Consider the following 137,091-nt stretch of genomic DNA (forward strand, 5'->3'; position numbering starts at 1 on the left):
TATAAAATGAAGATAGCGTTGTGCGATATCGACCACACCTTTCTTAATCCGCATTTCTTGAGTACAGCGGTAAGGATAAATGAGAAAAGGCAGACAGTGACTGTTGTTATTGCAAAGTTTTCATTCTCATAGATTAGTTGTGCAATTAAAGTTTGAAAGTCCAGTCTACCCTACTATTTAAATCTAAATTGTCAATGTGCCATTTCTTGGGTCCATTTCTATCAGTATTTTGTTTTATTTTCATGATTTAAGCGATTATTGAGATTTCCCAGATGAATGTCTGCCATCTTTTCATCGTTCTAACTTACCAACTTGACACGACTTGTGTTTTGAATTTAATAGACGCTTTAAAATTTGTTAAATCACACAAAACTTTTCCAGGAAGGTAGAAGAGTAACTTATCTTGCCTTTCATAACATTTATTTGTTATGTATTTGTTTTTTGACCACTTTTTTGTTTTCTCATATAAATTGCAAAATCCCCTATTTTCTTAGTGCAGTAGAGGGAACCCGTCTTCTTTGCAGCAGCCTTGGCAATGTTTTCTATGTATTTGTTTCAAGTCATGTTGCCTGTGAATGTTAATCCGAGGAGCCTGAACAATTGACTCTCAACTAGACAATCGACAATTGGTGGCCGGAAAAGTTCTTTTGTGATTATTAAAGGAAAGCAGCTTTTTCTTAGTAGCATTAAACATTATCACCCACTACAGAGTAAAGGTCAAGTTCTAGAAATTGCCTTTGATATGTGTACATTCATTTTTTCTACATATCTGGTGTTATCGGCAAATATGTCCTTCCCGGACACAATTTCATCAAGGAGGTCGTTTATGAACATCAGAAATAATAAAGGATTGAGAATCAACCTCTGGTGCACTTCCACATTAATGTCATGTTTAAATGTACGGCCGTCGAGGACAATCAAGATTTTTCTTTTATCTAAGAAGGATCTGATTATATTAAATATCCAGATCTAGAAATACTGTACAATTAATTTTCTTGAGAAAACCTTCATACCGGACCTTATCAAATGCTTTGGATTTGTCAAGGTCAATTGCTCTAGTTCCTCTTCCTTTGTCCAGTGGTATATTTGCATTTGGATATCCGCAGTAGAATGGACTTGCCTAAATCCACACTCTCGGATAGAAAGAAGTTAAGCATTTACAAGGTGGTGGACTAGCGCTTAATTGAAGAAAGGGAGGACACTAATAGTTACAACTGAGTTCTTTCATGAGAATTCTTAGATACTCATACCACAGGTAATTTTCCAGCTTTCAGAAAAGCAAGATTCGGCAAAGTATTTTGTAATGTTATTTCTAGAGCCAAGTGACACTAGATGGCCTTGCTGGACAGGTTCGGTGAGTCGAGTATGGTTATATTATGGCTAACTCTTTGTCAAAAATCTCAGATAACACAAGGAAGGATGAGATATTTTCTTTTTGGAGACATTGAAAAAAGTGAAAATTTTGGTGATAAATTAATATTGTTAGCCATCTGTCTTATATATAAAAAAAAAAAACTAATTAAAGTTTTTATTTATTTATTTATTTAATTTTTATTTATTTATTTTTTTATTTTTTTATGATAATGAATTTCGGGAAAAGAAAAATCACAAGATGTTTGCTTTCCTGAGTCAGAACGATGGGGTTATTGTGAACATATCAAAAGAAGACTCCCCAGAAAGTGATACAATAACAGAAAAAATAATTTAAATACTGCTGCCAGGGAATTCTGTAACCAATTTCTTTGGGGGAAAGAAAAAAAAAAGAAAGAGATTTAAGAAAAAGAGAGTATGAATAGGAAAAAGAGAAGAGAAAAAGGTGATTTTAGAGAGCCGGAGGAAGAAATAGCTGACTTTATAAAAACCAGATATGCAGCAAAAATCATAGTTCCTTTCCCTCTGACCTTGTAAGCTATTAAAGTAGCTCTGAAGTGAGGGAAAAAAAAACCTCTGAAAGAATTGATTCACTTACAAATCCTGCATCCAGAAAACAATTTGTTTTGCTTAAGTCCAGAGAAGCCCCAAATTATCTAATCTCCATGTTTTCATGTACGAACTATATCAGGGCTCTACGGACAAATTTATCTTTAGTTGACCTTTGACAACTAAATATTTTCGTTTACTCGCCAAACCCACATGATTTTTAGAATGTGACATCTTCGTTGTGACGAGTATGTACATCATAAATATTTTTCCGTATTTTTTATTTTTTTAAATAAGTGCAATTCTAAATGTAAAACAAATTTTATGTTGATACTTGAAGGTATAAACATTCTGATTTCTTCAGATATTTTTTAAACGGCATTCGTAAAAAAAACGAGTATATTGTTCTATTAAACTTTTATTGTTTAAATAATTTAATTTTGTTCGTTTTATTAAAAAAAAAAAATTTAAAAAAAAAGTTGAAAAGATATTTTTCACTCAGTAGTGAGCTTTGGAAGATTATCAGTGAAAGATCCTGGGCCCAACTCTTTTCCTGATCTATATTAATGATCTTCCAAATCACATCCTTACATCATTTGTAGACATTTATGCTGACGACACTACCATTTATGGTAGCACATCTAAGACAGTAAACGACCAAGTTCTCTCCAATTCTCTCTCCTCTGATCTTGAACACGTAGTACAATGGGGTAAGGAGTGGCTGGTTACTTTTAATGCATCTAAAACCAAGCTTCTCTCTTTACATCATCAACATTCTGATCCACATCTGGCATCAATTGAAATGAATGGCTCTCGTCTTCAGGAGGCCTCAAGTTTTGACAAGCTTCTTAGCTTGACCATTACTCCTGATCTTAAATGGAACACGTACATCAAATCTGTTGCCAAGGCCGCTGGAAAAATGGTGGGATCTTTCTATCGATCCGGTAGATATCTCACTGCTGATGCTATTCTCTATCTATATAAGAGCCAGGTACGTCCAAGGATGGAATACTGTCGCCACATCTGGGCAGGAGCTGCAAGAAAGGACTTGGCCTGCCTTGATAGAGTTCAAAATAGACTTCGTAGCCTCGTAGGAGATGTCCTTTTCTCTTCCTTGCAACCTCTATCTCACAGAAGAGATGTTGCGAGTTTGTCTCTGATGTATCGTTATTTTCATGGAAAGTGTTCGACTGAGCTTCAATCTATGGTCCCTCCTCGCCAAACTTTCACAAGAAACACTCGTCTAGCTGTAAACACTATCAATAATTCCCCCCCTCTTTATCTGTGCCTAAACCTAAACGTAGATTCCATGAACAAAGCTTCTTTCTTAGAACTGCACGCCTATGGAATTGTCTTCCGTTTTCCTGCTTTCCGGCTGACTACAATATGGTTGTCTTCAAGTCTAACGTAAATAAGTTCTTGATGAGCCGTTCCATATAAGTTATCAAATTTACCAAATTTTCATTACTAATGATTACTATATTGTCCAATTTCTACTGTACACTCTTTAACCCTTATCCTTGAGTGGCCTCTTGGCCTTGATAATGTGGTGATGCCTATGTAAAAAAAAAAAAAAAAAAAAAAAAAAAAAGAAGTGCAAGCGCCAAAAGATAAGCATTTCATTATTTCTAGTCGCCATTTTGAAAAATCCCTCGCAATGTAGAGCCCTGCCATAGAATAACAAGCAAGTTAGGTGTATGGGGAGGATGGGTCAGATTTTGAGACTGTTTAAGTCGTGGATATACTCGGCCACATCTTGAAAGGAATGCAACCGCCAAAAGATAAGCATTTCATTATTTCTAGTCGCCATTTTGAAAAATCCCTCGCAATGTAGAGCCCTGCCATAGAATAACAAGCAAGTTAGGTGTATGGGGAGGATGGGTCAGATTTTGAGACTGTTTAAGTCGTGGATATATTCGGCCACATCTTGAAAGGAATGCAACCGCCAAAAGATAAGCATTTCATTATTTCTAGTCGCCATTTTGAAAAATCCCTCGCAATGTAGAGCCCTGCCATAGAATAACAAGCAAGTTAGGTGTATGGGGAGGATGGGTCAGATTTTGAGACTGTTTAAGTCGTGGATATACTCGGCCACATCTTGAAAGGAATGCAACCGCCAAAAGATAAGCATTTCATTATTTCTAGTCGCCATTTTGAAAAATCACTCACAAATGCGACTGATTCACTCGCAATGTAGAGCCCTGTATGCAAATAATTATTTTATTTTTTATTTATTTTGATTAGGAAATGATCTCTGATGTCTTGTTATTCATTGGTTGCTTGTTGATTAGAAAATGACTCTGTCGTTTTCTAATCTTGTCCTGATCCCCAACACTCGGGCTGTAGCAAAGAGAAGCTGCATCGCAACCAATACCGTAACGTTTATGAAGGAAGAACTAAACTATGTCTAACAACAAACGATCAGCCAAGAGAGCCGTTTGGTAGGGTCACAGACCAGCCAGCATGTTAAAGGTATTGCCACACTAACTTAGGGTCACTGCACATTTTGTGCACTCAGAGTTATGGAGTGGTAAATTCCAGTGACCAGTAAGTATCAGATTACATTTTGAGGGGTCCGACACTAGACGAAGCTAAAGATGTTGTCACTGGTGTAACAGAGCACGTATGGATGCATGTGTGAAAATCAGCAGCAGTCAAAGGATAGCTGGCTTGCAAAAATTTTAGCAGCAGCCGTTAAAGCGCTAAGCAAGTTAGCAAGTGTGTGCGAGCTTGCGTCACAAGAAAAGGAGGGAAAAATACACCACATGGTCAAGGAAAGAAGCAAGTTGTTTCCGGGCAAGATAGACGTGTAAATACGAGGGCAAGAAAGCACTAGCTAACGGTCAACGGAAGGTGATGAGGAGAAAGACTTTTAAAAAGCATGTGTGTCCAAAAAAAACTTTTGCAAAATAATGAAATGCGTTTTTGGCAGAACCATGAATAAATGCATTTCATTTTAAAAAAATTTTGAGTCAGATTTTTATTTCTTTTTTATTTGTTTGTTCCTTTGCGATGGTATCAGACAACGTGTGGGTCCGAGAGGTTTGCAATATAACGGCACAGTTAAAGAATAATGGCCACATTACACTGGGACTTAGGGTTAGTGCATATCTTGCATTTGTGTATGGTCGGTATCCAAAGGATTACAATTTATTGTTTGGAGAGAAAATGGGACTAGCTCAGCAGAGCATTTCTTTACTAGTATAGCAAGTTTCAGATCAGACCTACTTAGAGATATCGAGGTTTTTAATATCATCATGGACATGGGAAGTGACCATTCAGTGTGATTTCTGACCACAAAGGGAAATTTGGGAAGCAGTGGTTTGTGATCGCTAAGGTGAAATTAAAAGCAAATCTCCAGTCAAGCAGTTCAGCTTTCTTTAGTTATCATGCAGGTGACATCGTTGTGTGTCAATAATGTGGAGCTGGTTTGAGCCCAGCTTGCTTGTATCAAGTTGAGTGCAAAGGGGTAAAAAAAAAGGTTACCGGTGACATAGATCAAAACCCATTGACTTCCATTGACACCACGCACATCTGCATGCAACAAGGGGTCACGAGGCAGGTCAGTACATTTGGAGTGGAAGCCAGTTGACAAAGAATTTTGCGACCCAGGTTTGGTTATACAGCAAATACCGTAACTAGGGGTCATCTTGCGCATATTATTTGGATTCTTTAAACTACTATTCTCATCTTGATTGGCATTTTTCACGTTTCGGACGATGTAATCTCCAACCTTCTTCAGGTGTATCTTGTCAAACACGGGAATGTTTCTTTTGAACTCGGGAATTTGGACAGAAAAACATCATATTCCACATCGTAACCTGACAAAAACTTATCTGAGGGCCACCTTATTACAGGATTCTACTGTGTGTGTATATATATATATACTAGCAGGTCGGCCGATGTTGCCCAGTCGTAAAATATGCATAAATATTATATTTGAATTCATACAGAAACTGAGATCTGTACATGTGAGTATTGTTTTTTTCTAAACAGTTCACTTCTCGTGAGTAAAAAAATAAAAAATAATCAAGCTGAGATCGAAACCAAAGCCTAAAAACAATGAGTCAAGGACGATAACCATTAGACCAGCTTGACATGATCTTTAAAAGTGTTTTTAAACTTACTTATTCTTAACATAAAGAATCTGTCATATTTCATGACCATGCATGCACAGTCATAAAACAGTTGATAAACAGATAAAAATCCGATGATCCCCAAGTACCAATTTGAATTAATAAGTGACCTTATTTAAATGCAAGCATGAATGATTTTCTTAGACAGCAAATGGTAAATTCATCACTAACCAATGGTTTTCTGAAATGGTAAATGTTAAATTCACAGATAACCAAAGGTTTTCTGAGACTGCTAATGGTAAAAATCATAAATAACCGAAAGTTTTTCTAAGATGGTAAATGTTTTCTGAGATGACAAATGGTAAATTCATAACAAAAGTTTTTTGAGAAAACTATTTAGATCAATTCATAAATAACCAAAGGTTTTCTAAGATGGCAAATTCATAAATAACCAACACTTTCCTGACATGGCAAATGGTAAATCCATAAATAACCAATGGTTTTCAGGGATGGTCAATGGTAAATTCATAAATAACTAATGGTTTTCTGAGATGGTAAGGTGTTAAATTCACAAATAACCAAAGGTTTTCAAAAACGATTAATGGTAAAATCATAAATAACCAATGGTTTTCTGAGATGGTAAACTCATCAATAACAAAAAGTTTTGTGGAATGGCACATGGTTAATTCATAAATAACCAACACTTTCCTGAGATGGCAACTGGTAAATATATAAATAATTAATGGTTTTCTGAGATGGTAAGTGTTAGTATTACAAATAACCAAAGGTTTTCTAAAACATCTAATGGTAAAATCATAAATAACCAACGGTTTTCTGAGATTGTAAATTTATCATTAACAAAAAGTTTTCTGGGATGGGAAATGAGAAATCCATAAATAATTAACGGTTTTTGGGGAGGATCAATGTTAACTTCATAAATAACCAACACTTTCCTGACATGGCAAATGGTAAATCCATAAATAACCAATGGTTTTCAGGAATGGTCAATGGTAAATTCATAAATAACCAATGGTATTCTTAGATGGTAAGTGTTAAATTCAAAAATAAACAAAGGTTTTCTTTAATACCTAATGGTAAAATCGTTAATATCCAACGGTTTTCTAAGATAGTAAATTCATAACTAACAAAAAGTTTTCTGGGATGGCAAATGTTAAATTCATAAATAACCAATGCTTTTTTTAGATGGGTATTTGTAAATTCATAAATAACCAACGGTTTTTTTAGATGGATATTTGTAAATTCATAAATAACCAACGGTTTTTTTAGATGGATATTTGTAAATTCATAAATAACCAACGGTTTTTTTAGATGGGTATTTGTAAATTCATAAATAACCAATGCTTTTTTTAGATGGATATTTGTAAATTCATAAATAACCAACGGTTTTCCAAGACGGTAAATGGTAAAGTCAGAAAAAAGCAAAAGTGTTTTGTATAATAAAGAACAAATATAGACATTCGTGGCCTGGTTGGAGATGTCCTTTTCTCTTCGCTACAACCTCTATCTCACAGAAGAGATGTTGTGAGTTTGTCTCTGCTTTATCATTATTTTCATGGAAAGTGTTCAACTGAGCTTCAATCTATGGCCCCCCCCCTCGCCAAACTTTCACAAGAAACACTAGACTAGCTGAAAACATTATCAATAATTTTCCCCACTCTTTATCTGTGCCTAAACCTAAACATAGATTCCATGATTAAAGCTTCTTTCTTAGAACTGCACGCCTGTGGAATTGTCTTCCGTTTTCCTGCTTTTCAGCTGTCTATAATATGGTTGTCTTCAAGTCCAACGTGAACAAGTTTCTGATGAGCCGTTCCACTTAAGTTAACAAATTTACTGAACTTCCATTACTATCGATTACTATATTGTCCTTTTGACTACTCTACACTCTTTAACCCTTATCCTTGAGTGGCCTATCGGCCTTGATAAGTGGTGACGCCTATGTAAAAAAAACAAAAAAAACATTAAGAATTTAGCAACATTTTTTTTTTAATTTAGAAATATTGAGTTACAGTTATTTGTATTTTTCTAATAAAATGTTTTTAAGATGAAAATGATTTCAGTTTTAAATTGCATTTTCAAACATAATAATTATTAAGAATAAAATTTATTTATTTTTTCATTTTAAAGTTTAGTAAGTTTATTTTTTTTTTATATATATATTAAAGTTTGATAAGTTTACTAGAAGGGAAAGTAAGATTTGAAAATATCTTGTAAATAATTAAAGTTGTTCACAAATATTGAAAAAGTGTTCAATATTTGTTGAACTTGAAAATTAAAGATTAAAAAAAAAACGTTAATGTGCAAATTTTTTTTTTTTTTTTTTTTTTTGGTTATGAGTTTCTTTTTCGTGAGACGTGGAAATTCATGCCAAGATTTGATGTTTATGAAACTCGGACAACGATAAGAAACCTTAACGGATTCAAGTTTTTTTGTGAGTCATGACGAGAGAGAGGGGGAAAAAAAAGTCGTTCAAAAGTGTCTTTTATAAAAGTCCCGATATTTCACGATTAAATATTCGGTAAATGATCAAATTTGCTTTTCAATTTTATTGGATACGTCGACTTTGTTGGTCCGGGTGAAGTGGGCTGGATTGTCAGGATTGAGGGTAGGTTACCAAATGGGAACTGAAAAATGAAGAGAAAACTACAGTTCATCTCTAACATCATATAGACATGGGGTCTGTAATACACACACACACACACACACACACACACACATATATATACACACACACACATATATACACATACATATATATACACATACATACAAGTATAAAACAAGTGAAGAATGCATGGTTCCTCGTGAGTGCACAATGAACGAGGCATAAAAAATGACTAAGTTCAGCATTTGCCCCCCCCCCCTATTTAGCCCCAATTAAATTAAGCTCAATAAAAATGTGTCTACACTTTCAGAGCATATATATGTCGATAGTAAACATTCGAAAGCCACAGAAGTGTTTATTTATTTCCATTCATTTTGTTTTATTGCTGCTATGTTGCCTCTTACACATGTTTCATTGAATGGTAAAAATTCGCCAAACAAATCTCCAGAGACATATCAGCAATAATACAATATGTATGCGAAATAATATATATGAAATTCATTAAAAGGAGACTTATCGGGATAATGCAAATTGAATCTCTACCTCAATTGGAGCTTAGATAAAAAAGAGAAAAAAAAACAATATGAAAATATATACTAATGCATATAAATAGTCCAATAGTGTGGGTTTTAGGAGAGTTGTATACACAGACACACACAGATACTCACGAACGCTACTATGGTGTCCACCATCCCTGGCTGGGGAACCGTCGGGTTTGGTCATGATCAGTCCAATGGTATAGGAGAGTTGTACACACACAGACACACACACATGAATGCTACTACTGTATAGATATAGATGTTGCACACTATTCTGAAATGGGAGACCATCATCATGCCAGGTTTGGTTATTATCAGTCCAGTAGTTTGGGCTGTAGGAATGTTGTACACACAGACACACACCGTTACGAATGCTACTACTTTATATATATATATATATATATATATATATATATATATATATATATATATATATAAAGTAGATTGAAATTTTAAATTCGACCATTTTGGATTTTACCATTTTTGGATTTTTACCCTTCACCGGACTATCCATTCATGTGAAATCTTTTTATCATTTTTCTTTTGCCTCCTGTTCCCCTTACCTCACCCTTTTTTTTAACCAAGTAAGATCTTTGACTTACTTGTAGTTTCATTAAATACTTTTATATGCAAAATTCGATCCTGCATTTTGCTAATTCCTGCCCTCTGATGAGAAGGAGAGTATTTCTTCGAAACTCCGCGGATTAAAGACTATCCACTTATCTTGTGCTTCCTTTTTTAAAATTAAATATGTTTTTAACTCTTTTTCAAGATGTCTTTTAACATGTTTTATTAATCATTTGTTCATATATATATATATATATATATATATATATATATATAGTAAGTTATGAAAATATATATGGCAATTAAGCTACACAGAATATTCCGTGTTTCATTCTCGTGAGAATTTGTCAGGCTGACACATTCTCACGCGAATGAAATGTGAAATTTTCTTTGTAGCTTAATTGCCATATATATTTTCATAATTTTTTACCTAACTCTACCTATGTACTGAGCACTGTTGAAGTAAATACTGAAAATTTATGCATAAAATTATATCTTCGTATATTAATTTATGTGATTAAATGAAGTAGTCATATATATATATATATATATATATATATATAGAGAGAGAGAGAGAGTGAGTGTGTGTGTTTGCCAAAAAAGGATGTAGGAAATCCCAAGAAGAGTTTAAAAAATTCCCGTATAAGGTTGAAATAAATTTATAATGCAATATGAGCATGGTTCTTCAGAGAATATCATTCTTCTTTATTACGACTAGACTAGAATTTATAAAATATATTCACAGAACAGTAGAATCAATATTTTTTAACAAAGCGAATGTTTTTTAGAAGGCAAATTTTCTACCAATTGTAATATATTATATTATATGAACTACGAACTAATAAAATTTTAAATTTGATTATTTCAATTATCATAACTTATATGCATAATCATCCTAATGATACTACAGTGATCAACTAATATCATAGCTGTTATTGTGATAAATCTTTATGACTGTTTTAATACACAAGTTAATCTAGAAATGAATTACGCTAAATTTTACAATTTTGATAATAATGGACGTGAGATAAATAAGGATATTATTTGTGTTAGTGCTTCCACAGGTTCTATTCATTTAGTGACTGCTGCCAGATGATAATAATAATAATAATAATAATAATACTAGAAAAAAATTCCTATATGATAATTATGATAACTTGCAATGTGGCAGCAGTAACAATTGGGATGGGTTTGAAAAGGTTACGCAGTTAGAGTATATTGGGATTTCGCGTTGAAAAATTAGAATATTTGGGGAGATTGTTAGTATATCGTTGTGGATACGGTAATATATCTATTAATTTTAAAGTAGAGGGTACCGGATTTAAACCTGGTATATAGTCTCATTGGTAGCTATGGAAACTGCAGATTAGGTTGTGGAGATATATTCAATTAAGACAGTAAAGCTGATTAAGGGCTAGTATATTATTTAAAATAAATTAACAGTAAGATAAGATGGGAATAAGTGGAGGATTAAGTAGGGTTAGTTATTAGGCAGTGGAAAGTGTGCCAGGTAGGTTAGGGCATTTCAAAGTTATTATATGTGTATTTAGCTTTATGTTTGCATTAGAATATTAACTCACTTTTAGTGTTAAGCAAAACAATATTTTGTGGGAAAGTTATTATTCTGATTCGGATAAGCACAGGTGATAGATTTTAGAACCTGGGGTATAGGATTTAGAATTACTAATAATTGCCGTTTAACAGAGAAAGGGGTGTTTTTAGATTTAAGCCTTTTCATTAATGTTGCAAGAGATGTTCTGTTTCACTTCTGCATCCGTATTGTTAAATGATAACATGTGATTTGAGATTCTCAGCTTAATAAATGTGGAGGTGGATACTATATAGGTATAAGTATTTTTAGTGCATTTTGGTTATTTTTGTTGGGGTTGTGGATTCTACTGTTATTATGTTTGGGGTACATTATGGGAAGAGAGCTCGAGTTTTTGTGGCGGGGTTAGTTGTTATTATGGGTAAAGTCTAAGGGGAATCCTTATTGTTTGTACTGTTAGTATTATCTCTATGTAGGTTCATTGTAGGAGAGTGTTGATTTATTTTATTATTATTAGACTACAACTGGACAGAAGAGTTTATTAGGAGAAAGGGGATTTAGATGGTATTTCAGTCACAGTGCAAGAATAGATCATATCCTTATGTATGCAGTTGTTGTCAAGAGGGCATTCACACTTATTTTGGCAATTGCATATAGTTTTAGTGGCTAATGGGAAAGAGATTGCTTGAGCTTCTTTGATTTTCTTACTATTAGAAAATATAATTGTCAGGGCTAAGTTAGGCATTGTAGGCTATAAGATTTGGATGGTGCTTTTATTGAATAAAGAGTTATATTTATGTGGGTATTTGAATGAATTTTCAACAATATTGAAGAACTCTCTAGGGATATTGGTTTTTACATTCAAGCTGAAGAAAAGGTTGAACCAGATGTTATTTTTTCTCCTTATTATTTTTCTTGGGATAGACTTATTGTAGTTAGGGGTTTTGTTGGAGTGTGCATGGATGAAAGGATTCAAGTTATTATTTCTTTTGTTATTAGACTGAGGGTTTCTTTTAGTATGTGACATATTGTGTGTAATTACTGAACATAAACGGTGAGAGTCAATATTCTTATTGTTGTAATTCATCTTGTCAGAACATCTTGAGTTTGTCAGGGCATTGTTAGAACATTAAGATTCTAGCTCCACACTATATATACAATCTGCTAACCAGTTTCTATTCTCTGACGAGAAGAACATTACATTCTTTGAAACTCCACGAAAAAAGGATATTTCACTGCCACTTTTTTTTATTGGAAGTATTCTGTCGAAAAATAAATTTGTAAATTTCTGATTTACAGTTTTTATTTATATTTATGGTATACTAGTAAAAGTACCTGTCGTTGACTGGGTTCAAAAACAGCCTACAGAAAATGAACTCTGATTTATGAAAGTATGATAGGTTATGAAAAGGAAGGGTTGTAAAGAGATAGCTTCGAATTTGGGGGTATCAAAACCAAAGCAAAATATGATGAAAGTAAAAATAAAATAGATAAACCCCATAATTTATTATACCATACCTGTTCACACTGAAACACTTATCACAATATTCTGTGGATCTATATTAAAAAAAACCTTGTTAAACTTTGTGAGATATTTCCATTCTATGGAGGTCAGGCGCGAACGAACACCCCATAATTTTATTATACCATATTTCTTCAAACTAAAACATAATTATCAAAATATACTTACGCAGATAGATATGAAAAGTCTTTATTAAAGTTTGTGCCTATTTCCATTCTATGGAGGCCAGGCACAAACGCATAATTTTATTATACCATCCCTATTTAAGTTAAAACATACTTATCAAAGTATTATTATGTACATTTATATCAAAAACACTTGTAAACGTTTTTTTTTTTTAATTTTTTAATGTTTTATTTCCATACTTTGTGGACCAGGCACGTACCACAATTTTAATGAATCATCATTATGCCAGATCAAATATATCCATTCCTGTGTCTCGATACATCTTCTATCATTATATGTGATCAGTTTTCTATAATAATCAACCATATAGGAGCCTATTCATGAACACACACACACACACACACACACACACACACACACACACACACACACACACACACATACACACACACACACAGATGTTCAGCTTTATATTATAGATATATATATTTTCAACAGATGCACCTCGGATTTTTCCTGTTCTGGAATTTACCATCTTTCCAATTGGACTTTTACCATATAATTTTTCTCCCTTTTTCCCGTTTCTTGCTGTACCATTCAAATAAAATCCCTATAAACTGTTAAATGACTTTTATGCAAATATGATAAACTTCGTATTATTTGTTTTGTCTAATGCGTTAACCTGCAAAATTTATTGTATATTTTGTGAACCTCTTCCCTCTGATGAGGAGAAGTGCATTCTTTGAAACTCCACGGAACAAGGTTTTTCTTGTTTTATTTGTACTCCTTGTTGAATAATTAAAATTTTGTATACCTTCCTTACAGGCTTAAAAGGTTTTTTGAAAATTTGAAAAACAATTTTTTTCAACATCAAGATTTTTATTTTATACAAGTGGCTGCGCCGCATCAGCTCATACAACGCCGAGTCAAACACAAAATCGAGTACACTCAACATCAAGTACACTCAACATCAAGTACACTCAACATCAAGTACACTCAATATCAAGTACACTCAACATCAAGTACACTAAACATCAAGTACACTCAACATCAAGTACACTAAACATCAAGTACACTCAACATCAAGTACACTCAACATCAAGTACACTCAACATCGTCTTATCATCAATGCTTACCCTGTGAACTCGGAGTATGGGAAATTCCCATATGCACAAAATAAAATCACTGAAAAAACAAAAATACACTAACTAAGAGTAAGGATAATGAGTAAACGTTAGATAAAATAATGGTTAAAATTATTACGAACTTGCCAGGATTTGAACCTGGAATCTTCTGATCCATAGTCAGACGTGTTATCTATTGCCTCACAAGTCCTGTCCGTATGCCGAAAGATGCTACCACAACTGTATTACAAACAGTGCTAAATTCCATTGACATGGGCAGATAACTTTTTCAACAAGTTTACGAAACGGCCCCAGGCTTTTTGTGTGACTCGGCGTTGTTCGTTACGAACCATATATAGATTAGGACAATCTAGGGACTCATACCTTTCAGAGAAAAAAAAGAATTTTTCAATTCGGTGCATCCGTTCAAAAGTTTTATTGGTATATAGGCACACACACATAAATAAATAAACATTTAGAATTTTATTAATAGAATAAATATATATATATATATATATATATATATATATATATATATATATATAACTACTTCATTTATTCACATAAATTTGTGTGTGCACATAGGTATATTTATATGTATAAAAAAAAAAAAAAGAAAAGGAGAACGGCCACCTAAAACCACTAACCTAGTTCTAAAACAGATCCTTTGTTTGATAAAATGCATGCCCATTGGCTGGTAGGAAGGGGCGCGGTGAATACTAGAAAGCTGATTGGCCGACTAGAAATCCTCAACATGTATAAAAACAAGAAGCAACGACAGAATTCGCGCATAAGCCTGACGAATCCTATAGTTGGATGAAACGCAGAATATTCAGTGTAGCTTAATTGCCATATATATTTCATAAATTACTATATATATATATATATATATATATATATATATAAGAACTAAGAGCAGATAACTCTAATTCCTTGTTATATAGAACAAGGATATCTTATCTCTGTACGAATATAGAACAAAGGAGATAACGCTTAGCAATTTGAAGACATTAAAAACTTCAACACAATTTTGACAAAGAAATATTGAAATCGATTTAAAAAATAGTAAAAAATTTAAATCATATAGATTAAACTATTCTCACACTGGTTGTTATATTGACATTTCGGTCGATGTAACCTCTGACCGTCTTCAGATGCATGCTTATAACTTGAGAATCTTCTTGTCAAACTCAGGAATCTGGACAAAATTTCTAATGATTTCTATTTCTAAACTGAATCCTTTATTTAATTCATGGGGGTAGATTGTTTTCATTCCATCAGTCATGACCGAGTAGAATTATGTTAATGTTCGTTAATTTTAGTTATTATGTGCAGTAAAAATTTTTCTGTTTCTTTCTTTGTGTTGTTTCTGCATCAGATGCATGGTGCATGTGCATATGTGTGAGTCGATCTCATATAGACTCCAAAACGGCTGGGACGATTTATTTTTGAAATTTTAGACACATGAACCTTATGACTCTGGGAGTGTTCTTAGATAGATTTTGTATCGAAATACCTTGGATAAGTATCGAAAATCATTAAACCAAAAAATGTCATTAAAGACGAAGCAGTCAAATTTTGACAAATTTATTCAAACTTTTGTCACCATGACAACACATAGCAGCTTTCTCCATAAAACTCCATTATTTATGTTGCTTCCGATGTGCCATCGCTTGCGAGTCATTCCAAATCTTCCTCGCCTTTTTTCTTGCTCACCCTCAATTGAGATGAAATTACAACATTAAGAACGTTGACTTCCACCGTTTACATTCAGTAATTCCACACAATATATCGCATACTAAAAGAATTTACGTTCAATAATTACACACAATATATCGCATACTAAAAGAATTTACGTTCAATAATTACACACAATATATCGCATACTAAAAGAATTTACGTTCAATAATTACACACAATATATCGCATACTAAAAGAATTTACGTTCAATAATTACACACAATATATCGCATACTAAAAGAATTTACGTTCAATAATTACACACAATATATCGTATACTAAAAGAATTTACGTTCAATAATTACACACAATATATCGTATACTAAAAGAATTTACGTTCAATAATTACACACAATATATCGTATACTAAAAGAATTTACGTTCAATAATTACACACAATATATCGTATACTAAAAGAATTTACGTTCAATAATTCCACACAATATATCGCATACTAAAAGAATTTACGTTCAATAATTACACACAATATATCGCATACTAAAAGAATTTACGTTCAATAATTACACACAATATATCGCATACTAAAAGAATTTACGTTCAATAATTACACACAATATATCGCATACTAAAAGAATTTACGTTCAATAATTACACACAATATATCGTATACTAAAAGAATTTACGTTCAATAATTACACACAATATATCGTATACTAAAAGAATTTACGTTCAATAATTACACACAATATATCGTATACTAAAAGAATTTGCGTTCAATAATTACACACAATATATCGTATACTAAAAGAATTTGCGTTCAATAATTCCACACAATATATCGCATACTAAAAGAATTTACGTTCAATAATTACACACAATATATCGCATACTAAAAGAATTTACGTTCAATAATTACACACAATATATCGCATACTAAAAGAATTTAAGTTCAATAATTACACACAATATATCGCATACTAAAAGAATTTACGTTCAATAATTACACACAATATATCGTATACTAAAAGAATTTACGTTCAATAATTACACAATATATCGCATACTAAAAGAATTTACGTTCAATAATTACACACAATATATCGCATACTAAAAGAATTTAGTTCAATAATTACACACAATATATCGCATACTAAAAGAATTTACGTTCAATAATTACACACAATATATCGCATACTAAAAGAATTTACGTTCAATAATTACACACAATATATCGCATACTAAAAGAATTTACGTTCAATAATTACACACAATATATCGCATACTAAAAGAATTTACGTTCAATAATTCCACACAATATATCGCATACTAAAAGAATTTACGTTCAATAATTACACACAATATATCGCATACTAAAAGAATTTACGTTCAATAATTACACACAATATATCGTATACTAAAAGAATTTACGTTCAATAATTACACACAATATATCGCATACTAAAAGAATTTACGTTCAATAATTCCACACAATATATCGCATACTAAAAGAATTTACGTTCAATAATTACACACAATATATCGCATACTAAAAGAATTTACGTTCAATAATTACACACAATATATCGCATACTAAAAGAATTTACGTTCAATAATTACACACAATATATCGCATACTAAAAGAATTTACGTTCAATAATTACACACAATATATCGCATACTAAAAGAATTTACGTTCAATAATTACACACAATATATCGCATACTAAAAGAATTTACGTTCAATAATTACACACAATATATCGCATACTAAAAGAATTTACGTTCAATAATTACACACAATATATCGCATACTAAAAGAAATCCTTAGTCTAATAACAATAGAAATAATAACTTGAACCCGTTCACATGCACACTCCAACCAAACCCCTAACCACAATATATTCATCGAATCAGAACTTTGTACAACATGCCTATACCACTATAAGCAGTTACAAAGCAGAGCTGACTCTAGATTGAGTACTTTCAGCCTTGATAGCTGTAGTTAAGATTACTAGTTAGTACAATAGTGGGTTAGTTGCTGTTGGGTTAGGGTATGATTCTGTTCATTCCTAAGAGATATCCCTTCCTAAGATTTACCTTTTCAGTTAGAGAAAAGAGTTAGTTTTTTGTCATTCAGAGTGGTGCATTTGAAGAAGGTCGGAGGTTATATCGGTCGAAACATTGTAAGCATACAAGACTGATTCGTTGTTTTTGTATCAATTGTGTTAGCTTATTTAATGATGCGAAGGATTATTTATCATAGATTCTTATGTGTAGGTTAATTGCAGTGACATAGGATTATATTTTTTTTTTTTCGCTTTTTTCTTTTTAACATATAGAAGCAGGAGGATACGGCATAATCACATTGACACACTGGTTCTCGCTGGATCACAAAAGTTAAGCAATGTTAAACCTGGTCAGTACTAAGTGGGTGATCATTTGGGACTTCCAGGTGCTGTATGTGCTCTCCGCTTATCTCTGCATTGTTTCCAGTCGTCCTGGTTTTCTTCTTCCCACTGGACTCAAACAGTGCCGATTTAAGAGGTGCGGTTGGGATTGCACAACCCTTACCTCACAATTACATCCACTACTACCCCTACAGGGGGTATCCTTTGTCTTTTGAGACTGAACGGAGGCATCGATAGAAGTAGGAATATTTGGGAGGTAAAAGATTTTATTGTATCTTTATTTTTTTATTTTATCTTTATTTTTTTATTGTATCTATTTATCTATGTATGCTTATTGTTGGCAAGTTTTGACCTTAAAGTAGTATTTTTTGAGCTCCTTACATCAAATGGCTTCATGCCTTGTCTAAAGTGATTCCCATTAAAAACAAAAGTCTTAATATAAAAAAAAAACTCAGAAGCTACAATGAGATCAGTCGTCGAAATAATTCAAATTATGAATCTTTATCTGAAAAATTTCGAAGCAATTTTCATCTTTTTGTCTAATACGTACGGGTGCTAATTTATTCCGACCTCCATTCTTCTGTGAACGCTTCTCGCCAATTTCTTTCCGTCTTTGTTCAGCCTCCACATCACGTTCAAAAATATCGCGACTGTAATCCAGGTAAGGATGCTCCATAAGTTGCGCACACGTTAAGCGTAGAGATGGATCTAATGCAAGGCAACCCTGAAATAAAAGGAAATATCTTCAAGTCCAACGTTAACAAATTCCTAATGAACCGTCCCCTTAAGTAAACACTTCATCAAATCTCCACACTAACGTACTGTACTTGCAATAACCCTTATCCCTGAGTGGCTTCCGGGCCTTGATAAATGGTGACCATCGTGAAAAAAAAAAAAAAAAATTTGACGTTTTTAAATTTTATAAATGGAGATAAGCATACACTGCTTACCCCAATACACGATATATTTTTTGTTATTTTTTTTGCAATTTAGTTGAGACGTGTAAAGCGATAATTTGCATACTTTAAAATACTTTTTAAATTTTTTTTATAAAAACAACACACAAGCATTTTTCATACAAGTGACACAATGTTGGTTGGTTGGTTGTTTTTGTTTTACGGCATATCAACCCTTTTCAGGTTATTTAATGCCGAATCCAGTGATTTTGAAGAACAATTTTCGGATAGAGTATATTTGTTTTTTTTAAAGTCAGTTCACAATGTTGGACATTGTGACTCCCGGGCAGCGCTAGATTGCCAAAGATAAACCGCGACATGTTCAATGTTTTTAGGAATATGAAATATTTCGATAGCAGAAGAATGGTATTGAAATAGAATAAATATTTGTAACAATAGTAGATTTTAAAAGTTGCAATAAAATATTACCTGATCAAATATTTTAAGGCAGTTAAGGCCTGTCTAGCATTATGTAAAGTTACAGTTTACTTTATTCATAAAAATAAAACTGAAAAAAAAAAAATTGGGGTCGTCATTTTTTTCTTTTTATCATTATTATTTCATCATTATTATTTCATCATTATTATTTCATCATTATTATTTCATCATTATTATTTTATCATTATTACAAACAATGGAAGATTTTGCTTTAAAGAAAATCAAATAAAAAAAGACAATTAAAAGAATTGTTTTGTCATCGGCAAATAGGCACCAATTTTTCCGATTCCGATACTCCCAAATGTGTTGATTTTTCTGATTCCCGATTCCGATTAATCATCTCGACACTAATATACACCCATTATACATGCATTTCAAGAGAGACGTTGTTTATTTGTTCATTTGTTGACAGCTGAATATACACTCGTTTCCCTCAAATATGAATATTACACATTATTTGGTTAAAAACACAAGTATATAAAATATATTGTAGATGCCTGTGGAACTCTGTTCTGTCTGCCTGCTTCCCACCTGACTACAACTTGGATGTGTTCAAGTCCAACGTTAACAAATTCCTAATGAACCACCCCCTTAAGTAAACACTTCATCAAATCTCCACACTAACGTAATGTACTTGCAATAACCCTTATCCCTGAGTGGCTTCCGGGTCTTGATAAGTGGTGACCACTGTGTAAAAAAAAAAAAGATAATACATACATCAAACAACGCGTTTATATGAACACAGTTACATAGACAGCCACAATGCAACACACATACATATATATATATACGTATATATATATATATATGTATATACACACACACACATCAAAATATGTCTCTTTCAGTTATATTTCACCTTTTATTTATACCAATCCTTTAATTTAGGAAGCTCAATGTAATTACAGAGCATATAACAAATTTATACTCCTATAAATTTGAATTTTTGTGTATTGAAATTCATAATAAAAACCCTTTTTTCTATTTTATTAAAAAAGAAAATACAACTTTGTTATATATGGGTCGTGGAATTGCATTCATCTGCAAAAGATCTAGCTAATTTGCATATTCTTTTAAACATTCATTTTAATTAATTCCCTATTAGTTTTTTTTCAGTTTTCTTTTGGGATGATCATCTTTAGTTAACTATTACGTGTAATTATATTCATGCAGATATTCTACATGATTTATACTTGCGTAATATTTACGTAAAAAGGTTATAGTAAACACAAACCTCTTTTTATATATATTTATGTATGCATATATATATTTGTTTAAAAAAATTTGCCTACCAAACTCCTCTGTTAGTTTTTGTTCTACAGACATGAAACTTAATATATAGGGTATTCAAACCCATGCAAAACTTTGTATTTGGGTTTTGGCAGGGGAAAATCAGTGCAAAAGTATGAAAATTAAAGAAATGGAATTTACCAGCTAAAGGTCGAACGATGGCATTACGAATATGCATGCATAACGTAATAGCTATTAGTTCATGTTTTAATTTTTAGTCTTGCAGCAAACATGTCTTCATAGCTCAGCATGAACATCAAAGGAAAAAGTAAATCCTAAGCTAAACGTTTTGGTTTCAATTATCAGTGGTGGCGCACGATTATTTTTTTTTAATTTTAAATCATGACTATATTTTGAATATGGTCCAATATAATATAATAATAAATATGAAATCTGCATTAATCAAAATATCATATTTAAGCGTATTTTATGACTGGGTAATACCGGGCAATACCGGGCAGTATGCTAGTAAATGGCAAAAGCCTATATTCCAAATTTCAAGATGTTGTCCATCTTACGATTTATTCCTTTAAGTATGTTGAGATGCACAATTCCTGACAGCACTTGTTTTGTAGCGCAAAATCATTCATTCTGATGAGTTAAGGGTGAAATAAATTCATTGACTGATATAATAATTAAATGAATATTTTGCGCTACGAAACAGGTGCTTTCAAGAATTGTGCATGTCAACATACCTAAAGGAATAAACTGTGAGATGGACAACATCTTGAAATTTGGAATATAGACTTTGTCGTTTATATATATATACTAGCATGGGTGCCCGGTGTTGCCCGGGTGTTTGGAGGTGTGTGTTAAGCAAAAAAAAAAAAAAAATGGCAGTAGGAAAGCAGGCTCAAACCCGTACCGTAAAGGAGGAAAAGAACGGGAAAAAAACCTGAGGTCTTTGCTGTTACGACCACCGGCAAACCGGAAGTGGCGTAGGTTTTAATTAAGGCTAGACAATCGAAAGGAGAGGATGGCTCTCGAAAATGTTGGCGAAAAAAACGACTCCCTCTGTAGAAAAGTGCCCAGTTGAAGATGAAGATATTAATGTTTTTCGCCAATTTTTCGATATTTGTCATCTGAAAGGTGGAACTTTAAAATGATACTGATCTTGTAAAAATCCGTCGCCTCTGTTGAAAGTTTTAGGCAGACATACAAACATACATACATACACACATACATTTATATATTGGTAACTAAAAATTTTCGAACAAAACTGATGAAAAAGCTTGCCCTATCTCTGAATACCCTTTATGTCAAATTTACAATGTTTAGACCAGAAATTGTCTGAGTAATTTGGTAGAGATCGAAGTGGTCAATTTTTTTAAACTTTAACCCCTATTATGACCCCTTAACATTTATTGTTTTGGGCTCAAATCAAGTTATTAAGTTAGATCCATGTCCAAGGAATCTATATCTAAAATTTCAAGTGTTTAGACCCAAAATTGGTGAAGGAGATTGGTAGAGTTCTCAAATCGTTGAATTTTGACCCCTTAACAACCAAATTTCTGTCCGAAAACTGATTACAAAGATTTTCCCAAATCTCAATACCCTGTATATCAAATTTCGAGTCTGTAGACTGAAAATTGACAGTTATTGTGTAGGGAGACACAGACACACACAGACAGACACTTTCACTTTTATATATATATATATATATATATATATATATATATGTTACACGAATGACCCAGTCTAAGCTGGGTTGACATGCTAGTATATATATGTGTATAGGTGTATATACATATATGTATGTTCATGAATTAAAATGTGTATAGGTGTATATACATATATGTATGTTCATGAATTAAAATGTGTATAGGTGTATATACATATATGTATGTTCATGAATTAAAATGTGGCACGCGTCTGCGGATGAAATGTCAGAAATTAACAAGCTAAACGGGAATTGTTTCAATATTTCTCACAAATATAAACAAACCTTGTTATTGTTATGAAAAATGTAACAGAAAGGAATCTGGTTATGTGGATGTTTTGAAAAGATTGACAGGAAAAAGTGACAGAAGGAAAAAGATTGCAGTTGGAGATTTGATTGTCAACCGAGTGGACGCCACGATAATTCTTTCTGTCGCTCCCCCACTCTCTCTCTCTATCTACCATAAGCAAGAACAACAGGAGAAATAAAAAACGGACTGTTGCTTACACCAATGGTTGTTGTGTTTGGAATTCTTAAAAAGGGTTTATAATATATTGCTATGCTATAAGTCTATGTGTCTGTGTAGTTGGGGTCCTGGTGTTAGTGTTTTTATTTCTGGGCTATTTCTCAAGCTAACAATCACGCTGAGGTTTTTTATCAATCTACTCATCATGATCATTCACTGATGCTTTATAAGAAACATCGCTCATGGAATGTGAGGATTAAAAGATAAAATAAGAGAAGCAAGAAAAAAAAAGCAACTAAAAACTGTCTTCTATAAAAACATGCTGATGATATAAAGGAGGAAGAGATGCCTGGGAAGATAACCTAACAAAGAATGAATATATATTACACTACCCACCACCAAAAGAGAAGATAATGCTTGGGAGGGTGGTACTATGACAACAGAACAGATATTACGCCAGTATCCTGTACCTCTATAAGGCAACCATTCGCCCATGTATGGAGTATTGCTGTCATATTTGGGCTGGTGCATCGGCTACTAGTCTCTCGCTCCTTGACAGGGTTCAAAAGAGAGTCGCAAATCTGATAGGCCCTAAACTGGCATCTAAGCTTCAGCCTCTGTCCCATCGACGAAACGTTGCATCCCTCTGCCTGTTCTACAAGTATTTTAATGGTGAATGCTCTGATGAACTGCAAGCACTTGTGCCCCCACGACGTGAACACTCTCGACAGACCCGACAAGCTGCAAAATCCCACCCCCACACTGTAGAGATCCCTAGATGTAAAAGATCTTTCTACTCCGGTAGTTTCTTCCCCAGAACCGCTAGACTTTGGAATTCCATTCCAGGTCACTGCTTCCCCAACTGTACTGACATGCAGAAGTTCAAGTGCAACGTGAACCAACATCTTGCTGCCCAAATCCCTGCATAGTACCCCAGTAGTTGTTTCCCCTGATAGTAGCTCCCTACACCAAAGTGGCAATGTGCCTTGTTTGGGGTGAAAATGTAATAAAAAAAAAAAAAAGAAAAGAAAAAAAAAAAATCTGTCTCCTTGAGTTGAACACTGAACGTATTACATTAGTCTGAAATAATCAATGCCTCTATTCAGTCTCAAGAGACAATGGATAACCCCTCCAAGGGTAGTTGTGTGTGTAATTCTGACGCAAGGATTGACAAGTGTTCAAATGTGAAGCAAGAGTTACGCAATCCTAATCCACTCCTCTCTTGATTTCAGTAGCAAGAACTCCAGAACAACGGAGATAAACGGAGAGCACATACAGCACCTGGACTTCCCAAGTGGTCATCCATTTTACTACTGACCAGGCTTATGTTGCTTAACTTCAATGATCTAATGGAAGCCGGTGTGTCGATGTGAATTCTGCTGAAATAGTATAATAAACTCAATTGAGCATTGCTAGATGTGAAGTGGAAAACTTATATCAAATCTGTTGCTAAGGTCGCTGGGAAAATTGACTGGATCATTCCACAGCTCTAGAAAGTATCTTATTTCTGACACAATTAAAAAAAAAGAGCCAGATACTTCCTAAAATGTAGTTCTGTTGTCACATCTGTAGAGGTGCCGCTCAGAGAACTCTTTTCTGTTTTGGCAAAGTACAAAATCAATTTTGAAATCTAGTAGAAGATATTTTTTTAGAGGGGGACGGGGGTCACTGCTTATCAAGGCCTGGAGGCCACTCTAGGATAAGGGTTAAGTGTTAGGTAGATGGTGAGACAACAAGATCAGTAATGCTGGAACTTGCATAAGGCTCGATCATTCAAGAGGGCGGCTCAGCTGGAACTTATTCACATTACATACAGAAAAGACATTGTTTGTCTTTCTCTATCATTTTTTTGATGGCAGGTGCTCGACTGCAAAACATCACACCGAAAACTTGTCTAGCTACAACCTGTACGAAATAATATCCCTTTCTTTCTTTGAATTCTATTTTTTTTTTTTACAAGGGAGTCACCATATATCAAGGCCCGAAGGCCACTCGAGGATAAGTGTTAATAAATGTAAGGTGGTAGTTTAGTAATTGTTAATGGTGTAGATTGGGTAGAATTTGGATTATTTAAGGGGACGGCTCAACAAGAATTTGTTTACATTGGACTTGAAAGCTACCATATTGTAATCGGCCGTGAAACAGAACTTTCATGAGCAGAGTTTCTTTCAAAGAACTATCGATTTGTGGAACACAATATCATGAGACTGCTTTCCAACTGACTACAACATAGTCATTTTCAAGTTAGCAAATAATTGTTGACCTTTCAACAATCAACTTCTGTCCAGTTTCAATCATTGTCTCCAATCAAGGTGTTTGTCTCGTCATCCCCATGAAATGCTTATTAACCTTTATCCTCAAGTGGCCTCTGGGCCTTCATAAGTGCTGGCTTATTAGTATCCCCAAAATTAGTAAAATCGTATAGTTTCGGTTTCAGATGGACAGCTACCAAATCTCCATTAGCAATGAATTTAACACACATATTAATATTTATAAGTTTTTGTTTGCTGCTTACATGAAGTGCTCGATACCTTCTTAGATAGAGCTTTACAATAGTTAAATAAATTGTTTTTTAATGGGATGTTACGACGGTTTCACATATAGAAGCAAATCTACAATCTGAAATTGCAAGACTCTCTCCTATAATAATATTTCGATAAGTATTGCATATATACAGGAAAACAGGACAACAGAATTACAAATGAATAAGAACCAACATTAATTTCTTATAAATTGTTAATATAAGGCTTTCACTTACACTTGAACTTCTGCATATCAGTACAGTTGGGGAAGCAAGGAACCGGGAGGGAATTCCAAAGTCTAGCAGTTTGAAGGAAGAAACTATTTGAGTCGAAGGCTGTTCGGCATTTAGGATTTCTACAGTGAAAAGGTGGGATTTTGTTGCTTGTTGGGTTAGTTGGGTATATTTACATCGAGAGGATACAAGTGCTTGGAGTTTGTTGGAGCACATTCCATTAAAATTGTCTAATTGATAGGTGATAAGAGAGAGTGTAGACTATCTAGAAACTCCATGTTAGCTCTGCAAACCCTGAAGGTCTACATATATATATATATATATATATATATATATATATATATATATATATATATATATATACATATATATTAAAAAAAATCAACTACTTACCCCCCCCCCCGCTTATAATGAAAATACTGATATATGTAAGATAAATTAGTTCATGCTCAGCCGAGACATTGTCAGTTCTTAACGTATCGCATATTTCGTTCCGTGGACTTTATATCTTACTTGGGTTTGATAGAGTATTTATTTACTTGCTTTGCCACGAGGGCAGAGTGAGGCACAATATATATATGGAGAGAGGGAGAGAGAGAGAGAGAGAGATCTTAATTTTAATCTTCATAAGAGGACATAAAATTGATGAAACCCTGTTCGCAGAATTAATTTTGCCTTAGATGGTTATTCTTTCATATAAGGGCGCAGTCATATTTGTTTGTTTGTGAATTTTCATTGACCATGAAAAAAATGTTTGACAACTTCCATTCGTACTTGCTCGTCCATAACTGATCTTCATAACAGGAGAGAACTCGAATACCTACTAGACAATATACCCGCGTGCCTAAGGTTTCTCTCTACAGGAGTTTGTCAGAAAAACCTGAAATTAAGATACTTTTTTCTACAAGTAAACACGACCCAAATAAGACCTCCTCATACTAGTTTTCGTATAAGCAATGGTGCACTTTTTCAAGTGATGTAAAAAAAAAAAAAAGGATACTTTTTTCTACATATAAAACCCGACTAAATATTCAAAATCACATGGTATTTCCGGTTCAAATAAGATCTCTTCGGTACGGCTAACCCACACTGACTTACGAGGAATGGTGCACTTTCTCCAAGTGATGTTACCTCAAGTAATAGCATGAAGCTGGATACTCCACCAGAATAGATGAATTCTTATTCTGGAATCCAATATTTTTTTTTTTTTTACACGGTGGTCACCACTTATCAAGGCCCGAAAACCACTCAGGGATAATATACCAATAATACCAAGATATCACACAAAAAAAGTATACTATAACATATTTAAATAGTCAATTTGGGAGAGGAAAATTATACTCCTAACTTCTTTACTAACTCAGTATTTGAGATGTAAAATATAACTCTAATGGAATAATCAAATATCTTTGTATCTCATATAAAGATCAAGTGTTAGATCCTCAGAAAAATAATATTGAAAAAATGGCCAAAACGGTCAAGTCTAAGTTGGTGAGCTGGCCGGTTTTCTGCATGGAGTGGGGGGGGGGGGTCAATAAATTACACGATATTTTAACCTAAATTCTATATAATTCTATAGTTTTCTAATGTTATTTATATTTGAAAAAAATGCTTACTCATGTTACCGGATGTGACGTCAGTTCTCTATCATGGCGACTTTTAATACTTACATTACTCGCCTGCTTAAGGGTGTCATGATATTATAACCGGGATTGAAATACTAATTTTCGAGTCAAAAACATTGGTACCAACGTGATATCGTATTTCAAAGCGTAAAATATCAAAGCATCATGAAAATCGATGAGAAAAAAATAATTCATTTTCGACTGAAATAAAATTAAACTATGAGGAAATTTTTTCAACAAGTGTTACTTTCAAAAATTTTTCAATGACCAACAATCTAACCATACCTTCTGCCTCCAATCTTTTTTTTATTTTCAACCGAACGTCACCCGATGTACTTACTTACCTTTAAGAAGCTAAGCGCTTGCGAGCTAATCATTGGAATTCGTTCTTCTAATGTTTCCTGAAATATAAAAAGAAGGATAACATTTTTCAGACAATTACAAATTATGTACATAGATGACATCATTAGCAAGTTCTGCACAGATCTCCCTTTAATCTTCAGATTTAATCTTCCTCTGAGATCATCTGATCTAACCTGTCTTTAAGACTCATAATACACAATCAAGCTCAAATCATTTCTCTCCATGCAACGTATATCCTCAACCCTCACTTCCTCTGAGGTCTCAAAATAGATAAACTAAATGAATATGCATAAAAATAAGCAACAATAAATAAAAATAAAAATACATAAAAATAAGCAACAATAAATAAAAATAAGCATAAATAAATAAAAATAGATAAAATAAATAAAAACAAAAATAAGTACAAATAAATAAAAATAAACAAAAGTAAACAAAAATAAATAAAAATAGATAAAAGACATAAAATAAATAAAAACAAGCAAAAGTAAATAAAAAATAAAATAAATGAAAATAAATAACAAGATATACAAAAGAGGAATAAAAATTAATACAAATAAATACATAATATAAAAAATAAAAACAAACTAAGTATATACAAATAAAAAATTACATAAGTAAAAAATTAAAAAATAAAAATAGATAAAAATAAAAATAATTAACTATAACGAACGAAAAATAATAAAAAAAGTAATTAAAATAAAAATGAAAAATAAAAATATTAAAATAAATAAATACAAATAAATTAAACAGAAAATAATTAAATACCAAATAGATAATAAATAAAAAATTAAAATGAAACACATAAAGATAAATTATTTAATAAATATAAAAATAATTTTATAAGAATAAATAAAAAATTAAAATGATTAAAAATAAATAAAAAGTAATTAAAGAAATATAAATAAATAAATAATTTCATAAATTGAATAAAAATAAAATTAATTAATTAATTAAATTAAAAAATTAAATTCAAATAAGCAAATCAATTAATAAAAATTAAATAACGAAATAAAACAAATATAAATGAATAAAAAATTATAAATAATTAATATAAAATAAGCAAAAAATGACTACAGATAAATAAATAAAATAAAAACAAATAAAAATAGCGAAATATAAATAAATAAATAAAAATAAATAAAAATAAAATTTAATAATTAATATAAAATAAGCAAAAAATGAATACAAATAAATAAAAATAAAAACAAATAAATCAAAAATACATACAAATAAAAGTTGTAGATGTTTGCAGAAATACTTGTATGATATTAGCAAACTTTTGTATGATATTGCCAAATTATTTGTACGATATTGCAAAACTTTTTTATGATATTGCAAAATTATTCATACGATATTACAACATTATTTGAACAATATTGTAATTTTATTCATACGGTATTGAGAAATTATTCATGAGGTGTTGCAAAATTATTTGTGCGATATTGCCAAATTATTTGTACGATATTGCAAAACTTTTTTATGATATTGCAAAATTATTCATATGATATTGCAACATTATTTGAACAATATTGCAATTTTATTCATACGGTATTGCGAAATTATTCATGAGGTGTTGCAAAATTATTTGTACGGTATTGCAAAATTATTTGTATGGTATTGCCAAACTTTCGTACAATATTACAAGATTATTTGTATTGTATTACAAGATTATTTGTATTGTATTACAAGATTATTTGTATTGTATTACAAAATTATTTGTATTGTATTACAAGATTATTTGTATTGTATTACAAGATTATTTGTATTGTATTACAAAATTATTTGTATTGTATTACAAAATTATTTGTATTGTATTACAAAATTATTTGTATTGTATTACAAGATTATTTGTATTGTATTACAAAATTATTTGTATTGTATTACAAAATTATTTGTATTGTATTAAAAAATTATTTGTATTGTATTACAAAATTATTTGTATTGTATTACAAAATTATTTGTATTGTATTACAAGATTATTTGTATTGTATTACAAGATTATTTGTATTGTATTACAAAATTATTTGTATTGTATTACAAAATTATTTGTATTGTATTACAAAATTATTTGTATTGTATTACAAAATTATTTGTATTGTATTACAAGATTATTTGTATTGTATTACAAAATTATTTGTATTGTATTACAAGATTATTTGTATTGTATTACAAAATTATTTGTATTGTATTACAAGATTATTTGTATTGTATTACAAGATTATTTGTATTGTATTACAAAATTATTTGTATTGTATTACAAAATTATTTGTATTGTATTACAAGATTATTTGTATTGTATTACAAGATTATTTGTATTGTATTACAAGATTATTTGTATTGTATTACAAGATTATTTGTATTGTATTACAAAATTATTTGTATTGTATTACAAAATTATTTGTATTGTATTACAAAATTATTTGTATTGTATTACAAAATTATTTGTATTGTATTACAAGATTATTTGTATTGTATTACAAGATTATTTGTATTGTATTACAAAATTATTTGTATTGTATTACAAGATTATTTGTATTGTATTACAAGATTATTTGTATTGTATTACAAAATTATTTGTATTGTATTACAAGATTATTTGTATTGTATTACAAAATTATTTGTATTGTATTACAAAATTATTTGTATTGTATTACAAAATTATTTGTATTGTATTACAAAATTATTTGTATTGTATTACAAGATTATTTGTATTGTATTACAAGATTATTTGTATTGTATTACAAAATTATTTGTATTGTATTACAAGATTATTTGTATTGTATTACAAGATTATTTGTATTGTATTACAAAATTATTTGTATTGTATTACAAGATTATTTGTATTGTATTACAAGATTATTTGTATTGTATTACAAGATTATTTGTATTGTATTACAAAATTATTTGTATTGTATTACAAGATTATTTGTATTGTATTACAAAATTATTTGTATTGTATTACAAAATTATTTGTATTGTATTACAAAATTATTTGTATTGTATTACAAAATTATTTGTATTGTATTACAAAATTATTTGTATTGTATTACAAGATTATTTGTATTGTATTACAAGATTATTTGTATTGTATTACAAAATTATTTGTATTGTATTACAAGATTATTTGTATTGTATTACAAGATTATTTGTATTGTATTATAAAATTATTTGTATTGTATTACAAGATTATTTGTATTGTATTACAAGATTATTTGTATTGTATTACAAGATTATTTGTATTGTATTACAAAATTATTTGTATTGTATTACAAGATTATTTGTATTGTATTACAAAATTATTTGTATTGTATTACAAGATTATTTGTATTGTATTACAAAATTATTTGTATTGTATTACAAGATTATTTGTATTGTATTACAAGATTATTTGTATTGTATTACAAGATTATTTGTATTGTATTACAAAATTATTTGTATTGTATTACAAGATTATTTGTATTGTATTACAAAATTATTTGTATTGTATTACAAGATTATTTGTATTGTATTACAAGATTATTTGTATTGTATTACAAGATTATTTGTATTGTATTACAAAATTATTTGTATTGTATTACAAAATTATTTGTATTGTATTACAAGATTATTTGTATTGTATTACAAGATTATTTGTATTGTATTACAAGATTATTTGTATTGTATTACAAAATTATTTGTATTGTATTACAAGATTATTTGTATTGTATTACAAGATTATTTGTATTGTATTACAAGATTATTTGTATTGTATTATAAAATTATTTGTATTGTATTACAAGATTATTTGTATTGTATTACAAGATTATTTGTATTGTATTACAAGATTATTTGTATTGTATTACAAAATTATTTGTATTGTATTACAAGATTATTTGTATTGTATTACAAAATTATTTGTATTGTATTACAAGATTATTTGTATTGTATTACAAAATTATTTGTATTGTATTACAAGATTATTTGTATTGTATTACAAGATTATTTGTATTGTATTACAAGATTATTTGTATTGTATTACAAAATTATTTGTATTGTATTACAAGATTATTTGTATTGTATTACAAAATTATTTGTATTGTATTACAAGATTATTTGTATTGTATTACAAGATTATTTGTATTGTATTACAAGATTATTTGTATTGTATTACAAAATTATTTGTATTGTATTACAAAATTATTTGTATTGTATTACAAGATTATTTGTATTGTATTACAAGATTATTTGTATTGTATTACAAAATTATTTGTATTGTATTACAAGATTATTTGTATTGTATTACAAAATTATTTGTATTGTATTACAAAATTATTTGTATTGTATTACAAGATTATTTGTATTGTATTACAAAATTATTTGTATTGTATTACAAAATTATTTGTATTGTATTACAAAATTATTTGTATTGTATTACAAAATTATTTGTATTGTATTACAAGATTATTTGTATTGTATTACAAGATTATTTGTATTGTATTACAAAATTATTTGTATTGTATTACAAGATTATTTGTATTGTATTACAAGATTATTTGTATTGTATTAGAAAATTATTTGTATTGTATTACAAGATTATTTGTATTGTATTACAAGATTATTTGTATTGTATTACAAAATTATTTGTATTGTATTACAAGATTATTTGTATTGTATTACAAAATTATTTGTATTGTATTACAAGATTATTTGTATTGTATTACAAGATTATTTGTATTGTATTACAAGATTATTTGTATTGTATTACAAAATTATTTGTATTGTATTACAAAATTATTTGTATTGTATTACAAAATTATTTGTATTGTATTACAAAATTATTTGTATTGTATTACAAGATTATTTGTATTGTATTACAAGATTATTTGTATTGTATTACAAAATTATTTGTATTGTATTACAAGATTATTTGTATTGTATTACAAGATTATTTGTATTGTATTACAAAATTATTTGTATTGTATTACAAGATTATTTGTATTGTATTACAAGATTATTTGTATTGTATTACAAGATTATTTGTATTGTATTACAAAATTATTTGTATTGTATTACAAGATTATTTGTATTGTATTACAAAATTATTTGTATTGTATTACAAGATTATTTGTATTGTATTACAAAATTATTTGTATTGTATTACAAGATTATTTGTATTGTATTACAAGATTATTTGTATTGTATTACAAAATTATTTGTATTGTATTACAAAATTATTTGTATTGTATTACAAGATTATTTGTATTGTATTACAAGATTATTTGTATTGTATTACAAAATTATTTGTATTGTATTACAAGATTATTTGTATTGTATTACAAGATTATTTGTATTGTATTAGAAAATTATTTGTATTGTATTACAAGATTATTTGTATTGTATTACAAGATTATTTGTATTGTATTACAAAATTATTTGTATTGTATTACAAGATTATTTGTATTGTATTACAAAATTATTTGTATTGTATTACAAGATTATTTGTATTGTATTACAAGATTATTTGTATTGTATTACAAGATTATTTGTATTGTATTACAAAATTATTTGTATTGTATTACAAAATTATTTGTATTGTATTACAAAATTATTTGTATTGTATTACAAAATTATTTGTATTGTATTACAAGATTATTTGTATTGTATTACAAGATTATTTGTATTGTATTACAAAATTATTTGTATTGTATTACAAGATTATTTGTATTGTATTACAAGATTATTTGTATTGTATTACAAAATTATTTGTATTGTATTACAAGATTATTTGTATTGTATTACAAGATTATTTGTATTGTATTACAAGATTATTTGTATTGTATTACAAAATTATTTGTATTGTATTACAAGATTATTTGTATTGTATTACAAAATTATTTGTATTGTATTACAAGATTATTTGTATTGTATTACAAAATTATTTGTATTGTATTACAAGATTATTTGTATTGTATTACAAGATTATTTGTATTGTATTACAAGATTATTTGTATTGTATTACAAAATTATTTGTATTGTATTACAAGATTATTTGTATTGTATTACAAAATTATTTGTATTGTATTACAAGATTATTTGTATTGTATTACAAGATTATTTGTATTGTATTACAAGATTATTTGTATTGTATTACAAAATTATTTGTATTGTATTACAAAATTATTTGTATTGTATTACAAGATTATTTGTATTGTATTACAAGATTATTTGTATTGTATTACAAAATTATTTGTATTGTATTACAAGATTATTTGTATTGTATTACAAAATTATTTGTATTGTATTACAAGATTATTTGTATTGTATTACAAAATTATTTGTATTGTATTACAAAATTATTTGTATTGTATTACAAAATTATTTGTATTGTATTACAAAATTATTTGTATTGTATTACAAGATTATTTGTATTGTATTACAAGATTATTTGTATTGTATTACAAAATTATTTGTATTGTATTACAAGATTATTTGTATTGTATTACAAGATTATTTGTATTGTATTAGAAAATTATTTGTATTGTATTACAAGATTATTTGTATTGTATTACAAGATTATTTGTATTGTATTACAAAATTATTTGTATTGTATTACAAGATTATTTGTATTGTATTACAAAATTATTTGTATTGTATTACAAGATTATTTGTATTGTATTACAAGATTATTTGTATTGTATTACAAGATTATTTGTATTGTATTACAAAATTATTTGTATTGTATTACAAAATTATTTGTATTGTATTACAAGATTATTTGTATGTTATTGCATGTACTCTATAGAAGTACCAAAAAGGTTATCTTCAAGTTTAGCCACCCCGTGTTTACAAAATACCAAATTCATTAAGTACAACAACTGCTATTGTGTTTTAGTAAAAAAAAAATAAGATAAAAAGTCCATCTGCCATTAAAGTGTTGAAAAGGAAGATAAATATGTCCCCTGTATTCGCAATCTTCAAAGTGTTCATATTTAAAGAAAATGCACTTAGCTTCTTAAAAGGTAAGTAAGTACATTCGTGTGACTATGAATAATTTTGCAATATTTTATGAATATTTTTGCAAACGTCTATATATAAATAAAATAAAAAAAAAATTAAATATGAAATAAGGAAAACAATAATAAAACTGCCACAATCCAATCCTGTATGAATATTTGTTAAACTATTTTTTTTTTTAGAACTCTCCTCGTCAATAGAAATATTTTTTTTCCATACCTCTTGTTCCGGTTCAGGAATGCAGGATCCTCGGAAGAAACTGTTGTTACTGAAAATTTCTTTGTGACGAGGAATTAAATCACCTACAAAAAAAAAATATGGCGGCATTTTATTCGGATGATGGAACAATTTAATCATTCTTTTTTATTATTATTTTCACTATAAAGGCTAAAAGCCACTCAAAGATAAGGCCTAATGAGATAGATAGATTGTCAGTTGAATCATGAAGAATATTATGATTGACGGAATCATCAGCATCATCATAGCGTTTCGCTTCATCTCAAGATTCATCGTCAGACAGTAACCAAGGCATGACCATGTTGTATCCCTCAGGGATAGAAATTCTGTGGTAATGTGTTCCACAGTTCTGTTCATAGGAATTTTATATGGTGTTAGACAAACGCCGGAATGGAAAGAAGTATGAGGTATCTTAATAAAGTTTCCAGACTTTTTCCGTATGCCCACTTTTATTGATAGTACACATGAAACTATAGTCCTCTTTGTGCAAATCCTCTGTATCTTCAGTTCCTCACGAATAGTTGTGTGTACAGTTCCCACACTGACATCAAACTGTGCACTTATTGTCTCTGTAGACACACGACGGTCCTTATCCATGAAATTCTTTATTTGGCCAATCAACTCTGGTGTCTGATTGCTTACTCCTCCTACACCTCTCATCACCCCTCACAGACTCCCTGCCTTCCTTGAATCTCTTATGCCACTCAAAAACTGATGCTCAATTCATGCAAGATGGTCCAAAAACAGTCTGAAGCACTCCATACGTTTCTGTGCCATTTTTTCCAAATTTAAAACAGAATTTTATTGCATATCGTTCTTCTAAAGTGTCCTCACATCTAGCACTTTTGAAATTTACCAGCTATGACGGTCAGACTTTAGTAGGGTGTATTCCAATTCCTGCTGTAGCTGTTCATTTCATAAGATGTATAGCAATAACATAGTGAATTTTCAAGAGTCTATGACAATGTTAAATGTCTGTACAAAAAAGTTTGGAAACTTATTGAAGGCAGTTCGTAGTTTGAGTGATAATAATTAGATGAATTCTTGTTGTGAATGTCTTACAGGAAGGAATCAGAGATTGAAGCTCAGCCGAGCATTTTTCATGAAAATAATGACAGAAGTGTAGCAGACGAAACTGAAACAAACACAAGCAGGAGCGAATTCTCGCGGCTCGAAATTTTGAATACACTTCCTTTTTGGTTTGTCCAATCAGAAGTCAGCTCTCAGTCACGTGACTGAGTTTATAAAACGTTAAACCACCAACACATTCCCTCTCTTTCTTCCCAGATCATAGATTAACAGCAACACCATATGGAACGGACCTGTTGACCCCAACTTCTTTCTTGGGACGCAACAGAACTCACCCAGCCTTCGGGCTCGGGGTTCGACTAAGACATGAATGCAAACAAGCCAACATGGTTATCTCCACACACAGACTTCAATGCAGCACACACACAAACTCTCTCTCTCTCTCTCTCTCTCTCTCTCTCTCTCTCTCTCTCTCTCTCTCTCATCCTACAGTACTATCTCTAATCTTTTGTGACGCACGTTTCCACTATTATTTTAGAAACAAACATATATAAACTCTGTCGCTTTCAACAATCCTGTTTAATCTCCATTTCCACATAGAAACACTTTCCACGACTCATTTCCTTATTCTTACTAACGAAGATTCACAATAAAGCTTAGAATAAGATGTCACGCCTTCTTTATTTTACAGTTTGGCGACTCCCGACGTGATGGTAAACATGCAACGTTCGTCGATATCTTACAGCACACCAGAGATAGATTAGCAACATCTCTTCTGAGAGAAGAGGGATGTAGAGTACCAGATTTCCAAGTCTATTTCAGACCTTGTCAAAGAGTGCTCTAATTTTCAAAAACTTAAACATTTGTTATCTATAATATAAATCTCACCTGTCTGTTTAAATGTATGTATGTGTGTATAACTGTATGTATGTATGCATGTATGTATGTCTGCCTAAAACTTTTGATAGAAAGGACGGATTTTCACAAGATTGGTATCATTTTGAAGCTCGACCCTTCGGATGACAAATATCGAAAAATTGGCTAAAAACATGAATTCATTTACCCTTAATTGGGCACTTTTCTACAGGGAGGGGTTGCTTTTTTTGCAGATATTTTCAAAAGTCATCCCCTATTTTCGATTGACTAGCGTTAGTTTAAACCTACATCACTTCCGGTTTGGCGATGAGTGCAACAGCAAAGACGTCACTTTTTTTTTTCACATTCTTTTTCTTCTTCATGACTCAGGTTCAAGTTTTTTTTTGTTTTTTTTTGCTCAACACACACCTCCAAACATGCGGACAATGCCGGGCACTCAGGCTAGTCTATTTATAAAAGTAAGAATGTGCATGTGTGTGTGGACACTTCTCAACCTAGAGACTCAACGAATTTTATATCTACAGACTTGAAATTTGGTATGTAGGGTATTCAGACATGTGAAAAACTTTTTAATCAGTTTTAATCCTGAAAAAAAGGGCTGCTAAGGTGTCGGAATTGAAAAATTGGTACTTAGGGGTCATCGGATTTTTATCTGTTTGTTAACTGCTTCACGACTGTGCGTGCACGAATTGTTAACATTATGTTAAGAATACATAGGTTTGAAAACACTTTTTAAAGATCATGTCAAGTTGGACTAATGGTTATCGTACTTGACAGTGTCTTTAGGTTTTGGTTTCGATCTCAGCTGAAGTATTTTTTTTTTACTCACAAGAAGTAAACTGTTTCGAAAAAACATAATACTCGCATGCACATGTCTCAGTTTTGTTTTTACATCTCTTTTTTTAAAAGGAATTTATTGTTACGTTTAATACTGGACAACGTCGGGTACAGCTTCTAGTTTGTTTATAAACTTGTAGCTTTGTAAGGGATGAGAATTCTTTGCTTCAGGACTGAGCTGAATAGCAACTTTGCACCCGGCACAATGAGCATAACGATCACAACCAGAGCAATCTAAGAGATGAACTACTGAGTTTGACGAGATGACAGCTTACTATAAAAACTTTCAATATGAGGTATTTGTTTTGTTTGATGCAGTGAAAAAGAGAATTTGAATTGTATTTTTGAAATCCTTTGAGATGAGGTTTCATTATTTGTGCATTCATTTTTTTTTTTTGTAGACTGTTATCCTCATCTTCATAGTTGTTGTTTCCTCATGTTTCAGCCAACTTATCCTCTGGCCTTCTTCAGGTTATTAACAGCAACAGCATAGGAATGTTGGGTCTTGTAAATTATTCCCAGTAATTAATGCTTTCCATAGTTGCTATCTCACCACATTTTTGGCCAACTAATCTTCTGGCCTGCTTGGGAAGGATACATATGGAAAACTAGAAGCTGACTATAATGAAATGCTGAGTTGGCTAAAATATAAGCATAATTTTTTTAAAAAACAAAAATATTTTGTCCGTTTTATACTCAGCCATTTTGTTTCACCTATCAAACTTATCCTTTTGTCGGACCCTAAACAATTAAAATAAAACTTTCTCTGAGAAAAACAAAGAAGAAATAGCGACTACACATTTGACTCCAATTTAAACCAGTGGTGTCAATATTAGATTTTTGTGGACATAAATTCACAAGAACTATTGACAAAACAACTTGTCAGAACTCATTTAGACTCCAACGTTTAACACCGGGATATATCCATGACATAATAGCACCACAGTTGGTACCTTTAACCTGAATCAGACCATGGCTATGCGCGAGCCTTTTCTAGTCTCACACAAAAACACGCGTTCACATTTCAAGCTATATTACTTGTCATATACATACGCGCACACAAACATACGCGCCCACGTCCACACACGTACATATATTCACGTTCGCATACATACACTCACATTCACGTGTATACACACACACGCTAATGTACGCACATACATGCAATCTTTGGGTGTGTATGTGTGTGACACCATTGACCTTTTGAATGCTAATGTCCATATCTACATCTACTGCCGAGGTTGTGTTCATCACTCAGTTGAACAATTCATTTCCCCATCTCCTCCAAGCTACAAACTGTTTTCAACTTTCTCCAACCTATAACTGTCATTAATCATCGCAAACCCAAGACTGTCTCTAACTGTTCCTTATTGTTGTAAAACTCATTGCCGCTCCTCAAAGTGTCTACAAACTAAATCTAAATATATGTCAGGTCTTTTTGTTTCACTAATACTCATTGACCAACAATCCTGTATCAGCTTTCTTTTGTGTTCCTTTGTGAACAACTTTCTATCCATTGTTCTGCCAATAAATCCATTTTCCCTTTCTTACTTTTTTTTCTCTTTCTCCTCTACTTCTCAACACAATGGTACAGCACAACTTGCTCCCAATGACTAAAAATCAGACTATGTTCAGTAGTATGTAGGGCTATGACAACAGCATATTCTCTTCATTGTTTTGATTCTCAGGTATATATCCATTGATATCTTTTATTTTTTATGTAGAGTGATATGGTTCTCAGTTGATTAATTGTGTCTAAATGTATTGTATATATACTCGAGAGTAAAAACAATGAAAAGAATATGCTGTTGTCATAGCCTTAGTGATGAGTTACACAGAGTATGACACTGAATACTACCCTCGGGCAATAAGTATCACAATGGCCCTATGTCAAGATACAATCACAATGGTCTCCTCATAGTATCACATTTATTTGAATATATATTTGTTAAGCTTTTATATATTGGCTATAGATTAGTAAAAGCCCGTTCTTTAACCAAAACATTTTGTCGATACACAAACGTAAAAATAAAACATCAAATAATCTTAAGTTTCAGTACAATATGAAAAAGAAATTTTTCATCACGCTCTTTTCACTGAAATCTCAAAAATAAAAAAATTCAAAATTACCCAAAGTTTTCATTGAAATATCCAAAATAAAAATCGAAAATTCAAATTCACCTAAAGTTTTCATAGAAATCTCCAAAATAAAAATTCAAAATGACACAAAGTTTTCATTGAAATATCAAAAATAAAAATTAAAAATTAAAATTTACCCAAAGTAAAATGTGAAAAAAATTATTTGTCACTTTTCCTTAACGTTTCAAAAATAAAAATTCAAAATTAAAATTACAATTTTTATTGAAATCTTGACAATAAAAATAAAAATTCAAAATTCAAAATCACCAAAAGTTTTCATTGAAATCTTCAAAATAAAAATTCAAAATTACCCAAAGATTTCATTGAAATATTCAAAATAAAAATTCCAAATTACCCAAAGATTTCATTGAAATATCAAAAATAAAAATTCAAAATTACCCAAAGATTTCATTTAAATATCAAAAATAAAAATTCAAAATTACCCAAAGATTTCATTGAAATATCAAAAATAAAAATTCCAAATTATCCAAAGATTTCATTGAAATATCAAAAATAAAAATTCCAAATTACCCAAAGATTTCATTGAAAGATCCAAAATAAAAATTCCAAATTACCCAAAGATTTCATTGAAATATCAAAAATAAAAATTCAAAATCACCCAAAGTTTTCATTGAAATCTCCAAAATAAAAATTCAAAATTACCCAAAGATTTCATTGAAATATCAAAAATAAAAATTCAAAATTACCCAAAGATTTCATTGAAATATCAAAAATAAAAATTCAAAATTACCCAAAGATTTCATTGAAATATCAAAAATAAAAATTCAAAATTATCCAACGATTTCATTGAAATATCAAAAATAAAAATTCAAAATTACCCAAAGATTTCATTGAAAATATCAAAAATAAAAATTCAAAATTATCCAAAGATTTCATTGAAATATCAAAAATAAAAATTCAAAATTACCCAAAGATTTCATTGAAATATCAAAAATAAAAATTCAAAATTACCCAAAGATTTCATTGAAATATCAAAAATAAAAATTCAAAATCACCCAAAGTTTTCATTGAAATATCCAAAATAAAAATTCAAAATTATCCAAAGATTTCATTGAAATATCAAAAATAAAAATTCAAAATTACCCAAAGATTTCATTGAAATATCAAAAATAAAAATTCAAAATTATCCAAAGATTTCATTGAAATATCAAAAATAAAAATTCAAAATCACCCAAAGTTTTCATTGAAATATCCAAAATAAAAATTCAAAATTATCCAAAGATTTCATTGAAATATCAAAAATAAAAATTCAAAATTATCCAAAGATTTCATTGAAATATCAAAAATAAAAATTCAAAATCACCCAAAGTTTTCATTGAAATATCAAAAATAAAAATTCAAAATTATCCAAAGATTTCATTGAAATATCAAAAATAAAAATTCAAAATTACCCAAAGATTTCATTTAAATATCAAAAATAAAAATTCAAAATTACCCAAAGATTTCATTGAAATATCAAAAATAAAAATTCAAAATTACCCAAAGATTTCATTGAAATATCAAAAATAAAAATTCAAAATTACCCAAAGATTTCATTGAAATATCAAAAATAAAAATTCAAAATTACCCAAAGATTTCATTGAAATATCAAAAATAAAAATTCAAAATTACCCAAAGATTTCATTGAAATATCAAAAATAAAAATTCCAAATTACCCAAAGATTTCATTGAAATATCAAAAATAAAAATTCAAAATTACCCAAAGATTTCATTGAAATATCAAAAATAAAAATTCAAAATTACCCAAAGATTTCATTGAAATATCAAAAATAAAAATTCAAAATTACCCAAAGATTTCATTGAAATATCAAAAATAAAAATTCAAAATTACCCAAAGATTTCATTGAAATATCAAAAATAAAAATTCAAAATTACCCAAAGATTTCATTGAAATATCAAAAATAAAAATTCAAAATTATCCAAAGATTTCATTGAAATATCAAAAATAAAAATTCAAAATTACCCAAAGATTTCATTGAAAATATCAAAAATAAAAATTCAAAATTATCCAAAGATTTCATTGAAATATCAAAAATAAAAATTCAAAATTACCCAAAGATTTCATTAAAATATAAAAAATAAAAATTCAAAATTACCCAAAGATTTCATTGAAATATCAAAAATAAAAATTCAAAATCACCCAAAGTTTTCATTGAAATATCCAAAATAAAAATTCAAAATTATCCAAAGATTTCATTGAAATATCAAAAATAAAAATTCAAAATTACCCAAAGATTTCATTGAAATATCAAAAATAAAAATTCAAAATTATCCAAAGATTTCATTGAAATATCAAAAATAAAAATTCAAAATCACCCAAAGTTTTCATTGAAATATCCAAAATAAAAATTCAAAATTATCCAAAGATTTCATTGAAATATCAAAAATAAAAATTCAAAATTATCCAAAGATTTCATTGAAATATCAAAAATAAAAATTCAAAATCACCCAAAGTTTTCATTGAAATATCAAAAATAAAAATTCAAAATTATCCAAAGATTTCATTGAAATATCAAAAATAAAAATTCAAAATTACCCAAAGATTTCATTGAAATATCAAAAATAAAAATTCAAAATTACCCAAAGATTTCATTGAAATATCAAAAATAAAAATTCAAAATTACCCAAAGATTTCATTGAAATATCAAAAATAAAAATTCAAAATTACCCAAAGATTTCATTGAAATATCAAAAATAAAAATTCAAAATTACCCAAAGATTTCATTGAAATATCAAAAATAAAAATTCAAAATTACCCAAAGATTTGATTGAAATATCAAAAATAAAAATTCAAAATTACCCAAAGATTTCATTGAAATATCAAAAATAAAAATTCAAAATTACCCAAAGATTTGATTGAAATCTCCAAAATAAAAATTCAAAATTACCCAAAGATTTCATTGAAATATCAAAAATAAAAATTCAAAATTACCCAAAGATTTCATTGAAATATCAAAAATAAAAATTCAAAATTACCCAAAGATTTCATTGAAATATCAAAAATAAAAATTCAAAATTACCCAAAGATTTCATTGAAATATCAAAAACAAAAATTCAAAATTACCCAAAGATTTCATTGAAATATCAAAAATAAAAATTCAAAATTACCCAAAGATTTCATTGAAATATCAAAAATAAAAATTCAAAATTATCCAAAGATTTCATTGAAATATCAAAAATAAAAATTCAAAATTACCCAAAGATTTCATTGAAATATCAAAAATAAAAATTCAAAATTACCCAAAGATTTCATTGAAATATCAAAAATAAAAATTCAAAATTACCCAAAGATTTCATTGAAATATAAAAAATAAAAATTCAAAATTACCCAAAGATTTGATTGAAATCTCCAAAATAAAAATTCAAAATTACCCAAAGATTTCATTGAAATATCAAAAATAAAAATTCAAAATTACCCAAAGATTTCATTGAAATATCAAAAATAAAATTCCAAATTACCCAAAGATTTCATTGAAATATCAAAAATAAAAATTCAAAATTACCCAAAGATTTCATTGAAATATCAAAAATAAAAATTCAAAATTACCCAAAGATTTCATTGAAATATCAAAAATAAAAATTCAAAATTACCCAAAGATTTGATTGAAATATCAAAAATAAAAATTCAAAATTACCCAAAGATTTCATTGAAATATCAAAAATAAAAATTCAAAATTACCCAAAGATTTCATTGAAATATCAAAAATAAAAATTCAAAATTATCCAAAGATTTCATTGAAATATCAAAAATAAAAATTCAAAATTACCCAAAGATTTCATTGAAATATCAAAAATAAAAATTCAAAATTACCCAAAGATTTCATTGAAATATCAAAAATAAAAATTCAAAATTACCCAAAGATTTGATTGAAATATCAAAAATAAAAATTCAAAATTACCCAAAGATTTCATTGAAATATCAAAAATAAAAATTCAAAATTACCCAAAGATTTCATTGAAATATAAAAAATAAAATTCCAAATTACCCAAAGATTTCATTGAAATATCAAAAATAAAAATTCAAAATTACCCAAAGATTTCATTGAAATATCAAAAATAAAAATTCAAAATTACCCAAAGATTTCATTGAAATATCAAAAATAAAAATTCAAAATTACCCAAAGATTTCATTGAAATATCAAAAATAAAAATTCAAAATTACCCAAAGATTTGATTGAAATATCAAAAATAAAAATTCAAAATTACCCAAAGATTTCATTGAAATATCAAAAATAAAAATTCAAAATTACCCAAAGATTTCATTGAAATATCAAAAATAAAAATTCAAAATTACCCAAAGATTTCATTGAAATCTCCAAAATAAAAATTCAAAATTACCCAAAGATTTCATTGAAATATCAAAAATAAAATTCCAAATCACCCAAAGATTTCATTGAAATATCAAAAATAAAAATTCAAAATTACCCAAAGATTTCATTGAAATATCAAAAATAAAAATTCAAAATTACCCAAAGATTTCATTGAAATATCAAAAATAAAAATTCAAAATTACCCAAAGATTTCATTGAAATATCAAAAATAAAAATTCCAAATTACCCAAAGATTTGATTGAAATATCAAAAATAAAAATTCAAAATTACCCAAAGATTTCATTGAAATATCAAAAATAAAAATTCAAAATTACCCAAAGATTTCATTGAAATATCAAAAATAAAAATTCAAAATTACCCAAAGATTTCATTGAAATATCAAAAATAAAAATTCAAAATTACCCAAAGATTTCATTGAAATATAAAAAATAAAAATTCAAAATTACCCAAAGATTTCATTGAAATATCAAAAATAAAAATTCAAAATTACCCAAAGATTTCATTGAAATATCAAAAATAAAAATTCAAAATTACCCAAAGATTTGATTGAAATATCAAAAATAAAAATTCAAAATTACCCAAAGATTTCATTGAAATATCAAAAATAAAAATTCAAAATTACCCAAAGATTTCATTGAAATATCAAAAATAAAAATTCAAAATTACCCAAAGATTTCATTGAAATCTCCAAAATAAAAATTCAAAATTACCCAAAGATTTGATTGAAATATCAAAAATAAAATTCCAAATCACCCAAAGATTTCATTGAAATATCAAAAATAAAAATTCAAAATTACCCAAAGATTTCATTGAAATATCAAAAATAAAAATTCAAAATTACCCAAAGATTTCATTGAAATATAAAAAATAAAAATTCAAAATTACCCAAAGATTTCATTGAAATATCAAAAATAAAAATTCCAAATTACCCAAAGATTTGATTGAAATATCAAAAATAAAAATTCAAAATTACCCAAAGATTTCATTGAAATATCAAAAATAAAAATTCAAAATTACCCAAAGATTTCATTGAAATATCAAAAATAAAAATTCAAAATTACCCAAAGATTTCATTGAAATATCAAAAATAAAAATTCAAAATTACCCAAAGATTTCATTGAAATATAAAAAATAAAAATTCAAAATTACCCAAAGATTTCATTGAAATATCAAAAATAAAAATTCAAAATTACCCAAAGATTTCATTGAAATATCAAAAATAAAAATTCAAAATTATCCAAAGATTTCATTGAAATATCAAAAATAAAAATTCAAAATTACCCAAAGATTTCATTGAAATATCAAAAATAAAAATTCAAAATTACCCAAAGATTTCATTGAAATATCAAAAATAAAAATTCAAAATTACCCAAAGATTTCATTGAAATATCAAAAATAAAAATTCAAAATTACCCAAAGATTTGATTGAAATCTCCAAAATAAAAATTCAAAATTACCCAAAGATTTCATTGAAATATCAAAAATAAAAATTCAAAATTACCCAAAGATTTCATTGAAATATCAAAAATAAAATTCCAAATTACCCAAAGATTTCATTGAAATATCAAAAATAAAAATTCAAAATTACCCAAAGATTTCATTGAAATATCAAAAATAAAAATTCAAAATTACCCAAAGATTTCATTGAAATATCAAAAATAAAAATTCAAAATTACCCAAAGATTTGATTGAAATATCAAAAATAAAAATTCAAAATTACCCAAAGATTTCATTGAAATATCAAAAATAAAAATTCAAAATTACCCAAAGATTTCATTGAAATATCAAAAATAAAAATTCAAAATTATCCAAAGATTTCATTGAAATATCAAAAATAAAAATTCAAAATTACCCAAAGATTTCATTGAAATATCAAAAATAAAAATTCAAAATTACCCAAAGATTTCATTGAAATATCAAAAATAAAAATTCAAAATTACCCAAAGATTTCATTGAAATATCAAAAATAAAAATTCAAAATTACCCAAAGATTTCATTGAAATATCAAAAATAAAAATTCAAAATTACCCAAAGATTTCATTGAAATATCAAAAATAAAAATTCAAAATTACCCAAAGATTTGATTGAAATATCAAAAATAAAAATTCAAAATTACCCAAAGATTTCATTGAAATATCAAAAATAAAAATTCAAAATTACCCAAAGATTTGATTGAAATCTCCAAAATAAAAATTCAAAATTACCCAAAGATTTCATTGAAATATCAAAAATAAAAATTCAAAATTACCCAAAGATTTCATTGAAATATCAAAAATAAAAATTCAAAATTACCCAAAGATTTCATTGAAATATCAAAAATAAAAATTCAAAATTACCCAAAGATTTCATTGAAATATCAAAAACAAAAATTCAAAATTACCCAAAGATTTCATTGAAATATCAAAAATAAAAATTCAAAATTACCCAAAGATTTCATTGAAATATCAAAAATAAAAATTCAAAATTATCCAAAGATTTCATTGAAATATCAAAAATAAAAATTCAAAATTACCCAAAGATTTCATTGAAATATCAAAAATAAAAATTCAAAATTACCCAAAGATTTCATTGAAATATCAAAAATAAAAATTCAAAATTACCCAAAGATTTCATTGAAATATAAAAAATAAAAATTCAAAATTACCCAAAGATTTGATTGAAATCTCCAAAATAAAAATTCAAAATTACCCAAAGATTTCATTGAAATATCAAAAATAAAAATTCAAAATTACCCAAAGATTTCATTGAAATATCAAAAATAAAATTCCAAATTACCCAAAGATTTCATTGAAATATCAAAAATAAAAATTCAAAATTACCCAAAGATTTCATTGAAATATCAAAAATAAAAATTCAAAATTACCCAAAGATTTCATTGAAATATCAAAAATAAAAATTCAAAATTACCCAAAGATTTGATTGAAATATCAAAAATAAAAATTCAAAATTACCCAAAGATTTCATTGAAATATCAAAAATAAAAATTCAAAATTACCCAAAGATTTCATTGAAATATCAAAAATAAAAATTCAAAATTATCCAAAGATTTCATTGAAATATCAAAAATAAAAATTCAAAATTACCCAAAGATTTCATTGAAATATCAAAAATAAAAATTCAAAATTACCCAAAGATTTCATTGAAATATCAAAAATAAAAATTCAAAATTACCCAAAGATTTGATTGAAATCTCCAAAATAAAAATTCAAAATTACCCAAAGATTTCATTGAAATATCAAAAATAAAAATTCAAAATTACCCAAAGATTTCATTGAAATATAAAAAATAAAATTCCAAATTACCCAAAGATTTCATTGAAATATCAAAAATAAAAATTCAAAATTACCCAAAGATTTCATTGAAATATCAAAAATAAAAATTCAAAATTACCCAAAGATTTCATTGAAATATCAAAAATAAAAATTCAAAATTACCCAAAGATTTCATTGAAATATCAAAAATAAAAATTCAAAATTACCCAAAGATTTGATTGAAATATCAAAAATAAAAATTCAAAATTACCCAAAGATTTCATTGAAATATCAAAAATAAAAATTCAAAATTACCCAAAGATTTCATTGAAATATCAAAAATAAAAATTCAAAATTACCCAAAGATTTCATTGAAATCTCCAAAATAAAAATTCAAAATTACCCAAAGATTTCATTGAAATATCAAAAATAAAATTCCAAATCACCCAAAGATTTCATTGAAATATCAAAAATAAAAATTCAAAATTACCCAAAGATTTCATTGAAATATCAAAAATAAAAATTCAAAATTACCCAAAGATTTCATTGAAATATCAAAAATAAAAATTCAAAATTACCCAAAGATTTCATTGAAATATCAAAAATAAAAATTCAAAATTACCCAAAGATTTCATTGAAATATCAAAAATAAAAATTCAAAATTACCCAAAGATTTCATTGAAATATCAAAAATAAAAATTCAAAATTACCCAAAGATTTCATTGAAATATCAAAAATAAAAATTCAAAATTACCCAAAGATTTCATTGAAATATCAAAAATAAAAATTCAAAATTACCCAAAGATTTCATTGAAATATAAAAAATAAAAATTCAAAATTACCCAAAGATTTCATTGAAATATCAAAAATAAAAATTCAAAATTACCCAAAGATTTCATTGAAATATCAAAAATAAAAATTCAAAATTATCCAAAGATTTCATTGAAATATCAAAAATAAAAATTCAAAATTACCCAAAGATTTCATTGAAATATCAAAAATAAAAATTCAAAATTACCCAAAGATTTCATTGAAATATCAAAAATAAAAATTCAAAATTACCCAAAGATTTCATTGAAATATCAAAAATAAAAATTCAAAATTACCCAAAGATTTGATTGAAATCTCCAAAATAAAAATTCAAAATTACCCAAAGATTTCATTGAAATATCAAAAATAAAAATTCAAAATTACCCAAAGATTTCATTGAAATATCAAAAATAAAATTCCAAATTACCCAAAGATTTCATTGAAATATCAAAAATAAAAATTCAAAATTACCCAAAGATTTCATTGAAATATCAAAAATAAAAATTCAAAATTACCCAAAGATTTCATTGAAATATCAAAAATAAAAATTCAAAATTACCCAAAGATTTGATTGAAATATCAAAAATAAAAATTCAAAATTACCCAAAGATTTCATTGAAATATCAAAAATAAAAATTCAAAATTACCCAAAGATTTCATTGAAATATCAAAAATAAAAATTCAAAATTATCCAAAGATTTCATTGAAATATCAAAAATAAAAATTCAAAATTACCCAAAGATTTGATTGAAATATCAAAAATAAAAATTCAAAATTACCCAAAGATTTCATTGAAATATCAAAAATAAAAATTCAAAATTACCCAAAGATTTCATTGAAATCTCCAAAATAAAAATTCAAAATTACCCAAAGATTTCATTGAAATATCAAAAATAAAAATTCAAAATTACCCAAAGATTTCATTGAAATATCAAAAATAAAAATTCAAAATTACCCAAAGATTTCATTGAAATATCAAAAATAAAATTCCAAATTACCCAAAGATTTCATTGAAATATCAAAAATAAAAATTCAAAATTACCCAAAGATTTGATTGAAATATCAAAAATAAAAATTCAAAATTACCCAAAGATTTCATTGAAATATCAAAAATAAAAATTCAAAATTACCCAAAGATTTCATTGAAATATCAAAAATAAAAATTCAAAATTACCCAAAGATTTGATTGAAATATCAAAAATAAAAATTCAAAATTACCCAAAGATTTCATTAAAATATCAAAAATAAAAATTCAAAATTACCCAAAGATTTCATTGAAATATCAAAAATAAAAATTCAAAATTACCCAAAGATTTAATTGAAATCTCCAAAATAAAAATTCAAAATTACCCAAAGATTTCATTGAAATATCAAAAATAAAATTCCAAATCACCCAAAGATTTCATTGAAATATCAAAAATAAAAATTCAAAATTACCCAAAGATTTCATTGAAATATCAAAAATAAAAATTCAAAATTACCCAAAGATTTCATTGAAATATCAAAAATAAAAATTCAAAATTACCCAAAGATTTCATTGAAATATCAAAAATAAAAATTCAAAATTACCCAAAGATTTCATTGAAATATCAAAAATAAAAATTCAAAATTACCCAAAGATTTCATTAAAATATCAAAAATAAAAATTCAAAATTACCCAAAGATTTCATTGAAATATCAAAAATAAAAATTCAAAATTACCCAAAGATTTCATTGAAAATATCAAAAATAAAAATTCAAAATTATCCAAAGATTTCATTGAAATATCAAAAATAAAAATTCAAAATCACCCAAAGTTTTCATTGAAATATCCAAAATAAAAAGTCAAAATTATCCAAAGATTTCATTGAAATATCAAAAATAAAAATTCAAAATTACCCAAAGATTTCATTGAAATATCAAAAATAAAAATTCAAAATTACCCAAAGATTTCATTGAAATCTCCAAAATAAAAATTCAAAATTACCCAAAGATTTCATTGAAATATCAAAAATAAAATTCCAAATCACCCAAAGATTTCATTGAAATATCAAAAATAAAAATTCAAAATTACCCAAAGATTTCATTGAAATATCAAAAATAAAAATTCAAAATTACCCAAAGATTTCATTGAAATATCAAAAATAAAAATTCAAAATTACCCAAAGATTTCATTGAAATATCAAAAATAAAAATTCAAAATTACCCAAAGATTTCATTGAAATATCAAAAATAAAAATTCAAAATTACCCAAAGATTTCATTGAAATATCAAAAATAAAAATTCAAAATTATCCAAAGATTTCATTGAAATATCAAAAATAAAAATTCAAAATTACCCAAAGATTTCATTGAAAATATCAAAAATAAAAATTCAAAATTATCCAAAGATTTCATTGAAATATCAAAAATAAAAATTCAAAATCACCCAAAGTTTTCATTGAAATATCCAAAATAAAAATTCAAAATTATCCAAAGATTTCATTGAAATATCAAAAATAAAAATTCAAAATTATCCAAAGATTTCATTGAAATATCAAAAATAAAAATTCAAAATCACCCAAAGTTTTCATTGAAATATCAAAAATAAAAATTCAAAATTATCCAAAGATTTCATTGAAATATCAAAAATAAAAATTCAAAATTACCCAAAGATTTCATTTAAATATCAAAAATAAAAATTCAAAATTACCCAAAGATTTGATTGAAATCTCCAAAATAAAAATTCAAAATTACCCAAAGATTTCATTGAAATATCAAAAATAAAAATTCAAAATTACCCAAAGATTTCATTGAAATATCAAAAATAAAAATTCCAAATTACCCAAAGATTTGATTGAAATATCAAAAATAAAAATTCAAAATTACCCAAAGATTTCATTGAAATATCAAAAATAAAAATTCAAAATTACCCAAAGATTTCATTGAAATATCAAAAATAAAAATTCAAAATTACCCAAAGATTTCATTGAAATATCAAAAATAAAAATTCAAAATTACCCAAAGATTTCATTGAAATATAAAAAATAAAAATTCAAAATTACCCAAAGATTTCATTGAAATATCAAAAATAAAAATTCAAAATTACCCAAAGATTTCATTGAAATATCAAAAATAAAAATTCAAAATTATCCAAAGATTTCATTGAAATATCAAAAATAAAAATTCAAAATTACCCAAAGATTTCATTGAAATATCAAAAATAAAAATTCAAAATTACCCAAAGATTTCATTGAAATATCAAAAATAAAAATTCAAAATTACCCAAAGATTTCATTGAAATATCAAAAATAAAAATTCAAAATTACCCAAAGATTTGATTGAAATCTCCAAAATAAAAATTCAAAATTACCCAAAGATTTCATTGAAATATCAAAAATAAAAATTCAAAATTACCCAAAGATTTCATTGAAATATCAAAAATAAAATTCCAAATTACCCAAAGATTTCATTGAAATATCAAAAATAAAAATTCAAAATTACCCAAAGATTTCATTGAAATATCAAAAATAAAAATTCAAAATTACCCAAAGATTTCATTGAAATATCAAAAATAAAAATTCAAAATTACCCAAAGATTTGATTGAAATATCAAAAATAAAAATTCAAAATTACCCAAAGATTTCATTGAAATATCAAAAATAAAAATTCAAAATTACCCAAAGATTTCATTGAAATATCAAAAATAAAAATTCAAAATTATCCAAAGATTTCATTGAAATATCAAAAATAAAAATTCAAAATTACCCAAAGATTTGATTGAAATATCAAAAATAAAAATTCAAAATTACCCAAAGATTTCATTGAAATATCAAAAATAAAAATTCAAAATTACCCAAAGATTTCATTGAAATCTCCAAAATAAAAATTCAAAATTACCCAAAGATTTCATTGAAATATCAAAAATAAAAATTCAAAATTACCCAAAGATTTCATTGAAATATCAAAAATAAAAATTCAAAATTACCCAAAGATTTCATTGAAATATCAAAAATAAAATTCCAAATTACCCAAAGATTTCATTGAAATATCAAAAATAAAAATTCAAAATTACCCAAAGATTTGATTGAAATATCAAAAATAAAAATTCAAAATTACCCAAAGATTTCATTGAAATATCAAAAATAAAAATTCAAAATTACCCAAAGATTTCATTGAAATATCAAAAATAAAAATTCAAAATTACCCAAAGATTTCATTGAAATATCAAAAATAAAAATTCAAAATTACCCAAAGATTTCATTGAAATATCAAAAATAAAAATTCAAAATTACCCAAAGATTTCATTGAAATATCAAAAATAAAAATTCAAAATTATCCAAAGATTTCATTGAAATATCAAAAATAAAAATTCAAAATTACCCAAAGATTTCATTGAAAATATCAAAAATAAAAATTCAAAATTATCCAAAGATTTCATTGAAATATCAAAAATAAAAATTCAAAATCACCCAAAGTTTTCATTGAAATATCCAAAATAAAAATTCAAAATTATCCAAAGATTTCATTGAAATATCAAAAATAAAAATTCAAAATTATCCAAAGATTTCATTGAAATATCAAAAATAAAAATTCAAAATCACCCAAAGTTTTCATTGAAATATCAAAAATAAAAATTCAAAATTATCCAAAGATTTCATTGAAATATCAAAAATAAAAATTCAAAATTACCCAAAGATTTCATTTAAATATCAAAAATAAAAATTCAAAATTACCCAAAGATTTGATTGAAATCTCCAAAATAAAAATTCAAAATTACCCAAAGATTTCATTGAAATATCAAAAATAAAAATTCAAAATTACCCAAAGATTTCATTGAAATATCAAAAATAAAAATTCCAAATTACCCAAAGATTTGATTGAAATATCAAAAATAAAAATTCAAAATTACCCAAAGATTTCATTGAAATATCAAAAATAAAAATTCAAAATTACCCAAAGATTTCATTGAAATATCAAAAATAAAAATTCAAAATTACCCAAAGATTTCATTGAAATATCAAAAATAAAAATTCAAAATTACCCAAAGATTTCATTGAAATATAAAAAATAAAAATTCAAAATTACCCAAAGATTTCATTGAAATATCAAAAATAAAAATTCAAAATTACCCAAAGATTTCATTGAAATATCAAAAATAAAAATTCAAAATTATCCAAAGATTTCATTGAAATATCAAAAATAAAAATTCAAAATCACCCAAAGTTTTCATTGAAATATCCAAAATAAAAATTCAAAATTATCCAAAGATTTCATTGAAATATCAAAAATAAAAATTCAAAATTATCCAAAGATTTCATTGAAATATCAAAAATAAAAATTCAAAATTACCCAAAGATTTCATTGAAATATCAAAAATAAAATTCCAAATTACCCAAAGATTTCATTGAAATATCAAAAATAAAAATTCAAAATTACCCAAAGATTTCATTGAAATATCAAAAATAAAAATTCAAAATTACCCAAAGATTTCATTGAAATATCAAAAATAAAAATTCAAAATTACCCAAAGATTTGATTGAAATATCAAAAATAAAAATTCAAAATTACCCAAAGATTTCATTGAAATATCAAAAATAAAAATTCAAAATTACCCAAAGATTTCATTGAAATATCAAAAATAAAAATTCAAAATTATCCAAAGATTTCATTGAAATATCAAAAATAAAAATTCAAAATTACCCAAAGATTTGATTGAAATATCAAAAATAAAAATTCAAAATTACCCAAAGATTTCATTGAAATATCAAAAATAAAAATTCAAAATTACCCAAAGATTTCATTGAAATCTCCAAAATAAAAATTCAAAATTACCCAAAGATTTCATTGAAATATCAAAAATAAAAATTCAAAATTACCCAAAGATTTCATTGAAATATCAAAAATAAAAATTCAAAATTACCCAAAGATTTCATTGAAATATCAAAAATAAAATTCCAAATTACCCAAAGATTTCATTGAAATATCAAAAATAAAAATTCAAAATTACCCAAAGATTTGATTGAAATATCAAAAATAAAAATTCAAAATCACCCAAAGTTTTCATTGAAATATCCAAAATAAAAATTCAAAATTATCCAAAGATTTCATTGAAATATCAAAAATAAAAATTCAAAATTATCCAAAGATTTCATTGAAATATCAAAAATAAAAATTCAAAATCACCCAAAGTTTTCATTGAAATATCAAAAATAAAAATTCAAAATTATCCAAAGATTTCATTGAAATATCAAAAATAAAAATTCAAAATTACCCAAAGATTTCATTTAAATATCAAAAATAAAAATTCAAAATTACCCAAAGATTTCATTGAAATATCAAAAATAAAAATTCAAAATTACCCAAAGATTTCATTGAAATATCAAAAATAAAAATTCAAAATTACCCAAAGATTTCATTGAAATATCAAAAATAAAAATTCAAAATTACCCAAAGATTTCATTGAAATATCAAAAATAAAAATTCAAAATTACCCAAAGATTTCATTGAAATATCAAAAAAAAAAATTCAAAATTACCCAAAGATTTCATTGAAATATCAAAAATAAAAATTCAAAATTACCCAAAGATTTCATTGAAATATCAAAAATAAAAATTCAAAATTACCCAAAGATTTCATTGAAATATCAAAAATAAAAATTCAAAATTACCCAAAGATTTCATTGAAATATCAAAAATAAAAATTCAAAATTACCCAAAGATTTCATTGAAATATCAAAAATAAAAATTCAAAATTACCCAAAGATTTCATTGAAATATCAAAAATAAAAATTCAAAATTATCCAAAGATTTCATTGAAATATCAAAAATAAAAATTCAAAATTACCCAAAGATTTCATTGAAAATATCAAAAATAAAAATTCAAAATTATCCAAAGATTTCATTGAAATATCAAAAATAAAAATTCAAAATTACCCAAAGATTTCATTAAAATATAAAAAATAAAAATTCAAAATTACCCAAAGATTTCATTGAAATATCAAAAATAAAAATTCAAAATCACCCAAAGTTTTCATTGAAATATCCAAAATAAAAATTCAAAATTATCCAAAGATTTCATTGAAATATCAAAAATAAAAATTCAAAATTACCCAAAGATTTCATTGAAATATCAAAAATAAAAATTCAAAATTATCCAAAGATTTCATTGAAATATCAAAAATAAAAATTCAAAATCACCCAAAGTTTTCATTGAAATATCCAAAATAAAAATTAAAAATTATCCAAAGATTTCATTGAAATATCAAAAATAAAAATTCAAAATTATCCAAAGATTTCATTGAAATATCAAAAATAAAAATTCAAAATCACCCAAAGTTTTCATTGAAATATCAAAAATAAAAATTCAAAATTATCCAAAGATTTCATTGAAATATCAAAAATAAAAATTCAAAATTACCCAAAGATTTCATTTAAATATCAAAAATAAAAATTCAAAATTACCCAAAGATTTCATTGAAATATCAAAAATAAAAATTCAAAATTACCCAAAGATTTCATTGAAATATCAAAAATAAAAATTCAAAATTACCCAAAGATTTCATTGAAATATCAAAAATAAAAATTCAAAATTACCCAAAGATTTCATTGAAATATCAAAAATAAAAATTCAAAATTACCCAAAGATTTCATTGAAATATCAAAAATAAAAATTCAAAATTACCCAAAGATTTCATTGAAATATCAAAAATAAAAATTCAAAATTACCCAAAGATTTGATTGAAATCTCCAAAATAAAAATTCAAAATTACCCAAAGATTTCATTGAAATATCAAAAATAAAAATTCAAAATTACCCAAAGATTTCATTGAAATATCAAAAATAAAAATTCAAAATTACCCAAAGATTTGATTGAAATATCAAAAATAAAAATTCAAAATTACCCAAAGATTTCATTGAAATATCAAAAATAAAAATTCAAAATTACCCAAAGATTTCATTGAAATATCAAAAATAAAAATTCAAAATTACCCAAAGATTTCATTGAAATATCAAAAATAAAAATTCAAAATTATCCAAAGATTTCATTGAAATATCAAAAATAAAAATTCAAAATTACCCAAAGATTTCATTGAAATATCAAAAATAAAAATTCAAAATTACCCAAAGATTTCATTGAAATATCAAAAATAAAAATTCAAAATTACCCAAAGATTTCATTGAAATATCAAAAATAAAAATTCAAAATTACCCAAAGATTTGATTGAAATATCAAAAATAAAAATTCAAAATTACCCAAAGATTTCATTGAAATATCAAAAATAAAAATTCAAAATTACCCAAAGATTTCATTGAAATATCAAAAATAAAATTCCAAATTACCCAAAGATTTCATTGAAATATCAAAAATAAAAATTCAAAATTACCCAAAGATTTGATTGAAATATCAAAAATAAAAATTCAAAATTACCCAAAGATTTCATTGAAATATCAAAAATAAAAATTCAAAATTACCCAAAGATTTCATTGAAATATCAAAAATAAAAATTCAAAATTACCCAAAGATTTGATTGAAATATCAAAAATAAAAATTCAAAATTACCCAAAGATTTCATTAAAATATCAAAAATAAAAATTCAAAATTACCCAAAGATTTCATTGAAATATCAAAAATAAAAATTCAAAATTACCCAAAGATTTCATTGAAATCTCCAAAATAGAAATTCAAAATTACCCAAAGATTTCATTGAAATATCAAAAATAAAAATTCAAAATTACCCAAAGATTTCATTGAAATATCAAAAATAAAAATTCAAAATTACCCAAAGATTTCATTGAAATATCAAAAATAAAAATTCAAAATTACCCAAAGATTTCATTGAAATATCAAAAATAAAAATTCAAAATTATCCAAAGATTTCATTGAAATATCAAAAATAAAAATTCAAAATTACCCAAAGATTTCATTGAAAATATCAAAAATAAAAATTCAAAATTATCCAAAGATTTCATTGAAATATCAAAAATAAAAATTCAAAATCACCCAAAGTTTTCATTGAAATATCCAAAATAAAAATTCAAAATTATCCAAAGATTTCATTGAAATATCAAAAATAAAAATTCAAAATTATCCAAAGATTTCATTGAAATATCAAAAATAAAAATTCAAAATCACCCAAAGTTTTCATTGAAATATCAAAAATAAAAATTCAAAATTATCCAAAGATTTCATTGAAATATCAAAAATAAAAATTCAAAATTACCCAAAGATTTCATTTAAATATCAAAAATAAAAATTCAAAATTACCCAAAGATTTCATTGAAATATCAAAAATAAAAATTCAAAATTACCCAAAGATTTCATTGAAATATCAAAAATAAAAATTCAAAATTACCCAAAGATTTCATTGAAATATCAAAAATAAAAATTCAAAATTACCCAAAGATTTCATTGAAATATCAAAAATAAAAATTCAAAATTACCCAAAGATTTCATTGAAATATCAAAAATAAAAATTCAAAATTACCCAAAGATTTCATTGAAATATCAAAAATAAAAATTCAAAATTACCCAAAGATTTGATTGAAATATCAAAAATAAAAATTCAAAATTACCCAAAGATTTCATTGAAATATCAAAAATAAAAATTCAAAATTACCCAAAGATTTCATTGAAATATCAAAAATAAAAATTCAAAATTACCCAAAGATTTCATTGAAATATCAAAAATAAAAATTCAAAATTACCCAAAGATTTCATTGAAATATCAAAAATAAAAATTCAAAATTATCCAAAGATTTCATTGAAATATCAAAAATAAAAATTCAAAATTACCCAAAGATTTCATTGAAAATATCAAAAATAAAAATTCAAAATTATCCAAAGATTTCATTGAAATATCAAAAATAAAAATTCAAAATTACCCAAAGATTTCATTAAAATATAAAAAATAAAAATTCAAAATTACCCAAAGATTTCATTGAAATATCAAAAATAAAAATTCAAAATCACCCAAAGTTTTCATTGAAATATCCAAAATAAAAATTCAAAATTATCCAAAGATTTCATTGAAATATCAAAAATAAAAATTCAAAATTACCCAAAGATTTCATTGAAATATCAAAAATAAAAATTCAAAATTATCCAAAGATTTCATTGAAATATCAAAAATAAAAATTCAAAATCACCCAAAGTTTTCATTGAAATATCCAAAATAAAAATTAAAAATTATCCAAAGATTTCATTGAAATATCAAAAATAAAAATTCAAAATTATCCAAAGATTTCATTGAAATATCAAAAATAAAAATTCAAAATCACCCAAAGTTTTCATTGAAATATCAAAAATAAAAATTCAAAATTATCCAAAGATTTCATTGAAATATCAAAAATAAAAATTCAAAATTACCCAAAGATTTCATTTAAATATCAAAAATAAAAATTCAAAATTACCCAAAGATTTCATTGAAATATCAAAAATAAAAATTCAAAATTACCCAAAGATTTGATTGAAATATCAAAAATAAAAATTCACAATTACCCAAAGATTTCATTGAAATATCAAAAATAAAAATTCAAAATTACCCAAAGATTTCATTGAAATATCAAAAATAAAAATTCAAAATTACCCAAAGATTTCATTGAAATATCAAAAATAAAAATTCAAAATTACCCAAAGATTTCATTGAAATATCAAAAATAAAAATTCAAAATTACCCAAAGATTTGATTGAAATCTCCAAAATAAAAATTCAAAATTACCCAAAGATTTCATTGAAATATCAAAAATAAAAATTCAAAATTACCCAAAGATTTCATTGAAATATCAAAAATAAAAATTCAAAATTACCCAAAGATTTGATTGAAATATCAAAAATAAAAATTCAAAATTACCCAAAGATTTCATTGAAATATCAAAAATAAAAATTCAAAATTACCCAAAGATTTCATTGAAATATCAAAAATAAAAATTCAAAATTACCCAAAGATTTCATTGAAATATCAAAAATAAAAATTCAAAATTATCCAAAGATTTCATTGAAATATCAAAAATAAAAATTCAAAATTACCCAAAGATTTCATTGAAATATCAAAAATAAAAATTCAAAATTACCCAAAGATTTCATTGAAATATCAAAAATAAAAATTCAAAATCACCCAAAGTTTTCATTGAAATATCCAAAATAAAAATTAAAAATTATCCAAAGATTTCATTGAAATATCAAAAATAAAAATTCAAAATTATCCAAAGATTTCATTGAAATATCAAAAATAAAAATTCAAAATCACCCAAAGTTTTCATTGAAATATCAAAAATAAAAATTCAAAATTATCCAAAGATTTCATTGAAATATCAAAAATAAAAATTCAAAATTACCCAAAGATTTCATTTAAATATCAAAAATAAAAATTCAAAATTACCCAAAGATTTCATTGAAATATCAAAAATAAAAATTCAAAATTACCCAAAGATTTGATTGAAATATCAAAAATAAAAATTCACAATTACCCAAAGATTTCATTGAAATATCAAAAATAAAAATTCAAAATTACCCAAAGATTTCATTGAAATATCAAAAATAAAAATTCAAAATTACCCAAAGATTTCATTGAAATATCAAAAATAAAAATTCAAAATTACCCAAAGATTTCATTGAAATATCAAAAATAAAAATTCAAAATTACCCAAAGATTTGATTGAAATCTCCAAAATAAAAATTCAAAATTACCCAAAGATTTCATTGAAATATCAAAAATAAAAATTCAAAATTACCCAAAGATTTCATTGAAATATCAAAAATAAAAATTCAAAATTACCCAAAGATTTGATTGAAATATCAAAAATAAAAATTCAAAATTACCCAAAGATTTCATTGAAATATCAAAAATAAAAATTCAAAATTACCCAAAGATTTCATTGAAATATCAAAAATAAAAATTCAAAATTACCCAAAGATTTCATTGAAATATCAAAAATAAAAATTCAAAATTATCCAAAGATTTCATTGAAATATCAAAAATAAAAATTCAAAATTACCCAAAGATTTCATTGAAATATCAAAAATAAAAATTCAAAATTACCCAAAGATTTCATTGAAATATCAAAAATAAAAATTCAAAATTACCCAAAGATTTCATTGAAATATCAAAAATAAAAATTCAAAATTACCCAAAGATTTGATTGAAATATCAAAAATAAAAATTCAAAATTACCCAAAGATTTCATTGAAATATCAAAAATAAAAATTCAAAATTACCCAAAGATTTCATTGAAATATCAAAAATAAAATTCCAAATTACCCAAAGATTTCATTGAAATATCAAAAATAAAAATTCAAAATTACCCAAAGATTTGATTGAAATATCAAAAATAAAAATTCAAAATTACCCAAAGATTTCATTGAAATATCAAAAATAAAAATTCAAAATTACCCAAAGATTTCATTGAAGAATCAAAAATAAAAATTCAAAATTACCCAAAGATTTCATTGAAATATCAAAAATAAAAATTCAAAATTACCCAAAGATTTCATTAAAATATCAAAAATAAAAATTCAAAATTACCCAAAGATTTCATTGAAATATCAAAAATAAAAATTCAAAATTACCCAAAGATTTCATTGAAATCTCCAAAATAAAAATTCAAAATTACCCAAAGATTTCATTGAAATATCAAAAATAAAATTCCAAATCACCCAAAGATTTCATTGAAATATCAAAAATAAAAATTCAAAATTACCCAAAGATTTCATTGAAATATCAAAAATAAAAATTCAAAATTACCCAAAGATTTCATTGAAATATCAAAAATAAAAATTCAAAATTACCCAAAGATTTCATTGAAATATCAAAAATAAAAATTCAAAATTACCCAAAGATTTCATTGAAATATCAAAAATAAAAATTCAAAATTATCCAAAGATTTCATTGAAATATCAAAAATAAAAATTCAAAATTACCCAAAGATTTCATTGAAAATATCAAAAATAAAAATTCAAAATTATCCAAAGATTTCATTGAAATATCAAAAATAGAAATTCAAAATCACCCAAAGTTTTCATTGAAATATCCAAAATAAAAATTCAAAATTATCCAAAGATTTCATTGAAATATCAAAAATAAAAATTCAAAATTATCCAAAGATTTCATTGAAATATCAAAAATAAAAATTCAAAATCACCCAAAGTTTTCATTGAAATATCAAAAATAAAAATTCAAAATTATCCAAAGATTTCATTGAAATATCAAAAATAAAAATTCAAAATTACCCAAAGATTTCATTGAAATATCAAAAATAAAAATTCAAAATTACCCAAAGATTTCATTGAAATATCAAAAATAAAAATTCAAAATTACCCAAAGATTTCATTGAAATATCAAAAATAAAAATTCAAAATTACCCAAAGATTTCATTGAAATATCAAAAATAAAAATTCAAAATTACCCAAAGATTTGATTGAAATATCAAAAATAAAAATTCAAAATTACCCAAAGATTTCATTGAAATATCAAAAATAAAAATTCAAAATTACCCAAAGATTTCATTGAAATATCAAAAATAAAAATTCAAAATTACCCAAAGATTTCATTGAAATATCAAAAATAAAAATTCAAAATTATCCAAAGATTTCATTGAAATATCAAAAATAAAAATTCAAAATTACCCAAAGATTTCATTGAAATATCAAAAATAAAAATTCAAAATTACCCAAAGATTTCATTGAAATATCAAAAATAAAAATTCAAAATTACCCAAAGATTTCATTGAAATATCAAAAATAAAAATTCAAAATTACCCAAAGATTTGATTGAAATATCAAAAATAAAAATTCAAAATTACCCAAAGATTTCATTGAAATATCAAAAATAAAAATTCAAAATTACCCAAAGATTTCATTGAAATATCAAAAATAAAATTCCAAATTACCCAAAGATTTCATTGAAATATCAAAAATAAAAATTCAAAATTACCCAAAGATTTGATTGAAATATCAAAAATAAAAATTCAAAATTACCCAAAGATTTCATTGAAATATCAAAAATAAAAATTCAAAATTACCCAAAGATTTCATTGAAGAATCAAAAATAAAAATTCAAAATTACCCAAAGATTTCATTGAAATATCAAAAATAAAAATTCAAAATTACCCAAAGATTTCATTAAAATATCAAAAATAAAAATTCAAAATTACCCAAAGATTTCATTGAAATATCAAAAATAAAAATTCAAAATTACCCAAAGATTTCATTGAAATCTCCAAAATAAAAATTCAAAATTACCCAAAGATTTCATTGAAATATCAAAAATAAAATTCCAAATCACCCAAAGATTTCATTGAAATATCAAAAATAAAAATTCAAAATTACCCAAAGATTTCATTGAAATATCAAAAATAAAAATTCAAAATTACCCAAAGATTTCATTGAAATATCAAAAATAAAAATTCAAAATTACCCAAAGATTTCATTGAAATATCAAAAATAAAAATTCAAAATTACCCAAAGATTTCATTGAAATATCAAAAATAAAAATTCAAAATTATCCAAAGATTTCATTGAAATATCAAAAATAAAAATTCAAAATTACCCAAAGATTTCATTGAAAATATCAAAAATAAAAATTCAAAATTATCCAAAGATTTCATTGAAATATCAAAAATAGAAATTCAAAATCACCCAAAGTTTTCATTGAAATATCCAAAATAAAAATTCAAAATTATCCAAAGATTTCATTGAAATATCAAAAATAAAAATTCAAAATTATCCAAAGATTTCATTGAAATATCAAAAATAAAAATTCAAAATCACCCAAAGTTTTCATTGAAATATCAAAAATAAAAATTCAAAATTATCCAAAGATTTCATTGAAATATCAAAAATAAAAATTCAAAATTACCCAAAGATTTCATTGAAATATCAAAAATAAAAATTCAAAATTACCCAAAGATTTCATTGAAATATCAAAAATAAAAATTCAAAATTACCCAAAGATTTCATTGAAATATCAAAAATAAAAATTCAAAATTACCCAAAGATTTCATTGAAATATCAAAAATAAAAATTCAAAATTACCCAAAGATTTCATTGAAATATCAAAAATAAAAATTCAAAATTACCCAAAGATTTCATTGAAATATCAAAAATAAAAATTCAAAATTACCCAAAGATTTCATTGAAATATCAAAAATAAAAATTCAAAATTACCCAAAGATTTCATTGAAATATCAAAAATAAAAATTCAAAATTACCCAAAGATTTCATTGAAATATCAAAAATAAAAATTCAAAATTACCCAAAGATTTCATTGAAATATCAAAAATAAAAATTCAAAATTACCCAAAGATTTCATTGAAATATCAAAAATAAAAATTCAAAATTACCCAAAGATTTCATTGAAATATCAAAAATAAAAATTCAAAATTATCCAAAGATTTCATTGAAATATCAAAAATAAAAATTCAAAATTACCCAAAGATTTCATTGAAAATATCAAAAATAAAAATTCAAAATTATCCAAAGATTTCATTGAAATATCAAAAATAAAAATTCAAAATTACCCAAAGATTTCATTAAAATATAAAAAATAAAAATTCAAAATTACCCAAAGATTTCATTGAAATATCAAAAATAAAAATTCAAAATCACCCAAAGTTTTCATTGAAATATCCAAAATAAAAATTCAAAATTATCCAAAGATTTCATTGAAATATCAAAAATAAAAATTCAAAATTACCCAAAGATTTCATTGAAATATCAAAAATAAAAATTCAAAATTATCCAAAGATTTCATTGAAATATCAAAAATAAAAATTCAAAATCACCCAAAGTTTTCATTGAAATATCCAAAATAAAAATTAAAAATTATCCAAAGATTTCATTGAAATATCAAAAATAAAAATTCAAAATTATCCAAAGATTTCATTGAAATATCAAAAATAAAAATTCAAAATCACCCAAAGTTTTCATTGAAATATCAAAAATAAAAATTCAAAATTATCCAAAGATTTCATTGAAATATCAAAAATAAAAATTCAAAATTACCCAAAGATTTCATTTAAATATCAAAAATAAAAATTCAAAATTACCCAAAGATTTCATTGAAATATCAAAAATAAAAATTCAAAATTACCCAAAGATTTGATTGAAATATCAAAAATAAAAATTCAAAATTACCCAAAGATTTCATTGAAATATCAAAAATAAAAATTCAAAATTACCCAAAGATTTCATTGAAATATCAAAAATAAAAATTCAAAATTACCCAAAGATTTCATTGAAATATCAAAAATAAAAATTCAAAATTACCCAAAGATTTCATTGAAATATCAAAAATAAAAATTCAAAATTACCCAAAGATTTGATTGAAATCTCCAAAATAAAAATTCAAAATTACCCAAAGATTTCATTGAAATATCAAAAATAAAAATTCAAAATTACCCAAAGATTTCATTGAAATATCAAAAATAAAAATTCAAAATTACCCAAAGATTTGATTGAAATATCAAAAATAAAAATTCAAAATTACCCAAAGATTTCATTGAAATATCAAAAATAAAAATTCAAAATTACCCAAAGATTTCATTGAAATATCAAAAATAAAAATTCAAAATTACCCAAAGATTTCATTGAAATATCAAAAATAAAAATTCAAAATTATCCAAAGATTTCATTGAAATATCAAAAATAAAAATTCAAAATTACCCAAAGATTTCATTGAAATATCAAAAATAAAAATTCAAAATTACCCAAAGATTTCATTGAAATATCAAAAATAAAAATTCAAAATTACCCAAAGATTTCATTGAAATATCAAAAATAAAAATTCAAAATTACCCAAAGATTTGATTGAAATCTCCAAAATAAAAATTCAAAATTACCCAAAGATTTCATTGAAATATCAAAAATAAAAATTCAAAATTACCCAAAGATTTCATTGAAATATCAAAAATAAAATTCAAAATTACCCAAAGATTTCATTGAAATATCAAAAATAAAAATTCAAAATTACCCAAAGATTTCATTGAAATATCAAAAATAAAAATTCAAAATTACCCAAAGATTTCATTGAAATATCAAAAATAAAAATTCAAAATTACCCAAAGATTTGATTGAAATATCAAAAATAAAAATTCAAACTTACCCAAAGATTTCATTGAAATATCAAAAATAAAAATTCAAAATTACCCAAAGATTTCATTGAAATATCAAAAATAAAAATTCAAAATTATCCAAAGATTTCATTGAAATATCAAAAATAAAAATTCAAAATTACCCAAAGATTTCATTGAAATATCAAAAATAAAAATTCAAAATTACCCAAAGATTTCATTGAAATATCAAAAATAAAAATTCAAAATTACCCAAAGATTTGATTGAAATCTCCAAAATAAAAATTCAAAATTACCCAAAGATTTCATTGAAATATCAAAAATAAAAATTCAAAATTACCCAAAGATTTCATTGAAATATCAAAAATAAAATTCAAAATTACCCAAAGATTTCATTGAAATATCAAAAATAAAAATTCAAAATTACCCAAAGATTTCATTGAAATATCAAAAATAAAAATTCAAAATTACCCAAAGATTTCATTGAAATATCAAAAATAAAAATTCCAAATTACCCAAAGATTTCATTGAAATATCAAAAATAAAAATTCAAAATTACCCAAAGATTTGATTGAAATATCAAAAATAAAAATTCAAAATTACCCAAAGATTTCATTGAAATATCAAAAATAAAAATTCAAAATTACCCAAAGATTTGATTGAAATATCAAAAATAAAAATTCAAAATTACCCAAAGATTTCATTGAAATCTCCAAAATAAAAATTCAAAATTACCCAAAGATTTCATTGAAATATCAAAAATAAAATTCCAAATCACCCAAAGATTTCATTGAAATATCAAAAATAAAAATTCAAAATTACCCAAAGATTTCATTGAAATATCAAAAATAAAAATTCAAAATTACCCAAAAATTTCATTGAAATATCAAAAATAAAAATTCAAAATTACCCAAAGATTTCATTGAAATATCAAAAATAAAAATTCCAAATTACCCAAAGATTTGATTGAAATATCAAAAATAAAAATTCAAAATTACCCAAAGATTTCATTGAAATATCAAAAATAAAAATTCAAAATTACCCAAAGATTTCATTGAAATATCAAAAATAAAAATTCAAAATTACCCAAAGATTTGATTGAAATATCAAAAATAAAAATTCAAAATTACCCAAAGATTTCATTGAAATATCAAAAATAAAAATTCAAAATTACCCAAAGATTTCATTGAAATATCAAAAATAAAAATTCAAAATTACCCAAAGATTTCATTGAAATATCAAAAATAAAAATTCAAAATTATCCAAAGATTTCATTGAAATATCAAAAATAAAAATTCAAAATTACCCAAAGATTTCATTGAAATATCAAAAATAAAAATTCAAAATTACCCAAAGATTTCATTGAAATATCAAAAATAAAAATTCAAAATTACCCAAAGATTTCATTGAAATATCAAAAATAAAAATTCAAAATTACCCAAAGATTTGATTGAAATCTCCAAAATAAAAATTCAAAATTACCCAAAGATTTCATTGAAATATCAAAAATAAAAATTCAAAATTACCCAAAGATTTCATTGAAATATCAAAAATAAAATTCCAAATTACCCAAAGATTTCATTGAAATATCAAAAATAAAAATTCAAAATTACCCAAAGATTTCATTGAAATATCAAAAATAAAAATTCAAAATTACCCAAAGATTTCATTGAAATATCAAAAATAAAAATTCAAAATTACCCAAAGATTTGATTGAAATATCAAAAATAAAAATTCAAAATTACCCAAAGATTTCATTGAAATATCAAAAATAAAAATTCAAAATTACCCAAAGATTTCATTGAAATATCAAAAATAAAAATTCAAAATTATCCAAAGATTTCATTGAAATATCAAAAATAAAAATTCAAAATTACCCAAAGATTTGATTGAAATATCAAAAATAAAAATTCAAAATTACCCAAAGATTTCATTGAAATATCAAAAATAAAAATTCAAAATTACCCAAAGATTTGATTGAAATCTCCAAAATAAAAATTCAAAATTACCCAAAGATTTCATTGAAATATCAAAAATAAAAATACAAAATTACCCAAAGATTTGATTGAAATATCAAAAATAAAAATTCAAAATTACCCAAAGATTTCATTGAAATATCAAAAATAAAATTCCAAATTACCCAAAGATTTCATTGAAATATCAAAAATAAAAATTCAAAATTACCCAAAGATTTGATTGAAATATCAAAAATAAAAATTCAAAATTACCCAAAGATTTCATTGAAATATCAAAAATAAAAATTCAAAATTACCCAAAGATTTCATTGAAATATCAAAAATAAAAATTCAAAATTACCCAAAGATTTGATTGAAATATCAAAAATAAAAATTCAAAATTACCCAAAGATTTCATTGAAATATCAAAAATAAAAATTCAAAATTACCCAAAGATTTGATTGAAATATCAAAAATAAAAATTCAAAATTACCCAAAGATTTCATTGAAATCTCCAAAATAAAAATTCAAAATTACCCAAAGATTTCATTGAAATATCAAAAATAAAATTCCAAATCACCCAAAGATTTCATTGAAATATCAAAAATAAAAATTCAAAATTACCCAAAGATTTCATTGAAATATCAAAAATAAAAATTCAAAATTACCCAAAGATTTGATTGAAATATCAAAAATAAAAATTCAAAATTACCCAAAGATTTCATTGAAATATCAAAAATAAAAATTCCAAATTACCCAAAGATTTCATTGAAATATCAAAAATAAAAATTCAAAATTACCCAAAGATTTCATTGAAATATCTAAAATAAAAATTCCAAATTACCCAAAGATTTGATTGAAATATCAAAAATAAAAATTCAAAATTACCCAAAGATTTCATTGAAATATCAAAAATAAAAATTCAAAATTACCCAAAGATTTCATTGAAATATCAAAAATAAAAATTCAAAATTACCCAAAGATTTGATTGAAATATCAAAAATAAAAATTCAAAATTACCCAAAGATTTCATTGAAATATCAAAAATAAAAATTCAAAATTACCCAAAGATTTGATTGAAATATCAAAAATAAAAATTCAAAATTACCCAAAGATTTCATTGAAATATCAAAAATAAAAATTCAAAATTACCCAAAGATTTCATTGAAATATCAAAAATAAAAATTCAAAATTACCCAAAGATTTGATTGAAATATCAAAAATAAAAATTCAAAATTACCCAAAGATTTGATTGAAATATCAAAAATAAAAATTCAAAATTACCCAAAGATTTCATTGAAATATCAAAAATAAAAATTCAAAATTACCCAAAGATTTCATTGAAATATCAAAAATAAAAATTCAAAATTACCCAAAGATTTCATTGAAATATCAAAAATAAAAATTCAAAATTACCCAAAGATTTGATTGAAATATCCAAAATAAAAATTCAAAATTACCCAAAGATTTCATTGAAATATCAAAAATAAAATTCCAAATCACCCAAAGATTTCATTGAAATATCAAAAATAAAAATTCAAAATTACCCAAAGATTTCATTGAAATATCAAAAATAAAAATTCAAAATTACCCAAAGATTTCATTGAAATATCAAAAATAAAAATTCCAAATTACCCAAAGATTTGATTGAAATATCAAAAATAAAAATTCAAAATTACCCAAAGATTTCATTGAAATATCAAAAATAAAAATTCAAAATTACCCAAAGATTTGATTGAAATATCAAAAATAAAAATTCAAAATTACCCAAAGATTTGATTGAAATATCAAAAATAAAAATTCCAAATTACCCAAAGATTTGATTGAAATATCAAAAATAAAATTCCAAATCACCCAAAGATTTCATTGAAATATCAAAAATAAGAATTCAAAATTACCCAAAGATTTCATTGAAATATCAAAAATAAAAATTCCAAATTACCCAAAGATTTGATTGAAATATCAAAAATAAAAATTCAAAATTACCCAAAGATTTCATTGAAATATCAAAAATAAAAATTCAAAATTACCCAAAGATTTCATTGAAATATCAAAAATAAAAATTCAAAATTACCCAAAGATTTGATTGAAATATCAAAAATAAAAATTCAAAATTACCCAAAGATTTCATTGAAATATCAAAAATAAAAATTCAAAATTACCCAAAGATTTCATTGAAATATCAAAAATAAAAATTCAAAATTACCCAAAGATTTCATTGAAATATCAAAAATAAAAATTCAAAATTACCCAAAGATTTCATTGAAATATCAAAAATAAAAATTCAAAATTACCCAAAGATTTCATTGAAATATCAAAAATAAAAATTCAAAATTACCCAAAGATTTGATTGAAATATCAAAAATAAAAATTCAAAATTACCCAAAGATTTCATTGAAATCTCCAAAATAAAAATTCAAAATTACCCAAAGATTTCATTGAAATATCAAAAATAAAATTCCAAATCACCCAAAGATTTCATTGAAATATCAAAAATAAAAATTCAAAATTACCCAAAGATTTCATTGAAATATCAAAAATAAAAATTCAAAATTACCCAAAGATTTCATTGAAATATCAAAAATAAAAATTCAAAATTACCCAAAGATTTGATTGAAATATCAAAAATAAAAATTCAAAATTACCCAAAGATTTCATTGAAATATCAAAAATAAAAATTCAAAATTACCCAAAGATTTGATTGAAATATCAAAAATAAAAATTCAAAATTACCCAAAGATTTGATTGAAATATCAAAAATAAAAATTCCAAATTACCCAAAGATTTGATTGAAATATCAAAAATAAAATTCCAAATCACCCAAAGATTTCATTGAAATATCAAAAATAAAAATTCAAAATTACCCAAAGATTTCATTGAAATATCAAAAATAAAAATTCCAAATTACCCAAAGATTTGATTGAAATATCAAAAATAAAAATTCAAAATTACCCAAAGATTTCATTGAAATATCAAAAATAAAAATTCAAAATTACCCAAAGATTTCATTGAAATATCAAAAATAAAAATTCAAAATTACCCAAAGATTTGATTGAAATATCAAAAATAAAAATTCAAAATTACCCAAAGATTTCATTGAAATATCAAAAATAAAAATTCAAAATTACCCAAAGATTTCATTGAAATATCAAAAATAAAAATTCAAAATTACCCAAAGATTTCATTGAAATCTCCAAAATAAAAATTCAAAATTACCCAAAGATTTCATTGAAATATCAAAAATAAAAATTCAAAATTACCCAAAGATTTCATTGAAATATCAAAAATAAAAATTCAAAATTACCCAAAGATTTCATTGAAATATCAAAAATAAAAATTCAAAATTACCCAAAGTTTTCATTGAAATCTCCAAAATAAAAATTCAAAATTACCCAAAGATTTCATTGAAATATCAAAAATAAAAATTCAAAATTACCCAAAGATTTCATTGAAATATCAAAAATAAAAATTCAAAATTACCCAAAGATTTGATTGAAATCTCCAAAATAAAAATTCAAAATTACCCAAAGATTTCATTGAAATCTCCAAAATAAAAATTCAAAATTACCCAAAGATTTCATTGAAATATCAAAAATAAAAATTCAAAATTACCCAAAGATTTCATTGAAATCTCCAAAATAAAAATTCAAAATTACCCAAAGATTTCATTGAAATATCAAAAATAAAAATTCAAAATTACCCAAAGATTTCATTGAAATATCAAAAATAAAAATTCAAAATTACCCAAAGATTTCATTGAAATATCAAAAATAAAAATTCAAAATTACCCAAAGATTTCATTGAAATATCAAAAATAAAAATTCAAAATTACCCAAAGATTTCATTGAAATATCAAAAATAAAAATTCAAAATTACCCAAAGATTTCATTGAAATATCAAAAATAAAAATTCAAAATTACCCAAAGATTTGATTGAAATATCAAAAATAAAAATTCAAAATTACCCAAAGATTTGATTGAAATCTCCAAAATAAAAATTCAAAATTACCCAAAGATTTCATTGAAATATCAAAAATAAAAATTCAAAATTACCCAAAGATTTCATTGAAATATCAAAAATAAAAATTCAAAATTACCCAAAGATTTGATTGAAATCTCCAAAATAAAAATTCAAAATTACCCAAAGATTTCATTGAAATCTCCAAAATAAAAATTCAAAATTACCCAAAGATTTCATTGAAATATCAAAAATAAAAATTCAAAATTACCCAAAGATTTCATTGAAATATCAAAAATAAAAATTCAAAATTACCCAAAGATTTCATTGAAATATCAAAAATAAAAATTCAAAATTACCCAAAGTTTTCATTGAAATATCAAAAATAAAAATTCAAAATTACCCAAAGATTTCATTGAAATCTCCAAAATAAAAATTCAAAATTACCCAAAGATTTCATTGAAATATCAAAAATAAAAATTCAAAATTACCCAAAGATTTCATTGAAATATCAAAAATAAAATTCCAAATCACCCAAAGATTTCATTGAAATATCAAAAATAAAAATTCAAAATTACCCAAAGATTTCATTGAAATATCAAAAATAAAAATTCAAAATTACCCAAAGATTTGATTGAAATATCAAAAATAAAAATTCAAAATTACCCAAAGATTTCATTGAAATATCAAAAATAAAAATTCAAAATTACCCAAAGTTTTCATTGAAATATCAAAAATAAAAATTCAAAATTACCCAAAGATTTCATTGAAATATCAAAAATAAAAATTCAAAATTACCCAAAGATTTCATTGAAATATCAAAAATAAAAATTCAAAATTACCCAAAGTTTTCTTGATAAGATACAGTTGATCAACATCTGAAAGTCCCGGCCAAAGTGCCTGCCCAGTTAAAAGTTCTGCAAAGACGCACCCAATGGCCCAGACATCAACAGGAGGGCCATACTGCGTATCACCAACCAATAATTCAGGACCTCGATACCAACGTGTAGCAACGTAGTCAGTGTATTCGTCACCTGGACCGGCTTGAAAATAGTCGAGCAAACTTGAATAAATTTTCGCATTAAATTAACTCCAAAACAATTGACCTTTAAACAGACAAACTTAAACAAAGATTTTTCAATTCCTAAAAATAGTGAAACTTTATCTTTAATTAATTTGAAGAGTAATATTTTAATGTTTTTTAACCAATGTTTAATTGATGCTTAATTAATGTTTCTTTTTTACTTTATTAATTGATGCTTATTAATGTTTCTTTTTTACTAAACAGGGCACAATGCAACCTGAACGCAAGTAGCTACTATTTGGGATTAAAGCCACAGGGGTACTATATAGTGAGTTGAGAAAAATGTCTATTCAGATCACATTAAATTTGAATTTCTGTATGTCAGTATAGCCAGAGACACAAGAGACTGGGAGGGAATTCCAAAGTCTAGCAGTTTGAGGGAAGAAACTATTAGGGTAGTAGGCTTTTTGGCATCTAGTGATCTCAACAGTGTCGGGATGCGATTTTGATGCTTGTCGGGTTAATTGGGGATATTTATGTTTTTTTTTTGTTTTTTTTTACACAGTGATCACCACTTATCAAGGCCCAGAAGCCACTCAGGGATAAGGGTTATTGCAAGTACATTACGTTAGTGAAGAGATTTGCTGATATGTTTACTTAAGGGGGCGGTTCATTAGGAATTTGTTAACATTGGACTTGAAGACAACCAAGTTGTAGTCCGGAGGGAAGCAGGCAGACGGAACAGAGTTCCACAGGCATGCAGTTCTAAGAAAGAAGCTTTGTTCATGGAATCTGCGTTTTGATTTAGGCACAGATATAGAGTGGGGGAAAATTTTCACAGTGGATTCAGCTAGACGGGTGTTTTTCGTGAAAAAAAAGGACAGGCTCGCAACATCTCTTCTGTGGGAGAGAGGTTGCAGGGTAGAGAAAAGGGCATCCCCCACTAAGCCACAAAGTCTATTTTGTACTCTGTCAAGGCAGGATAGGCTGTTTTTAGCAGCTCCTGCCCATATATGGCAACAGTATTCCATCCTTGGACGTACTTGGCTTTTATATAGATAGAGAATTGCATCCGTAGTGAGATATCTTCTGGAGCAGTAGAAGGATCCCACCATCTTTCCAGCGACCTTGGCAACAGACTTGATGTACGTGTTCCATTTCAGATCAGGAGTAAAGGTCAAACCCAGAAGCTTGTCAAAACTGTTGAAGAAGTAGAAGTGCTTCAAGTTCGTCGGAGCACATTCACATTTTTTTTTTACAAGATGGTCACCACTTATCAAGGCTTGGAAGCCACTCAGGGATAAGGGTTATTGCAAGTACATTACGTTAGTGTGGAGATTTAATGAAGTGTTTACTTAAGAGGGCGGTTCATTAGTAATTTGTTAATGTTGGACTTGAAGACATCCAAGTTGTAGTCAGGTGGGAAGCAGGCAGACGGAACAGAGTTCCACAGGCGTACAGTTCTAAGAAAGAAGCTTTGTTCATGGAATCAACATTTTGATTTAGGCACAGATAAAGAGTGGGGGAAATTTTTCACAGTGGAGTCAGCTAGACGGGTGTTTTTCATGAAAATTAGTGAGGAGGGACCAGAGATTGGAGTTCAGACGAGCACCTGCCATGGAAATAACGATAAAACAAGGATAGGCTCACAACGTCTCTTCTGTGGGAGAGAGGTTGCAGGGTAGAGAAAAGGGCATCCCCCACTAAGCCACGAAGTCTATTTTGTACTCTGTCAAGGCAGGATAGGCTGTTTTTAGCAGCTCCTGCCCAGATATGGCAGCAGTATTCCATCCTTGGACGTATATAAAGTATGGTATATAAAGTATGGTATATAAAGCATGGTATATAAAGTATGGTATATAAAGCATGGTATATAAAGTATGGTATATAAAGCATGGTATATAAAGTATGGTATATAAAGCATGGTATATAAAGTATGGTATATAAAGCATGGTATATAAAGCATGGTATATAAAGCATGGTATATAAAGTATGGTATATAAAGTATGGTATATAAAGCATGGTATATAAAGTATGGTATATAAAGCATGGTATATAAAGCATGGTATATAAAGTATGGTATATAAAGCATGGTATATAAAGCATGGTATATAAAGTATGGTATATAAAGCATGGTATATAAAGCATGGTATATAAAGCATGGTATATAAAGCATGGTATATAAAGCATGGTATATAAAGTATGGTATATAAAGTATGGTATATAAAGTATGGTATATAAAGAGCAAATGTCCGTTAGTGTGACTGTTTTATGCATGCATGTATGTGTGTTTGTATGTCTCATATGATATGTGAAATTCAAAACAAAATATTCATTTTTTCTACAGTAACAACTGCAGAATCTGATGGGGAGGGGGTCATATGAAATTGTCTCTTTCCAAACGATTTCAACATCTGTGCATGCATGAACCACTTCACCTCTTGGATATGTTAAGTACATATATTTGCAATGTCATGCTATGACTGTCGCTGTAGCTGAATATGTTAGAGAGTTGTCTCAGAATTATTAGTTTTCACATTAGTGTCCATCCTATGGCGGCTGCTTCATCTTTTATTTTAAGCATATTTTTGAAAACATTTATTTCAGTAAACTTTTGCATTCAAACAAGATTAAACATTTTTTTTTAAATATTTTTTGTTTTCTATCTTGTATTATTTACTTGACTCAAAGCAAATAATTGGAGGGAATTTTTTTTTTTTTCATCGGCAGTTGATTCGATTAAAACAAAAATCATTTTTCTTATTTTGAATTTTTACGTAAATAAAAAAAAAAAAATTTTTTTTAATTGTAACTGCTTAAAAGTGTTTTTTTTTTCTTGCTCACATGCCCCTATTCTGAATTCGTAGCAATGGGCCGACATTAGTGGATTTTTTTTTTTCAAACTGATATAAATTATTGCACAGTAAAAATAATTAAATTAAAACAAAAATTATTTAGCAACTTCATTTTCTTTTTTTATATGGCCCAGGCAACACCAGATAACCCTGCTAGTGTATTTGCTGTGGTGTAAATGTTGAAAGGAATAACAAAAAGGTGCATAAACAGTGAAATGAATAATATACTGACAGAAATACAGACAAATATGTTAGTAGTGTGGTAATGCCGCTCAAAACAAAGAACAAGTAATGTTATGACTCTCTCCTTCTGACTCTTGGGTCCAGACTAACTGGAAAGCACAACTTGCTTACCGGAAATGACGTCAGGAATAGTCTATCATCAGAATCTGTAGGGGTGCCACCCCAACACTATTATATATAAAGGGCAAATGTTTGTGTGTTTGCATGTTTTTATGTCCAGCTAAAAGTCCAAAACTGCTAAACAAGCATCCACAAAGTTGGTATTTTCTTTATAAGCATTGCCCCGAATGAATAATACCTAAAATTCAGAAAGAATATTCAATCTTAAACCCTAAACTGATATAGATTTTGTTGGGAGGAAGTCTGCTTCCAGCCTAAACTAAAGGGAAGTTTGTTTTTTTTGCTTTTTTTATTACATTTTCATCCCAAACAAGGCACATTGCCACTTTGGTGTAGGGGGCTACTATCAGGGGCAGCAACTGCTGGGGCACTATGTTGGGATTTGGGCAGCAAGATGTCAGTTCACGTTACACTTGAACTTCTGCATGTCAGTATAGTTAGGGAAGCAGTGACCTGGAATGGAATTCCAGAGTCTAGTGGTTCTGGGGAAGAAACTACTGGAGTAGAAAGATCTTTTACATCTAGGGATCTCTACTGTGTGGGGGTGGGATTTTGCTGCCTGTCGGGTTTGTTGAGGGTGTCTACGTCGTGGGGGCACAAGTGTCTGCAGTTCGTCAGAGCATTCGCAGTTCGTCAGAGCATTCACCATTAAAATACTTGTAGAACAAGCAGAGGGATGCAACGTTTCGTCGATGGGACAGAGGCTGAAGCTTAGGTGCCAGTTCAGGGCCTATCAGATTGGCGACTCTCTTTTGAACCTTGTCTAGGAGCAAGAGACTAGCAGCAGATGCACCAGCCCAAATGTGACAACAATACTCCATACATGTGCGAATGGTGGCCTTATAGAGGTACAGGATACTTTCAGGTGTCAGTAGTTTTCTAGCACGGTAGAGAGAGCCTACCTTTTTCGCAGCAGCCCTGGCAATGTTTTTGATATAATTGTTCCAACTCATGTTTCCTGTGAACGTTAGGCCAAGCAGTTTGAAAGATGTACTCTCAGACAGGGAGTCACTGGCCATTGCTATTGGTGGCAGTAATTCTGTTTTATTTTTTTCAAAGAAATGGATACCTTGATTCCTAAGTATAACTCAAATATGTAAGGAGGTTAATTAATATTTTTAATTGAAGAACATAATAGGAGTTTCTACCTTCATCCGGTTAGTGTAGATATAATATTATGTACATCTTTTTATCTTTACAATTACAGGAAATATTTTTACATCTTTATAAATTTTCATCTTGCAATTTAATCATTGACGAAGAAAAAAAAAAAAGATTGGGATAGAAATGATAAGGTGATACGAACTTAAAACTCGTGCAAATCCAAAATCACAAAGTTTGACATGGCCATGTTTGTTGATTAGAATGTTTTCAGGTTTGACGTCTCGATGAATGCACTATATAAAAGAAAATAAAAAAACGCTTTAAACCAAAAATGGAATGACTGTAAGCTAAAACCTAAAATAATAAACAATAATATTGTGGTCTGAAATGTTTAAAAAGTTGCTACAAACCTGTCTTGTGCAACTTGTACAAATCTGGGTGGACCAAAAATGAATGAAGAAGAAAGAAACAAAAATGGCTGCCTTATCTCTTTATATGCTTTCAATGTTACCACCTGATATGCAAATAAGATGCTCCTGGTTGGAGATAAAAGAGACCCGATTTTTCGGAGAGGGTGTTCATTTTGGAGTTGGATTTTGAAGAAGTAAGTTCGATCAGCAGGAGTGCATTTGAAGTTGAGAGAGTAATAGCAGAGAGTTGGAATTTTGGAAGCAGTGTGTCAGATCTAACAAGACTTGACTAATTTAACGACAAATATAAAAAGTAATTGATAATAACAATAAAATATTTGGATTCTTCGGACTACTCTTTCTATCTTAAGTGTTATTTGACGCAACGATTTCATAATGAAGTAATACATATACAAAAATAAAACGATTTCATAATGAAGTAATACATATATAAAAAAAAAAAAAGAGGACAATCCATTCCACCAGGAATGGGAAGGATGTAATGTTATAATCAAAGGAACATAAATCGCGAAGAGTTATCTGCCCCTTTAAACTACCATAAAAGCAATCACAAAGAAGACATATAGGGACCTTTCAACATTTCAGAATGATTGTTTATATAATTGAAATTAATTTGATTGCTGTTCTCATCTTGAATGTTATTTACACAACGTTTCAGTCAATGTAACCTTCGATCTTCTTCAGATATATCTTGTCAAACCCGGAAATCTTTCCGTCAACTCAGGAATTTACATGGAATTTTGAACGGAACACTCTATTTAATCTACAAGGGTAATTTGCAATTGTATTTTTGGGTCGCCCATACTGAAATTTGAACCTTCAACCTACACGACCTGTGGTGCAGTCGATAAAGTATTTGGTAAAATTCAGTTCTAAAAGTTACACTCTTCTGGAGGTTGAAGATTTTATCCTCAGTGCATGCGACTCAAAAATACAATTGCAAATTACATAACTTCAACCCAGTCATGGCTGACAGAACGAGAGCATGTGGATTAAAACAAAGGTTCTATTCTAAATTCCATGCATGTACCTAAGTTCGATATAAAGATTCCATAGTTGGGCAGAAAGGTTCCAGAGTTCAACAAGATACACTTGACAAAGGGCGAAGGTTATATCGACTGAAATGTTGTGCAAATAAGACTGAAGGTGAGAACAGTAGTCCAAAGAATCCAACTGATAAATATAAACAATCATCATCTCAAAAATTCAAGACTGAATAAAATATATTAAATAATTGGTCAGTTAATCAAAAATATAAAAGATTAATAATTTAATTAAAATATTAAATGATTGATTATTTTATTAAAAGTATGTATTGATTAATAATTCAATAAAAAATAATAATTTTATTTAAAAATTATAAAAATATCAAATAATTGATAATTTAATTAAAATTATAATTGATAATTATAATAAAAATATAAAAACATTGTATAAGTTAATTAAAAAACAGTTTATAATCAGAATAAAAGTATCAAAAGTATCAGATAAGTTAATTAAAAACCAATTGGTAATCAGAAAAAAAATATCAAATAATTTGATTAAAAATATTAAATGATTAATTATTTTATTAAAAGTATGTATTGATTAATAATTCAATAAAAAATAATAATTTAATTTAAAAACTAAAAAGTATCAAATGATTGATAATATAATAAAAAAGATATCATATGATTAACAATTGCTAAAAATTATTAAATAATCAGGTTTTAAAAAATGATAATTATATAAAAATGTATCTAACTATTGATCAGTTAATAATATCAAATAGTTAATAATTTCATAAAATCAATAATTAATAATAAAAATAAAAATATCAAATAATTGATAATTTAATTGTTACAATAATTTTTGATAATTTAATTAAAACAATAATTGATAATTTAATTAAAATTATAATTGATAATTATAATAAAAATATGAAAAATTGTATAATTAAAAAAACAGTTTATAATCAGAATAAGTTAATTAAAAACCAGTTGGTAATAATAAAAATATCAAATAATTTAATTAAAACAATAATTGATAATTATAATGAAAATATCAAATAACTGATAATTTAATTAAAATTATAATTGATAATTATAATAAAAATATAAAACATTGTATAATTAAAAAACAGTTTATAATCAGAATAAGTTAATTAAAAACCAATTGGTAATAATAAAAATATCAAATAATTAAATTAAAACAATAATTGATAATTATAATTAAAATATCAAATAATTTCATTAAAACAATAATTGATAATTATAATTAAACATCAAATAATTTCATTAGAACAATAATTGATAATTATAATAAAAATATCAAATAATTTCATTAAAACAATAATTGATAATTATAATAAAAATATCAAATAATTTTAATAAAACAATAATTGATAATTATAATAAAAATATCAAATAATTTCATTAAAACAATAATTGATAATTATAATTAAATATCAAATAATTTCATTAAAACAACAATTGATAATTATAATAAAAATACCAAATAATTTCATTAAAACAACAATTGATAATTATAATAAAAATACCAAATAATTTCATTAAAACAATAATTGATAATTAGGATAAAAATTTTAAATAATTGATAATCAATTGCAATGTCGAACCAATCAATTTTCTTTATTTGAAAACAAGATTACATTCTCTTCACCTTATGTTGATGGCAAAAATCAACGGCTTTCAAGGTCTGATAAACAATCTTTTTTACTTGGCTTTCTGCAACTCTGAAAAACAAATATAAAATAAGTCAAGCAATCGTACGATAGAGTTAACAGCCGAAAAATTGAAATATATATATATACAAAATATAACTTTTGTCAAATACTTTGATATTTACTTTTCTATCGAACTGAATAGTTTTCCAGTTCTGAAACTTTTTCTAAATTTTTTGTTTATTTCAGAACTGGTTTCAAAGGCCTTTAAAAAATTACAGAACACATGTATAAATGAGCTTTAAGACACTACAACTTTTGAAATAAAGAAAAACTTTCAAGAAGTTTCAGTAAGTTTAAAATATACAGATTAGTCAGAAAATTAAATTCTAATACATTTGGTGAATGTTATTCGTTGTAATTATAATTCAATTGTCAATTTCTCGGTTGTCAACTATACAAGATAGAAGCTAAATCCAAAAATTGATTGTGGCCTGTGATACTATGGAAGTCCCCCTCCCACAGAGTGTAAGGAAATGATTCATAAAAAATGGAAAAGTTGTCGGAAATAAAAGAAACCATGACAATAGTTAGAAATAATTCACTAAGTTGAGTGGAAATGGGAGTGACCGAGAGGGTGAATCATTTTCTGCTCGCTCTTAGACCAAAATCTGAATCCAGGATTTCTGCTTTTTGAGTCAGTAAATTGAGCAATCTTGTTTTTTTTTGTTTACAAAGGAGTCACTACTTTTCAAGGCCCGGAGGCCACTCGAGGATAAGGATTAATGAATGTACAGTAGTCAATGGGACAATATCATAGTAATTGTTAGTAGTGGAGATTTGGTAAATTGGATTACGTAAGGTGAATGGCTCATCAAGAACTTGTTTACATTGGACTTGAAGACGACCATATTATAGTCAGCAGAAAGCAGGCAAACGGAAGAGAGTTCCACAGGTGTGCAGTTCTAAGAAAAAAGCTTGGTTTATGGAATTCACGTTTAGGTTTAGGCACAAATAAAGAGTGGGAGAAATTATTGATAGTGGTTTCAGATAGACAAGTGTTATTCATGAAAGTTTGGCGAGGGGGGAACATAGATTGGAGCTCAGACAAGCATTTGCCATGAAAATAACGACAGAGAAGAGACAGGCTTGCAATGTCTCTTCTGTGGGAAAGTGGTTACACTGAAGAGAAAAGGGCATCCCCCACTAAGCTACGAAGTCTATTTTGAACTTTTTGAAATTCATCCCGTCTTTTCGATTAACTAGCCTTAATTTAAACCTTTGTCACTTCTGGTTTGGCGATGGATGCAACACCAAAGACGTCACGTTTTTTTCACGTTCTTTCCCTCCTTCATGGTACGGATTCGAGCCTGCCTACCTACTACAACATTTTTTTTTTTTTTGCTCAACACACACTTCCAAACACCCAGACAAAGCTGGGTACCCAGGCTAGTAACAACTAAACGATAGTCATTCAGAGGAAAAAAGATTTAAGTGTGACACGACACACAAAATAACATACATGCTATCATATTGATATATATATATATATATATATATATATATATATATATATATATATCAATATGATATAAAGCTGAACGTCTGTGTGTGTGTCTGGTTATGAATAGGCTCCTATATGGTTGACTATTATAGAAAACTGATCACATATAATGATAGAAGATGTATCGAGACACAGGAATGGGTATGTTTGATCTGGCATAATAATGATTCATTAAAATTGTGGGGTCTGCGTACGCGCCTGGTTCACAAAGTATGGAAATAAAAAATTTAAATTAAAAAAAAAAACGTTTACAAGTGTTTTTTATATAGATGTACATAATACTTTGATAAGTATGTTTTAACTTAAATAGGGATGGTATAATAAAATTGTGGGGTCTGCATTCGCGCCTGGCCTCCATAGAATGGAAATAGGCACAAACTTTAATAAAGACTTTTCATATCTATCTGCGTAAGTATACTTTGATAATTATGTTTCAGTTTGAAGAAATATTGTATAATAAAATTATGGGGTGTTCGTTCGCGCCTGACCTCCATAGAATGGAAATATATCACAAAGTTTAACAAGGTTTTTTAATATAAATCCACAGAATATTGTGATAAGTGTTTCAGTACGAACAGGTATGGTATAATAAATTATGGGGTTTATCTATTTTATTTTTACTTTCATCATATTTTGTTTTGGTTTTGATACCCCCAAATTCGAAGCTATCTCTTTACAACCCTTCCTTTTCATAACCTATCATACTTTCATAAATCAGAGTTCATTTTCTGTAGGTTGTTTTTGAACCCAGTCAACGATGGATACTTTTGCTAATATATATATATATATATATATATATATATATATATATATATATATATATATAGTAATAATAATTAATCCATTAAAAAAATTGAAAAAAGAAAGACGAAAATAAAAAAAATAAAGAGGGGGAACGCTTCTTCAGGCCCAATTTTATTAAAAACAATTTTTTTTCTTATTAGCCATGATAGTGTTTTAGCGCAGTCTCTAATTCTCAAAGACTGTATTGTCCAGTTCAGTGCCTGAGCTCGATCATGCGTACATGTGTTCAAATAATATAAATTCACTGTTTATAAGCACAGTGAACCTAAATATGTTCTGACTTAATATTTCGTTTACTTATCGTAAAGACAATAAAAAACAATATAGTTTCAAAATTACTTTTAATCTTACTCATTTTTGTCTTGCCTCTTACCTTTCAAGGGCCAATGGGCCGATAAGTAATGTAGTTTATAAATATAAAGTGTAACTTTCAACAATCGGGAATATTTTAAGTAGAATAGCCATTGAGTAAATGTGGTATTGTGGTAATTGCAATGATTTTAGTTAAAAGTAACAAAGAAAGAGAACACCCTTCTCACACTTTTGATGACCTTAATCCTAATTTGGTAGATTGTATTTTTTTGCACCTAAATGAATAATTCAAAGTGTAATATCTGTTCTGTCCTCGGTCAGATGAAGAGAAAGATGATTTTTCCTTTTGTCCCATCCAAAGTGCTCCCTTTTTTTAGGTAGTCGAATATCCCTCAAATTAAAGACCTTGTGTCTAACTTTACCAGCCTCGTAGGGATGCTAGTAAATAAAACGGGGCTCCAAGTCGTTTTTTTTCTCAAGTAAAAAAAAAATAAAAAGTGTTCGATGTATCTTAACTCATGAGTTTCTTCTGTATACTTACCCATGAGGATTTTTCTCAAGTTCATTAAGGACGGTATAATCAACGTATTCAAAAACCAAATGAAGTCTTTTCTTTCGGCGAAAGACTTCTATTAGATTTACCAAATTCTGGTGCTTCAGTTGCTGAAATGGTAAAATTGGTTAATAATAAAAGAATTTAAAAAGTAATAGATGAAGAAATTTCAAAATTCAAATAAAAAAGTAAAAAAATGATTAAGTTTTAAAAAATGTTCAACTTTAAAACAAATGTCCAAATAAAAAAATATTCAAATAAAAAGAAATGTTCATATGATAAAAATTTTTAAAATGTTAAAACTTTTAAAAATGTTCAGATTTAAAAAAATGTTCAAATTTTTAAACAAATGTTCAAATTTTTAAACAAATTTTCAAATTTAAAAACAAATTTTCAAATTTAAAAAAATTTTCAAATTTAAAAAAAATGTTCAAATTTTTAAACAAATTTTCAAATTTAAAAACAAATTTTCAAATTTAAAAAGTGTTCAAACGTAAAAACAAATGTTGAATTTTTTTATAATTTTAAAATTTAAAAATTGCTCAAATTTAAAAACAAATGTTCGAATTTTTAAAAACAAAGGTTCTGATTCCAGTGAAAATTATTTTTGTTTAAATTTTGTTTTATTTTATGTCATTAGATTTTTTTTATTTGAATAAATACTCAATCAATAATAACTAATATAAACATTAAATGGAGAGTAAGTAATGTGGATATGTTATCCACAATGCTGTAACTCTCGCTTCTCCTTATTTGTTTCTCAGTCCTCATTCTTTTCAATGAGTGATTTTTCTGACAAAGGGAGACGAAAAAGCTGTATTCTAGGTTGGCAGTATTTTGTGTGAACAGTTACCAGAGATGTCGGAAATTTTCAGTTTCTATGTCTGATAGTCAGGGACCCGAATCTTGGATTAACCACTAATGAGACCGTCTCATCAGTAGGTACAAAGTACTGCTGTATTGCCATTTGGTGAATGGATTCTGGATCATGCAGTAGGTGGGGTTTTTCGATGCCATATTATAGGGTAATTATTATGACTTTACCATTTCATGTGTTACAAAAAAAAAAATAAAATTCTTCCTTTCTTTTTCTCTCTTACTTTCCTTCTCTACCCTGCTCTAAGAAAGTCTGTCGACCTGTTCCACAAATCTCAAAACTTCATCATGAAAAGTTTCCAGAAAATGATGGCGGCAGCAAATCAAATCAGCAAAGAATCAATGCAGTCCCGATCTCAAGTGTTAAATAATTCTTTGTAAAAAAATGCAGTCACGATTTAGTCGTTTCAAGACAGAAGTTGTCAGCAAACTGAATTGAATCCAAAATTCGATATTTTTTATAATAATGTTAGAAGGCTTCTGATTGGTTGATTTTCCTAATCGTGAGTTATAAGTAAAATCGTCGGAATCATTAGGGTCATATTCTCATTAGAAGTAAAAATCATTTTAATAGATTCTATAAAAATATCCCTTTTTATTTTTTAAACATAATTCTGAATAAAAAAATACGAATTATGAAAGAGTGGAATTATGAATAAAAATTTATTTCTTATTTAACTGAGCAATTTTTATTCAGTTCAATAATTATTAAAGTTTTGACTGAAACATGTTCTGAATGTGTAGTCAAGATATGTTTGTAAACAAACATATAATAAAACTTGTTATAAAAACTTTATTTATTATTGAGCACTGTTATGTAAACAAACTAAAGATTCTCTAGATTTTTATCCTATGGATACACATCTTACCTTGATTACTGTATCGACAATGTTTTTTTTGCAGACTTTTCCCTTTTTTTTTTATTTTTATTCATGATTATATATTAACAATTTTTCCAGAAACTTAGCAACAAAATAAACAAACAACAACAAAAAAATTCCTTTATACCTACTGATAACCCTAAGTCTGAGTTGTAGCACCCCCACCAAAAAATAAAAACAAACACTACCATGTCTCCTTCTCCACCATCAGCAGTCTACATTCCAACCTTCCAAAGGTTGAAATCCAATTACAGGAGATAAAACCAGATCTATTCTTCCTAAACGAAATTGGCATTGGACCAACTATTTCCCTAGATGAGTTCGTAATTAAACGAGAATCTAATTTAACATCAAAATCTGACCTCCACGATCACCATGGGCATAGAATTTGTGCCTACATTAGAGATGGCTTATATAATAAATTTATAACTTGAAATATTGCAGCCTTAAAAATTGATTATATAATGTTATCAATTTAATTTTTAAAAAGTTCTTAATACTGCAATATTTTAAATTATAAATTTATTATATTTTTTACTAGAATATCTTGTCCTTTTCTTTTCCAGTTTTAACAACTAGTCCTTTACTTTTCCATGTTTAAGCTTAGCCATATTAATTTTCATGCTCGCATTTTTCTATTGTAATCCATGATTTTTTTCAGGCTTCCGATAAATTCATTTGTTCTTTGTTTAATTTCAGTCTTATTTTTTTGCCCCCATAAACACATATGTAATAACAATGTAAGGCACTCGTCTGCTTTCAATAAACCCCCCCCAATTATCTCCCTTTCATACTTTCATTCTCTCCGTTTCTCTTGTTACTTCTCTTTCCATGGGAGCGGTGAATTGGTAGCAACAGTAGTCAGTGAAGCGACGTGGTTGCCATGGAAACCAATCATAATAAGCGTCGCTCACCTCCTTACATATTTTTATGATTTTGAACACCAGAAAATTCATCATAACTTTTGTTTTACTGAACGAAAATTGAAAAAAAAAATTTTCACAATAGCTGAGAAGGTGATCTATAAACTGTAATAATTAAATTTGGTTGAAAAATGAGTGAGCGGTGAAGCTTTAAAGCAGTTCTAAATGATTAAAACTGCCACTTAACCATATATTCAAGCACAGTAGTGTTTGAATGAGAGAGAGAGGGAGAAAGAGAGAGAGAGAGAGAGAAAGAGTAACATGGAAATAAAAATAAGAGATGAATGGTAGTTGCAAAAAACAATGTGATGTCATAAAGGATTAGGAATTGGATGTTTATTTGAAAGCAGCTGCAGCAGCCTTAACTGCAAAAATCAGAAAATCCTATTTTCCTGATGAAAGATGGGTTACGACTCAAAAATTAGAATCGTAATAAATAAATATGTTTATTAAAAAGAGAAAATGCTCTTGTCTGATCTTTTCAACCGTTAAAGTTTAAATTCTGAGCATCAAATGCTTTTTGAATAGTGGATTTCCTATTATTTTTTACCCATGAGTATGACCAGAGCTTTACATTGTTGGAGATTGCTTATGAAAATGTATATATAAAAAAAAAAAGGATACAAAAGGTATAAAAGTTATAACTTTTCTATATTCGTTTTCTATTAGTGACGTGCAGGAATACAAAATATGAAAAAAATTAAAAAACGTTTTTTATAAGTACATATTTTTCGACCGATACTTCAGCCTTCATCAGTGTAGTGATATATATATATATATATATATATATATATATATATATATATATATATATATATATATATATATATATATATTTATTTACCAGTGGTGAAAAAAAACCGGACTAAAGTGCTCAATGTGTAGTCAGAGCAGTATATAGGAAATTTATTACTGTGAGTCCAGAATGAGTTTACAAATTGTTTCAACTAGAGGAAAATCCTCAAAGAGAGGAAAAATCCAACTAGCATCATCAGAATTCATAGATGGACTAAGTTATAAAGTCAAATAAAAATGGAAAGATCGTAGATAAAGGGGAGTTAGAAAAGAAGGGGGAGTGGTGGGGAGAGGACGTTGGAGTTTAAAGTAGTAGGAGTGTATTAAAAAAAGAGAGGGGTTTATAATTAAATATTAATTATGTGTAAATTCTTATATACGTGTTTTTTAACGGTTTAAACTTAAAAGACGCTACTTTTGTTGATAACGGCATAAGTAACAGTTAATTTAAAGGATCACCATGGCAACAGGTTGGAGAGTTAATGTTAGTGAAGGAACGGGTTGAAAATATATATATATGAATAAAAAAGAATGCGAAAAGTATAAAAGCTTATAACTTTTCTTTATTCGTTTTTAATTGGTGATGTGCAGTAATACAAAATAATAATATTATACATATATTTCTTGATACCTGCATGGTGTCCCTGACATCATAAAAATTATAACATCTTTAAAAGATGATGTCATCTACGAAAACAGATGATGACATAGTGGATGACACCATCATTTTGTGACGTCATTAACTGATCCAAGTGATTTTTTTTTTTTTTTTTTTTACATAGGCGTCACCACTTATCAAGGCCGAGAGGCCACTCAAGGATAAGGGTTAAAGAGTGTAGAGTAGTCAAAAGGACAATATAGTAATCGATAGTAATGGAAGTTCGGTAAAATTGTTAAACTTAAGTGATGTCCTTTAATGCATAATGTCGTCATGCAGAAAAGATAACAAACAAGCAGAAATGTAAATGTAATGCAAACACGCATCTTGCAGCTCAACTCCCCACCTAGGTTCGTCCCCTATAAATCTGGCCACTATCACAGTATATCCTTACGTTTTACTGGCAATATGACTTGTTTGAGATGGACAAAAGTTTTAAAAGCATAAAAAGGATCAATTATAATTAAAGCACCCCAAGATTATAAACAAAGAAATGGACACATTGTAAGAAATTCTGTGGAAATAAGCAAGCACCTCATTGGTCGATTTGACGACCGACGAATTTTGTTTGGACCAAACAGAGTGATTGTTGTTACTAACTGCCGAGGTGTATTCTTGGTGCTAATTTTTATCTTTCAGGGCGCCAGTTTTCAGAAAGACAGCAAGTCGAATGGACGTGACCTTTTATCCGAGGCATGGAGCCTCAAACCCTTTTGTCTCGTTGAGACGTATTAATGCCCTAATGTTGGGCGAAATATTATTCATCACACACGGTCGTGTTCTATGATCTAATTGACTTTCTTCATAACTTAAATAATGTTTCTCAGAGACGAAATTAAGGTCTACGTTTTGGCCTGCCCTTCGTCTGCCATTCGGACGGTTATTCTCAGTGAACTCCATGATGACTACCAGACTCACAGCATTCATTCTTGGAAGGCATCACTTAACTCATCTACTTTTTGCAATTATTCTTTGAACAGCATGGAGTCTTGAATCCTGCAAGCACGAAGATAAACTATGAACTGCTACCCTGTTAGGGCATAAGCTGGAGATGGCAGATCTTTTGCAATTTAGATCTTTTTACTTTAATAAATTTTATGTTGAAGTTGAAAGGTGAACCTGTTGTGATTTCTGTTTGCTTTCTTTCGTTCTGCTAAGGTCAAAACGAAGGTGAGAAAATATCTCACAATAGATGTTTGGTTTATTTTATTTTTACTTCCAGGTGAATAATAAACAGCACGCTTGCGACCATCGTTTGTTTATAAAACGTTTCGTTTCGTAATTTTTAAAGTTCTATAAAACAAATTAATTTAAAAAATTATAAACATTTGTATTAATCCATGCCTCCGCTCAGTCTCGAAAGACAATGGATACCCCTTGTAAGGGTAGCTGTGTGTGTAATTGTAAGGCAAGAGTTGCGCAGTCCCAAACCTCACCTTTCCTGAATCAGCACACTTTTGAGTCTAGTGGCAAGGAAAAGTGCTAGATAACTGGAAACAATGGTGAGATAAGCGGAGAGTACGTACACCACCTAGAATTCCAAAATGGTCACCCAGGCTCAACGTTGCTTAATTTCAGAGATCTAAACAGTGTGTCAATGTGATTTTTTTTTTTTTTACACAGTGATCACCACTTATCAAGGCCCGGAAGCCACTCAGGGATAAGGGTTATTGCAAGTACATTACGTTAGTGTGGAGATTTGATGAAGTGTTTACTTAAGGGGGCGGTTAATTAGGAATTTGTTAACGTTGGACTTGAAGACATCCAAGTTGTAGTCCGGTGGGAAGCAGGCAGACGGAACAGAGTTCCACAGGCGTGCAGTTCTAAGAAAGAAGCTTTGTTCATGGAATCCGCGTTTTGATTTAGGCACAGATATAGAGTGAGGGAAATTTTTCACAGTGGATTCAGCTAGACGGGTGTCATTATGTCATAAAACACCCAAAACAAATTTAAACAAAAAAACCGTCTATGATTTTTAAAATTTTGAAATAGCAAAGAACTCAAAAATATTTACAGTGAATTAATCTAATTTTCAACCGATTATTATCATTAGTTATTAGTTGTATTTTTGTTTGATTTTTGATTTTCCAGTTGTCAAACTTACAACGTTGGACTTTCACATCAAGTAAAAAATGTCAGCCATCTTGAATCCTTATTTTTATAGGACTCTGAAGCAATAATACAAAATCTAGAAAAACAAACACCTAAAAATAAGTAAAAACTGGAAAACTATGCCGGTCAATAGAAGATGAAATGTTCTTGCATTTGGTAAAAGTTATTTGTGGTAAATAATTCAGCTTTGCCACCTTGCGTTCGATTGCAAGTTTGAAAAATGGTGTTCAATGACAAAAAGAAAATTGATATGTTTTTTTGGCATATTCCAAAATAGCATGTATTGTTTATTACACAGAAATAAAATAAATAACTTTATTTTTTTAACAAATATCTGGAAAATCAAATCATTAAATTCAAATTAAATAAATTTAATTTTTCATTACAGTTTTAGAATTGTTAATCGCAGTTTTTGAGATAAGACACATTTTAAAACTGACATTAAGAAAAATAAATTAAATTTCTTTCAAGATTGCATTTCAGCAGAAGGAAGTGTTAGATTACTAATTTAGGTAACAATGGCACAGTAAAGTGGCACGATAAAACTGGCACAAATGAAGAAAAAGGTAAAACTGGCAAGGAGTTAATTAAATTTTATAATACAATCCCTAAAAGGAAAGCATTGTAAAGTTTATCAAATTAAAAAGAAAATTATATCTATTTATTTTTACGGAAATCCCTCCAGACAAGACATGAAGTCATTTCATGTAAGGAGCCAAGAGAAACGAAACATTATTATTGCAAAGTGAGGAAATGCCTATTGGCCTTAATCTTGGAAAGACCAAGGTTATGGGTAGGAGGAAAACAGTCAGTAGAAATAGAGTTCCACAAGCCTTGGAGTTCTTGAAAAGAAGTTACTAGAATAAGAAGCTGTATTATAATGATGTATAAAAACAGCAAATTGGTGGAAAACCACTAGACCAACAAGTTAAATGAGCTGGAACAAAGAAAGCAGGCAATAAATGAGATAATTCTAAAAAAAAAAACAAAAAAAACACATGCTATAATAATTTAAAAAAAAAAAACACATGCCATAATAATGTTTATAAGACAGACAAACAACATCATGTCCGTGAGAGAGAAGAAGAAAGGATGTGGCCAATCAAATTACAGATCTGTTTCTACAATTTATTAAGAACCTTCAAATCGGACACAGATTCACCAGCTCAAATATGACGACATGTACTCCATACATGGTCTAAAAATAGATTTTTCGAGATGAAGAATAGTCTCAGAGGAAAAAAAAAAAAATCCTCACCATAATTTTTCCAAAATTCACCTCTAGATTAATTTTACCAAAAGCCAACAACTAGTAATCTATATAAATAAAACAATAGATGTATGCATGTCTGTCTGTGTGAAAATATTTAACCCATAAACTCTTGAACTACTGGTCACATAACGCTGAAATTAACAGGAAATAAAAATAGTTTATAACGAGTAAAATCTTCATTTAAATGGATGAAAAATATGTCAGCAAGTTGAAATGCAAAATGTTCATTTCAACTTGCTGGCATATTTTTATTAGTTTTGCGCATGTGCAAAATCATTCATAGCTTGAAGTGGTTTAATTTGAAATCTTTCTTATCTATCTGTTGATAGTTCAAATGGTAAGGAACACATTTGAATACTAAATGTTTTGGTTTCGATTCTAGCTGATGGCACCCAAGTCATTTTTTAAAATCTTTAGAAATGAGTACTATATATATATATATATATATATATATATATATATATATATATATAACCTGCAGTCGTCCGACATTAAAAAATATCTTAACTAACAATACTAAAATTCGATACCTTAACAATTGCACACAACGACTAAAATTACTGGAAACCATACTTATCAAAAAAAAATACAGCCATTTTTTTTTAACCGGATCTCATTTAACACTGGAACAAATATACTAACAGTATTTAATAACAAGAAACTAAAGTAAATAAACTATAAAATAAGAAAATCGAAATAAAAAATAAAAATAATTCACCCCTAACCTTTATAACCAATAAAAAAACAAAAACAAAAAAACTATAATTACACCAAGCCTCAAAGGAAAAGAAAAAGGAAACGATAACTGCAACAATCGCTCCTGACGATGATCGGATGCACTGATAGAAAGTGCTCCAGAAGAAAATGGCTGAACAACAACTTTTGGGCGCCATTTTATACAACATACCAGCTGAAATAAAAAAGATAGCTCGGCGAATGGAAAAGATATCCAGAAAAATCAGAAAAAAGAATAACTCTATCATATTCAATCAAATGTGCTTGAATAATGACTTGCTGCCAAAATATACAAATATATATATATATATATATGTATATATATAGTAATTTATAAAATATATATGGCGATTAAGCTACACTGAATATTCGGCGTTTCATCCACTCTAGGACTCCTCAGGCTTATGCGCAAATTTTGTGGTTGTTTATCGTTTTTATGAAGATGAGCATATAAAAACGATAAACAACCACAGAATTCGCGCATAAGCCTGAGGAATCCTAGAGTGGATGAAATGTGAAATATTCAGTGTAGCTTAATCGCCATATATGTTTTATAAATTACTAACTAGCTCTACCTACATATTGAGCACTTTTGAAGTAAATACTTAAAGTTTACGCATAAATCTATACTTTCGTATATTAATTTTATTTGAGTAAATGAAGTAGTTATATATATTCCACTGTCTTCTCTTGAAAAAGGACTAATAGGTCTGAAATATATTGAGATTTATAACACCATTGAATACAACAGAAAAAAAAAAAGAATTACTGTTGTTTAGAGTTAAAATTTGTGTGAAAAAGAAAAAACAAACAACAAAAAAAAAGAAATTTATTTCTTTTGTTTTCATTTAATTTTACTCTATATAAAAAAAAAAATCTCGCATTGTTCTTGGCTTTTAATTTTACCTTATAATTTTCTTCAACAATGCTTCAAGCAAACTACAATCTACTTATATATATATATATATATATATATATATATATATATATATATATATATATATATATATATATATAATCTTCAATAGAGAATTGGTTTCGTAATAATAAATACTAAATCTGCATGAATCAAAATATATTTAAGCATATTTTATGACCAGGCAAGGCTGGGCGACTCTTTGCTAGTTAGTAATAACCAGTGATGTGACAACAGCATATTCTTTACATTCTTTTGACTCTCGAGTATATATCTGACACAGTTAGATTCAGCTAATCAACCGAGAGCCACATCAGTCTATATAAAAACATATAAGATATTAACGTATATATACTCAAGAGTCAAAACAATGAAAAGAATATGCTGTTGTCACAGCCCCAGTAAAACACATATGCAACTAAAATTTATGAGGTCATGGTTATCTCTTCAGGTGCATAATTGGGGTCAGCTGAGAAAAAAAAAAGGTTAGAAACCATCACTCTATGTTTATGTTTTGTCGCATTTTTTTTCTATTTATTCATTTGTGCCATTATTACTGTGTACTAGGTTAGCGTACCGGCATACTGACGTACCAAAAAATAATTCCTCTTTGTAAATGTAATGAGTAAGTGTGATTTTTCCATAGCCCTCCCCCCCCCCTTCCCCAGGAAAAAAATTAAAAAAACGAATAAAATAAAATAAGAAAAAAAAATTAAAGCCTAAAATTATTCTCCGAAAGGAAACATGTATTTTTACACCAGAAAAACAAAATATATAATGAAAAATGTTTTCATGCCAACTATGAAAACTCGAAAATTCAGCTAAATTTGAAAGTTAAATGAATTTAGGTAAAAATGGCACTGAAAAAAATGGCACCAGTAAAAAAGTTAAAAGTGAATAATTAGGTAAAAATGGCACTTTGACACCGGAAAATTAGGAACGTTCAAGTTTAAAATAAAGGTATCCCCCTCTACTCACCCAAAAAGTTCAATAAAAATGGTAGGAGTGGGGGTTAGGTTTTTTTTAATAGCGTCTAATCACGATCAACTCAGCGTAAAAATGAAATTGTTTTCTGCTAATTTGACCAATTCTTTTAACGAGCCAGTGTGAAAAGTTCTTGGGGAAGTAGAGATAAGGAATTTAAAACTTAATTCTCTTTCTTTCTTTTTCTTTTTCTTTGATTATCTTCTCCTTCTCCTATATAATATTTTGACTGCAGAAATTCCCCTCTAAATCAAAGTACCGTAGGTTTGAAATAACAGATGCCACATACTAATTCATTAGGTCCAAGCTATTAATTTTGTAACACAATTTTAGACACATTAAGTCGTTATAATAAAATGCTACATTGCATCCTAGGAGCAACACCATCACAATTGCAATATCTATAAAGGAAGAAATCCATATTTTTCTCTATAAATATTTAGTCCTCCCACTGCTACCAGTTGATACTGGGACTTATTCTACATTTTCCTACGAATATTTCATTGCACCGATCATATGATCATAACTGGTTATTAGCTACACACACATAACATAATCTTTCCATTACTCGATTCCAAAAATAATAAATTCTCCCTTTTAAAAAATCTGTCCCCATCTGATTGGCTGAGACCAGCCAATTCTGTTATTCCAGAATACACTTCTCTACACATAAACGAATGCTCAAGAAATTTTTCAATATGGTGGCGCTCTCTACATGGTCCAATCGTACTAAAAAAATAATACCAAGTATAAACATATTAAAAGCTCATGAACAGTAAGTTAAATACTGTTAACTTTACATTTATCTATGAACAAAATGCCTACACACCAATATCCCCCCCTCCTCAAAAAAAAAAGAAAAAAAATGACGAGTATCATTATTTATTTTTTCGTTTTTTGAGCAGCTTCTCAACCCTTACACGATGCTATTTTTTTTACTTTGTTTTTATTTGTTTTTTGTGAGTGTTTTTTTAATACTTATATTATTTTTTTCTTACATTTACTATAACTGTGGACGATTTTAATTATATATTTTCCAACGATTATCTATAGTGTTACTAATCATTTTATCCGCTTCCAACCCTTACGTGATGCTATTTTTATTTATTGTTTTCGTGTGTTGACTGACAAACAAATTATAATAACTTTTTATATAAAACATTATTAGACCCAAAGGCTGAAATAAAACCAAAAAAAATCTCATTTTTATGTTTTTTTACATAATTTTAAATTAGACTAACTTTACAACATTCGAGGCCACCATATTGCTTTTAGCAATTGGCCTTTCCAAACTTTGCCAGATTAATCTTTTCAAGGCCAAATTTGGCCTTTTATACACTCTTGATTAAAACCTGGTTCCATGAAAGAGCATAAAAAAGGTCAAATTTAGTCTTAAAAAGGCCATTCTGTTAAACCTTAAAAAGGTTCAATTTTAAAAACAATATTGGCAGTCTCAATTGTCATACAGTTAGTCAAATAAAAATGATGAAAACATAAGAAAAATGAAATTTTTTCGGGTTTTATTTCAGCGTTTGCATCTAATAATGTGTTTTATATAAAAATAAATAGTTTTTTTATAATTTTTGTGTCTGTCGAATAATTTATGCCGCTAAACTATATTACATTGCCTACAGAAACACTTATTTGCTAAATTTTTGCTTTTGTTATTCATTATCGGCATTGTACAGACTTTGCTTTTTATGTATTTATTTTTTTTTAGGTAAATTTTTATCTTAGCTGCAACTCACCAATTTTCTTTAAAATGACGACTTTTCTAAGTTTTTGATGATGCTTATTAAGACAATAACTTTTAACCTTGGCGGAGACAAGTAGTTTTCGAGATATAAAGACATGCATCATGTCCTGTAATGCATTGGCCACCAGATTCGTATGCATGCGCGATAAACAAATCTACTTCTCTCCAACTGACACTGCCCACCCCCCAATTTTTTGAGGTGGTTTATAGTCTTTACGGGTGGGTATGCTGACAGCGAATATCAAAGTTAATTTGGGGCAAATACTTTGACAACCACAACCCTCATAAAATGGGGTGTCTATCCCGAAAGCTGTTCTTACCATGGCAAGGTTGGGGGTGTCTATTCCGAAAGCCGTTCTTAACATGAGGAGTTTGGGGGGGGTCGATTCCGAAAACTGTTCTTAACACGAGGAGGTTGGTGGTGTCTATTCAGAAGCCGTTCTTAACATAGGAAACCGCAGTTTAATTTTTTACGAAGGGGGTAGGGGTGGGATGGATACTTCTACCGGGCAAAGCCGGTCAACAGGTTCTGCTAGTTCATCATAATTTAGTCAAAGCCACACTACAGAACAACTGGAAACATTTATTCTTAAACATGTTGCAATGATAAATTAAATTAATTCTTTTTAAAAAAAAGTAAAAGTGCATTTTAAGTGTCGTTCCTGAACTCTTTTTCAAACTTTTTAATTTTTAACATCTACAATTTTCATTAAGCAAAAAAATAAATGCATGCATTTTTTCATAGTACTTATAACTATAACGTTAGTAAAGGTGTTTTTGTTAATATACAATGTTTTCACGTGTTTCTATTACTGCACACATAGATTCGAAAAAGTTGTGAAAAAACAAGCATATAACAAATAAATGTTATCAAAGGCAAGATAAGTTACTTTTCTACCTAACTGGGTAATTTTTTTAGTGTTTTTATTTAATGTAACATGTTTATTCAGCTCAAAAAACATACAGTATTTACCGATGTATTGGAAAATTTAAAATGGCGCCGGACTCTCTGTTGAACACGGTAAGTTTGGGAAAATGAGTTAAAAATAAAAAACAACTATACAAAATACTGTTAGAAATCCACTGATTATAAGTCAGCCTATGTCACGGTAACATATATTGAACGAGTTTCTAACAGTATTTTGTATAATTATTTAGTTTGAACTAATTTTCCCAAACTTACTGTATTAAACAGTGAGCACGCCGCCATTTTTCTTTTTCAAATATATCAATAAACACTGTGTGATTTCCAAATGATTCCACGTTTTAAAGAGTAAAACAACTAAAAACTTTTGCAGATAGGTAGAAGAGTAACTTCTCTTGCCTTTGGTAACATTTATTTGGTATGTATTCGATTTTTGACAACTTTTTTGAATATATGTGTGCAGTAATACAAACCCATACTTTTTTTTATTACCATTTTTAATCTGCTTAGTTACATATGTTTCCAATACCGAATCAAATTAATGATGCAATAGTTTCATCAGACTTTGCAGATTAAAAATGGCAATAAATATATTTTGCTCTATAGTAATATTGACCACTTTTGTTCAGGTTTGTTACCATTTACCATTTACTACTATATATATATATATATATATATATATATATATATATATATATATATATATATATATATATATATATAAAAGGTTCAGGAGATTAATTTTCTAAAGTATTCTTTGTCTTGCTTAGAATAATAAAAATTCTTTGATATGAAACTCAACCACTTCACTTCATTTCAATGAGAGCTTTTTGAAATTCATTGAATCACAATTTAATTTATTTGCTCCATCTTGCATATCGAGCAATTCTTGTTTAGATGGGATAACTTATAGAATATTACTGCCAGTAATATTTTGTAAACTTTATAATCTCACATTTCCATAACAACTGATTGTTAAATAAAAACTATTCTGAAGTATATATATATATATATATATATATATATATATATATATATATATATATATATATATATATATATGAAATAAAATGGAGGTGGAAGGACCTGGATATTCAACGTTTCGTCTGATTTATACGGGCTTCTTCAAGAGGGATGGTCATTGTATATATATATATATATATATATATATATATATATATATATATATATATATATATATGAACAAATGATTAATAAAACATGTTAAAAGACATCTTGAAAAAGAATTAAAAACATATTTAATTTTAAAAAAACATATTTAATTTTAAAAAAGGAAGCACAAGATAAGTGGATTACCTTAATTACATTTTGGTTACCTTGGTAAACTTATTGTAATTTTTATTTATATATATATATATATATATATATATATATATATATATATATGTATACTAGCAGGGAAACCCGATGTTGTCCCGGATTGAATGAGAGTCAACGAATGTTCCACATTTCCAATAATTTATTTTCATTGAAATTGATGACATCGTCCATTTTTCAATCAAATCCAGTTTGGTAGAAAAGTAACTTATCTTGCCTTTGGTAACATTTATTTGGTATGTATTTGATTTTTGACAACTTTTTCGAATCTATGTGTATAGTAACACAAACCCGTTTTCACTAAAATTTAAAAACTAATAACACGTTTGTTATGTTTTATGATCGTTAATGAATAAATACTGAAAATTTCATTAAAATTGGTTGATCACCTGAATTTTGGTGAATTCTGTAAGTGAAGAGAGAAACAAAAATGTTCATACGTTTTGGGGATCGGCCATTCATTTTGCGCATACCTACTATTAATGTTCGAAATTATTATTTCTGTTTTTAAAGCACAATTTTTTTTTTTATAGGTTTCCCACTTATCAAGGCCCAGAGGCCACTCGAGGATAACGGGTTAAAGAGTGTATAGTAGTCAATGGGACAATATAGTAATCGTTAGTAATGGAAATTTGGTAAATTTGTTAACTTAAGTGGAACGGCTCATCAAGAACTTGTTTACGTTAGACTTGAAGACAACCGTATTGTAGTCAGTTGGAAAGCAGGCAAACAGAACACAGTTCCACAGGCGTGCAGTTCTAAGAAAGAAACTTTGTTCATGGAATGTACGTTTAGATTTAGTCACAGATAAAGAGTGGGGGTAATTATTGATAGAGTTTTCAGCTAGATGAGTGCTTCTCGTGAAAGTTTAGCGGGGGGCGGGGGGCATGGACTGAAGCTCAATCAAGCACGATAAAGCAGAGACAAACTTACGACATCCCTTCTGTGAGAAAGAGGTTGCAGGGAAGAGAAAAGGGCATCCCCTACGAGGCTACAGAGTTTACTTTGAATCCTATCAAGGCATGATGTCTTTTTTAGCAGCTCCAGCCCAGATGTGGCAACAATACTCCATCCTTGGACGTACCTGGCTCTTATATAGAATTGCATGAGCAGTGAGATATCTACTGGATTGATAGAAGGATCCGACCATTTTTCCAGCAGCCTTGGCAACGGATTTGATGTATGTGTTCCATTTCAGATCAGGAGTGAAGGTCAAGCCCAGAAACTTGTCAAAACATGAAGTCTCCCCAAGACGAGAGCCATTCATTTCAATACTATTACAGAAAAGGAACTTTGTGTGGCTGTGAGTTTATTCCCTATGGATTCAAAAACGACTGAGTCGGTTTTTATGAAATTTCACACAAAGGTACTTTACGTGCCTGGCACTGTTCTTAGATAGGTTTTATACCAGAGTGTCTTTGATAAGTCGGTAACAAAGTTAACACTTTACACAGCCTAATATCACAAGTGCATTTGAGAAGTTTTGTTAGCACACAAGCTGAAAAGCCCGACATATAAAATCAACAGTAGGTTCTTTGATATGATAGGGGTGTGTTTGGAATGAATGTTGTTTAAAGCATAATTGCACCATGATACTTGATATTTGCATTTTAAACTTTAATTCAAGCCATTATATATAAAAAATAATTTTATAAAATCAACAGTAGGTTCTCTACTGTGCAATGTAGACTACAATGTATTGTAGACTAAGTCACTGAGGAGAGGCATGTGAAGCTTCCTACCAGTGCACCGCAATGGGCCCTGAACTAGAGCAGGCAATCAATAGGGAGACAATCACAGAACTTACGGAACTTTTGGAAAATCCAAACAAAGCATTAAATACCGGAACATTTATTGAATTAATGGATTTTTTTAACAAACACTTCTTTTGGGGGAGGGGGACGAACAACTTTCGTAATAAATTAAAATTTCGAATTTGAAATAAATTAAAACAGCAAACAGTTTTTTTTAGATTTTCTTTTGGCAATTCAGAATAACAACTCCTTCTTCTAAGGGAGGTAATTCTAATTTACTAAAGTAGTTGAAAACACATCATTTTTTTTTTCTTCTTACAATTACTGGAATGTCTTCTTTAGGAAAAATTACAATATCGTTGCATTTTTACATTTTTTTTTTTTTGTTATTAATGTTATAAAACTTTGTTACATTAAATGAAGTAAATGAAAAAAAGTGATTTTTCTTACAATTCTTAGTAAAATAGAGTTACCGCCCTTAGAACAATGAGTTTTTATTCTGAATTACGTTGTTTTTTTTTTTATTTTGAAAATAGGTTTCGTAATTAATTAAAGTTTAGATATAAACTAAAACAACAAACAGTTTATTTACAAAAGATCACGTCAATTTCCAGAATAAATTTTCTAATTGTCTCCCTTTGTTCAGAATTAAACTCTTCAAAAATAAAAACCAAAGAAAATTAAAATGCAGAAGTACCGAGAGATCCCACGGCGCAAGATCACTCTCCCTTCCCCATGTTCTTGTACCTTCGGACCATGTTTTTGATGTTTTTCTCCATACGGTCTTTGATTGATCACTGATTGGCGGCTTTTTTTTCTTTTTTCTCACATTCCCCTCAAACAAGACACATTGCCACTTAGATGTAAAGGGCTACTATTTGGGACCATGTTTAGGAGAGATAAGCAAGATATTTGTTTACATTACATTTAAACTTCTGCATGTGAGTACAGTCAGGAAAGAAGGGAATTCCAAAGTCTAGCTGTTCAAGGGAAGAAACTATTAGAGTAGAAACCTTTCCGGCATTTTAGGGACCTCAACAGTGAAAGGGTGAGATTTTGTTGCTGAGCAGGTTTGTCAAGGGTACTACGTCAAGGGGAGAACAAGTGTTCATCAGAGAACATTCCATTAAAGTACTTATAAAATAGACAGAGGGATTCAACATTGTAGTGATGGGACAGGGGTTGAAGCTTAGTTGACAGTGCGAGATGTGTCAAATTGAAAACTCTTTTTTGCACCCTGTCCAAGAGGGAGAGACTAGCAGTAGATGCACCAACCCAGATGTGCCAACAGGCAAATGGTGGTCTTGCAAAGGTACAGCATACTCTCAGGTGTGAGTAATCTAGCACAATAGAGGTAACCCACCTTCTTCGCAGCAGCCTTTGCAATGTCCTCAATGTACTTGTTCCAGCTCATATTGCCGATGAATATTAAGGCAAGAAGTTTGAAGGAAAAACAAAGTTGGGGTCAGTGATTGTCGTCACGTGGGATAGCACAAGTGGTCATCATAGATGTATATGAAAAGCTCCTGAGGTTGAGGGCACATGAGGGCATCCACTACATTTTATACAAGACTAGCGAGGGGTACCCGGCATTGCCCAGGTGTTTGTAGGTGTGTGTGAAAAAAAAAACAGGTGCCCGTGAAAAAAAAACAAAAAACAAAGCTTTTACGACGCGCAGTTGGAAAATAGTAAACTGTTAAAAAAAAAAAAACAGGTGCTCGTTTTTGATTGACGTGACGGCGATAGGTATTCAGCAGTCAGAATTTTGTGTGGGACAGTTTTTAATGAGGTCAATAAATCGGTTTGTTTGTTTTTAAAAACCCGCTCCCCCGTCTGATATGACGAAGTTGACAAACGTTCACTGGCTCTGGGCCTGTTGTATTTATTTGCTCCCCCACCGAGCAAATTAGGCACAAGGCCAATTTTTAATGTGAGAAGTGAAGGGAAGGGGAAGGGAAAAAGGTGACCAGCTCCTGAGAGGAGGGAAATGGGAGCTGGTTAAAGGTCAAGCATGTAGGGTTGCCCCCACATCTGGTCTTTGCTAGTCATAGCTAGTCCTAGCTAGTCATAGCTTGCAGTATCTGCCGGAACAGATACTACACTCTGATCATGTCACCCGGGCCCCAGAGGGCGCGCGGGCAAGCGGCCTGTCAGCCTGTTGTATTTATTTGCTCCCCCACCGAGCAAATTAGGCACAAGGCCAATTTTTAATGTGAGGAGTGAAGGGAGGGGGAAGGGAAAAAGGGGACCAGCTCCCGAAAGGTGGGAAATGGGAGCTGGTAAAAGGTCAAGCATGTGGGGTTGCCCCCACATCTGGTCTTTGCTAGTCATAGCTAGTCCTAGCTAGTCATAGCTTGCAGTATCTGCCGGAACAGATGGTATTTATTTGCTCCCCCACTGAGCAAATTAGGCACAAGGCCGTTTTTAATGTGAGGTAAAAACCAGCTCCCCTAAAAGTAGGCAAAAAGGGGGCACTCTGGTTACCAAAAATGATAATTGTCCCAGTATAGAGGGTTTCCCCTCTATTGACTGGTACAAATTATCTTAAGTGCAGCATCTGCCGGAACAGATGGTATTTATTTGCTCCCCCACCGAGCAAATTAGGCACAAGGCCAATTTTTAATGTGAGGAGTGAAGGGAGGGGGAAGGGAAAAAGGGGACCAGCTCCCGAGAGGTGGGAAATGGGAGCTGGTTAATGGTCAGGCATGTGGGGTTGCCCCCACATCTGGTCTTTGCTAGTCATAGCTTGCAGTATCTGCCGGAACAGATGGTGTTTATTTGCTCCCCCACTGAGCAAATTAGGCACAAGGCCGTTTTTAATGTGAGGTAAAAACCAGCTCCCCTAAAAGGGGTCACTCTGGTTACCAAAAATAATAATTGTCCCAGTATAGAGGGTTTCCCCTCCATTGACTGGTACAAATTATCTTAAGTGCAGTATCTGCCGGAACAGATACTACACTTTGATCATGTCACCCGGGCCCCGGAGGGCGCGCGGGCAAGCGGCCCGTCAGCCTATTATTAGAGTCAAGTTTCGCTTTTTTTTTATACCGAAAACCGAATGTAACGCGTGCCGATGCGGGAAATGTGGAATAATTAACGTTTGAAAGTCAATAAAATTAAATAGACAGGCGAGCTCCGTGGGTAACTCTGAGATATTACAATTTATAGATGATATAAAAAGTTTTAAGAAGTTGTGAACCGAGCAAGCGCTTCTCTGAAAGAAGCCTTTTGTGGACATCGAGGAAAAGCGTACATACATACACACGTACATTTTTGCTTTTATATATATATAGATGGCCACATCTGCATTCTAAAAGAGGAAGGTGCAGATAGGATGTACATGTTCCCATGTCACTCCCTTTTTTCCTCATAACTCCCCCCCCCCTGTTAACATATTTTGTCTTACTATAATCTTAGATACTTCAAACTGACCCACTAGACGGAAGTATTCCCGATTTGAAGAAGACCTGGTGCAGATAATAAAATGCTGAAAACATTAAACCCTTTTTCATTACAACTTGGAGGCCGTTTTCTAAGGATTCCGCCATTGACAGATTTGTGTAAATCCATTTTTTCCTCGTGCCTGTTGTAGAGCATAATATCATCGGCAAATATGCCCATCTCAGACACAATGTTATCAGGGAGGTCGTTAATGAATATCAGGAATAATAATTATTCAAGGATCAACTCCTGAGGCACTCCTGTATTAATGTTATGCTGTTTGGATGTACGTCTGTCAAGGAGAACTTTGATTGTCCTCTTCCCAAGAAGGATCTAATTATATTTAATATTCGTCCAATCATTCCATATGATTTAATTTTCATTAGGATTCCTTTATGTTAGACTTTGTCAAATGCCTTGACTATATCAAGAGCTACAGCCCTGGCTTTGCCCACCTTATCCAGTGCAAGGTATATGCATTCAGAGATGACCATTAAAATATATGCAGTAGAATAGCACTGCTTAAATCCATACTGTCGGTCAAAAAGATTAACTTTTGCAAGTAGGTGAACTAGTGCTCAATTGATTTTAACAAATAGGGGGAGTAGATTGATAGAGCGATAATTGAGCAGGTCAGTCCTTTCATCAGAATTCTTGTACACGGGTACCATGGAGGCCATTTTCCAGCTATTAGGGAAGCAAGATCCAGCAAGGCATTTATTGTAGAGTTTGGAAAGTGGGGGAGGGGGAGGAGGGCTAGCTCAGCTGAGTATTTCTTAATTAGTATAGCAGGGATAGAGAAGAGTGGGCAGCAAGACAGCTTTGTATACCATGACTTTGGTCTTTGCCAGAAGGTCACGGTTCTCAAATACTCTCTTCCTTAGCCTTGAGAAAGCCCCACTGGCACAGCTGAGACGGTGTTGTATTTCATCATCTATGTTGGCTTTTGATGATAGGATGCTGCCTAGGTATGGGAAGTGGTCCACATTTTCTAGTCTAGCGTTGTCAATGGAGATGTTTGGGGGTGAGACTGGAGTACTGTTTGGTGGTGATTGATGGAGAATTTGAGATCTGGACCACATATGGGAGGCACGTAAAAACCCTGGAGACGTACCACCCAAGATGCCTCCGAAAAATCCTCAGAATCAGTTGGAAGGACCGATGCACCAACACCAGCGTCCTGAGTAAGGCTGGCATTCCTACTATCACCGCTACTGTTGCTCAACGCCAGCTCAGATGGACTGGTCATCTTGTCCGAATGCCGGATCTCCGCCTCCGAAAACAGATTTTCTACTCTCAGCTTGTTGAGAGAAAGCGTGCCCAGGGTGGCCAAAAGACAACATCAAAGTAAATTTAAAGCAGTTTCACATGGACCTTGAGACATGGGAGGACGTGGCTGGGAGCAGGTTGGCATGGAGGAGCGCTGTCCACGAAGGTGCTGCGCTTTATAGCAGTGACCTAAATCAAGCTGCTGAGGATAAACGCAAGCACAGAAAGGACAGATGATCAACCAGACACACCCAACCCCACCCCACCACCACTACCTTTATCTGCCCAAATTGCACAAGAAAAATTGGGTCTAGGATTGGGCTCTATGCTCACCTGAGGACCCACAGAAGCCACAACGGAGGACAGTCTTACTCGGACACGAGTGACCGCCGATGATGATGATAGTAGGGATGAGATCAGGAGGTGTCTAAAATTTTTATGATATCGCGAACATGAGAAGGGGGGATTTTCAGATCACCGACTGTGGCTTCAGTTCACAAAAGGAAATTTGGGGAGGGAGTCGTTTGTTGGCTCTAAGGTGCAATCGAAGGCAAATTGCTGGGTAAGCAGTTCTACGTTCCCGGTTACCGTGCATGCAACCTCCTGGTTGTTGGATAATGGACGAATAACAGATCATCTTTTATTCACTACACTATTATAAATTATCCAGAAATTCTGAGTTTTTGTCTTCTACAATTCTATGCATTCCCTGGTTATTTCAACATGCCTTTTTTTACCTGTGGCGATTCCACTCTTATAATAATTTCTAGCATCAATAAATTTTTGCCTATTTGTATTTGACGTATGCCATACAAACCAGCAGAATGCATGCTGTCTTTGTGCAATGGCAGCTGCAAAATCTGTAGTGAACCATGGGGGTGAGTGGGGCTTGCTATAATACTTCCGTGTGGGAACATGTGCTTCAATTCCCACTTCGCAACATCCAGTTATCTTATTGGTATAATGTTTAGCAGGAAGAGAAAAGATAGTCCATGGGGCATCTTTGATGTGTTCTCTGATGGCTTCCCTGTCAGCCCTTTTGTAGTACCTTGTCATTTTGAACAACAGCCCCTCACCTTAGGAGTTGGGATTTAAGCGTGATGTCTACTGATACCACTAGGTGAGCTGCATTTCCAAGTCATCTATGGACAGTCCTCAGGTACTGTAGCGAGGAATAGTTTGCGCGAGCCTTTTCTAGTCTCCCACAGAAACACGCGTTCACATCTCAAGCTATATTACTTGTCATATACATACGCGCACACAAACATACGCGCCCACGTCCACACACGCACATATATTCACGTTCGCGTACATACACTCACGTTCACGTGTATACACACACACGCTAATGTACGCACACATGGACAACGTCACTTCCCTTTCAAAGGAAATCCATGCGCAAAAGACCACCGGAAACAAGTATAAAAGCAAGAGACAAGCTGTTTCCAGCCTTTTTCGACTTAGCTCTCGAGCTGAGCGGTCGTCGGACCATTCGCCCCCCCCCCTTTCGGGGGGCCCGCGCTCGCATCACGTCCCCTGCTACTATGTAGGAGGTACGAGCAAACAGACAGTATGTACACTTTATACGTTTTCTATCTCCATGGCCTGGATTGACTTTTTCTCTCTCTCTCTCTATACTACAATAGACTTTCCTTCTCACCAGCTAACAGCGAGAGACGCGCACCAAACTGGATTGACCTTTTCTCATTCTCTCTCTATACTACAATAGATTTTCCTTCTCACCAGTAAACAGCGAGAGACGAACACGGACATGAACACGTGTTGTACCCTTTTCTTTCACTTGTTTCTTCACGAAATAAATCCTATTTCGTTTAATTCAAGTAAACGCGTTGTTCGTTCCTTCCTCAAAGCAATTCATTTTTCCTTTCCCAATTCAAATCATTTCTCCTATTTTGTACGACTGGGGGATATATATATAATATATCCACCAGTCCACTACAAGGTTTAGAAGTGAAGCTTGCTGATGATTCGGGAATGGGCTATAGAGAATCTAAAAACACAACATTCATCTGCATCTGTGCAACTTGAGAAACCAAGCCAATTTTTATGGTGGAATGTTTCAGCCATAAGCTTATAAAATGCCACAGACTTTATAACACCACATCATTATCCCAAACACAAAATGTATTTCTCTAAAAAAAAGGGTTCTTGTCAAGAATTCAACCTAATCAAAAAAAATCTATATATATAGAAAATCTTTATGATGTATGTACACATCACAGAACAAAAATGTCATATTCCAAAACTTACGTAAATTGATCAATTAGATAATTTTTAAATAAGAAAATAAAATTTTATGAGGAAGTGGGTCGGTCGACCATCTTTAAAATTCATTACTGTTTACCTTCCCCTTAACAACCTCTCCAGAAAAAGAGATCAAAATCAGCCTTGTAATGGCTACGGTTTGCTATTAATATCAATGTATATATTGTTTTAGTAATTCATATATATTTTTATCAATTTACACGATTTTCGAAATATGACATCTTCATTCCGTGACGGATACCTATATCATAAAGATTTTCCTGTATTTTTTTTTTTAAACTTGGGTTAAACTCTGGACTTGCACCCTAAAAATGGTTATATGTTCTTAAAACGCTATCTTGCTTGGAAGTAGGTGATCAATACCTCCAGGTGGACTGAAGTGGGTGATCATTTTACGTTATATTTATATGTGAAAGTGATCCCCCATTTCTAAAATATTTTTATAAAGTTTGTAGGTCAACATTCAACATACTCAGCGAAATCAGCCCCCCCCCATAAGATTATACTTTTTTTAGGCGATTTTGTATGAACAATCGAACAACTTGGCAGAAAAAAAAAAAAACAATTACTTTAGAATTAGAGTTGGGATCAATTTCGTACATAAATTAAACATAAAATGCTTCCTTTCCGGATCATTCTAACTCTAAGTTTGTTTTTATTTTTTATTTTTATTTTTCCAACACGAACTCCGATTGGGAATGCTGTAAAGAAACACGTACCCAACTAAAAATGTAGAACTAGGTGCTTATTCAAATTGGCACTTATGGCGGCAATCAAAAGTCAAGAAAATACAGAAATGTTCGGTAAATATCCAGATACGCTACAACAGAACACCGACCACTCTAATTTGTTTTTTGTATAGGTAATTGAGGTCGCTGACAACGAATCTGATAGTCAAACTTGGGGCAAATTTACCATTTGCATGGTATTTACCCCTGAACCCACGAACTACTTTCCACCAAAAGTTTGTATGATGTACGACACGTACTCGTTACAGAACGAAGATGTCATATTCCAAAAATTACGTAAATCGATCAAGTAGGGCTGTTTTTAACTAAGAGGTACTTGTACAGTTTAATCAGGACATTAAAAAATGAAAATATCGAAAGAGGTTATATTGCACGTATCCGTTATGGAATGCAGTTCTCTGGAAAAAAAAATTTCATTTAATTTCATCAAGTAGTTTTTTTTTTTTTTAACAGCGAAAAAACAATTTATGATATCGAGCAAAAGGTTCGATTTTTAGGAAGAAAAGCTAGTATTAAAGATGGGGAGGGGGTGTCGGTGCTTTACATGGAGTTATGGAGTTATCTCCCCGTGGCGTGTTAAAAAAATTCAAAGATAGCTGACTTCAACACGCTTTCATAAAAACGTGTTTTTTTATCCGCTGTAGAAAAAAAAAAAAAAAAAAAAAAACTATTTGATCAAATTAAGTGAAATTTTTTTTCCGAAGATCTTAAGTCCCAAACGGACGTACAATACGAAAAAATAAGCTTTTTCGATATTTTCATTTTTTTAATGTCTTGATTAAACTGTACAAATGCCAACTACGAAAATCAAAATTTACGATTTTTACTGATTTTACGACTAAACTGTATTGAACACAAGGCTAATTTTTTTTACCTCAACACTTCGATTTGAGTTGTCTCCTCCTTATTTATTTTATAGGATTTTATGATGCCTGACGAAAACACTACGAGAATCGCTTAGTCGTGAAATTTGATTTTCTTAGATAAATCGATTTACGTAATTTTGATCGATTTACGTAATTTTGATCGATTTACGTAATTTTTGGGATATGACATCTTCGTTCAACATCATACAGACTTTTCTGTATTTTCTTTACTTTTGATTGCTGCAATAAGTGCCAATCTGAATAAGCACCTAGAACACTAGCCCCCCCCTCCCCAAGTCACTGTTGCAAATGTATCTTCGGTGCAAGCTAAGAGTTCAATCTCATGCAAAAAATAAAGAAAAAAAAAATCTTTATGATGTATGGATCAGCCACAGAACGAAAATGTCATACTCCAAAATTCACGTAAATCAAGTAATTTTTTAACTAAAAAAAAATCAAATGTTATGAGGAAACGTTAACATTGTTTTGATCCGCCATGTTGTTTTAAATAAAGGAAGAAAACTCAATTCGAACTAAATCAGCTTTTTTTTTTTATTGCTACGATTTAGTATTAAATCGCTAAAAATCATTTTTCAAAATGATTTTCTATGTATAAAAAAAAGAACTATTTGATCAATTTACGCGATGTTTGGAATATGGTATTTTCGTTCCTGGAACGTTCTGTAATTTTCTGAACGTTCTGTAATTTTCTTTTTTAATTGGGTCGAACTTTGCACTTGCACCCTAAACTCTTTTCTTTCTTTTTTTTTTTATTTTTTAACTGACTTAAAGTGTTCGAATAGCCATAAAATGGGGATCATGTTACGTTAAATTTGTATGTGAAACTCGAAACTGATTCCTCATTTTAAATTCTATTATTCTTTTTTAGTTTCCATTTTCTTTCCGGGAGGGGGTAGAGGTAGGATAGGGTAACGGGTATTAACCTGCAGTTTTTGTAGGATGTAGGGGAGGGCTCAATTGTTACCTAAAACTTAGAACATGTTCGGATTACAAACATTCCCATTCTCCCTTTTATGGGGGTCAGGGATCATCTTTACTTACCTTCAGCATTCTGATTTCTCGCATAGCAATTTTTTTGATTAAATAATCGTCTTCGGACTCGACAAATTTTTTGATTGCCACAAGTTGTCCAGTGTCTTTGTTGCGACATTTATAAACAACCCCGTAGGAACCTTCGCCTATTTTTGCAATTTTGTCGTATTTGTCCATTTTTTTTTTTTTTTTTGTCCTTTGCCGTCCTCAGTTTTTTTTTTTTTTTAATTTATTAGGGATGGGTGGGGGAAGAATTGCCCTGAATTGCAATGACCTGAGATAAAATTGTGTAAAAAAGAGGGGAAAAAAAAAAAAAAAAAAAAGGAGGGACCCTCAGAACGGTTATCCTTTTTTTAACATAGAGCCTTCATCCTGATAATTGTAGACACCAAATTGCTGGGGGGATGCACTTGCAGGTGTAATAATCGAAGTAGGAAACACGCCAGAATCCTTTCCCCTAGGATCTCCGTTTTCCATTTTCTTGTCGCCGTTGACGTCTTTGTCCGGATTGCGTTTTTTCCATGGAGGTTTCTTGTTTTTTTTGTTGACGTAACCAACAAATCGAAACACGCACAGAAAAGAAAAGAAAAAGGTTTCTTTTCTTTTTTCTTTCTTTTTTTTTTTTTTTTGTAAATAAATCCCAGATTATAAAAAATAAAAATGAAATCAAAAAATAAATAAATAAACAAACAAAATAAAACAACAACAAAAAATGATTCCCGAGTTCGGCTATAAGGTTCCGGAATTCGAAAAGATCCACATGAAGAAGGTCGGAGTTTACAACGGCTGAAACGTTTCAACAACAGAGATTAGTCCTGATGATAAAAAATAAACACAGAACATCATTTTTTTTCTATTCGTATGCAAATTGATTGTCAGTTTTGGTTTGGTGAATAAAAAAAATGGTTGAGTGATTTTTTTTTTACTTCGACAATACCAATAAATAATGACTTTTCTTTTTTTCTTTTTTCTAAAAAAAAAAAAATGGCTTTACTCAAACCAATTTGTTATTGTTGTACTTCTTGTTGCTAAGCACACACGCATACGCAAACAAAGGCGACTTCGGTAGTAACGCTTCTTTTTCTTTTCTATTTTTTTGTTTTTTGTTGTTTTCTTCCTCTTCAACCGCCGCCGATTGCGGGGGGCGGAGGGAGGTACGGAGTGGCGCTGCTCGACATGTCACGGCAGGTGCGAACGCTCGTCCGACGGGCACCCACGCCCCCTCCCACTATCTCTCTCTCTGTCTCTCTACGTTTTACCCCAAGTGCGTGTGCGCGCGCACACACACACACACACACACACACACACACACACAGACACACACACACACACACACACACACACACACACACACACACACAAGAAAGACAGTGTCGATTACATTTGCTTTCACTTTTCATCTTCCCAGTGGTCCCTGGTCCACCCAGTGGTGTCCACTGGTCCACTCCACTGGTCCACTGGTCCAGTGGTCCACCGACTTAGTCGGATTTGGACCTTAAAATTCACCCTTGTCCGTTTGCCTATTCGACCGTTCGTTCAAAAAAATTCTCAATAACTACTCATTACATTTTTTCTGAAACTTTGCATGAAGTTACAATTATCCAAGCTTGGCCTTCGGGACAAGATCAAAGTGTAGTATCTGTTCTTCAGATGCTGCACTTCATTTTCTTGTTCTCTTTCGGTGGAGGAGAAATCCTTCACGACTGAGACAATTTTGATTTTTGTACCTTTTCTCCACGTTAAAAAACGACCCTGGTGTCTAACTCTGTCCCGTGGGGAGGCATTGTAAATAGGTACAATTATCCAAGGGAGGAAATGTCACATTCTCGGATTTTTGATAAAAATTTTGGATTGGTCACAAAGGGAAGGGGGGGGGGTCAAAAATAGCACTTTTCGGGACATTGAATCTTTTCCGACCATTAAATTTGATGAAAATTACCCAAAAGCAAGATCACATGGATATTGATCTGAAAACTTATATCTGACCCTGGAAAAATTGTGATTTCGTTCCCAGGGGGTAAAAAGGAGTAAAAAATTAAAAAAAAAAAAAAAATGTGGATTTTTTTAAGAATCAAAATGAAAAATTCTGGTTTATTTATTCTCTTTCTCAGATAATATTTTTAAAGTTATTTCCCTTTGATTGTTAAGTTTTTATTTTTTTGTTAACATATTGTTCCAATTTATTTGCCTCCTCACGAGGGCAGAGTTAGACACAAGGTCGGTTATTAATTTTGGGATAATCTAGCTCCTCAAAAAGGGACAATCTGGAGAGGAACAAAAATAAAAATTGCATCAGTTTAGATGGATATTAATTCCTATGTTGAATTTGAATGAAAATCGTTTTTTTTAAGTTTTTTTTTTTAGCACTCATGCATTATATGAGCGGCGCCATTGTTAGGGGCGATAACTTCAATTTCTTCTCCCCTCCCATTTTAAATGATAGGTTTCTAAATAATAACGTTAAAAAAGAGCTTAAACTTCACATTTACCAAAAAAAAGTAATTGAATTGTTTTCCCATCTAAATTTTATAAAACAATTGCTTCTTGGTCAAATAACACACAAAATAAATTTAAAAAAACAACAAAAAAAAACACTAAAATCAAACGTTATTGTATAAAAATGTATCAAAATATAATCGTAAAAACATTTATTGAAAAAATACATTTTTTTTTTAATTAAAGCAACATTACTTGGCCTTTTGACTAGGAGCAAAGTGTAGTATCTGTTTTGATACTACACATACTCTTTTTTGTCCTCAGTCAGTGGAGAGGAAATCCTTCTAGACCGAGCAATTTTTATTCCCCCCCCCACACACACATTAAAAAACGACCTTGTGTCTAACTCTGCCCTCGTAGGGAGGCAAGTAAATAGGAACATTGGGTTTTTTTCCAAACAATTTAACGGAAACGCATCGTAAGAAAATAGAATTTTAATAAAAATTAAAGCAACATTGGATTTTTTTCCAAACAATTTTAAAACATTTTTTGAATTGAAGCATCATTGGAATTTTTTTTTTTTTTTTTCAAACAATTTAACAGAAAGAAATCGTCGGAAGAGAAAAATAGAATTTTAATTAAAAAAATCGTTTGAATTAAAGTAAAACTATAACAAAATATAGTTTTAATTATTGTCACTGTTAGTGTTGAATTAGGTTGAAACGTTGCGGCCCCTGTCGGCCATTCAATAAAATCCAACAAAACAAAATCGCCCTGCCCGTATAATGTATGTATTCATTACGGCGATATGGCAATTCATTAGGTACCATTGGTTTCACTTGAAATTCAATATTTCAATTTTCGAATTTCGTTACAATAAGAACCTTTAGGTTTTTGTGGGGGACCTATAAATAAACTTATGTGGTTGTCTTATAAAACTATAAAAGTTTTACATGGAAATCAACTCTAAAAAAATTTAAACAGTTTAAAAAAAAATGGTTCTTGTTCAGAATTCAACCTAATTAAAGCAAAAAAAAAATACAGAAAAATCTTTATGATGTACATACTCGTTACGGAACGAAAATGTGATATTTAAAAAAAAAATGTAAATTGAGCAAGTAGTTTTTTAACTAAGAGAATCAAATTTTATGAGGAAGTGAAGATGGCTTATCTCGGTCCGCCATCATTAATAAATAAAGGGAGAAAACTCAGATCAAACTACTAAGATCAAAATCAGCCTTTCATTATTAATCACAAAGAATCGTTTCTGTATTTTTTTTTTATTATTTGGTCAAATTCTAAATAAGAACATAATTTTTATATAACTTTAGCTGTCAAAAATGATCTATTTTCTCTTGTGAATCAACGCCCCCTCCTTACTGAGTGATTCGGCCACACACTGACCAATCAGATGGCAGAGTGCATTGATTCATCTGTTCCCTAAGGAACTTCTTTATCCCCTTTTGGAAAACACAGACATCCAGCAGAGGGAACTCAAATCAGCAGCGAATTCAGACTCTTCTCTTCCTTCTCTCTCATCCCCGTCCACGCGGCATTGCCGCATCGACGGTTTTCGCAGAAGACAACTGCCACCAACCCGGGACTCTACAGAGAACGGCTGCCTGACCGACACAACCAAAGAACTTTTCATTCCTTCTTTCTTCAACCAGAACACTGTCCAACTTTCTACTGCTCAAATAAATGCTTCTGTTGTTTTGTTTTCAAAAGAGGTTTGTGATTCATTCCATGCTTTTGTGTCCAACAATTATTTTATTAGGAGTGCTAACAAGAAAACACTCCTCAATAACTCACTAAAACACTTTAATTCTTTTTCATTTAATCTATTCTTCATTCCAAGTTTTATGTCAACTAGAAATACACCAGTGTGTCTTTATATACCGAGTCTTATAAAAATATAAACGTCGTTGTTTGTTTGAAATAATAAAAAAGATCAAAAAATCGAATTTCAACAGAAAGCAATGTTTTATCATTGTTGACATTTGTAGCATATCCCAAAATTTCGAAACTGAAAATTATTACAATTTACGTCCGCTTCCCCCACTTCTTCCTCACTGATGAGTCATTTCCTTGACCCTTTTGGCTGGCAGGATTTCCGGTCCCTGCTGCTTTAGGGGTCATGTGAGGTAGCTTATAAAAGCCCTCGCATGAGTGTGCCCTGCCTTTATTCAGCCCTTTTTTTTTTTATCCAACAGCAAGATGCAGCTGAGGCTTGGTGGCATATGCCCAAGACAACAGTTACAGAAACCAAGTCCCTTTCCTACCATTACCGACCTGAACTGAAGATTATTTGTGATAAACCCGGGTCGGCAGTTACAAGTTAGCCATCATTTATCACCCAATTTCTGCCTGGATTGCAATCAAGTTCGACACAGAAAAGAGCCAGAATTGAGGGACACACATGTGCCACCTATTATTCGAACTTTCCACCCCAGATAAGTTCTTGCGAAGCATGTTTTTCGCAAATTTCCTTTTCTGTGCAATAAACCTTTTTTGTATCATCCATTTGTTCACTCAGTAAAACTGCTTTAACTATTATACGCACTTGTCATGTTTCTTCTCGTAAACCAACCATCACCATATTCTGTTTTAGAGCTTATCCTTGATTTGTTACTGCATTCTCACGTGTTAGAATTGAACTATTTTCCCAGAGTAAAATGAAACCCAATAAAACTGCTTTCAAAAAAATTGCAAGTTTTATTTAAATAATAAACAAAAGTGTTCTTATAACAGCAGGGGAGGTAACTGAATGAAGTCAGTGGATTTCGAAATGATAATGGCAGATTGATGGATCGTGAAAGTGAACGTTTTTTTGTATTAATGTATTAATATGTTAGTAATTTCGACATAGCAATTAAGTAGATAACATTGTTTTTAGTTGAAATTTAATTGTTTTTAACATTTTTGCTATTGTTCTGAAAACAAGCACTAAAAAGTTTTACAGTAAAACCAACTCTGAAAAAGTCGAAATTGTTTTAAAAAAATTTATTTGTAAATTCACAGAATTTATTCAATACTCTGAAGATGAAGCTGGTTTTTAGTTCAGGGTTCGAAGCTGGGAAGAATGGAAAAATTGAACTAAACTTAATAATTAAAGTTTAATTTTATGCACAACAACAATTTATCGGAGTCGAGGGGTGATGATAATAAAATTTTTAAGAACTTTTTGCATGTATGCATTTTGGTTATTTTGGACTTTTTATGATGCTTATTCAGATTAGCACTTATGGCAGCATTTAAACATTTAAAATTAAAAGATGATACAGAAATGTCTGTATGATTTACACTGAAGTCACGGGATGAAGGTGAAAAATTCCCAAAATTGCGTAATTTGATCAAGCATTTTTTTATTCAAGAAAATCAAATTTTATTCTGTTTCAATTAGGATGAAAAAATAAAATCAACGAATTAGTGAAAACTCAAAATAATCACTAATTAAAAAAGAAGTGAAAACTCAAAATAATCACTAATTACTTTCCTTTATGTTCTCTAGAGAAATATGGCCTTGTTTGTAATTTATCAGTAAAAAAACACCAAATTTGTTTTTCGTAAATAAAAAAAAATACTTGATCAATTTTTGTGATTTTTGGAATATGCAGTCTTCATTCTGTGACAAGTAAATACAATATAAAAGTTTTTCTCTATTTTTTTTCTCTCGCTATAAGTGCCAATTTGAATAAGCACCCAATTTAATTATCTATTTTTTTTGTTTCATTTTTGAAGAACTCCTTTCAAAACAGGGGAGACAAATCAAGAAAACCATAAACTTTTTCAAAAGATTTCTCCTAAAAGAAATGATGGAATCAAATTAAATTGAATATGCATGCTGTCATTTTTTTTTTTTTTTATACCAGAAAATATTATCAACTTTTAAAGTCTCAAAAAGTGTTATCTTCTATGAAAACCTGTATTTGCAGAGATGACATGTTTTAAAAACAAACAAAAGAAATGATAGATTCAAATTAAAAAGAAATGGTTTTCTCAATAAAAAAATCATACACATTCCAATAATGGCTGTTCAAAACTATAAAGTTCAAAGATTATTTTTATTTATTGTAAAACTTTAAATTTTGTAAAAAAAAAAAAAGGTTCATTTTCTCAAAAATAAATATAGTATGCATTCCAATAATGACCGTCCAAAATTATTTATAAATTTTAAGTCATACATTTTCACATAAAAACTTTCATTAATTTCAAAATTTTCTTAATCTTATTTTAATTCAGTAAACGTTCAGATAATTGATGTTTTATTTTGTGTTGTTAGAATTTTTTAAATTTTATTTTAATTCAAAAAATATTTAGATAGTTAATGTTTTATTTTGTATTATTAGAATTTTCTTAATTTTATTTTCATTCAAAAAATGTTTAGATAATTAAAAAAAAAATGAAAGTTACATGAAACTGGCATTTTTGAATAGGATGTTCGTGATTAGTGTTCCCCTAAAAAGAATTTCTTCAAAAATGAAAACCAAAAATTGTCCAAAATAGCACAAAGGCTCAAGTACGAATTTTTTTTTTTTTTTTTTTTTTTTTTTGCTTTTTAGTTCACAATATAGATAAGGGTTCGGTGGGTGGTGGAGGGGATAACAAGTGACCTTAGGGACTCAAACCTTATTTAGAATCCTAAGGTATTTTAAAAGTCAAGCAGATTTGATAAATGAAAACATTATTGCCACAAATTTACAATTTGAAACTGAGCAAAAAATGAAAAATACAAAAAAAAAAAACAAAAAAAAAACAGAAAGAGAATTATTATAAAGTTTTGAATTTCTCACAAATGCAAGCCATGGTGCTTATTCAAATTGGCACATATGGCAGCAATTAAATGTAAAGAAAATAGAGAACAGTCTTGCCATGAAGATGAAATATTAAAGAAAATCACGTAATTTGATCAAGTAGTTTATTTTTTATTCACAAAAATCAAATTTTCATCATTATTATAAGGGAGAAAACAATAGCTTCCATACTTGAATGAAAGAAAGGGTTAACAAGGGCAGACAACTCACAATGGCAATTGTTATTTTTTTAAACGTACAAATTAAAACAAAATATATTATTAACATAGCATATTTTTTTAATTTATTTTTAATAAACAACATTTTTTTCAGAAAGTAAAATATAAATATTTAAATAATTTTATATACAGTTTATATAAGTTCAAAACAAAAGTTGAGATTACCATCTCCAGAAATAAACGGCTGCGATAAGTTACCACTAAAAAGTGAAAAATTAAATTTTTCATAAATAAAATAAACTACTTGATCAATTATCATGATTTTTGGAATATAACATCTTCATTCCGTGACAAGTAAATACATTTTTGTTTATCACCATAAGAGCTAATCTGAATAAGCATCCTTTTAGAGTCAAAGTGCAGTATCAGAACAGATACTACACTTTGTCTTTCCTGTCTTCAGTCATCAGTAAAGGAGAAACCCTTTCAAACTGACACAACTCTTATTAAAAGGTAAATAGATGATTTTATGCGAACGAGTTTCTTTTCAGATTTATTTCACATGACAAAAATTCTAACTAAAAAAATTTGACATGAGAAAAATAGAAAAAAATAGAAAAGTTTTTTTTTCTGGATTTTTGAAAAAATGTCTGTCTGTCGGTAACATTTTCTTTCATCTGTCACTCTTCAATTTGAAACAGTATTTTCAACAGTCTATAATACTTAAGTTTGAAATAATATTTTCATATGCCTAGGGTCGTAATAGTATTTCTATCAGTACGCCATACTTAAGATTTTCATTTACCTATAATACTTGAGTTTGAAATAATATTTTCATATGCCTAGGGGTGAAATAATGTTTCTATTAGTATGTCATACTTAAGATTTTCATTTACCTGTAATAGTTAAGTTTGAATAACATTTTTGTTTATCTTGACAAAAATCCTAACTAACAAATGGTCCAAGCAAAAAATAGAACGAAAAAAAGGTTGGTAATAAGCAACGTTTTCCTTGATCCATCTCTTAAGTTGGAAATGGCATGACAGTACAGAGTTTTTGTCAGTCGGACATGCTTACATTTGGAATAGCACGGCAGTACAGAGTTTTTGTCAGTCGGACATGCTTAAGTTTGAAATAGCACGGCAGTACAGAGTTTTTGTCAGTCGGACATGCTTAAGTTTGAAATAGCACGGCAGTACAGAGTTTTTGTCAGTCGGTCATGCTTAATTTGGAAATGTAAACATGCCCTAGGCTGCATGTTTTGTAGGTGCATACAAATGGCAAACGTTTCTGGTGATAGATACTTGACCCAATGAAAAGTGGGCAGGGAATCTAAGAGAATTGAATATATCTCTGGCTGGAGTCTGACCACCCAAAAGTTCTTTTCTTTATTTGAAATAAAATAAATACCTCATTAAAATGGAGAACCTAGTTAGGAAAATATTTTTTCTAGATGAATTCCAGATAAACTCCTTTGAAAGGAGATTGTCTGGGCATTATCTTAAGTGAATATCTTGAGTGGCTAATTTTTGGGTGGTCGAATGGTGACCACTGACAAAGGCTAAAATTAGGTCCAAAGAGGAGGGGGTAATAAGATTCCAGATGGGAAGGGGAAGCAGTGAGAACTGGTCTTCTGGGGGTGCGGGCAAGTTGTAGAGTTGTAGTTGGACAGACACCTTGAAAAGGCAGTTGAGTTTTTAGAGGCTGGCAATAAGTTGGGTTGATGTGCCTCTCCAAGCAAAATGGGACTGGAAACTTTTAGTTAAAGGATTGTGTTCACGGAACTTATGTATTTCGATTTGGTCAGGCCAAAAATCTCATTCTGTAAGTCTGTTAAGCTCAGTAAACAATTACGAATCATTGTCACCAAAAACGATGAGCATTTATTATTTGTTTCTGTATTTTGAGATGAGGATCGATTATTTGTGTTATTTGGATTTGTCGGACTACTGTTCTCATCTTGTGTGTTATTTTCTGCAAGAACACATGGCATAGTGGATAAAATACTTGTTAAAATTCAGTTGTAAGTTACACTCTTCTGTAGGTTAAAGGTTCAATTCTCAGTATGGACAACGATGAAATAAAATTGCGAATTACTTTGGACTTCTACCCAGTCATGGCTGACAGAGCAAGAGATGGTACACTCCATGGATTAAATAAAAAGGTTCCATTTGAAATTCTGTGCAGATTCCTAAGTTCAACCAAAAGATTCTTTTCTTGGGTTCGACAGATTCTCGAGTTCGCCAAGATATACTTGAAGAAGGTCGAAGGTTACACTGATGAAACGTTGTCAAAATAACAATCAAGATGAGGATAGTAGTCCGAAGAATCCAAATGATAGGAGTCTTTTATTTGTTTATTAACTGGATTTGCGGTTTTACTTGGGATGAGAATTCCTTAGTTGCTGCACTGACTGGATCAAGAACAACTTTGGACCAGCACAAAAAGTGGACGATCACGACCTGTGCATTGAATCCACATGTGCATGGTCATAGAAATAGTACTGTCGTTTGTCTGTCATGCTTAAGTTTGAAATTGCGTTTTTTTATTGATTTAACATTCTAATGGTTTTTTTTATTTGAAAGTACGCTTGAAATAGAAATGAGAATAATTTTGTTTTTCAAATAAAATTCAATTATTTTTATATGGCTCTGTCTTCCAAGCCATCAATTTGTTAGTTTGTCGGTCTGTCATGCTTAAGTTCAAAATGATATATTTTCATCATTAAAAATTGAAGATTAAATGGATGCATCTCAGTTTCATTAGAAAATCAAACTTTTTTTTTTACATTAGAAATGTTTTTTTTTCAAAACGTAAAAATTTTCTGCTAATAACAAATTGACAAAAAATTGAGTTGGAAATAAAAATTAATAAAAAACAAAACAAGAAGAATTTCTTTTGTTAAACTTAAAGTAAAAGAATATAAGAAATACAAATATTTATTAAGTAACATTTGTCCCCCCCCCCACACACACACATTTGTTTTTAATTATGTGGATGTGAAATACAGGGAATCCAGAAGCATCATTCTTTTATTCAGAAAGTATTTTTTTTGTTTTCTGTGTTAGATATTTACCAACATTTAAAAATCTTAATCTTAATATTTCGAAAAACGGATAATCATCATATTATTTTGGCTTTCAATGCTGTTAATTAATTAGCATTGTTCATGAGAATTTTCAGATCCTATTAGTAATAATTTACATAAAAATTAATTTTCATGTAAATCTAATCCTATTAAAATCAATTTCCATTACAGTCAAATCCTATTAAATCAATTTCCATTAAAATAAAATCCTATTAAAATTCAGATATATTAAAATTAATTTCCATTAAAATCAATTTTAGTTAAAATTAATTCCCGTTTAAACCAAATCTCATTAAAATTCCTATTAAAATTAGTTTCCATTAAAATTAATTTCTACTAAAATCAACTCCTATTAAAATTAATTTCCATTAAAATCAAATTCTATTAGTATTAATTTATATTAAATCAAATCCCATTAAAATTAATTTTCATTAAAAGATGAATTGTCATTCATTCCTGCTAAAAGAAATTCTCAGACAAAATTTAAAGTAGATCTAACATATAAAGTTATTTTGTTGGATTATCAGAGAAAAATAGCAAATAAAATATTGATTCTTAATTCAGACGATTTTTTTGTTTTATAACACTCCGTTATTAGCACAAATATATTTTATTTTGTTTGGGTTGGGGTTCTTATCCAGAATTCAACCTTATTTTCAAAAAAAAAAAAAAAATCTTTATGATGCACATGCCTGTTACAGAACGAAATCCATTAGTGCAGACCTTGCCATAGCTCACAACTAATGTAAAAAAAAAAATAGAACATAAGTAAGCAGCAAAATCCCACCTCTTTACTGTTCAGGTCTCTAGATGCTGGAAAGTTTTCTACTCTAATAGTAGTTCTATCGGATTGCTAGACTTCGGAATTCCTTCTCAGTTCCCTGCTTCCCTGACAGTACTAAACTGCAGAAATTTACATGTAATGTGAATAGACATCTTGCTGCTTAACTCCCCACAGTTCCTAACCCCAAATAGTAACCTCTTACTTTTCAAGTAGCAATATGCGTTATTTAGGATGAAAGAAAGTAAAAATAAAAAATAAATAAATAAATAAAATAACACAAGATGATAATTTAAATTGCAAGAAATAGAGCTAAAAATATTTTATCATTTTTCTATCTATATCTAACTGAAGGATCGGTCGAAAATTATGTACTTATAAAAAAAGTTTTTTAATTTTTTTTCATAATATTATTATTTTGTATTCCTGCACGTCACCAATTAAAAACGAATAAAGAAAAGTTATTAGCTTTTATACTTTTCGCATTCTTTTTTTTTTCATATATATATATATATATATATATATATATATATATATATATATATATATATAAGTAGTAGCATTCATGTGTGTGTGTGTACAACTCTCTTAGAGCCCACACCACTGGACCAGTCATGACCAAACCTGGCATGATGATGGTCCCCCTCACGTAGGGATGGTGCACACCATTTTGCAAGGTTAAAGGTTAAAAGTAAGGTCATATAGCCTATGTATATATACTCTCCTACAGTCCACGTCATAAGATAAACCTGACATGATGGTCTCTGATCCAAGGATGGTGCACGCCATTTTTCAAGGTCAAGGTTAAAGATAAAGGTCATATTTGGCATGGCTCTTCATAAACTCCCTCACCTAGGGATGGTGTACACCAAGTTGGGGTTTGCCACTATCCCAGGGGCTGCCACCATGGCGCCGGCCAACTTCTTTGTGAATTGAATCAGATCACTGTTCTCCATCCTCATCCCCTCAAGCAATCTTGATGAAATTTGGCATGATAGTGGTCCCTAACATAGGCCAAAATTTATTGCATTTATGTCTCTCTTAACTTTGCCATTCCAAAATAACGCTGCCAAAAACAATGTAATGGATCATTAAGGATCCTTCCTTTTTTTTTTTTTTTGAGATGCATGTAATTCTTTTGAAAAATTTAAGATAATACTTTTCCCCTTTCAGATATGCACTAAAAATGCCACCCAATCGAAATAGAAACGAAATTGAGGAAGAAAGATTGGCAAAATTAGAACTAATAGACTAACAGTTGCTGCAATTCGCTCCAATGAAAATGCTTCAAAATTTTATGTATAACAATATAAGTGTCAGCTTTGATATAATCTATTTGCTTTAAAAGTTCTTGGTTGGATTTCACTCACTTCAGGAGGAAGTTAAACATTTTTTAAACACTTTAAGAAATAGTTGCGCTTACAACATGCACTTACTGCAAAGGTGCCCACGAAGCGAGTACCTGAGTGTATAGTAAAGTCCTGCATGAAGCGCAGATATCTTTGCTAGCATATATATAAAACAGTAGATGTATGTGTGTCTGTCTGTGTGTAAATATTTAACCGATAAACTCTTAAACTATTGATCACATAAAACTAAAATTAACAGGCAATAGTAATCATACACCAAGGATGGTTTGTAACAATTAAAATCTTTGTTTGGATGGATGAATAACAGATACAGACATATATTGGCAAGCTGAAATGCAAAATGTTCATTTCAACTTGCTGACATATTTTTACTTCTTTCTGCGCATATCCAAATTCCATTAATTTCTTCAAGTCGTTTAATATTAAATCTTTCTTATCTATCTCTCAATAGTTACCTTGGTAGGAGACGCAGCTGGACGCTAAACTTTTTAGTTCCCATTCTAGCTGATGGCACCAAAGTCATTATTTTTTTTTAATTTTAAAATCACTACTATATATTAGGTACAATATAATATTCAATAAAGTATTGGCTCTGTAATAATAAATATGAAATCTGCCTGAATTCAAATATATTTAAGTAAAAAAAAAAAAAAATATCTTCAAACAAGCAATAAAACGGTAAATACATCATCTATTCATAACTGCATTTTTATTATTATTATTATTATTATTATTATTATTATTATTATTATTATTATTATTATTATTTTATTTTTTTATAGAAAATTCAGTTTGGGCGGAGGTGGGGGGCGTTTTTTTTTATTTATTTATTTTTTTTTCAGAAATTCAGTTTTTATTTAAGTATATTTTATGACCCGGCAAGGTTGGGTGCCCTCGGCTAGTCAAAGATAAATTAGAGGGTGGAATGGATTATTTTGGGTAGACACGATTATGTTGTCTCCCTTTATATTAAGATAAAACGAATTATGCTGTTAAGTTCTTAGAGTGATCTCCCTTGCTTGTTGTTGTGGCTGATTGGCTGGAAAACAACTCTGGGTACAGCTATATCAATATGAAGATAAACTGCTTTCAAAAAAGACCCTCAGAAGGCGACACTTATCAACTTTAATCCTTTTCAATTAAAGGACAATTTGACTGTCGTAACTTCTGGCAACCTACACCCAACTGTGCATCCCATACGAAAAAATTTATATTATTTGTTGTACATAGAAAAACACTGTTTTCTTTTCTTTAGCAATCTTTTTTTTTATAGATGATTATTGATAATCGGGGACAATCTAATAATTTATATGAGGATTTGATCTTTTACAAATCGCACATAGAATTTTTCAAATATTTAAAAAAAATTTACAAACTTAAGACATAAAAGAATATAAAGATATCATCAAAAGACTGCCATGAAGGGCCGATCTTTGATCCTAACACAAAAATGAATTCGTCTGCATCAAATTAGAAGATGAGTAATAAAATTAGAAAATGAGTCAAAAAAATTAGAAGATGAGTAAAAAATTTAAAAATCGAGTAACAAATTTAGAAGATGAGTAAAAAAAGTTAGAAGATGAGTAACAAAAATTAGAAGATGAGTAACAAAAATTAGAAGATGAGTAACAAAAATTAGAAGATGAGTCAACAAATTAGAAGATGAGTAAAAAAAATTAGAAGATGAGTAAAAAAATTAGAAGATGAGTAAAAAATATACGATGAGTAACAAATTATACGATGAGTACAAAAAATCAGAAGATGAGTAAAAATATTAGAAGATGAGTAAAAAAATAGAAAATAAAGAAAAAAAATTAGAACATGAGTAAAAATTAGAAGATGAGAAAAAAATTAGGAGATGAGTAAAAAATTAGGAGATGAGAAAAAAATTAGAAGATGAGTAAAAAAAATTGGAATATGAGTAAAAAAAAAATTGGAAGATGAGTAAAACAAAAAGAGGATGAGTAATAAAAATAGAGTGGTAATGAAATTAGAAAATGAGTCAAAAAATATGAAGATAAGTAAAAATATTAGAAAAAAAATAGAAGATGAGTAAAAAAATTAGTAAAAAAATAGAAGATGAGTAAAAAAATTAGAAAAAAAATAGAAGATGAGTAAAAAATAGAAGATGAGTAAAAAAATTAGAAAATGAGTAAAACATTAGAAGATGAGTAAAAAAAAGTTAGAAGATGATTAATAAAATTAGAAGATGAGTAAAAAATAGAAGATGATTAACAAAATTAGAAGATGAGTAAAAAAAATTAGAAGATGAGTAAAAAAAACAGAAAATGAGTAAAAAAATTAGGAGCTGAGTAAAAAATAGAAGATGAGTAATAAAATAAAAAATGAGTAATTAAATTAAAAGATAAGCAATAAGATTATAGGATTAGTAATAAAATTCAAAGATTAGTAATAAAATTCTAAGATGAGTAAAAAAATAGAAGCTGAGTAAAAAATTCAAAGATGCGTAATAAAATTGGAAGATGAGTAAAAAATTAGAAGATGAGTAAAAAAAATTAGGAGATAAGTAAAAAATTAGATGAGTAGTATTATTAAAAGAGAAGTACTAAAATTCGAACATGAATAATAAAATTATAAGACAGCAAATTAGATGAAAGAATTCCTTCAGCTGTTCTTGATCAGAAGTTTGGTATTGGCAGGATTTTGAATACCTTTTTTTTTACACAGGCATAACCACTTATCAAGGCCCATAGACCACTCAAGGATAAGGGTTAAACGTGTACAGTAGTCAATTGGACAATATAGTAGTCATTAGTAATGGAAATTTGGTAAATTTGTTAACAAGTGGAACGGCTCATCAAGAACTTGTTTATGTTGGACTTGAAGACAACCATATTGTAGTCAGCTGGAAAGCAGGAAAACGGGAGACAGTTCCACAGGCGTGCAGTTCTAAGAAAGAAGCTTTGTTCATGGAATCTACGTTTAGGTTTAGGCACAGATAAAGAGTGGGGGGAATTATTGATAGTGTTTTCAGCTAAACGAGTGTTTATTGTGAAAGTTTGGTGAGGGGGTACTATAGATTGAAGCTCAGTCGAACACTTTCCATGAAAATAACGATACATCAGAGACAAACTCGCAACATCTCTTCTGTGAGATAGAGGTTTCAGGGAAGAGAAAAGGACATCTCCTACGAGGCTACGAAGTCTATTTTGAACTCTATCAAGGCAGGACAAGTCCTTTCTAGCAGCTCCTGCCCAGATGTAGCAACAATATTCCATCCTTGGACGTACCTGGCTCTTATATAGATAGAGAATTGCATCAGCAGTGAGATATCTACTGGATTGATAAAAGGATCCCACCATTTTTCCAGCAGCCTTGGCAACAGATTTGATGTACGTGTTCCATTTAAGATCAGGAGTAAAGGTTAAGCCCAGAGGCTTGTCAAAACTTGAGGCCTTTCCAAGACGAGAGCCATTCATTTCAATTGATGCCAGATAGGGATCAAAACGTTGATGATGTAAAGAGAGAAGCTTGGTTTTAGATGCATTAAAAGTAACCAGCCACTTCTTCCCCATTGTACTATGTGCTCAAGATCAGAGGAGAGAGAATCGGAAAGAACTTGGTCATTTACTGTCTTAGATGTGCTACCATAGATGGTAGTGTCATCAGCATAAATGTCTACGAATGATGTAAGGATGTGATTTGGAAGATCATTAATGTAGATCAGGAAAAGAGTTGGGCCCAGGATGGACCCCTGAGGGACTCCAGCATTAATACTGTGAGCTTCTGATTTTTGCCCATTAACTACTACTCTTATGAACCTATCAGAGAGAAATGGTTTAATAATTGAGAAGACATTTCCAGCTATACCGTAGCTGGAGATCTTGTGAAGTAACCCTTCACGCCATACTCTATCAAAGGCCTTTGATATGTCAAGAGCAATCGCCCCAGAAAGGTTGCCTCTGTCGAGAGATTCACTAATCCTATGAGATATAACCGTTAGCACATCTGCTGTAGATCTAGCAGAACAGAAACCATATTGTGTGTCACTAAGAAGGTTATTTTTGCTAAGATGGTTGATTACTTCTCTATTTAACACAGATTCCAGCAACTTACTCATGATGCACAGGAGACTTATTGGCCTGTACTGAGAGGGGGATGAGCGATCACCTGAATTCTTAAATACAGGGCATACTGATGAGATTTTCCAGGGTGATGGGAAGCAATTTTCCTTAAGACAACGTTTAAACAGTTTTGTAAGTATGGGCGCTAGTTCTGGTTGAAGTTTTTTGAATACTATAATTTGAATACCGTCAGGGTTGGTTGCTTTACTTGAATCAAGGTTTTTGATTATGCATTCCGTGTTTTGGCTTTGTACAATATGACACCTAGTACCTCAACTTGATAACACACATGCATGGATACCACATGCACAAGGTTGCATGGAAGACCAAAGAAGACCTGGTTTGAATGCATACAAAGTGACGTGACTGCCTGCAACGTGACTATTTGGTGATGACTTTGTTTGACGACATATCAACCATTTCCAGGTTATTTAATTTGAGAAAAAAATGATCTCATGCTTCAAGTTCTTTATATCTTCCGATATTTATTCATAGTGTTTGGTTTGGTTGTTTTGTTTTATGGCATATCAACCCTTTTCGTATTATTTAATGTTGAATCCAGTAGTTTTGATAAACGTTTTTATGCTCCAAGTTTTTTATATCTCCAAATATTTATTTTTTTTGTTTTGTAAAAGAAAATTGTTGTTTCTGTTTTTGGCTTTGCAGAACATGATTGAGTCTTGCAAAAGGAAATCACTGTTTGGTGCTTTTTAGGTCAGGAAACAAAATATAGTCAGACAGCTTGAATTGGTAGCGCCAGTTAATATGACTAATATCGATTCTTTTGATCGGATCATATGAAAAAAGAAGCATGAGACATTGCCTGGCGTTGCCCAGGCTGCAGTCAGGGACACTGGCAGCAGCTTAAATACCAAAACCAGATGCATGGCAGATCTCACTCCACACCTCCAAGAAACTCTATCATGACGACTGATTGTACCTATTTACTATGCCTCCCCACGGGACAGAGTTAGACACCAGGGTCGTTTTTTAACATGGAGAAAAGGTACAAAAATAAAAATTGTCTCAGTCGTGAAGGACCTCTCCTCCACCGAAAGAGAACAAGAAACAGAAGTGCAGCATCTGAAGAACAGACACTACACCTCGATCCTGTCCCGAAGGCCAATGCTATGCGATCTCTCACCAGCAATTCTAACCTAGGTTAGCTTCTCCCTCATCTAACGGAAATTTCCAAATCCTGAACAATCTTGATGACACTACTCGAGCGTTCCACATGTCCATATCAAAAACAAAAATGCTTAATCTTTTATGATTTGCACATATAGGATTTTAAAAAGATCATTATTATCAGTTGCGGGACATCATTCACACTGGTACCCCTCCCCCCATATCCGGGTAACTCACTAACCACATGCATGGTAGATCTTGCTCTACACTAAACTAAAAACTATCATGATCTATGTCATCTCTTTACAGCAATTCCCTCCAAAATAAAACTTAGATCAGCTTCTTCTTCATCAACAGACTCCTGCCTGCTGCCCTGGTCTTCAAACTCAACAGAATTTTTCAAACATTCAAAGAATTTACAAAATTAAATATAAAAAATGAAGAACACTTTAGTTTTTTTTTTTGTTTTTTTTTCTGAATTGACCTCTTATATGAATTGGTCTGCATCGGAGATGGTGAATGTTTTTTGCTTTTTTTTTGTTTGCGTTTTCAATATTTTAGTTATTGTATGTTTCTTCTGGGAGCCAATAAAAGTTGTTATGCTTCGCCGTGGCATATTGGTCTCACTTTGGAATTTTCCTTCTAGAATAGGTTTCCTTTAGAAAAAGAAATTAATTTTTTAGAAAAAAAAAAAAAATTTAAAAAGAAAAAAAAGAATATTTAACAATGACATTTGATTAACAAAAACAAGGGCGAACCTGAAGAATCTTGCCTCCCTTCTCTATTTTTTATTTTTGTTGTTTTTTCAGCGTATTATTAACCAATGAACATTAGTCTATCAGATTAAAAAAAAAAAAAAAAAAATGAAAAGAAAAAATAAATATTTCAATATTTGTAGGGGGTACTAAGTTTTTAATGCAACGTTTTAATAAATCGATCATCAATTTTAAAACCATTCAATGTTTTTAGGCCAAATTTTGCGATTTTAGCCATTTTATTTTAAATTTCGCTTTTAAAAAATAATCTAAAAAAGGCGAAACTGCAAAAAATGAAACTAAAAATGTTTTCTTATTTTTCTATCAATTTACATAAAACAGTAGATGTATGTGTGTGCATCCATCTGTCTAAAGTAAATATTTAAATAATAAACTCTTAAACTACTGGTCACATAACAGGCTAAATTTGTGAAATTTGGCCTGTTAAGAGTTTAATAATAAACTCTTAAACTACTGGTCACATAACAGGCTAAATTTGTGAAATTTGGCCTGTTAAGAGTTTAATAATAAACTCTTAAACTACTGGTCACATAACAGGCTAAATTTGTGAAATTTGGCCTGTTAAGAGTTTAATAATAAACTCTTAAACTACTGGTCACATAACAGGCTAAATTTGTGAAATTTGGCCTGTTAAGAGTTTAATAATAAACTCTTAAACTACTGGTCACATAACAGGCTAAATTTGTGAAATTTGGCCTGTTAAGAGTTTAATAATAAACTCTTAAACTACTGGTCACATAACAGGCTAAATTTGTGAAATTTGGCCTGTTAAGAGTTTAATAATAAACTCTTAAACTACTGGTCACATAACAGGCTAATTTTGTGAAATTTGGCTTGTTAAGAGTTTAATAATAAACTCTTAAACTACTAGTCACATAACAGGCTAAATTTGTGAAATTTGGCTTGTTAAGAGTTTAATAATAAACTCTTAAACTACTGGTCACATAACAGGCTAAATTTGTGAAATTTGGCCTGTTAAGAGTTTAATAATAAACTCTTAAACTACTGGTCACATAACAGGCTAATTTTGTGAAATTTGGCTTGTTAAGAGTTTAATAATAAACACTTAAATTACTGGTCACATAACAGGCTAAATTTGTGAAATTTGGCTTGTTAAGAGTTTAATAATAAACTCTTAAACTACTGGTCACATAACAGGCTAAATTTGTGAAATTTGGCTTGTTAAGAGTTTAATAATAAACTCTTAAACTACTGGTCACATAACAGGCTAAATTTGTGAAATTTGGCTTGTTAAGAGTTTAATAATAAACTCTTAAACTACTGGTCACATAACAGGCTAAATTTGTGAAATTTGGCTTGTTAAGAGTTTAATAAGAAACTCTTAAACTACTGGTCACATAACAGGCTAAATTTGTGAAATTTGGCCTGTTAAGAGTTTAATAATAAACTCTTAAACTACTGGTCACATAACAGGCTAAATTTGTGAAATTTGGCTTGTTAAGAGTTTAATAATAAACTCTTAAACTACTGGTCACATAACAGGCTAATTTTGTGAAATTTGGCTTGTTAAGAGTTTAATAATAAACACTTAAATTACTGGTCACATAACAGGCTAAATTTGTGAAATTTGGCCTGTTAAGAGTTTAATAATAAACTCTTAAACTACTGGTCACATAACAGGCTAAATTTGTGAAATTTGGCCTGTTAAGAGTTTAATAATAAACTCTTAAACTACTGGTCACATAACAGGCTAATTTTGTGAAATTTGGCTTGTTAAGAGTTTAATAATAAACACTTAAATTACTGGTCACATAACAGGCTAAATTTGTGAAATTTGGCTTGTTAAGAGTTTAATAATAAACTCTTAAACTACTGGTCACATAACAGGCTAAATTTGTGAAATTTGGCTTGTTAAGAGTTTAATAATAAACTCTTAAACTACTGGTCACATAACAGGCTAAATTTGTGAAATTTGGCTTGTTAAGAGTTTAATAATAAACTCTTAAACTACTGGTCACATAACAGGCTAAATTTGTGAAATTTGGCTTGTTAAGAGTTTAATAATAAACTCTTAAACTACTGGTCACATAACAGGCTAAATTTGTGAAATTTGGCTTGTTAAGAGTTTAATAAGAAACTCTTAAACTACTGGTCACATAACAGGCTAAATTTGTGAAATTTGGCCTGTTAAGAGTTTAATAATAAACTCTTAAACTACTGGTCACATAACAGGCTAAATTTGTGAAATTTGGCTTGTTAAGAGTTTAATAATAAACTCTTAAACTACTGGTCACATAACAGGCTAATTTTGTGAAATTTGGCTTGTTAAGAGTTTAATAATAAACACTTAAATTACTGGTCACATAACAGGCTAAATTTGTGAAATTTGGCTTGTTAAGAGTTTAATAATAAACTCTTAAACTACTGGTCACATAACAGGCTAAATTTGTGAAATTTGGCTTGTTAAGAGTTTAATAATAAACTCTTAAACTACTGGTCACATAACAGGCTAATTTTGTGAAATTTGGCTTGTTAAGAGTTTAATAATAAACTCTTAAACTACTAGTCACATAACAGGCTAAATTTGTGAAATTTGGCTTGTTAAGAGTTTAATAATAAACTCTTAAACTACTGGTCACATAACAGGCTAAATTTGTGAAATTTGGCCTGTTAAGAGTTTAATAATAAACTCTTAAACTACTGGTCACATAACAGGCTAATTTTGTGAAATTTGGCTTGTTAAGAGTTTAATAATAAACACTTAAATTACTGGTCACATAACAGGCTAAATTTGTGAAATTTGGCTTGTTAAGAGTTTAATAATAAACTCTTAAACTACTGGTCACATAACAGGCTAAATTTGTGAAATTTGGCTTGTTAAGAGTTAAATAATAAACTCTTAAACTACTGGTCACATAACAGGCTAAATTTGTGAAATTTGGCTTGTTAAGAGTTTAATAATAAACTCTTAAACTACTGGTCACATAACAGGCTAAATTTGTGAAATTTGGCTTGTTAAGAGTTTAATAAGAAACTCTTAAACTACTGGTCACATAACAGGCTAAATTTGTGAAATTTGGCCTGTTAAGAGTTTAATAATAAACTCTTAAACTACTGGTCACATAACAGGCTAAATTTGTGAAATTTGGCTTGTTAAGAGTTTAATAATAAACTCTTAAACTACTGGTCACATAACAGGCTAATTTTGTGAAATTTGGCTTGTTAAGAGTTTAATAATAAACACTTAAATTACTGGTCACATAACAGGCTAAATTTGTGAAATTTGGCCTGTTAAGAGTTTAATAATAAACTCTTAAACTACTGGTCACATAACAGGCTAAATTTGTGAAATTTGGCCTGTTAAGAGTTTAATAATAAACTCTTAAACTACTGGTCACATAACAGGCTAATTTTGTGAAATTTGGCTTGTTAAGAGTTTAATAATAAACACTTAAATTACTGGTCACATAACAGGCTAAATTTGTGAAATTTGGCTTGTTAAGAGTTTAATAATAAACTCTTAAACTACTGGTCACATAACAGGCTTAATTTGTGAAATTTGGCTTGTTAAGAGTTTAATAATAAACTCTTAAACTACTGGTCACATAACAGGCTAAATTTGTGAAATTTGGCTTGTTAAGAGTTTAATAATAAACTCTTAAACTACTGGTCACATAACAGGCTAAATTTGTGAAATTTGGCTTGTTAAGAGTTTAATAATAAACTCTTAAACTACTGGTCACATAACAGGCTAAATTTGTGAAATTTGGCTTGTTAAGAGTTTAATAAGAAACTCTTAAACTACTGGTCACATAACAGGCTAAATTTGTGAAATTTGGCCTGTTAAGAGTTTAATAATAAACTCTTAAACTACTGGTCACATAACAGGCTAAATTTGTGAAATTTGGCTTGTTAAGAGTTTAATAATAAACTCTTAAACTACTGGTCACATAACAGGCTAATTTTGTGAAATTTGGCTTGTTAAGAGTTTAATAATAAACACTTAAATTACTGGTCACATAACAGGCTAAATTTGTGAAATTTGGCTTGTTAAGAGTTTAATAATAAACTCTTAAACTACTGGTCACATAACAGGCTAAATTTGTGAAATTTGGCTTGTTAAGAGTTTAATAATAAACTCTTAAACTACTGGTCACATAACAGGCTAAATTTGTGAAATTTGGCTTGTTAAGAGTTTAATAATAAACTCTTAAACTACTGGTCACATAACAGGCTAAATTTGTGAAATTTGGCTTGTTAAGAGTTTAATAATAAACTCTTAAACTACTGGTCACATAACAGGCTAAATTTGTGAAATTTGGCCTGTTAAGAGTTTAATAATAAACTCTTAAACTACTGGTCACATAACAGGCTAAATTTGTGAAATTTGGCTTGTTAAGAGTTTAATAATAAACTCTTAAACTACTGGTCACATAACAGGCTAATTTTGTGAAATTTGGCTTGTTAAGAGTTTAATAATAAACACTTAAATTACTGGTCACATAACAGGCTAAATTTGTGAAATTTGGCCTGTTAAGAGTTTAATAATAAACTCTTAAACTACTGGTCACATAACAGGCTAAATTTGTGAAATTTGGCCTGTTAAGAGTTTAATAATAAACTCTTAAACTACTGGTCACATAACAGGCTAATTTTGTGAAATTTGGCTTGTTAAGAGTTTAATAATAAACACTTAAATTACTGGTCACATAACAGGCTAAATTTGTGAAATTTGGCTTGTTAAGAGTTTAATAATAAACTCTTAAACTACTGGTCACATAACAGGCTAAATTTGTGAAATTTGGCTTGTTAAGAGTTTAATAATAAACTCTTAAACTACTGGTCACATAACAGGCTAAATTTGTGAAATTTGGCTTGTTAAGAGTTTAATAATAAACTCTTAAACTACTGGTCACATAACAGGCTAAATTTGTGAAATTTGGCTTGTTAAGAGTTTAATAATAAACTCTTAAACTACTGGTCACATAACAGGCTAAATTTGTGAAATTTGGCTTGTTAAGAGTTTAATAAGAAACTCTTAAACTACTGGTCACATAACAGGCTAAATTTGTGAAATTTGGCCTGTTAAGAGTTTAATAATAAACTCTTAAACTACTGGTCACATAACAGGCTAAATTTGTGAAATTTGGCTTGTTAAGAGTTTAATAATAAACTCTTAAACTACTGGTCACATAACAGGCTAATTTTGTGAAATTTGGCTTGTTAAGAGTTTAATAATAAACACTTAAATTACTGGTCACATAACAGGCTAAATTTGTGAAATTTGGCTTGTTAAGAGTTTAATAATAAACTCTTAAACTACTGGTCACATAACAGGCTAAATTTGTGAAATTTGGCTTGTTAAGAGTTTAATAATAAACTCTTAAACTACTGGTCACATAACAGGCTAAATTTGTGAAATTTGGCTTGTTAAGAGTTTAATAATAAACTCTTAAACTACTGGTCACATAACAGGCTAAATTTGTGAAATTTGGCTTGTTAAGAGTTTAATAATAAACTCTTAAACTACTGGTCACATAACAGGCTAAATTTGTGAAATTTGGCCTGTTAAGAGTTTAATAATAAACTCTTAAACTACTGGTCACATAACAGGCTAAATTTGTGAAATTTGGCTTGTTAAGAGTTTAATAATAAACTCTTAAACTACTGGTCACATAACAGGCTAAATTTGTGAAATTTGGCCTGTTAAGAGTTTAATAATAAACTCTTAAACTACTGGTCACATAACAGGCTAAATTTGTGAAATTTGGCCTGTTAAGAGTTTAATAATAAACTCTTAAACTACTGGTCACATAACAGGCTAATTTTGTGAAATTTGGCTTGTTAAGAGTTTAATAATAAACACTTAAATTACTGGTCACATAACAGGCTAAATTTGTGAAATTTGGCTTGTTAAGAGTTTAATAATAAACTCTTAAACTACTGGTCACATAACAGGCTAAATTTGTGAAATTTGGCTTGTTAAGAGTTTAATAAGAAACTCTTAAACTACTGGTCACATAACAGGCTAAATTTGTGAAATTTGGCCTGTTAAGAGTTTAATAATAAACTCTTAAACTACTGGTCACATAACAGGCTAAATTTGTGAAATTTGGCTTGTTAAGAGTTTAATAATAAACTCTTAAACTACTGGTCACATAACAGGCTAAATTTGTGAAATTTGGCCTGTTAAGAGTTTAATAATAAACTCTTAAACTACTGGTCACATAACAGGCTAAATTTGTGAAATTTGGCCTGTTAAGAGTTTAATAATAAACTCTTAAACTACTGGTCACATAACAGGCTAAATTTGTGAAATTTGGCTTGTTAAGAGTTTAATAATAAACTCTTAAACTACTGGTCACATAACAGGCTAAATTTGTGAAATTTGGCTTGTTAAGAGTTTAATAATAAACTCTTAAACTACTGGTCACATAACAGGCTAAATTTGTGAAATTTGGCCTGTTAAGAGTTTAATAATAAACTCTTAAACTACTGGTCACATAACAGGCTAAATTTGTGAAATTTGGCCTGTTAAGAGTTTAATAATAAACTCTTAAACTACTGGTCACATAACAGGCTAAATTTGTGAAATTTGGCTTGTTAAGAGTTTAATAATAAACTCTTAAACTACTGGTCACATAACAGACTAAATTTGTGAAATTTGGTCTGTTAAGAGTTTAATAATAAACTCTTAAACTACTGGTCACATAACAGGCTAAATTTGTGAAATTTGGCCTGTTAAGAGTTTAATAATAAACTCTTAAACTACTGGTCACATAACAGGCTAAATTTGTGAAATTTGGCTTGTTAAGAGTTTAATAATAAACTCTTAAACTACTGGTGACATAACAGACTAAATTTGTGAAATTTGGTCTGTTAAGAGTTTAATAATAAACTCTTAAACTACTGGTCACATAACAGGCTAAATTTGTGAAATTTGGCCTAAAAACGTTGAGTTATTCTCAAAGCGATTATTGATTTACGATGCATTAAAAACCGAGCAGTCACCATACAACTATTTAAATATTGACTTTTTTTCATTTTATTTATCATCTGGTAGACTAGTGTCCATTTGATAATAATCTGCTGAAAAAATTGAAAAAAGATGAAAATAAAAAAATTAAAGAGGGAGGGGCAAGATTCTTTAGGTCTGCCAAAACAAGAAAGCCAATTCAAATTAATCCGTCTTCAGAAACGATTTGGAAAATATAGAAAGCTTTTATTTAAAATTCACATCCGAGTTCAATTTTTTTTAATTTATTACTGATTAAAAAGAAAGAAAAAAAAAAACTCTCAACACAACGGAACATTTTGAAATGAATACCTTGTTCATATACATGCCTTATACAATGGGTTTTTTTTTTTTCTCTAGTTATTATTTCACAGAAATACACAGAAGTACCTTGTATCCTTACTGCTTTCGGAAATCTACAAAAACGCACAGAATTTTCTTGACTTTTTTCTTCTTATCAAGTACCAGACTTCAAAGAAAAAAAAAAAAAATTGCTAGAAACTGACACAAAACTCAAAAAATATCACAAAATCTGTTTGGGCATTTGCACAGACAGCCAAGCATTAAATAATATTCTATCGACTTGAAATACTTAAAATATATATCACATATTATTTGCGTCATACATTTCTGCATATATATGTGTGTGTGTGTGTGTGTGTGTGTGTGTGTGTGTGTATAATATATATATAAAGTTGGAGAATATATATAAAAGAAAGAAAGAAACAAAAATGAGTTATTGAAAGATAAACACACTAATTTATTTATTTTGTTTTTATATCCAACTGAGAGTAAATCCATCTTTAAATCTGGACTTTTCAAAGACAATATGCTTCTCATCAGGAGGTAAAATATCTTGTAATATAATAAAATGCATCAAATGCAATGTTTGTTTTTAAAGAATATTTTTGTTTTTCTCTCAAATATATTATACGTTCACCAACTTTATTCATGCACTATTTACAAGGTTGAGCATCCACTATCATATTATGAATTTCTGCGTTATCCTCAGATTCTATCCATTAGGATAAACATCCTTGAAATATAATTTTACATTTCTTGTAAGTTTTGAAAAGGTAGTTTGCTTGAAGCATTGCTGGTAAACAAATATGTAAGAGTATAAGCAAACTATAGCAATGTAGGAAACCGGGTGCTGAAGACACATGAACGAAGGTCTTCTAGATTTTTTTTTTTACTTTCATACATCTATTTATTTTACAAAACAATCAGAAAAACAAATCAGTAAATGTGGGTTTACTGTTTGATATAACCAGGATAGTGGAAGTCCTAAATATTTCGAGAATAGCATCTCTTTTGCAAAAGGAAAGGAACCAAAAGAATATCATAAAAAGAAAGAAGTAAAATATCGTAAAAACAAATCTGGATGTGGGATTAGTTGAACTGTAAAGCGGAGAATTGGACTTATTTTTAAGCCTTGTTAGTTTAATATTCCAGTCATTGTGTTATTTGCATATATTGATGCATAATGTTTCCTTATTTATTATCATAATTATTATCATTTTCTCTGTTGCTTTCTTAGTTTATTTATCAACTAGCAGGCCGCCCAGCATTGCCCGGTCGTAAAATATGTTTAAATATGGTATTTTGATTAATGCAGATTTCATACTTACTATTATATTATATTGGACTAAATATATATTAATGATTTAAAAAGTTAAAAAAAAAAAATGACCCGTGTGCCACCATCGAGAATCGAAACCCAGATGTTTAGCTTATGATTTATTTTTTCCTTTGATGCTAATGCCTGAGCTATGAAGTCATGTTTGTTGCAATGCGAAAAATTAAAACATGAACCAATAGCTATTGCGTTATGCATGCATATTCGTAATGCCGTCATTTGACCTTCACCTGGCACATTCCATTTTTTTTTTAAAGTTTCACATTTTTGCACCGATTTTCCCTGGCTAAAACCCAAATATAAAGTTTCGCATGGGTTCGAATACCCTATATATTAAGTTTCATATCTGTAAACCAAAAACTTACAAAGGAGTTTGGTAGGCAAACTTTTTAACCAAAAATATGTATGCATACATAAATATACACTCGTGAGCAAAAAAAAAAAAATGGGCCAAACAAATTTTATACATTTTATTGCACTAAAAACTATATTGAACAAAGAACAATTGAACAAGGAAACTTAAACGAGACTAATAACACAGAACAAGACATTTATTTTAATAAATGCTTAGGATGGAATCGCATTCCCTTTTGATTTCTTTAAAAGATCAATCCTTTTAGACATGCTCTCAACCAAAGTGAAACATTATGAAGAGGAGACGCTATTCCATTCACTTTGCACAGCTTCCCAGTTTGTTATTGTTCGAAAAAGTTATTCCAGCCAATTATGGACCAAATATTCTCGATTTGGTTTAAATCGGGTCTTTGACCTGGCCAAAACATCACAGGAATTGAATTATCAGAAAACCATTTTTGTGACTTTAGCAGTGTGTGCAAGGGCATTATCATGTTGAAAAATAATGTTCTGGGATATTCCCAGCTTCTGTATACTTGGTAACAGTCCTGTTTCTAATATTCGAATGTATTCCTTTGCATTGATTAACTTCTCATATCTAATATGTTCCCCAACTCCTGCTGCAGTAAAAGTTCCCCATACCATTATCCCTCCATTCCCATGTGTAACTGTTATTTTTATACAATTTGGCACTGTTTGGGAGCATCACTAATAAGACAAAATCTTGATTCATCTGACTAGAAAACATTCCTGAACCAGTCTGTATCTTTCTTGCCATAACACAAGAAAAATCTTTTTCTCTAATTGATGTTCTTCTTAGATAAAAATGGCTTCTTTGCACACCTTTTAGAAGAAAATCCCATTTCTTTCATTCGTCTAGATTTTGTATATCTAGAAAGAGAATTTCCAGCCTCTGTTTTGAATTCTTTGCTATGGTCAACATAAGTTTTCTTTCAATCCTTCCAAACAGTTAATTTAAGCCAGTGGTCGTACTTCAAAGTGGATACTCTAGGACAACCAGATCCAGACTTCCTTTTTACTAAGCGTTCAACTTC

General features: G+C 28.7%; 1 protein-coding gene across 1 annotated transcript; it reads right to left on the bottom strand.

Moving 5' to 3' along the window:
* Window positions 1-7,993: 7,993 nt before the first annotated feature.
* LOC145256504 (cyclin-dependent kinase-like 4) lies at window positions 7,994-109,582 on the bottom strand. The gene is made up of 9 exons (XM_080115468.1): window positions 108,441-109,582; window positions 82,830-82,951; window positions 79,608-79,680; window positions 76,718-76,808; window positions 72,012-72,212; window positions 34,923-35,005; window positions 27,692-27,748; window positions 18,708-18,881; window positions 7,994-8,641 (listed from the first exon to the last, which is right to left on the bottom strand). The coding sequence occupies exons 1-9, from the start codon at window positions 108,606-108,608 to the stop codon at window positions 8,525-8,527; spliced, it is 1,086 nt and encodes a 361-aa protein (XP_079971594.1). The 5' UTR covers window positions 108,609-109,582; the 3' UTR covers window positions 7,994-8,524.
* Window positions 109,583-137,091: the final 27,509 nt, after the last annotated feature.

The sequence above is a fragment of the Euprymna scolopes genome, chromosome 32 (assembly GCF_053919585.1).
Source record: "Euprymna scolopes isolate OS-2025 chromosome 32, ASM5391958v1, whole genome shotgun sequence".
In the NCBI taxonomy this organism is placed as follows: domain Eukaryota; kingdom Metazoa; phylum Mollusca; class Cephalopoda; order Sepiida; family Sepiolidae; genus Euprymna; species Euprymna scolopes.

Coding starts and splice junctions, on each gene's coding strand:
- LOC145256504 (XM_080115468.1), bottom strand. CDS start 108,608: ATGGACAAATACGACAAAATTGCAAAAATAGGCGAAGGTTCCTACGGG. Junction 72,213..76,717: donor TGGATTTGCACGAGTTTTAA/GTTCGTATCACC, acceptor ACTATTTTCAAG/CCGGTCCAGGTGACGAATAC. Junction 27,749..34,922: donor TTCCTGAACCGGAACAAGAG/GTATGGAAAAAA, acceptor TTTATATTTCAG/GAAACATTAGAAGAACGAAT.